This window comes from Macrobrachium rosenbergii, chromosome 21 (assembly GCF_040412425.1).
Source record: "Macrobrachium rosenbergii isolate ZJJX-2024 chromosome 21, ASM4041242v1, whole genome shotgun sequence".
Taxonomy (NCBI): Eukaryota; Metazoa; Arthropoda; class Malacostraca; order Decapoda; family Palaemonidae; genus Macrobrachium; species Macrobrachium rosenbergii.
The window spans coordinates 39,821,627-39,965,805 of NC_089761.1; the positions used below are offsets into that span (position 1 = coordinate 39,821,627).

At 38.5% G+C, this 144,179-nt stretch overlaps 8 protein-coding genes across 14 annotated transcripts in view; 5 read left to right on the plus strand and 3 right to left on the minus strand.

Moving 5' to 3' along the window:
- The window catches only part of LOC136849976 (uncharacterized), a 12,301-nt gene extending 11,478 nt beyond the window's left edge, over positions 1–823 (plus strand). The window contains exons 7-8 of the mRNA XM_067123513.1: positions 107–215; positions 326–823. Coding sequence (XP_066979614.1) covers positions 107–215; positions 326–560 — 344 coding nt within the window. The 3' untranslated portion in view covers positions 561–823. The remainder of the gene's footprint in view (positions 1–106; positions 216–325) is intronic.
- A 3,001-nt stretch (positions 824–3,824) lies between these two features.
- LOC136849981 (mRNA decay activator protein ZFP36L2-B-like) lies at positions 3,825–11,125 on the minus strand. The gene is made up of 3 exons (XM_067123522.1): positions 11,004–11,125; positions 7,849–8,088; positions 3,825–4,750 (listed from the first exon to the last, which is right to left on the minus strand). The coding sequence occupies exons 1-3, from the start codon at positions 11,012–11,014 to the stop codon at positions 3,964–3,966; spliced, it is 1,038 nt and encodes a 345-aa protein (XP_066979623.1). The 5' UTR covers positions 11,015–11,125; the 3' UTR covers positions 3,825–3,963.
- Positions 11,126–21,485: 10,360 nt separating this feature from the next.
- On the plus strand, positions 21,486–38,398 carry LOC136849974 (probable G-protein coupled receptor Mth-like 3). Of its 4 annotated transcripts, none has more exons than XM_067123505.1 (8): positions 21,486–21,656; positions 29,477–30,586; positions 31,035–31,152; positions 32,672–32,750; positions 33,574–33,740; positions 33,995–34,141; positions 34,377–34,479; positions 35,511–38,398. In XM_067123505.1, exons 2-8 carry the CDS (start codon positions 29,516–29,518, stop codon positions 35,869–35,871), a joined length of 2,046 nt encoding a protein of 681 aa, XP_066979606.1. In that variant the 5' UTR covers positions 21,486–21,656; positions 29,477–29,515; the 3' UTR covers positions 35,872–38,398. The 4 variants fall into 4 exon arrangements, with proteins under 4 accessions (XP_066979606.1, XP_066979608.1, XP_066979607.1 ...); XM_067123507.1 differs by having other exon boundaries at positions 21,538–21,656; positions 29,485–30,586; XM_067123506.1 differs by having other exon boundaries at positions 21,573–21,857.
- A 1,697-nt stretch (positions 38,399–40,095) lies between these two features.
- On the plus strand, positions 40,096–53,058 carry LOC136849977 (uncharacterized). The gene is made up of 8 exons (XM_067123514.1): positions 40,096–40,162; positions 44,096–45,710; positions 46,001–46,124; positions 46,422–46,500; positions 46,822–46,988; positions 47,132–47,281; positions 48,303–48,414; positions 51,786–53,058. Exons 2-8 carry the CDS (start codon positions 44,115–44,117, stop codon positions 52,153–52,155), a joined length of 2,598 nt encoding a protein of 865 aa, XP_066979615.1. The 5' UTR covers positions 40,096–40,162; positions 44,096–44,114; the 3' UTR covers positions 52,156–53,058.
- A 3,297-nt stretch (positions 53,059–56,355) lies between these two features.
- On the minus strand, positions 56,356–99,201 carry LOC136849980 (zinc finger protein 84-like). 2 transcript variants are annotated; one of them, XM_067123520.1, is made up of 4 exons: positions 99,179–99,201; positions 64,501–64,690; positions 61,652–61,755; positions 56,356–60,747 (listed from the first exon to the last, which is right to left on the minus strand). In XM_067123520.1, exon 4 carries the CDS (start codon positions 60,312–60,314, stop codon positions 58,428–58,430), a length of 1,887 nt encoding a protein of 628 aa, XP_066979621.1. In that variant the 5' UTR covers positions 60,315–60,747; positions 61,652–61,755; positions 64,501–64,690; positions 99,179–99,201; the 3' UTR covers positions 56,356–58,427. The 2 variants fall into 2 exon arrangements, with proteins under 2 accessions (XP_066979621.1, XP_066979620.1); XM_067123519.1 differs by lacking the exon at positions 99,179–99,201 and having other exon boundaries at positions 64,501–64,720.
- On the minus strand, positions 72,693–99,201 carry LOC136849975 (uncharacterized). Of its 3 annotated transcripts, none has more exons than XM_067123510.1 (5): positions 98,979–99,201; positions 94,988–95,084; positions 94,082–94,130; positions 79,790–79,880; positions 72,693–79,546 (listed from the first exon to the last, which is right to left on the minus strand). In XM_067123510.1, exon 5 carries the CDS (start codon positions 77,945–77,947, stop codon positions 74,087–74,089), a length of 3,861 nt encoding a protein of 1,286 aa, XP_066979611.1. In that variant the 5' UTR covers positions 77,948–79,546; positions 79,790–79,880; positions 94,082–94,130; positions 94,988–95,084; positions 98,979–99,201; the 3' UTR covers positions 72,693–74,086. The 3 variants fall into 3 exon arrangements, with proteins under 3 accessions (XP_066979611.1, XP_066979612.1, XP_066979613.1); XM_067123511.1 differs by having other exon boundaries at positions 99,003–99,114; XM_067123512.1 differs by lacking the exon at positions 94,988–95,084 and having other exon boundaries at positions 98,979–99,110.
- A 30,099-nt stretch (positions 99,202–129,300) lies between these two features.
- LOC136849982 (uncharacterized) lies at positions 129,301–135,939 on the plus strand. The gene is made up of 2 exons (XM_067123523.1): positions 129,301–129,539; positions 133,726–135,939. Exon 2 carries the CDS (start codon positions 133,762–133,764, stop codon positions 135,253–135,255), a length of 1,494 nt encoding a protein of 497 aa, XP_066979624.1. The 5' UTR covers positions 129,301–129,539; positions 133,726–133,761; the 3' UTR covers positions 135,256–135,939.
- Positions 135,940–137,855: 1,916 nt separating this feature from the next.
- The window catches only part of LOC136849983 (carboxypeptidase B-like), a 68,029-nt gene continuing 61,705 nt past the window's right edge, over positions 137,856–144,179 (plus strand). The window contains exon 1 of the mRNA XM_067123524.1: positions 137,856–137,979. The gene's annotated coding sequence lies outside the window, so the exon portion shown is untranslated. The remainder of the gene's footprint in view (positions 137,980–144,179) is intronic.

A 144,179-nucleotide genomic window follows, 5' to 3' on the forward strand; every position in this document is an offset into this window, starting at 1 on the left:
TCAGTTATGTATATATTTTCTTAACTTTCTGATTACTTTTTTGTGCTATTAACAGGAAAATGCTACCTATATTTTCACGTCTTTCCCTTCTTTCTTTTATTTATAGCTGCTGATGAGACAGAAAAAGATAAGACAGAGGCGGGAAATAGGCCTAGCAAACAGACATCTCTCCAGTTTGACAACGAGTACCTGGGAATCGGCGCAAAAGAGAGCAAGTATGTTTACCTGCCCTTGTACACACGTACATAAAGTTATATCCTATCTTCATTCACCTCTCTCTCTTCCATTCTATATTTATTTCGTCACATATTTTCCTCCTTCACAGGTGGACAAAATACTTAAAACTCATCACGTGGTCTGGTGTCACCTGGATATTCGAATTCGCCAGTTTCCTGATAGAATCTGATGAACCTTCGGATTCGTGGTACAGCTACTTGTGGTACATACCCAGTTCCATCAATGCCCTGAGGGGCATCGCACTCCTCCTCGTCATGGTGGTACTAATGCCTGGACATCGTGAAGTCATGAAAGGTTTCTGCAGGCGTTTGGTGTCGCGGTAACTCTGAAGGGGAAACCAAACATGTCGAACCAGATGCCTAATAGTTGGTGCGGTCCGGTCTGTTAGGCGGCTGTGTCCTAAACTCCAGAGTCCGTCTGTTTAACTGGACCTACCTTATCTTTCTTTTCTTTCCCTGGTACCTTATCTATAGTAGCTTTAGTTGCCTCATTTTAAAATCGGCTGTTACCAACACTTAGCCTACAAAGAAGTCCGTTAACACTCACCTTGGAGTTTTTAGTTGGCCGAACCTTACTTCGGGACCCACGCCGTCCAGGTCTCGTTACCGTAAATGCATCTCAAGTCTCCAAAATATGGCATGAAAAGAATATAAGGAATAATTCTGATAATCACTGAGCTAATGATACATTGGCACACAACGACGTCGACCCAGTTCACCGTTCCGTTACAAGATTGAGGCTTCGACTGCGCAACTGTGGCCCCGGGTCCTACCCGACCCACTTCGGTTGCCAAGTGTTTATATAGATATGGAACTCTTCACTTTATGTCCATCTACCGATTATAATTTCTTTATTCAGTAATTTTCAGGATTAACGACACTGTAGGACTCTGGAACTTACTTCAGATATCCAAGGAATTTTACAATGTTCAACTGACTTTTTCAATGGGATGACTCCAAGTGTCAGTCTGCCGGTTCTCAAAAAATCCTTTATGATGATGATGTAGATCCAAGTTCTTCTCTGGCCTGGTTTCGACCCACCACAGTCAACTAACCATCTGCTAAATAAATGGGAAATTGGACTTGCTTTCCTAAATGCGCGCAACTATAAGCAAGAAGAAAGTGCCACCAGTACCTTCACTTCAACTGCGGCAGGTCTAGCTACTGAAAGATAATACAGAAGGAATTGAGGCATTCGTGTAATTAGTTTAAAACATACACGTTTCTTTAATAAAAGATTAAAAAGATAAAATAAGACATTCGTTTTTTATACCTGCGTAAAGACTGCAAAACGCTTTCTAAAATTCGGGTATTTGTGACGCATCACCAAGGGTAAACAAATCAATTTCTATTTGTTTTGGGGAAAAAAACATTTTCGCTAATATTACCACCGAATTCTCTTGGTAGGAGGCGGATGCTTCCACAACAAAAATGATACAGGCGTTAAATTTTGAAAATGTAAGAAATCTCATGCTAATTTTCTGATTTTGCAAACGATGTCACTGAAAATTCAGTTGAAGTGATCCTGGTTGCATTTTGTCAACATATTTGTATACCCTATCATAATTTTTTAAAAAGTACATTGAATACTATCATAGTCAAGCTACTATTTCTGATATTACAACGGCCAAAAGTTTCATATGCAATTAAATGCATTCTATTAAACAATTTGAAGTTTCTTCGGTGCAATATTGCAGCAAGAGCATTAGATGGCAACCACCCTGCAGGGCTGTCCCTTATAAAACTGCCTGAGCTCTATTCACTGTGGTTATATGAGATTCCAGAGAAATATACAACTAATTATAGTCCAGTCGAGCTGTAGCCTATACAGATAGTATCCACCTTATTTACTTTCATAAGCACCCCATGTCTAAATTGAAATGACATAGCTCGAAACTATTTTTCTTTTGCATTATAGGCAGCACCTACAAAGGGTCCTCCAGAAATTTTCTGAATATTCCTTATGAGCATCGAACGATCATTAACTGAAGGCCCGCGTAATTTCTCCATGATGTTATTAATTGCTGTTTGTAAACTGTGACGAGAATGATGACGTTAGTGGCATCTTTCAAGTGTTATTTAGCACAATGAAATGTACAAACACATCATTTACTATACCTAATCGTTTGGAAATATACCAAATAAATGACAGTAACAACAGAACCCAATTAAAATAAATATAAATGGACATTGTGTGTAGGGTAGTACACATGGACAGATAAATATCTACAGTACTTACAGTAATGCCTCACCTCCATTAGACCGTGTTTCTTGTCAGCCGTCTTGAATGACAAAAATGTGTCATTCATTAAGAAGGAGAATAAAAAATAATTGTTAACAAGAAGGGAAACACCAATTCCATTTGGTATACAAACGTTGGCAGGAACTTTAATGTTACTTGAATTTTAGACGACTTCAGTATCTTGAGTTCTAAAAGCATATTTGGTACCTAAGCCTTTTTCAAAGCTTGTGAAAATGAAACTTAACACAAGTATGACATCTTCAGCACAGAGTGAAAAACATATATTGGTCCCACTAAATTTATTTGTCTACATCACGCACTGGACATGCAAACCATTCGATGAGCTACCATAATGATAAAAAAAAATATGGGTCTGCAATACATTTACTTGGAAAATTTTGATCATAAACTTATAAACTTGATAATTCGCGAAATCAACTCGGCATCGAATGCGTGGCACACGAGAATTATAAAAAATTGGCTGGATTTACAATAGTGGGCTATCTGAACGAACTATAAGTTTTCATTTCCAAATAACTGACCAAAGTGAAATCGCGTTATTGCACATCTCCAAACGTGGAAAATCTTCTCGTTTTATGAAAACGTATTACTTACATTTTCTGTACACCTGTTCACTTCTAAATGTTTTGATATAGAAGCCTGACATCCTAATTACATCAGTGAACAACTTAAAAGATCAAAATAAAGTATTTGCATGTCAACATAAAATGTTATTTGCATGTCAACAAAAAAAAGTAAAGTTCCTAGTAGAAAATAAGAAGTTTAAAAATCTGTCAAAAGTAAAATCATTGTAAAACAAACAAAAAAAAGTCGCCCAGAGTGTCATCAATAAATATTCATGCATTATAATACTCCTAAGTATACATTAATTACACATTCCCTTTGTCAAGCAAATGCTATTTGCTAAACATACCATAGTTTAACCAATAGTTTCTGTATTAGATGTGTTACATATTCAAAATATTAGTATCAGCCTTAGTGCAAATATATCCAGTTATCTAATATAATTCTTATCATTTACTTTTAACATTTACCTTTAATCAATTGGCAGAAAACTTTACATTTGACAATCAATAATTTCTCAACTAAACTCATACTAGCAATACTTAATTCAAATTTCATATAAACCTCTAAAACCCTGAAAAAAGCTCTAACTTTGATTGAAAATAAATAATGGGGAATACGTTGCAACACCTCTGGCAAACAAGGCAAACACAATTCCCGTTTATACATACATATATATATATATATATATATATATATATATATATATATATATATATATATATATATATATATATATATATATATGCACTCAAAAATGTAATATTGCATTCCAATAGAGATTCAAAGTTTGTGTTGACATATTCACCTAAGTATAAAGTAAACCATAATTACAGTCAGTTGAAAAAACGAACTGCATATGTTGTACTGTATTTTTGTTCTGGTCAAAAACTTGCGACATTAGTTTGAAAATGCAATAGCAGCCTCAGCCACAGCAGTTGCAAGGACTGCAGCTCTTTCTTCCCGAGAGCCATGCTGGCAATTCAAAGGCGGCTTGCCACCATTCCCTTCATGTTGGAAGGAGGGCTTGTGCTCCTTGCCCCAGAGGCACTCCTTAGGAGGCGAATCAAAAACACTGGAGTTGGACATACCACTACTGTCTAATCCCTTGTGGAAGCTAGTGTCCATACTTCCTGACAGACTGGCTTCTGTCAGGCGATCGGGGCTGATGTCAGGGTTGCAGCTGAGGGTTTCATTTTTTGAACAGGGCGACTCAGCCACAGACATCTGGTTGAGCTGCCGCAGAAAGTCAGCAACTGCCACTGCAGGATCTGGGGAAACTTGCTGCTGGTTCATCAGCAACATAGCTGCACTGCTGGCTGTGGGAAGGTTCTTATTCAACAACTGGTGGAGGTGATGAGGTAGAGGCTGGCTTCCAGCTCGCTTCTGTGCATCATAGAGCTGTTGAAGATTTGTGAGTAAAACTCGGTTGATAGCTGGCCTGGTGTCTGTTTCTGTCCGGGCTATGCTGGAGAGCATTTCCATCTGGTGTTTGCGGATCAGATACTCATCAGTAGGAGACAAACCACCGAGTTCATCCAGGCTGTGTACGAAGTGGCACCGGATGCCATAGAGGCAGAACCCATATCCATGGAACGTTCGACAGAGCTCTGTTTTGTATTTTGGATGCCGCGAGACAGCTCGCAACTCTTCAAATCCATGGGCGAAGGTGCAATCGCTTTCAAAACTGTCAAGCAAGAAAATAGTTATGAATGCTTAAGTTGACTGGATTATTTAATATCAAATAAATAATTGGCAAATTATTCAAGACTTCAATCGTCTTAACTTGAAACATTTGTAAGGTGTCAAAGAAACGAGCAGGTAAAAGTTACTGCCACTTTATTACAGATCCAGGCAGTTATATTTTGCGGCCGACTGACGCCGAACTGAGAGACAATGGAATTGACTGTTGACCTGAGGTCGAAACAATAAACAATAATATGCAAACGAGTACAAATTTTCAATACAAAACATACAGAGCTACAATATAGATACAGTCTTGATGCCTGTGAATGAAGAAACATGTGATACACAATGTGTGACATTCGTATAAATACCATAAAGTAAAAATGATTAAAATGCGTGACCTGGCACGTTTTAGGCGTGACTAATTGAGCTTGAAGAAAACGGGAAGTCACCAAAGAAAACAAGCTCAGCGGAGACTTAATTAATGGCGCCGCCGAAACACTATCCTGGCGCCGAGTTGGTGACTTTACACATTCCTACATTCTAACATCTCATGTGTTGCTTAAAATAAACCAAAATTTTTTAAGGTGATTTACATTTTCCAGCTATACAAACCACATCATTTTATAACAGTATCTTCCAGTATGAGCTGGATCGATCATTGAACTTGGTAACGAGGTAGTTAACTGGTTGTTAAGGGGGGTGAGTGGGGGAACACCCCACACTTGCCTACTGAAGCTAGCCACTTTCTCTTTGGTTGTAGGAACCAAGTGGGGCACCTGCAGGGGTTTAAATATATGCCTAAGAAAATACAGATTACTTTTAAAAATTTATTTGTTCCTACAGGAACACAAACCATTGCCTTTTATAATCAGAGACTTAACCATTATGTGGGAAGTTTTCCCTGTCAACTGACTGGAGTTGAATGCCTGCAGAAATGTCAGGCTCTTGGTTGCACATGCAATCAAGGGATTTCATGACCTGTAACCTACTAGTTTGTTGAAATAGTTGACCAGAGCAATAGAGCCCTGAACCAGAGTACCCTGAATTACAAGAGTACACTGGTAAGGTAAAAACATCAGAGAACCATAATATCCCCTGTAAGGGAATTCGAGACGGAAGGCACTTACTCCTGGTCAAACCCAAACTTAGTCCCACAAGTAGCTCTGCCTATGCCCCCCACCTTGTTCAAAGGGAGAGCAGAGGGAGACACATCTTAGACATTAAGATAGGATTGGGAGCTCAAAGTGAAGGCATCTGAGTCTAGCCCAACCAGCTTATACTTTAGCCTAGATGCTGATCTAGAACGGAAAGAAAGAAGAGAGTCCAGTCACTGTATTCATCTCCCAGGCAAGATATTAGTCTGCCTAGGCAGACCTAGTGTACCCTGAACACTGAAATTGCAGATGAAGTGAGTCCTTTCCCTTCAGGAAAGAGAGAAAGAATTCGAGTTCAACTGCGATGATGGGGAGGAAAGGAAAGTCTGCAATTTCTTCCTACCACTGGTTCAAGTCTTACTTCCCCTTCATGCAAGAACCAATGTAGAGGGAGCTGTGATTGATGCCACTAAGGCATCCTGCAGAGTTGTAAGGCAGTTATCTGCTTCACTGCTGGATAACAGGACTCCACCAATCTGCAGTCTGGATAGCAAACCTCATCCAAAACAACACAAACAGAATGTAACCACATCAGTCAGAACTACTGTTTTAACTCCTTAGTGAATTTTCAAGAGCTCCATTCAATAAGCACGATGATAGTTACTTCATGATCATTAGGCTCACCAAGAGCCCAGTGATCTGTGTTCCAACAGTGCTGCAGGGGTAATGAAATGAGACAACATCCTTGTGACACATCATCAGCCCAAAGTATCTTTAAGAGTGAACATAAACAAATGGCGGTCAGTGCTGATTGCTAAAAAATTATTAGAGACCTCTCACGATAACAATTTGGGTTAGCCTAACACGGAACCTCCTGAAATCGTGGTACAGTAGAAAATCTATATACTTTCACTGGATTGGTTGAAACTGAACTTACTAAAGCACACATTTCTGCATGTGCTTGCTTGAAATTCCTAGTGAACGGAACAGAATGTCTTGTGCGTGTAATCACTAAGAATCATAGTGCAAATGTTCCACATGTCGGTACACAATAAAGTCGACATGACGGCAGAGAGGATACAACAGCTACCTTATTACTGGAAAGAGCGTAAGGTAATAAAAGGTCGCTCAAGAGGGTGATAGAAGGTGATATCGTGTATAAGACCGTCCCAGTCTGAGGGTAACATGACTGCATATGGACTGATCCTCTCAGCACTCACAGTACACCACCAACAGCCCAACATCTATTCAGTCTGATAACTGACAGAAAACTGAAGGGAGGAGGCATTAATTTGTGTTAACCCAACCATGTTTGCCTAGAAAGGCAAAGGAAAAAGAGCCAATACACATGCGAGAAGTTTTTAGGTCACTAAACTCTTCCTTTAGTGAGGAATTAGTGAAATGGGTTCACTAACCCCCTACTTGGGAACACACTGCGGTCTACCACCTCCACTCACCTACAATGAGGAACATCGTGCAAGATGAGTCCTCACGCACTTCTTACAGAGGCATTAGACTTGCTCTGTTTCCTCCTACTATGTGGAAGAAGTAAGTCCTGAGAGAGTTAGGAGACCAGACATGCTCAAAGATGACAACGGTGCCTTGCTCATCTTCCACATTGAAGCTTGTCTAGAACGGGAGACATCAAAACATCTACCGGAAAGTCCGTTATTGGAAGAACTGGAGGATTCCCTGGACCTTGATGGCCACAGAAAAAGTGGCTAATGTCAGTAGAGGAGTGAGGAGTATTCCCCTTACTCAACCCCCTTAGCCACCAGTTAACTACCTTGTTACCAAGTCCAATGACTGAGCCAGCTCAGCTCGCAATGAACAATACTCCTATTGTAAAAGGCAATAGCTTGTGTTCCTGTAGAAACAAACTGTAGTTCATAGATCATTAATAAAATAATCCATTTGATAACAGTTCATATAGTAAATGAATCCACATTGCTCATGCGCTTAAGCATCCAAATCAGCAGAGAACTGGCAAAGAAACACTCACCGACACACCCCGTTCTCTTCAAAGGCTCTGCAAAGCTCTGTCTTGTATCGCAGGTGGACAGTCGAGTAGGTGCGCTGCTTTGCTCCGTCCTTCCTGTTGTAGTTGCCACTCCCTCTACCTGTTGAAGAGGGTGGGCTAGAAAACTGAAGCCTGCGACGGGCTGGAGGCGTCCTCTGGTTTCTCGAAAATCCATGGCTGGGGTTGGTTGAAAACCTGAAGCTTGACTGTCTGGGATAGTTCCTGGAAAAATGATTTGTCTGTTTAATAGTTCCAAACTAGATAGGCCGACACATTCTTGCTTTAAATACTGGGAAAATATGGAAGCGGACTGCACTTGTTAAGAACTGAGAAACGTTCTATTTTCGAAGAGAGAGGCATGCGCAATTACACGAGCACTTAATCACCATCTTAAAATTGGGAAATGCAACCACATAAACGTTCGCGTATGTTAGAGACCAAGAAGGATGCTCATGATTATTATCTGGTGTGGTGTGTGTTAGAGAGAAAGAGAGAGAGTTGGGGTGCTGAGGTTGTTTAATAATTCGGTTTGGATTCTTAAAATACCTTCAAAGGAGACAGACATTACGTAAAATGTTTTTATTAGTGTCAGAACTTACTTTACGAAAATCGGGTTACACACACGCTCGCGCGCGCGCAACAAGAACAGTGCTTGATTTCCGATCAAGGTTAAGTCTATTAAAACCAAATATGCGTCTCTATTGACCAAAGGAATTATGTACCTGGTAGTTAGTTAACCATGTAAGTTGCAACAAAGGCAAAGAGGGCATGTGGCTAGCAATCTCATTCCAAGAAGATATACCTAAACAAAAGGCTGATATATACCTTTGAAAGCTACTATTTCAAAGGGGAAAAGGTATGCACACATATATATATATACCCTATCTAAGCATATTTTTTATTTTCAATTCTATTGAAGCCGATTGCAACATCTACGGAGACTATTTTCTTATATACTCTGAACTTGCCTGCAAGTCTGAAGGAAAATTGGGAAGTCTCCAAGAATGGCGCCACTTTATATATTGATATATATATATATATATATATATATATATATATATATATATATATATATATATATATATATATATATATATATATATGTATGTATAAATATAATATACATAATATATATATATCCTTTAGAGGCCTCCTCAATGTTCACTTCCGAATCTCAGCAAATTATTTTGGAATTCTGTCAGCCCTGTGCCCCTCTCAACCCTGTCTTTAATAACTCTCCGAAATCGAACAATTCACGGCTTGGGACAAACAACAGAGACATCGGGTTTTTCAGATAACGATCTCGGTTATCAACCTTCACCCTTGTCCTCTCTCCGTTGAAGCTGGCTAAGTTGCTTGACCAACAAAACACCGAATGCGATATTAGAATGAAAATTAATAAGGCTACCGATGTAACACTGGTCGTGAATCGGAACTGACTCCGATGTACAGCAATCGTTTGAGCCCGCACTCAAACGATCTTGGAGAGAATGATGCCATGCTATAAGCTGAAGACTAACTGCTAATCTGCCGACGTAATAAAATGAGGACGTAAGTGTGGAAACCATAAACTCCTAATAAATAGCCAGTAACGTTAATACAAAAAAAAAAAAAAAAATTGAAAATCCTAGAGCGTACAAGATATAAAGTTGATACTCTCGTCTGCTAAGCTAAAAATGGTAATATATATAATTTGTCTGCCTTCCATAACAGAGGGTGGCTATAGAGAAAAACGCAATGGTCACTGCCACATTCGTACTTGAATTGCTGACTCTTGAATGAAATAAATTCTAATATACATACACATATTTTCTTATATATATATATATATATATATATATATATATATATATATATATATATATATATGTGTGTATATGTGTGTGTGTGTGTGTGTAACATTCGTACTTTAGTTTACTATTGCACTTATTTCATAAGGCTACTATTCCCACAGGTGTTTATGGAGTAACGTAAATCCTAAAACCAAGCAAATGGTTTCCCTCGTTAGAACTAAGCTCTAATCTCATCAACATTCGGATTCTGCTTAAGGAATGCCATGGAATCGTAATCAAAATCCTCCCAGATTAGGAATATTCAAAATAATAAATCTTAAACTATGTGAAAACGGTAAACACTTCGTATGAGGCTAGCATTCTGCAGGAAAGTAGAGCATGTAGTACCTAATGCTTTTGCAAAATGACAACGGCCGGAACTCTGGCTGGCTAACTGCCAGCTGAAACGTGGTGAAGTTATATGGTCTTCCTAGCAACATTTAACTCTGACGCAAATTCTAACCATTTAAATGATCCGTTGCAACAAGTACATTCTGCCTCTCATCTTGCTCCGTAATTATTATTTCCCCTAGCTCGTGACAAGCTATGACGAAGACGAAGCCTTCAACACATATTGTAGGCGCTAGAGAGAGAGAGAGAGAGAGAGAGAGAGAGAGAGAGAGAGAGAGAGAGAGAGAGAGAGAGAGAGCATACACTGGTTTACGTTATAAAGGATGGTTAGCATACCGGAGTGCCTGTCAGTGGGTATACCAGGAGGTTATTAAGACTAGCCATTTTCAATTAAATAATATGCGTGTGTGTGTGGACAGAGAGAGAGAGAGAGAGAGAGAGAGAGAGAGAGAGAGAGAGAGAGAGAGAGAGAGAGAGAGGGCATACACTGATCTAGCATAGCAGTAGGCCTATCGATGAGAAATAATTTCTACAAGGAATTTATTAACAGACTAGCCCTTGTTAATTAGTTAACGATACGACTTATAGCTTTGAAGTTTGTAGACATCTAAAGGTAACTTTGCCCTTTCCCCCCAAATCTGACTAGGCCTATACAGCCCGGGCTAACCCTTACAGCTACAGGATAGTCTAGCTGTTTATCCTAGGCTTGGTTTATTGCACATATAAACTGCAAGTTCTTGGATAAATGTCCATTGCAAAAAATATTAATGAATTCATTTTTGTAACCAAACCATCTCCCGAACATTGCACGCCATACTAGGCCTATGTCCTGTTGCCATGGCCGTTTCACACCTCCTAATTTCAATCTGCATGCAGAGTTGCATTAACTGAGACCTGAATTGCTTTCGGTAAAGGAGGACCTAAATAATTTACGAACTATGGGAGAATACTGACCTAGAATCCATGATGCGAGAGGTAGAACCTCCTCCTGGAACTGATCAGTGTCAACTGAGGGTCTTGGCATGGATCATACGATGTGATCAAGTCAAGATTTCCCGCCAAAAATTCGATTCTCGATTAATCACCTGCTTTCATGGCAGTAATGTGAATTAAAATTTATATCTTACGAAATATTTACACATTCTTCACTTTTGTGCTTTGAAAAGAAATTCTGGCTTGCAGTTTCACTTCCTTTTCTCATAAGATAAGCATTACTCAAGTTTTCATTTCAGCATGAATGGCATATCAACTTGACATCGAACACAACATGACAAACCATTCAGATTTTCGTTTTCATGTTGCTTTTAATATAGTTTTATGAAACATTTTGTTTCTATCATATCAGTTTCCACAACATATTTTATTTATTACCACTGTGAAGTACGTCAAAATGCCCCGTCCCATTCACCTAACTGGCGTTTTCGGTTTTCTCATGAATTCGTAACATGGCAACTGAAGACATTATTTAAATGTACTGTGTATGGACGATGAGGCTGTTTATTGCTCTTGGGAACATCTGGTGATTAGTTGCCATTCCATGAAAAATAGCTAAGACGTGTCTTTTTCTTTTTAACTTAAGAGTTCAACGAATAGGCTCACAGGCAGCGATGACCCGGAGTGGAAAAAATATGACGGGATTTGAATGAGAAACGTAAAGCATAGGCTCCCCTCAAATGGCGGAATTTTCCAAGATAGAGGGAACAACTCTCTGACTTCGCTATGAGAGGCCGGTCTCTCTTCAAGGAAATTCTCGCCAGTGTTGAAGTCGCTTCTGCCTCTCTTTTATCTCTCTTCACCGAGAATCTTTCAAGAATTGAAGTCTTTCTCTACTTCTAGGAAATCTTAGGCTTAAAGTCGCTCTTATCCCTCCTTAAGGAAAACCTTCCAAGTGTTGGAGTCTCGTTTCTCTGTAAGAAAAACTTTCTTAGCATCAAGAGTTTTACCCTCTCTCTCTCTCTCTTTCCAATGTTGGATTATCTCGTCTCTTACGAAAAAAAATCTTCCGTGTGTTGAAGTCTCTTCTGTCTCACGAAAAAAAATCTTCCGCTCTGAAGTTTCTCCTTTCTCTCATGGATAATATTCACAGTGATGAAGTTTCTCTTGTCTCATGAAAAGTTTCCGTGTTGAAGGATCTCACGAAAAAAAATCTTCCCAATTCTGAAGTTTCTCCTTTCTCTTATGGAAAAAAAACCTTCCCAATTCCGAAGTTTCTCCTTTCTCTTATGAAAAAAATCTTCCCAATTCTGAAGTTTTTCCTGTCTCTTATGGAAAAAATCTTCCCAATTCTGAAGTTTCTCCTTTCTCTTATGGAAAAAATCTTCCCAATTCTGAAGTTTCTCATTTCTCTTAAGTAAAAACCCTCCTAATTACGAAGTTTCTCCTTTCTCTTATGGAAAAAAAATCTTCCAGATTCTGAAGTTTCTCCTTTCTCTTATGGAAAAATTCTTCCCAATTCTGAAGTTTCTCCATTCTATTATGCAAAAAATCTTCCCAACTCTGAAGATTCTCATTTATGTTATGAAAAAAATCTTCCCAATTCTGAAGTTTCTCCTTATTCATATGGAAAAAACATTCCCAATTCTGAAGTTTCTTCTTTCTCTTATGGAAAAAATCTTCCCAATTCTGAAGTTTCTCCTTTCTCCCATGGAAAAAAACCTTCTCAATTCTGAAGTTTCCTTTCTCTTATGGAAAAAACCTTCCCAATTCTGAAGTTCCTCCTTTCTCTTATGGAAAAAAAACTTTCCAATTCTGAAGCTTCTCCTTTCTCTTATGGGAAAAAATCTTCCAGATTCTGAAGTTTCTCCTTTCTCTTATGGAAGAAACCTTCCAAATTCTGAAGATTCTCCTTTCTCTTATGGAAAGAATCTTCTCAGTTCTGAAGTTTCTCCTTTCTCATATGGAAAAAATCTTCCCAATTCTGAAGCTTCTCCTTTCTCTTATGGAAAAAATCTTCTCAATTCTGAAGTTTCTCTTTTCTCTTATGGAAAAAATCTTCCGAATTCTGAAGTTTCTCCTTTCTCTTATGGAAAAAAACTTTGCCAATTCTGAAGTTTCTCCTTTCTCTTATTGAATAATTCTTCCCAATTCTGAAGTTTCTCCTTTCTCTTATGGAAGAAACCTTCCAAATTCTGAAGTTTCTCCTTTCTCTTATGGAAAAAATCTTCCCAATTCTGAAGTTTCTCCTTTCTCTTATGGAAAAATCTTCCCAATTCTGAAGTTTCTCCTTTCTCTTATGGAAAAAACCTTACCAATTCTGAAGTTTCTCCTTTCTCTTATGGAAAAAACCTTCCCAATTCTGAAGTTTCTCCGTCTCTCATAAAAAACGTTTCCTTTTTGAAGTCTATTGTTTTCCCTAAATGGATATCTTGATTTGAAATGAGTCTCTTAAGGCATCCCCTTTGCAAGTAAATTCATTCTTTCTTCATCCAAATGGCCTTCACAATATGACCCATTGCCACTTGAAAAAGGATGGTAGCCCACATGAGGAACTATTTACGACGTATTCTTCAGTCTCTTCCCACCTATTGTTAACTGTCCAACTTCTTCAAGTTTGGACCTTTCATATATGCTCAATGATCCAACTAACACCCCGTCAGGTCCCTTGTAACCTTCCTTTCTTGAAGAAGCGAAGATGTCTGGAGCTTCCTTCGATTCTGGGCCTAGCCCTTCTTCCTTCTTTTTCCAATTTTCAGCAAGTATTTTGGGATGAGGATGCCATCACCACACCCTGGCATCTCTCGGTGGCCACCAATCCACGAACTAACCAAAACCAACGTTGATTAACTTGGCTGACCAAATGGCATCAGTATCGCGAACGTGTTATAACTCTAATTTTCGCAAGTTTTTCACCCATAATTACGTCAAGTTTCCTACATACAGACGCAACTTGGCTTCAGGTAAAGTACCTTCGTAATAATGAACGGGTAGAACTCAGAGTGAGGGGTCACGACCGACTCCCTAGGGGTGGAGGGGTAAGCCACCTACGGCCAGGGTAGGGTACGGCGTCCGAGGTAATGTTAGGATAAGGTAAGTCTTGTTAGGTCGTATTCCCTCTGAAATCCCTACTATGCCTACAGTAGCACTGACCCTTCACTCTGTACTCGCAGGGGCGTCATAATAAAAACAACACCTGTAAGGACTGGGGAATGAGCGACATAATGGCTTGTTAACTGGTTTAACTGAGAGATGTACAGAATCTTGAAGATGTTATTGACGCGTGCGAGCGGTAATGTATCTACACACAGACAGGTAAAACGGACATAAAGGTTCAGATATCTGTGTTTGTCGGCAGACAAACAGATGGCGATATCAAGAGACATGATTAACATATGGTGATGAAACATACATCAGTGGAAGGGTATTCTACATATGGCCAATTGCATGAGATTCAAGACACATTAATGGATACAATGCAATAGCATAATAAATGTGAAATGGAGAGACCTTTGGCGTCTTCACAAACAGAAACATACACACAGTTTGATACAGAAGATAACATTATGAGTACATGATTAGAATGCTTGCGTCATAAGTAGTGGTGATTGTACATACGTTAAGACAACAATGCTTAGGGGAGAAACAGACGGAAATATTGTATGGTTGAAATCGCGTTCCTGTAGAGAAAGAAAACGAGACGCTCCTGTTTTGTCCTGTCGACCTGATGATGACGATCGACGAACACACGAACACACACGTGTTTGGAAGAGACAGCGTCGGGGCTCTTACACACCCGTTGGCCGCTTTATTAACTCAATACTGCTCCTATGTGGCTTCAGAACACGCACAATTTTCGAAAAATTTATCTGCCGATAGGCCTCGCTTCGCTCGCCACCCCACCCTTACCATAAGTTCTAAATCTTTGGCCCCTTAAGGAAAATCTGAAATAACGCCACTGGAGTGCACTGTTATCTGTAATACTGTAGCAAACTATCACAGAATATGAGTTACCCATAGATAAAATTCCATTTTCGTTATACCTTATGAAAAAGAAAACGTCTGAATTTCATATGGGTAACAATAGCATTTAGTCATTGTCCTTACGTTTCCACAAATCTCCATTCATTTCTGCCCTCCTTTCTCATAGTTCTCACTCAAGTGGTTTTGGGTCTTCCAACTCTTCTGGTGGGAAAGAGCTTTTGAAATATAAGAAAATAGGTCACACTATAATTTTCACAATATAAAATAATAAAACTTTGTCTCTGAACACTTTTGAGGATTCACCATATCCGAGATATTAATGATTATCTAATCGATCCTCGAAAATTTTCTATTTTGTTTACATCCAGTAGGGAGTTGGTTCGAAAAAATGAGGTTTTTTACTGTAATGTTTCTCAGGAAGAGTGTAATGTTCTCAGAAAACTAGTTCCCCATCGAATGATTTTCGATTTTTGACATAAGGTTAGACAATACCTGTCCCCAACCCCCTCCATAGCTAATATGGCAAAATATTGTGGGTTTCCTCATCATAAGAAGTGGTCTAAAACGCTTTAAATATGAAAAATATTACATTTTACTTTTAATTTTGGTACTTTATGCATGCGGAGTTCTTCTGGACATTCACCAAGAGCTCCGCTCGGAGATAGTGTTTATTGACGAAATATTTTGACCGAATGTAGAAAAGGGTGTATATGATATAGTATAGGTGTGATAAATTGAGAAATTTACCGTCTTTTGTTTATGATTTTAAGTTAATCTTATACAGCATTTTCTATATTGTTCAGTTAAAAAATTAATTTCAATAATAAACAATATCTCCGCGGAGGACCCGTCCTGAGAATTAACCTTCTGGTGCCCAAAGGAACCTAGCTGACGCTATCGCCTATTATTTTTCATAATCTCATCTAGGATCATGTCAGGATCAGCGAACCCACTCACAGCAGGGTTAGCTATTCTTTACAAGATTATTTGGTTCGTTTTTCTTTACATTGGAATAATCGGGTTCGCTGTTCTAGACATGAACACTTCGGTACCAGACATTTGATCCCCCCCAAGGGCTAGTACTAAACAAGACAAAATACATTTGACACCCCCCCCCAGGAGCTAATACTAAACACGGCGAAACAGTGTAGATGAAGCAATGTTTCACCGTGTTTAGTACTAGCCCTCATGTGGAATTGGAGTTCGGACAGGAAAGTGTTGGCCATTCTCCACATGGGGATCATTGGGTTCGCTGTTCTTGACATGGAGATGTTGAGTTCGCTAATCTTGACATGACCCCTCATCTGCATAGGGAACTTCCATAATTTCCCTCCCTTAAAAGCTTTATTTTCAAATCGCCGAATTCTTTTAAATATGGTCTCTTTGTCATATCTTGAATCATGTCGGCAAAATAGCACAAAGAATCTTAACTTTCGTCTGTAACTGAAGTCTATTTGATTTCCTGAACTTAATCAGCGTGACCATTGTTTGATTGCATTTTTCAATCTTTCACTAAATTCCAACTCAAGAGAACCTGCATTGGATATCATTCACTGTTCCTGAATATTTGAAAGATTTAACCTTATCAATCCTTATTAATCTATTTTAAGCAAGCTTAGTAAGCCTTGTGGTGATTTGCTGATTAAAACTGCATCATCCGAAAAAAAAAAAAGGCAAGAAATTCATTGTTACTAAACGAAAAGATTTGCAAAGCTAAAGGTGAGACCATTTCATTTCATGCGTACATAAATCTGTCGAGTTTAGACGTCGTCACAGAACCTAAATAAAGGAGCCAGTTCCAGAAGTTACAGCTAAATTTCGGTTATTATTATTAAAAAAACTTATAGCTGTTTCCACGGCATTTAATTTATACAGTCTCCTCTATTCTTCTTCTTATCTTTTTTTCATCATCCTGTAGCTGCTAAATCGGGTTTCCCAAAGACATACAAAGATTTCTGTTTTAGGTTTATTTCCCCTGACGTTTCAAACGCGCTCTGGCCTTTATTTTCAAAGAGTGCATGAAATGGCATGCAGGTTACAAGAGTATGTGTAGCGAGTGGGGGTGGGGCAGTGGGTGCACAGTTGCCAGGTCGGTTATTCAGCTGCGTTTTGGTTGGTCGCGAGTTGGTGACGAAGTCGGTCCCGGAGGCGACGAGGCCTTCTGGGCCTAATCGCTATTGGAATTTGGGAGTGGCTGTTATCCGGGATTATACGTCGTTCAGGTGACCTGCCTTCTGTGTCCGGTGCTGGCTTTCTTTTTCTTTCTTCCTCTCTTTCTCTTTTTATCACACCTCCTCTTTCTCTTTCATTGTCACTTTCTCCCTCTCTCTATTCCTCTCTCCCTCTCTCCTTCGTAGTGCTTCGAGAAGCCGTAGGCGTCGGCAGTCCGTTGCCTGGTCTATGATTTTGGTGTTCTTTACAAGTTCTTCTCTTTCGGGCCTTCTTGATGTTTTTGAGCGTAATGATTAAAAATAGCCCCTTCTTGGAGGTGACAGGAGAGACGCTTGGAGAGTTCGATAGTAGTCATCCCGATATAAGAGTGGTGGCATCTTTCCACCGGGAATGCAAATTCGTAGATGAAACTACTTCCCTTCAAAGACGTTTCTAGGGCGCAGGGTTGTTGTTTTTAAGCAATAACTGGCTTGTTTTCATATTTTTATAATATATTATCAGGACAATTTTGTCATCTTCTGCGGTAGGGGTCACATTTTCATTTATTATTTTTCTGAGGGCATTCTCATCTGCATATTTTTGGTGCATGTCGTTCCTGTAATGTAGTTTTATGGACTTACTATGGTTGTTTTCGGTGTCCGTCATGCTTTCCCGGTGCCAGTTATTTACAGAGACTCGGGTTTGTCGTTCAACCATGAGATTAGAGAAGTAATGAGTATTTGTGCTGATTTTTCGATCTCTTCTGTTCCTTTCCACGTGGAACAGTATGAGAGGGCGAGACGGACGAAGGCTTTAACCACGGACTTTTTATACTTGTCCGGGCACTCACTGGACCCATTAAGACAGACCCGGGTTCGTGAGGTTTCTTGTTTACTGTGGTGGTATAACCCGTCAAGGGTTATACCACCACAGTATATACCCTTGTAACCTGCATGCCAGTTCATTCACTCTTTGAAAATAAAGGCCAGAGCGCGTTTGAAACGTCATAGGAAATAACCTTAAGAAAACAGAAATCTTCGTATGTCCTTGGGAAACCTGATTTACCAGCTACAGGCTGGTGAAAAAGAGATAAGGAGAATAGAGAAGACTGTATAAATTAAATGCCGTAGAAACAGCCATAATTTTTAATGCAACTGCTCTCAGAGAAGGTCTCTTCCCTATTATTATTATTATTATTATTATTATTATTATTATTATTATTATTATTATTATTATTATCACGAGCCAAGCTACAAGACCACAAGACCACGGACCCCAGTAGGGAATACAGCAAAATACAAGAAAGGAAAATGAGAAATGAAATGAAATCATGGTCACATTTGATAGAACTATGTAAATGGAGTGTATCTGGACGCTGCTCCCTTCGGCCTCCCTAGATTTTCTCATTTGCTTCCTCGTCTGATTTCAAGACTTTTGGGGAGGAAAATATATTAAAGAATGCAGGAAAAACACGTGTGCCCCGTACCTTGCTACAGCAAAGATAATCCAATCAGAAAAGTGAAGCAAGGTTTAGTCTGGTTAGTACATGGATGGGTGACCATCACAAAATGCCAGAGGACGTCGATGCGTAACTCACCTGAATTGGGGCTACCACCCTCATCCTAGATATTATAGTACCACATTTTGGAACCTAGCTCTGCTAGGCGAAAAAGAAATGTGAATGATCGATATCTATGTATGACTACCATATTCATTCTTAAACATTTTAATCCAGGATGAAACCCACGGGCATAAAACTTCCCAGAACCATTTTTGAAACCCATTCTAAAGGGTTGTCATTCTACTCTTGTACAGGGAAAAATAATTTCTTTCATACATTCCTTTGGAACATTTTTCTCCTCCAGATGTAACTTACACACCTTGGTAAGTCACTCATACTTTCACCTAACACATCAGTGTTTTATATATATATATATATATATATATATATATATATATATATATATATATATATATATATATATATATATATATATATATACTATAGATAGATATAGATAAAATACTGTGTTATATAAAAACACTAAAGTGTGAGTGAGCGACTTACCAAGGTGTGTGTTACATCTGAGGAGAAAAAATGTTCCAAAAGAAATTATTTTCCTGTAAGAGAAATCTTGGAAGCCTTTAGAATATTTTCCCCTGGTTTTGTGAAATAGAATTTTCATCCTGGATTAAAATTTTATGCCCATGGGTTTCATCCTGATACATAAATATTTATAATATATATATATATATATATATATATATATATATATATACATACATATATATATATGTGTGTGTGTGTGTGTGTGTGTGTGTGTATGTATTATATATATTATATATATCACTAATTTACATTCCTTTTTGCTTAGCAGAGTTAGATTCCAAAATGTGGTACTATAGCATCTAGGATGAGGGTGGCAGCCCCAATTCAGGTGAGTTACGTATCGACGCCCTCTGGCATTTTGTGATGGTCACCTATCCATGTACTGACCAGACAAAACCTTGCTTCACTTTTCTGATTGGATTATCTTTGCTCTAGCAAGGTACAGGGAACGCGTTTTTCCTACATTCTTTAATTAATACATTTTCCGCCCCAAAAGTCTTGAAATCAGACGAGGAAGCAAATGAGAAAGTCTAGGGAGGCCGAAGGGAGCAGCGTCCAGATACATTCCATTTACATAGTTTTATCAAATGTGACCATGATTTCATTTCATTTCAGGGCCCGTGGTCTTATGGTCTTGTAGCATTCTTCTATTTCAACTATCTTGGCTTGTGATAATAATAATAATAATAATAATAATAATAATAATAATAATAATAATAATAATAATAATAATAATAACCGAATTTTAGCTGTAATAACTTCTGGAATTGGCTTCCTTGAAATTCTCTCTTTTTTTTTTTTTTAAATCGAGACGCCACTCCTTATTCCTTTCTTAGTCCGATTTATTGTTTTCCCCAGGGGTATGGCTACAGAGGGGCATTAGATTGGCCGTGCCATCCAGTAATTCGGTCTTCGTGTTGAGAATTTATTCCATACTGAGCTTAACATGGAGGGACGATTGAAAAATTAGCCAATGTACGGAGAGAGAGAGAGAGAGAGAGAGAGAGAGAGAGAGAGAGAGATGGAAATACTGCTATGTATATATATGTGTGTGTGTGTGTACTTTTCAGTATTTCCATCTCACTCTCTCTCTCTCTAAGACGTGACCCCTGACTAACAGCTGTTCATGTGCATCACTCCTCGTCCCGGAAACAAACGGGGATTTACCTGCGTCACTGTGTGTGTGTGAGTGTGGGGGATTTACCTGCGTCACTGTGTGTGTGTGTGAGAGAGAGAGAGAGAGAGACAGAGACAGACAGATTCAGTAACAGTCATCAACGTCATTAAGTACTTCATGCATGTCTGAGAGTGTTATGTCGTCCTCTGTGCAGTCACCATCCACTTTCCACGCTCCAATGTACTTTTATTTTTTTTTTTTTTAAGATTACGGTGGCCTTGTGTCAGCAAGGGCTCCTGTTTGCGTAAGCAGCCCATAAAAGGAAGCATTGCATGACGTTACAGTCGCAATAACAGGATGCAAGATGGCCGGCTTAGAAAAAAAATAAAAGTTGACTTCCATATCTATGAAATGACAACTGAAAACGGTTTGGACTTCAAAATGACTTCAGCAGAGATAATCTGCATGACGCTCTCTCTCTCTCTCTCTCTCTCTCTCTCTCTCTCTCTCTCTCTCTCTCTCCGTTTAAACAAAAAGTATCGTAACATATAAAATGGAATATAAGATCTGAACTAAAGGACAATCGCTGGGACCTATGAGGTCATTCAGCGCTCAAAGGGAAACTGAGAGTAAAAATAGATTTTTAAGGTGTAACGGGAGGGAAACCTCGCAGTTGCACTACAAAACAAATTGTCAGGAGAGTGTGAAAAGTAAGACAGAAGAGCGAGAATATGAACGGAGGCACAGTACAAAAAATGAAAGGGGTCGCAGCTAGAAGCCGAAGGGACGCCGCAAAGAACCTAAGTTCACCGCGTCAGGTGCACAGACGGCACTGCTCCCCTACGGGAATAGTGAGACAGAGGTAGAATAAAAAGGGTAAAATCTGCCGTTTTCTGACAGATAAAAGATAGAAAACGTTGGAATGACCCAGTATCAATATGCCAAAATTTGCTTTGACCCCCCAGCCCAAAAAAGAAAATTAAACTAAATAACCGATTCGTCTTGCCCAAATCTGGGAAGGGAGCGATAGCGACAGATGACTCCCTCCATCCCCGCCCCCCACCCCCACACTCCCTGCCAACGAGCCTCGCCCATGTTCGGTGATCACCTATGCAAAGAATGAATTATTCCATGCTCGTCTGTTCTTCTTTGAAGTCTGGAAGTGTAGTCAGTGTGCCTCCATGCCCGTCGTTCTCCTTTTTTGAAGTCTGGAAGTGTATAGTTAGTCAGTGTGCCCGCGACAGTGACCGGAGAGAGGGCGAAGAGAAGCGAAAGAGCGAAGAACCTTCCAAAGCCTGAAGATTTTTCCCTGGTCAGTCTTTTCTTCCGTTTTAAACGAATCTTTCGTTTGCATCTATCATGTTTCTGTAATGTCTCTCTCTCTCGTGCTGAGAATTTAACCGCGTGCTGGAACGACACTGGTGACAATGTTTGCTTGACTGTATAAAGGAGGAGCTTCGTTACTTTTTATGGAAATAGATGGATAAAGTCTTTTAAAAGCTGCAAGTTGGACGTGAGTTTTTCAATGTCTTGTTATCTAATAAACTCGTGGTCCGTCCGCGTGACCTCTGACAAATATACTGTACCATGGAATACACACACGATCCCTCCATAAAAATTATATATATATATATATATATATATATATATATATATATATATATATATATATATATATATATATATATATATATATATATATGTATGTATGTATGTGTGTGTGTTTTATTAATCACGAAAAGGTACAAACGTGATGATTATATGAACAAAGTTTCAGCCACGAAGGAAAGCGAAACAGTGGAGGTGCTGAGTACTTTCGTCTTATTACCAAGTTGCTGTGACCATGTCTTGGTAACAAAACGAAAGTATTTAGCATCTCCACTGTTTCACTTTCCTTCGTGGCTGAAACTTTGTTCATACATACATACACACACACATACATATATATATATATATATATATATATATATATATATATATATATATATATATATATATATATATATATATATATATATATATATATATAGTTAAGTTTAGATCTATATTTTTTCCTTCATCGAAGCTTTAGTCTTGTGAGGAATAGACGAGTTGATGGACACACGAAGCCTTAGTTTTGTGAGGAATTGACGAGTTGACGGACACACGAAGCTTTAGTCTTGTGAGGAATGGACGAGTTGATGGACACACGAAGCCTTAGTTTTGTGAGGAGTAGACGAGTTGACGGACACACGAAGCCTTAGTTTTGTGAGGAGTAGACGAGATGACGGACACACGAAGCTTTAGTCTTGTGAGGAATGGACGAGCTGACTGGCACACGATTTCCCACAACAAAATTTAGTGCTATTATCGAGTCTTTGAATTAAAGGTCTCATCGTCCATGAGAAGTGACGTGTTCTACTCGCAACCTCGTAATTTAAGCCCCGTACACACTATGCATCATGATGCGCGCAGTGTTGAATGGATGTGTTGAAAAACCACTTTTTCAACATGAAGCCGCATCACCAACGTGTTGATGGGACGGAGCCATTTCAAGTGTTTGCACAGTGATGCATTAGCAGTCAGAGTGGTAGGAGTCCGCTCAGCTCCAGTGCCGATGGCTCAATCACATTTTATTGAATTGCATTTTTTTTTTCTGAGATACATTTGCTCATTAACCTAATCTGCATTTACTTTCTTTCGGAAGTTATTTTTCCTACTGAAGTCCTTACTCCCTTTCTTCTAGTTTTCCTTATGAAGCTTCTCTTTCTTTCTCTCACCTTCCTCCTGAGGACCTGACCTATCCTTCTGTATTCCTGCACAGTCTTCCAATCTGTCTTGCAATGTCTTTTTCCACTAAGTTTCTCATTTCCTCTTTTCACCACTCTTGTTCCCTCTTCCTAAACCTAAAGTCACTCACTGCCGACTGACTTTATCTTGAAAAAAAAAAAAAAAGTAAGAAGCTCATTTTCTCTCTCAAAAGTATATTTTGTAAATATTTTTCCTTGAAAATCGTTTTCTAATGAATTCCTTTTCCGAACATATTTCTACAGGCTCTTATCTCATGTACCTCAAGAGCTCTGCCTTCCCAATATGCCATCTCTTCCTCATATACCTATTTGTGCACTGGCATGCTCTAAAAACCTGCAATGCACAGATTCAAACTCTTCAAGAAACTCTTGTATTCTAATTCTCTTTCAATCCTGGCCCACACACATCCTCTATCAGAACTTTCCCTTTTGCCAGGCTCAATCTTACCCCATACAATCTTCATACTAACACATATGTACACTTAATCCCTGCCCAGAATTTCATTGATTCCACAATCAGTACAACTTCCCAAGCTGTACACTTTCAGCTATCCTCAACACACTGACCCTTTATCCTTACCATTCCCGCACAAAATGCCTTTTTTTCACCTCTGTCTCACTCAGTGCCAAACCAGGCAGCTTCCCTTCTTAAACCCATCAGCTATCGTACATTCCTTATCTTCTGCACCACATTAATATACATTTAAACCAGGAAGATGCATAGAAATACACGATGTGGGGTTACAAACCCTGGAGCCTCGATGACACAGTCGGTTACAGAGCAGCTTCGGACTTCGTAGAGGTCTGTGGCGTGGGTTCAAATCCGCAGCCGACTGATCAGAGAGGCGGACACTTTGCTATCCGTGTAGACATCCCGGGATTATGTATGTAATCAACGGATAGGTTTGCTTAAAAAGCAAATGGGTGTTACAGACTAAATACACACACAAAACAAAGCCACTACAACATCTTCTAAAAACATAAACATCTCACACGTCTCGAACTCTCGACCTACCCGCGCAACAACTTCCTGCTGCTGGGAAGAAAGAGCGTTGGGTCTGGTATGATACATGTAACATACGCTACCGGGGTCTAAGCGATGTCAGGCAGGGCAGCCGATCGAGACTACGGTCTACCCCAAAGCCAAATCAAAAGTCCTTCAAAAGAAGGCATCGTGCTTACCCCATACAAAAATGGGGAAAAAGCACGTTAAAAGAAGAAGAAGAAGAAGAAGAAGAAGGGGTTACAAACCCTATACCACGGCCGTTTTATGACTTTCACACTGTGCAGAGTAGTGGGATGTTATTATTTTCTAGCCATTTAAGAAAACTGAGAATCTGACGCCATTCGTCTCTTGTGGAGAACCTCATCTGCCATACAGGCATTTATTTTCACCATATCTATCGCGCGAGAACAAGTGAGCAGTGTTGCAGTACAGTTTTGCCGCTAGTAATTTTATTCAACACCACTACTGCACCACGTGGCTGATACATGATGCACAGTGTACGGGGCTTTAGACGTTCTTTAAGATTCGAGACCCGGGAGGGGAGAGAACTTTCGCCGCTATGCTCCCTGTGAAATCTATTTTGTAAAAAAAAAAAAAAAAAGTATGAGGAAATCGAAAACTCGTGATTATTGAGAATATTAATAACAGGCTTTCACATTTCATGCTCAATTCAAATCAGACCGCTGCTTGACAGCTGCAAGCATAATATTTCCTACTCCTGACCTCGGTAAGGCATCCGTGGAGACGTAATTCCCCAGGGCCCTTTAAAATTCCAAGGTCCAGCTAACCCAAGATGGACATTAGTTGCACAACTACAGACTTCATTTTGCGCTGAGTTAAACAATAAAGATATCCACATTTACGCCACCTTGTGAGTGAATATAAATTTGAAATATTAATGTAATGGCAACTGACGCGTGTGCCAAAGATCATCATAGCTGGCATCAAAATTAAACGTCGGAACCTTGAACGTAAAATCCGTTTGGGAAAAGAGCGAGTATGCCACGGCATACGTAATTAAAGCGACTACGCTGCGCTTGCTGATTATTCCTTCATCCGTGTGTATACACAAACACACACACACACACACATATATATATATATGTATATATATATATATATATATATTTATATATATTTATAATATATAGTTTACCGATACTGTGCAAAGTGTGTTAAGCATGTACTGTATATCTTCGCAGCAGAGTAAAGAAGCAGCTCTGTGAATTTTAGCATATTGGGAGTAAACAAAATAAACGGAATGGAATGGAAAATATATATTAATAAAGAGAAAAGCCATAAATCCGCAGGACATTTCATTCCCTCTGAAAGAAATTGTCAGAAATACCATCACGATTGTTGACAGCTAAAATCAAGAATAATCTTGTTAAAATAAGTTAGAATTCATCCTGACAGCTTTCCGGAACTCTCTAATCTCTCCTTAAAACTGACATATGAGAATTTGGCTGCACAGCCAAGCACTGGGACACTTCAGACCATTCAGTGATTATCGCAGTGAAAAGGGGCAGTTGGAGTGGTTGGACAGCAAGAAGAAAGGAAGCGGAAATGGACCTAGAATCATGGGCTGAAAAATGGCTGCAGCTGGGGGCCGAAGAGACGCTGCAAACAACCTTTAGTGATGCCTACAGTGCACCACGTGAGGTGCACTAACCAGTTACCAATTACGGGGTCTCGTCAAAATGAACTTTCAAGTTTAAAAGGATTCAAATGGATAATGTGAACTAAGCAGTCTCTGGACTCCTAACATATTTGACAAAAATATATCAGTGTGGATTTTAGTTTTCATCGAGGTGCTCATGATATTATCATCATCATCCTCATTATTATTATTATTATTCAAAACGGCCCCATACTCATGCAAAACTTAGCAAAAAGATCTTCAGTTATATAAACTAACTTCCAAATATCAGTGGTCATTATATAAAAAAACACTCGGGACCAGAGAAGAATTAAAAAACAAAAACAAATAAACAACGAAATAATTATGCACATAAAAATATATCATTTAGTGTCACGACGTTCGTCAAACTTCCCATAATCACAGAGAATAATAATAATAATAATAATAATAATAATAATAATAATAATAATAATAATAATAATAATAAAAAGAAGGGATAGACTTTTTTAGTTTTCTGTAAAAGAAAACTATTGTGCCGGTTTTGTCTGTCCGTCCGCGCTTTTTTCTGTCCGTCCTCAGATCTTGAAAACTACTAAGGCTAGAGGGCTGCAAATTGATGTTATCATCCACCCTCCAATCATCAAACCTACCAAATTGCAGTCCTTGCCTCAGTAGTTTTTATTTTATTCAAAGTTAAAGTTAGCCATAAGCGTACTTCTGGCAACGATATAGGATAGGCCATCACCAGGCCGAGGTTAAAGTTTTATGGGCCGCGGCTCATATAGCATTATACCGAAACCACCGAAAGATAGGTCTATTTTCGGCGGCCATGATTATATGCTGTAGCGGTTATACAGAAAACTCGATTGCACCGAAGAAACTTCGGCGCATTTTTTACTCGTTTAATTTAAACTCAGCTTCAACAGGGAACTTCAGTTACCATCCTCAGTACCGGCAACCCTAAGAACCGGTGCGTGCTATTCGTTTCGAAGAGCAGGATCACCCCCACTTTTCTGAGGTGTCATGATATTATCACACTCACCAGTTAGTAAAGTCTGTCACTTTTTGCCTTTTCCTATGGAATGGTCATCTCGGCAGGCTTGTTGATGCAGCCTTGGTTTAACTAACTCTTATGCTACTCAAGTACATAAGTAGGCTACTTACCTGTTTTATGGTTTGTTGTTAATTATTTGCCATCTTCTTGCATTTTCGTTTCTTTCTATACATGAGGTTGATTTGCATCTTAGTGCCTTTTAAGCTCTTTTAATAATAATAATAATAATAATAATAATAATAATAATAATAATAATAATAATAGTGACGGAGAAGTACAAATAAGATGATTTATGGAGACATGATATGATTTTTAAAAAAGAGTTGCTTTATATCACATGATTACATGTGTTCAATTTTTTAAAAACTAATCTCCTCTACCCTCCACCAATCCAACCACCTCAATAAATAAATGAATAAAGCCATAGGTCAAAGATAAAAAAAAAATAGAATAAAAAATTCCTGGACGATCAAACTGCATCAGCAAGAGAGACCTACTGCCACAGTTCAGAAACTTCAAAGAAGAAAAAAAACTTCTACAATGTCAAAGAAGAAAAAAAACTTCTACAATGTCAAAGAAAAAAAACTTCTACAATGTAAAAAAAAAAACTTCTACAATATCAAAGAAAAAAACTTCTACAATGTCAAAGAAAAAAACTTCTACAATGTCAAAGAAGAAAAAAACTTCTACAATGTCAAAGAAGAAAAAAAACTTCTACGATGTCAAAGAAGAAAAAAAACTTCTACAATGTCAGAGAAGAAAAAAAACTTCTACAATGTCAAAGAAGAAAAAAAACTTCTACAATGTCAGAGATAAATCGTCAAGGCTGTCAACATAAAATGAGTTTCCAAAGTGCAACCATTGCCATTGCTGTCCCCATGTCCCACATTTATCAAAATTGTAAAATCACTAGACAAGGTCTGCTTTCTAGTCTAACGAAAACTTAAGAATGGGTGATTGTCAAAACATAAAATGTCCTTTCAAAGTGCAACCATTGCCATTGCTGTCCCCATGTCCCACATTTATCAAAATTGTAAAATCTCTAGTGGAAGTCTCTTGTCTAGATCTAACGAAAACTAAAATATCTCATTGTGGAAAACTTGTGAAAATGCCACTGAGTGAAATATCTTGAGTGGAAGTCTTGTGAGATCCACTTAAAATATCTCTAGTGGAAGTCTTGTGAGATCCACCTAAAATATCTCAAGTGGAAGTCTTGTGAGATCCACTTGAAATATCTTGAGTGGAAGTCTTGTGAGATCCACTTAAAATATCTTGAGTGGAAGTCTTGTGAGATCTACTTGAAACATCTCAAGTGGAAGTCTTGTGAGATCCACTTAAAATATCTCAAGTGGAAGTCTTGTGAGATCCACTTAAAATATCTCCAGTGGAAGTCTTGTGAGATCCACTTAAAATATCTCAAGTGGAAGTCTTGTGAGATCCCCTTAAAATATCTCAAGTGGAAGTCTTGTGAGATCCCCTTAAAATATCTTGAGTGGAAGTCTTGTGAGATCTACTTGAAATATCTCAAGTGGAAGTCTTGTGAGATCCACTTAAAATATCTCAAGTGGAAGTCTTGTCAGATCCCCTTAAAATATCTTGAGTGGAAGTCTTGTGAGATCTACTTGAAATATCTCAAGTGGAAGTCTTGTGAGATCCACTTAAAATATCTCAAGTGGAAGTCTTGTGAGATCCACCTAAAATATCTCAAGTGGAAGTCTTGTCAGATCCCCTTAAAATATCTTGAGTGGAAGTCTTGTGAGATCCACTTAAAATATCTCAAGTGGAAGTCTTGTGAGATCCACCTAAAATATCTCAAGTGGAAGTCTTGTCAGATCCACTTAAAATATCTTGAAGTGGAAGTCTTGTGAGATCCACCTAAAATATCTCAAGTGGAAGTCTTGTGAGATCCACCTAAAATATCTCAAGTGGAAGTCTTGTCAGATCCCCTTAAAATATCTTGAGTGGAAGTCTTGTGAGATCCACTTAAAATATCTCAAGTGGAAGTCTTGTGAGATCCACTTAAAATATCTCCAGTGGAAGTCTTGTGAGATCCACCTAAAATATCTCAAGTGGAAGTCTTGTCAGATCCTTAAAATATCTTGAGTGGAAGTCTTGTGAGATCCACTTAAAATATCTCCAGTGGAAGTCTTGTGAGATCCACCTAAAATATCTCAAGTGGAAGTCTTGTCAGATCCCCTTAAAATATCTTGAGTGGAAGTCTTGTGAGATCCACTTAAAATATCTCCAGTGGAAGTCTTGTGAGATCCACCTAAAATATCTCAAGTGGAAGTCTTGTCAGATCCCCTTAAAATATCTTGAGTGGAAGTCTTGTGAGATCCACTTAAAATATCTCAAGTGGAAATCTTGTCAGATCCACTTGGCTTCCATCAAGACCTGTATCTCACCCTGATAGAAACTCATTTCTCGTTGTAATGTGGTTCGGATTCCACAATGAGCTATAGGTCCCGTTGCTAGGTAACCAATTGGTTCTTAGCTACGTAAAATAAAATCTAATCCTTCGGGCCAGCCCTAGGAGAGCTGTTAATCAGCTCAGTGGTCTGGTTAATTAAACTTAGGTATACTTAACTTTTAACCTGCTACTCAGCCAGCCATCTGTAACTTTCTGAATTTGATTTTACAGTTTTACAGGCCTGGAATCCGTCAAAGACCGTAGGACCCCATGAAGAGCACTTTTCTACTACTAACTTCATTCATCTTAGCGTGGCAGAAGGAAGCCTTTACTGAGAGTCTGCACAATGGGAGCGAGCTTGAAGCACCTTATGGAAATTCTTCATCGTCAAACCAGCACAATATCACTAGCAGTGATTCACATTTTCCCCTCGACTCTGCTAGATACGCTTTCAAAAAGTGCTGCCCATCTCATGAAATCTTGTCCAACAAAGGCTGCGTATCAAAAGGAGCTGATTATGTTCCAAGTAAGACAATGACTAGGTTGACGGAAACCCACTTTCCTCAGACCTCATGGCCTGAATCTGCTGATGGAAAGAACTGTAGCACAATGTTAAAAACGAGAGAGAACTCTACTCACTGGGTGGTTACAGATGACGGCTACCTGACTGTAGGTTCCACCTATGGAGATCAAACTGTTTCCTTTTATTGTGTGGAAGATTATATAGAAATGACAGGTGCGACAGAAACTGTGGCCGTATTGTGCTTGAGAGACGTAGCCCATATTTTATCGACTACGTTGGTCGATCGTTTCAGCAAAGGTCATCATGTTGGAAAATGTTGTCCGAGAAAAACGTACATCAGTCACCAAAATGGATCCTATTCTTGTGTCAGTGACACTCTTGAATTGGATATTGTCAAGACTGAAGAGTTTGTGGCAGCTAATATTACGGAAGTGGAAGAAGCAGACTTCCCTGTTTGCAGTTATAATGTGCCAATTAAGTATTTTCATTTTGGCCACCTGTCAAACTCAGTTTATTCTAGCTTCGATGAAGACCGGATCATGACTATTTTCTACGTGGAGGAGAATTCTTTAGAAAACGTCTGCGTCCGAGAAAAGGTACCGATCAACATCGCAGAGTATTGCATCGATCACGTAGTTGACAACACCACAGACATTCAGGTCTTCGTTTGTGCCGATTTTGAATCGAAGCTCGTGAAGCATCAGGAAAAGTTCCTCGTCCTTCCTGTTCTTCTGGGATTCTCCTGCGCTGCGTTACTTGCAACAGTTCTCTTCTTGGTCACAGCCAGAGTTAGACGTGAATTATATACTGTGAGAAAGGTAAGTTACATCACTGTTCAGTCTGTTTCTGAGGCACATCGCCCAGTGCCTTCATTTTGAGATTCGAATGCACTTGCAAGTGTTCACTCATCCTCCCCCACGCATCCGTCAGTAGTGCTTTGGATGCTTCTGCTAATTGGCCCCAATAATATCATTCGTTCTATGAGAGAAGGCCAGTAAGATCTTCAGATAACTGAATTTCTTTGAAAGTAATATTTATACTTAGGGTTCTATTCCTGTTGTGCTCTTCAAAGTCGAATTCATTTTTTCTAATAACATTTTCCCTCAACAGATCTCCTGGTTCACATTTTTCAGAACCCATGATGTATTCTCAAGTCTGTTAGCTAGTCGCAGTCTGTTAATTCATGTATTGCATCTGTTTGAATTTCTTGAGACCTGCAAGTTAGTTCTGCTTTGTTCACGACATAATGCGTCTTTCGTCCTACAGATCAACACACTCGCTGGGAGAATCCTTCTGGCTTATGTGATGTCCTACTTGCTGGCATTTCTAATCCTGATCATTAACCAGACTCTAGTTCTCGATGAAAGAACTTGCATTCCACTTGGTGAGTAATGGAGTCTTTTAACTTAGTTCTTCGAGATGGCTTTTCATTTTTGGTAATTTCGAATGTTTCATTTTACCAGAATATTAATTTTCTAAACATGTGAAAATCATCGTAACTCCAGCTAAAAAGTTAATCACTCATGCAATCATGACTGCAAGAAAATATTTTTTCATTATACAACCACCTCTCAGTGAGAATCCAGATGAATAGAAAATTATTGTGCTTTTAGGACTAGGATATAAACATTTCGACGGTGAACGAATGGCTCCGTCAAACATAAATTCTCATGGTGTACACGTCAGTCATGCAATCTGACACCCTGCGCCTCTTCCACTTTTTCATCTAAGCCACGCAGAACACTCTCTGGCTGTAGAGTTTTCAGGTCCTTCTCAGCAATTTCAACTTTTTCTGTCATTTACATTCCTTATCAGCACTTCACTTCCATAAGGGAGAGCTGGCTCAACAACTCTTCCCCAATAATTTATTTGTCTTTGGTACAGATCACAGTTCAACCGCCCTAGGAGAGCTGTTAATAAGCTCAGTGGTCTGGTTAAAGAGACCTTCAAACTCCTTTGTTCGCTTCCTCCATTTTCTATGGGATTCGATTGTCATATATTCCTTTTCCTTCTTATATGGGTGCAAATTGAGTCAGAATTTTCTCTAATGAGGACCACCATCACTACGTTGTCATTGTATCTCAGGGGTTATTCTCAAGGAACAGAAATAAAGACTATCAAGTCCCCTGGAGGTGGTTACAGAGCGAACAGTAAAGATTTACCGCTTATCAACAGAAAAGTCTAAACCACCCTTCCTTTCTGACTTGATTTGACTTACTTGTTTCTGATTACTTTTTGTTGACTTGTTTACTATTTCTCTTCTACTTGCTTTGTCTTTAACACAGGAACATTCTGTTCTGTGTAAGCTTGCACGTAACTTGATGACATTTTTCACTTGCTGCACATTTTCTGTTATGGCATTTTAATCCAGGTTTAGGGATAAAATGGTCTTTGGGGAAGATATTACCACAGCAACTTCACCTATTGACCCTAACCTGAAACAGAGGTAATACAGGGTACAACCCTAGCCTAGGAAACAATTTCCAATTCATATGCTCACAATCTCTCTCTCCCTCTCTCTTTCTTGAAGCACAAGTCTTTGCACACACAGACCTATAGTCGTCGCCCAGTTTAAAATCTGGCACCTTCATAAGAAAAAGTGTAAAAACTATTAAATGGCATGTTTACAATAAATATTCCCTCTAATTAGGAACTGCATACACATTGTTCACAAGGTTAACAGGGATAAGCTTCAAGACCAGGAGACCTGTGCATGTGGGCACCTTCTGGTAACTGTTAGTTGATGGCGTAACAGTCAAAACCAACAATTGTATGCTCCATTTTAAATTTCTTGCGATTCAGTCGAAACAGGACGCTTCTTTTTTGCTGCATTATCACCATTACATGTTTTTCACTACTAGCATCTTTTCTTTTATTGGTCATTCCTTTTCTTATTCTGACAGGTGGGGCCCTGCTGTTCTTTTCCTTAGCTGCCTTTCTGTGGAACACATCCATCTCCATGGAGGCACTCGTCCTCACAGTGTAAGGTTTACCATCAAACTTAATGGTTTTCATAAACTGATCTTTATTTTGTAGTTCCTCGTGAAAAAGGATCTGGGGTGGAATTATCCTTAGCGTTTTCCTTCTTTTCAATTTGGTACTGAAAGCTCTGTTGTCTTTAGAACCAACCAGAACACTTTTAGAAATGATAGAGAGCCTGGAAGCAATTCCAGTATGAAAGTACAACGACACTGGTATATTTCTTAGTAATGTTCGATGAAGGTGTCGCTGCCCAAATGATATTATGTGACAACATTTGTATATTAAAATAATCACAGATCACAGATTAGTTCCCGTGTAAGTCCATTTTTTTTCTTTTTTTGAAGATGAAGTCCTACAGCCACAAATTTGGTTCTTATTCCCCAGTGGGTTATGTAAACCCTTTGGTAGCTTTAAGAGAAATTCGAAAGACTAAAGAATGGCACCTAAACTCAACACTTTAAGCCACAGCCTCAACACAAGGTCAGTGAGGAAGTGGTTTAGATCATTATACACTATTGCTAAAAAATATCTCCTGTCATTTCTGGGTAAAGTACTGAATGCTAACAATATTAAGTGTACCTTCAGGAGTCTTATACACCACATTTTATATAAGTGACCTCTGCTCTACTAAGGCTGACTTCAGGAAATGGTTTCAATAAATACTGTAACGACTTACTTGTGCAGTACACAATCAGAAGCATTCAGTGATCAACAAATCGCTATGGTTTACTGTGGATATCATATCAACTGTGAAATACACATACTCGTTTTTGCAGCAACAGGAACAGCTTAACTCAATATTCTACAAGCACTATACTTACAGAGATATCAGGATGTCTGAAAGCTTCAGGTTTCTGTGCTACTGCTTATGCGCCTGGGGTGTGGCGGGTATCATCACAGCAGTAGCTCTGACGCTTGGCTATTACAGACCAAGCTTGCCTTGCTCAGTCATCACACCGAGGTTTGGAGTAAAGGAGTGTTTTTTCTCTGGTAAGTAATCTTGATTTTTGTATAGCAGGTCTTCTTCCTCTCAGATATTTGATACTCCAGTTTATTTCTGTATATAAACCTGTCAGCTTGGGGATCTCTGTAATACTCGCATTTCAGTGAGATCTCCACCAGAAAAAAAATTAAAATTCTATTCTATAGAACCCTTTTCATCACATTAATAGCCTTTTGGATTTTTCATTATGAATAATTGCCTAACAGTTTTCAATGCCGACAAAATTCTTTATTCCCTTTAGATCCAAGGGCAAAGCTGGTCTACCTATATTTGCCAATGTGCATCTCCCTGTGTGCAAACATTCTCTTCCTAGCAGCAAGCAAACTCGTCCGACGTGCAAAAATTAGGCAACTTGAGCAAGGGCTAAGACCCCAAAACAATTCTGAGAGTAAGTATATTCTTACTTTGAGCAATTTTAACCATGGCCCTAGAATCTCTTTATATAATGGGATTGGTCATTCTAGTGCATAGCTTCAATCACAAACAATTTATTCTCCGCACACCTGATTTTCTAAAGTTTGGAATCGAAAGGGTGTGTCAAATTAAGACAGTAGCCTTTCAGGCTTGTTCCACATGAATATTTGTTCACTTTGACTAACAACAAAAATAACAATGATCTCCAGCACAGACAAGTCAGAGCAGAGATGCTGGGACAGACCAGAAACCAAAACCTGGCAAGGCAGAGAGACAGTGTTCGGGACTCAGGAAGTATGAGAATCGTAGCGTGTAAGTATTCTTCCTATTCGCTTCGTTTTCCTTTGCTCGCCTCCTTTATATCGTCTATATTCAATGTGCTAAGAACTTCGAACTAACAAGACCACCTTACTACAGTCTTACTTGGCTCTGTTCAGTAGTCCTGCATAACGCTGCTAGTTTTCCAGCCTAGTTAGTGAGTGCCGACCAAGGTACAGAGTCGGACTAATTATGTACCATGGGCTTAAGCTAATTATTATGTCTGATATTCATTGAAATTAATTCATCAGACATAATATATTGTGCCTTTAATGATAATTACAGCAACAGGAAAGACAAAATACATTCCTCAGGTTGCAGCATTGTCCTCTCGTCATGACTTCTAAAAACAACTTTTAATATCTGATGGTCTTTTCTCGATTTCGTAATCTCCTTTAAAAAAAAAAACTAGATCTCTCAAAGTGAGCAAAAGCCACTATTTCCAACCTATTACCAATTTTGTTGCTTTCATAACAGAAATTAGTTTTACTACTTTCCTTTTGAACACGACATCATACAAAAGGTTTATAACATTTTCTAAGAAACTTGTCTCCAGCAGCACAGTTAAGGGATTATGATCCCTTCCTCACATATGTTTATAGCTTCAGTTGTCTTGAGACATACCACTGACGACATCAGTCACTGGGGTTTTGAAGACAATCTATCAAAATCTTGTGTAGGTTTTTATTTGAATCAGTTTACCACGTGGCCTCAAAAACTTACATTAAAAATGCTTATCTTTACTTACCATATGAGACCGAAAAATAGTTCATGATGTAAACTGACCCTATAAGAAATGTTCTTGCCGTAAAAACTAACTAAAAGGATATTTCTTATATGAATATTTCTTATGGAAATTTTATAGACAGTCATTTTGGTGCAACCCAATTTAATGGGGTCACTTGGTGCAGTCTGCACATCCCCGCATCTCTATAGTAACACCGTTAGCAGCACTCAACATTATAAAAGAACTTTCTGACTTTATAGAATACCAGTGACAGCTTCTTTTGTCCTTCATCTTACAGGTTTAGCGACTCAGTAAAGTTGGTGTTCTGGGCCGGACTGACTTGGATATCAGAAGTCGCCTCATTTTTGTATGATTATTACGTGGGAGTTTCAGAAGAATGGTACAGCTACCTACTGTACATCCCTACAGCGTTGAACACTCTTCGGGGAGTTGGAATTTTCTGGATTATCGTGCTGGCACCAGAATACCGCAAGAGAATTTACAAAAAGGTTGCGAGTCTCTGCCCATGGGTTGCATCACTTGGCAAGAAAAGACAATCTCGCTCAACAACTAGTCCTGCGCCTTCAGACACGTATGCTACCTCACAATACAAAACACCATCTACTGGCGAGACGGAGGACACAGTTACAAAGCTCTGATTTTGTACAGGATCTGAGCCAACACGCACACTTGAGTATCAGCCAAACCTGGTCCCAAATATGAAATTAAATTCAAGTATGGCAACATTTGCTAGCCATTACTGCAAAAAGCATAAGCAGCTTCAATTGTACACTAATGTAAAACACAAGAGCTACAGGAATCTGACCCCACAGGGAACCGTGTTCAGTATTCCAAAGATTCTGAATCTTCAGGGAACCATATACATTTACCAGAAGTTTCTGAGTGTCAAGGGGACCAGAAGTAAGTCCCAAAGTCCTGAGTTTAAATGAAACAGAGCCAATGTGCACAAGATTCTGAGTCTTTAGGGAACCATATACATTTATCACAAGATTCCAAGCTATAGTGGACATCTTTATTACATAAGGAAGTTTCAGCTTCAACAACCTAAGCCATTTTCAGCCTTAAATAGAGACAAACATCAAAACATAAGATGATAAACCAGTAAAGAACAATCCAAATGAAGTTCACATTCAAGAATAAAATAAGCATTTCCACAGAATTTTTTAAAAACAAGTTACTATCACGATTCACCTACTACAATTCAGCAAATTACAGTTATCAAAACTAAGTCAGATAAATTAGAAATTTAAAAATTTACTGAGGCAGAAATAAAACGTATCTCTACGAAGCATGTCCATAACGTAAAACATAAAATGAAAAAGAGCGAAAAATTATACACTGGATACCCTGACCTAATGACCGGAAAGCGTGTGGCTGGAAAATTAATCTATTACAGCTTGGTTTTATGGATGTGTTTCTTAGACCTATGTTTTGGTTTTACTTCTGTGAAATCGTTTTTTTTATTTTATTTTATCTGATTTAGTTTTAATTACTACTGTAATTCGTTGAACTGTATTAATTTAATTCATTATGTTTTTTCTTTCTCTTTCCGAGTAGAATTTTTTACTGATTGTAAGGCAGTTTTGAAACTTTTTTTCAATTCTTATTTTATTCTCGAGTTTGAACTGACTTTGGATTGTACTTTCTAATGTACAATCTTACGTTCGGTGTGTGCCCCTACTTGGGTTGAAACTGTCCTAACAGAGAAAGATGGTGACCATAGCGCTTGTTTGATTGTTCCCCATGAGAAACGGAGTGGCTAGGGCAGTGATTCTCAAACTGGGTGCCGTGGCACACTGGGGTGCCACTGACAGTGCCTACGGGTGCCGCAAGATCGCCATGAATTTTGTCTTGGTTAGATCATCTCAATGATCATTTGCAGAGAAAAAAGTTTACAGAAGTCTTCATATAACTATTATCAGTGCGTCTACTCTAATTATGTTTATCTAATTCCTCTGATATGCTCTTTGTCTGTTCAGTATATTTCTGCAGGTACGGTGCGCTGATTTTGATCTGAGTATGGATAACAATTTTATTAATTTAATAAGGAGTTAATTCATGCGATACGGTGGGATGGTGATGATTACATTATTCAGGGTGCCATTACTAAAAAAAGATTGAGAACCACTGGGCTACGGGGTCAGATACAAGTCACAAGCATTACACGTACCTTGTGCTATGGATTACTCCATTCTTGCAATTAATGAGTCTGCGGCCCGCCTGGGAAAATGCCGTGAATACCAGTTGGCCGTCACTGTACATACACTGACCCACCTGCTTTGCAGAATTGTACATAGGGTGGGGTGGGGGGTCGAATGACCCCAAAATTAAAAATGCCCCCAAAAAAATTTCTGGAAGCCCAAGTTTTCTGTGACTATCCTTTTCATTGAACTGTACTTACAAAGTAATAAAAACAATCTTTTGTTTTTTTGGCAAGTCTTCTTTTATAAATTCTGTTATCAAACATTAATCTCAGTCTTTAATAGTAGGAAATACAAGAGTGATGATAGGAATATGATATAGGCCACCATATTTGTAGATTTTAGTAGAGATACGATAAATTTAAAGCTGTGGTACGATAATCCGGTCGGAGAAATTTGACGACGCTGCAGCAAGGCTGCCGAAATGTGGAATTTTCAAGTATTTCATCTTGTATATACCTATATATGCAATGACATATATAAAGAAAAGGTCCAGTTTTGGGAAAAACGACGCCCCCCCCCCCATAAAAAACTGGGTACGGGCTTGTTTTGTTTCCCTCGATTCAACTTATTCTCAGCTGGATGTACGCCAACGAGGTAAGTTTGGTGTAGAAAATGTCTGATGGGCATGGCGGGCACATGATGCAGTCGGACAAGCCAAATGAAATACTGCAGTTACCACCGACTGTCTTACAAATCGATACCCATTGTCCTTAAGCCTTTGGCTAGCACACCTAGTCAAGATGCATGGTTACCAAAGGTTATCTATCCAGTCTTCCTTAAGGTGGAACCATCTCCTCCAATCGTAAGGTAAACCTTTGCTGTTTTCACTCTTATCAAGAAAGCAACAACCGAAAAACAATGAGTCTAATAGCATAATCTATGCTGACTATATTATTTACCGGAGAAACAGAAGGTGATGCATTTATCAACGGACTATAATTCAAATAAACATTCACCCTGAGACTTTAGATTCTTTCTCCTGGAAACTGATGGTTTTTCGGCTCTCTGGGGTCTTTTGGCAACTTGTCGCCATACTCTGGACCAAGTAGCTGATAACTGATTGCTTAATTTCTACACACTCGCGTCACAAAGTAGCCAAAACTGGTCCAAATATGAAATTAAGTAAGTCAACGCTTGTCCTACGTAACTGCAACAATCGTACGTAGCTTCGATTGTGTACAAATACTGAGAAATGATATTGGCTACTTGGAACGAATTCCGGAGGGAAGATGCCAGAAACTATAATTACAGAAAATAGAATTTTAAAAAAATTTATCATTCTTTTACGAAAAAGATTAATATGAGAAAAGAAGCAGCAATGTGCCAAAAGGCAGACAAAAAATTACAAAAGAACAAAGCAATAAACAAACAAATGCTTGCATGAATACATACTTACATCAAGTGGTATATATATATATATATATATAATTATATATATATATATATTAATATATATATATATATATATATATATATATATATATATATATATATATATATATATATATATATATATTCTTCTCTCGCTCTCTCTATTTATATATAATGTGCAAGCTAAAAAGGCTGAACCGTGAATGAACCCCTGTGCATAAAACTTCCGCATTGTTAGTTGCTTCGTATACTTGCACACAAAACGCCATTCACCTCAATCTTGTTCGCACTCATTCGCTTCCTGAATGCTGAAGCCCTCTAGTCTATCAGCTCTTTCAAACCATCTATCCATCCCTTAACCAGTCTCTCATCCTCCATTCTTTCCACATGACCAGACCATCTCGAAAAACACTGCTCTGTCCATCCACGTATGGCAAACTTTTTACACATTCTACACATTTCTATAGTCACTTTCAATCCTTCTCATGTCACAAATACTACGTAACACTTCATCTCATGTCTCAACAATTCTGCTTCAATTCACATTCTACAGTCACACTTTACTTCTTAAAGGAGAACTGGCTCAACAATCTCTTAATACATTCACACCTTGACTCCCACTGACATTCCGAGTCTCACGTCCATCTCTTGAGCAAAACCTGCTACTCTGTTTCCAATCACTCAGTGACTTGACTATTTTCATCATACCATCATACACACACACACACACACACACACACACACACAAATATATATATATATATATATATATATATACATACATAAATATATACATATATATATATATATATATATATATATATATATATATATATATATCACCTATATCACATACACATACTATATGTGTGTGTGTGTATGCCTGCACTCAATAAATATGAAGGATTTTCAACACTGCCGACTTGGTAGACAAGGCTAGATGAAAAAGGCAAGATTCAAAAGGAAACACCTGTTCATAAATATCATAACAGAAAACAAAGCAAGAATCCCCAACAGCGCATTTATGCAGGAGTCGCCCCAGGCCCGTCTCTTACTACGGCAAGCAGGAAAATCTTGACACAGGATGCCCAGTTGCCAACAAGGTGGGTACTGCGTAGTACTAAAAAGGTTACCAGACGGAAGAAACGCCAGTTTTGACTTCGAATGATAAAAAACAAAACATTGCAAAAATAAAGGTAAACACACTCTCTCTCTCTCTCTCTCTCTCTCTCTCTCTCTCTCTCTCTCTCTGTAAAGGAAGGGATGCTAAGAAGGCAGCCAATCATCATCCTACAAGCACAGAACCATCGTCACTTCTCGCCAGACCTTCGCCAAAGCTTGAAGCTGTGACACGGTAAGGACTGTAGAAGGATGTGGTTCGAAAATCTTGAAAGGAACTTCTGCTCTTGGTTGCTTTGTGAGAGTGTCCGTGTCTTTTCTTTCCGAGAGTTTTGTCAGTCAAAGTACAGGTGCTCGTCGTTGCCGAAGTTTCAGCAGAAAGAGAAAGAGAGAGACATAGAGAGAAAGAAGGATTAGCATACAACCAAAATGAAGGTCAATTGTAAACAATGAAACGGGTGGAAGGGGAGACCGTTGGGTTTCCGTGGTCACTAGTTTTTACAGGTAATTCTGGCTCCCTGAAGTCATGCCAGATTTGTATGGGCGTTGTGGCTCTCCTGGCAATGCTATAAAATGTATTTGGTATTCGAAGAGATAAAGAGAAGAACGAACAGAAATAATGAAAATAAAAATACATTTAAAGATGATAGCTATTACAAAAACGGTAAGAGATAACTATGAACCTGCTACGGCTTCGTCCAGTGATTATTATTATTATATATTTTGCGAACCTTGTGAAGTGAAGACTCATTGTGAGCCCACCTTTTGACATTCCGAGCCTTTTCATTTTCCACTGTAGGAAAATTATTTCTTTTCCAGAATCTGGAACATTGGGTTGGAATGTGACTGATGACCGAATCGATCACAAGCTCCATCGAGCATTACCACTCATGGTGTACAAGCAACTTGTACCAGACAGCCGAAAGTCCATTTATACAGTAGTGACCCGGATTCCAAATGAGAGATGACAGATAGGCACCATTTATGCAATGAAAAAACAATGATCTATGTAAAACCTCGAATCTGAATTTTACAGGTCTAGCTCAGGATGTGCGTCTATAAATCCTATATAGTCTAGATGTGGTCATTCCAGACCCCGGTCTTTGCTGATCGAATTTCAATTAACCATACAGTAATCGCCAGCATTATTCTTTTCTTTTTAATGAATCAAAGCACCATTTGCGTTAAATGGATCCTTCTACTCCTGGAAGCGCGTTGGCAAGCAAGGGCCAAACCGGTTTACGTTTGCGTACGATAATTTTATAATTTTGCTTACTTACGTCTTGCGCGTATTGGCAACTCGCGCTAAACAGGTTTGCCTTCCCATGGGTTTTTCTTTAACACAGTTGTTTGTTTGTTCTTTCGTCTAATAATAATAATAATAATAATAATAATATAAACTTTATTCATAGGGTTCTTCAGTACCACTTCGGCATATCTCCGTTTTTCTCACCTTCCATATCTTATGCCATTACTACGCAAAGAATTGGTCACAGCAGCTTGAATATTTTTAATTATTATTATTATTATTATTATTATTATTGGCATTCAGCACTTCAATACAGGCTATCTGGCTCGAAATCCCTATACTGTACACACTGTAACCTTGGCTTCCACAAACACTCTTATAGTCTCTCCCCATTTTCCTCACACATCCTGCTACAATACTTTCCTAACTTCACACATTCCACTGACTGCCCCTCCTTTCACCCTACCAGCATCCACATTCACTCCTAAGCACCTGTGCAACCGGTCCATCTTCTATAAAACCCTTTATTTGTGCTCATATTCACTGTCAACTTTCTCTTCCCAAACCTTTCAGCCGGCTCTTGTACTTTCTTTTCACTAGGCCTATTGCCAACCATTGCTGCATCCCTGAAAAACGTTAGCCATTCCCCATTCTGTCCCCGATTCGCTTTCCTCTCTTTGCACCAGTATCAGAGTCTAACCTCCTGTCTCTAACTTCGTTCATATAAAATACCGAATGGAATGGAATATAAAGCTCAGGTCAAGGGCCAAGCACTGGGACCTATGAGGTCACTCAGAGCTGGAAGGGAAATTGAGAGTGGGTGGGTAGGTAGGTTTGAAAGGTGTCCCAGGAGGAAAACCTCGCAGTTGCACTACGAAATAACTGTTAGGAGAGGGTGGATAGCACGATGGAAGAAAGAGAATATGAATGGAGGCACAGTAAAAGGAATGAAAGGGGTTGCAGCTAGGGGCCAATGGGACGCTGCAAAGAACCTTTAATAATGCCTACACCACACCTCGTGAGGTGAACTGGGGGCGCTACCCCCCCCCCCTACGGAAATACAAAATATTGAACCGCCAAGGAGGTATACGTCAAACCGTTCCTTAATTCGATCATGAAAAATTTCTCTCTCTCAACTTGCCCTCTGTACCTTGAATCCTCAATTTCCTCCACATCACCTCTATCATTACTACCCTAATATAATTCTCCCTTTATTTTAATAATTTACTTACATTTTTATTTATTTATTTATGATTTTCTAATAACTGATCTCTCTGCATTTCTATTTACTTTCTGTTACTCTTTTCGAATAAACACCATATGCTCTGGAAGCTTGAATTTCAGATCAATGGCCCCCGTGGGCTTGTTCCATATGAATAGGGTTCATCGTCTGAATAATAATAATAATAATAATAATAATAATAATAATAATAATAATAATAATAATAATAATAATAATACATTTTCATAGATATTTTCGAAATGTTCTTCCCAACCTCAGCTTCAACCAATGCATGTCTTTTGGGATGAGGTTGCTAGGCCAATGACCTTCTCCAAAAGAGCCAGAGTGGGATTGCACAGAACCTTCTCCTGCTAACGGGACATTTTAAGGTCCACAATAATGTTACAAATCTGTGTAGATACTCAAAACTGTCTTTGTGCCAATTACGAATAAAGGTTCATATACAGCTTTTGCCCACAAACACACACATGTATATATGTGTGTGTATGTGTGTGTGTTTGTGTGTGTGTATGTATGCATGTATATTATATATATACTAATGATTATCACTTATAGACAATCTTTACTTTAATATTCACAAACATTTGGCAAAAAATCACTTAAAACCGAAATCACTTCACACCCACGGGAAAGTGATCTTATTTAACAGCTGTGAGAATATATACACTACTATAGTATATATATAATCCGTTTATACGAATTCTTTATATCACATAAAGTCTTGTAGAAACTAAGTTCCTTCTACTGTGCTTCACATGACCTCCCTTCTCACCTGACTGCAGATTAACCTCACGAGCAGCACACCTTTGCTCCTAGGTTGACCTTGACAAAGGTCTTTCCGCAATTAACTGTAATCTTCTCGTGTTGAACTCTCTTTTGCAACAACCACCACTTCTATAACACCAGATTCCCATTTTTAACTTTGACGTGGCATCCAAACTTCGGAATACATGAATTTAAAGTAAGGATTTGGTAGGAGTGGTACTACAGTATGCATACTCACAACTTCGTGTTGTCGGGGGTGGGGAGGGGGATAACCGTTGGAGGTGGCTCTCAGGCATACCAACACATCCTTATCGCTTACACATCCGCCTCTGATTCCCACACACTTACCTTTCAAAGTATTTTTTTTTTATTTTTCATTTTTACTCGGATTGATATGACGCTCTGACAACTGAAACTGGTCAGGAAATAAACCGATATTTCAACGAGAAATACAAGGGAATAACAGAGTCGACTCAAAGCAAAGTATCGCGTTTTGTTTGCAAGCAAACTTTGACGAAGTCCCTGGGTGAAAGTCCAAGGACTGTATCTCTCGATTTTGTGTTTTTCCAAGATGACGTTTACCTCACGTACTGTATATGCGCGTCTGCGCACGTGCGCTGATCCAATGAGGCCTGTTTAACCTAAAAGTAAAGTGGATTTTGATCTTATCGACAGTAAATCAAAACAGTGATTTATCGCAATTATATGTGCAACGTAAGGAGGATTCTGATTTTATTGACGGTAAATCAAAACACGTGATTTATTGCAATTACACATGCAACGCAGTCACGTATTTTACCTGTGTCCCTACTGACTTGTTACTGAGGACGTAGTTTGAAATCACATGACTGTTGATTCTCAGGTACTGAGCAATTTCTTATAAAGTGTTTGCACCTATTTCTATCCCACAGGTTCTTGGAAAATGTTGCCATGCTCTTGGGACTCATGAAAATTACACGGCTCTTGTTTACTTCCTTGATCCTTACGTGGGTGGAGGGGAGTCTGGAGGACGCCCCGGTTATCAGGAAATGCTGTGCTGAAGATGAGTTCCACGACACTGTCGCACGGGACTGCAAGAAAGGGAAAGACCCAACGCCAGAACACCACATCAAGAATCTCCTCAGAGGCAATTCAACAAACATAACTTACAGAACTGGAAAGCTGATCTCATGTTCCGTAGTGGAAATAGAATTGACACCACAGAGTCATGCATTTCTAGCAGATGGGCGTCTCCAAGACTACACGTCAGGGGAAATATACGACCACGAGCAGTACTGTGCAGAACTCAAGGCATCATCGCCAGAAGAGCTGACGAATGGCACTCTGGTAGCTGCAGTCTGTCTGAGAGTGAGAAACTGCTGTAATACAAGCCAGAACGATGCACTTTCTTATGAATCCCACGCTCATCTTGGGGATGCCGTTCACTACGTTGATCGAATTCGCACTTTCCTCAACACTAACCTGGAATCTGCACCACTTTTGATCGAAAACAGCAAACCTTTCAGGATAATCAAATCAGATAAGACCTATGCATACAACGACGGTGGCACAATGATTCTTTGCGACTACTCAAATAACTGTCATGCAGTTTCATCTTGCTGCAAAGAATTCTTTGGCGAGGACAGTGGCGCCTTCGTATGCCAAAGCAAGTTCAATAAATGTTGCTCTTCTGATGAAATCTGGTCTGACAATGGTTGCGTACCAACAAAAAGGAACTTCAGGTCATCCAGTCACATGACGAAACTAATGGAATCCTACCTTCACCAAACAGCACTGCCTAGTCTATTTGGTAAGACCTGCAATACCACATTCAAAACAGCAGACAAGCACATCCACTGGTGGGTGGACAACGAAGGTGCTCTGTCTGTCAAAACCAATGATGGAAATCTAACTACAATCAATTACTGTGTAGAAGATTATGAGGACGATACAGGCGCAGCAGACTCTATGGTAATGCTGTGTCTGAGGGACACAGCTTACATCTTACCTGAAGAAACACTCGATCATTATAGCGACGGTCTCCCTATTGGGAAATGTTGTCCCGAAGGCCAATACTTCGATGAAAGCTTAAGCTGCATTAGCGGGGAATATGACTTGGACATTCTCAAGGAACCAGAGTTTGTGGCTGCCAGAATTACGGAATTAACGTACACAAACTTTCCCAAGTGCAAAAATCTAGAATGGGGTTTTATACCATATGATTTCGGTCAGCAGAACGGGGACGATTATGCCACAATAGTTGAGGACCAGACGATGGGTGTGACTGTGATAGATAACGAAAGTGGCTGCAATTTTACATTTGTGAAACTAAGAAACACAGAGTACTGCATCGATCATTATGTCCTAAATAACATCACCAGGGTACAAATCTATATCTGCAGCAATATGCACAGAATGTCCGTGAAACACCAAGAAAAGTTCATAGTTATACCTTTGTTGTTGACGATATCATGCGCTGCTCTCCTGTACACTGCTTACATCCTCACCTCCTCAAGAGTCAGACGAGGCACTGTTACCGTGAAAAGGGTGAGTTTTCACTTCTTGTTCCTCTCCAATATCACTCTTTATTTCTCACCATTACACTATTTGCTAGAATTATTTGGTGTCATTTTACAAAACTTCACAGTTTTCATTAAGCCTACTGTTTGTGCTATGAGGAAAAGAGGAGAATTTAGTGCAGGAATAATGCCTCTGCCCAGCAAAAGATAAAAGTCATTACTAAAACTTTCAACAGATGCCTCGAATAAGTGACTGATTTTGAAAGTTCATTGCAAATTTGACGGTGTTCCTTTACAAGTGAGTCTTTCATCCTACAGATTAACACACTGGCTGGGAGAATTCTTCTGAGCTATGTGTTCTCTTACTTTCTGGCCTTTCTGTCCGAAATCATTCAATTGACAGCACCTCTACGAAATGATAGTGTTGCTTGTCCATTAATAGGTGAGTCAGTATGGCCTGGGTTCTGTACTTCACTGTGGAATAATGTGAAAACTTAAACTTATGTCACAAATGACCAGTATTGAAGAAAGACTGTAAAGTCTTAACATTCCTAAGTTACAGTTTTTATTAAGGAAATGTTTGCTTCAACAAAGTTTGAGCACCAACTATTTTTATTTAACCTCTTCTTTATTTCAATCGAAAGCTAGAGATCTTTGTACTATTCAACAGAGTATTTTTTCAATAGGTGACTTACTTCTGCATATTTGACCTCAACTGACCCCTTCATTATTTTGGCAGCTGGGTCCACATTGTTCTTCATGTTAGCTGCTTTCCTGTGGAATACATCCATCTGTCTGGAGCCACTGCTTCTCACCCTGTAAGGAAAAACATTCCCTTTTCCGGCCTCTGATCCCATTTTCATTGACTTGGCACAGAGAAATTACAAGTAACTCATTATCTCTTCTTTCCTTTATCACATAATTTAGAATTTTCAAGATACTTGCACATTATAACTTTAGCATAAAGTACTTAATAGCCAATTTTTTTTTTACTTCCCAGATTGAAATCACTTTGGTCAGGCCACAATTTTGCCTCTTCATTCTCTTTGCTTTTGTCAGCCTGTGTTGTATAAGAGTATTTGCAGTTTCTAACAATGAAATCCCAAGTTAACATTTATTCTCATTTCATAAATTCATAGGGACGTCAGAGTTCCAGACAACTGCCGACTGCTATGCCACTGTTTGTGGGCATGGGGCACGCCAGGCATAATCACAGCAGTGGCTTTGACCCTTGACCATTACAGAGCAGATCTGGACTGTTCAATTGTCACACCAAAGGTTGGCCTCAGTTCCTGCTTCTTCTCTGGTAAGTTAATCTAGATGACGTGAGGTCTGCCAATGTCATTTCCTTTTGCAAGGCTTCCATGAATAAGGCTCTGCCTTAACTGATGCAATGTGCGCCTTTTCGTTGCATCTGTTCACTGACGGACAGTCTTTCGATCCTCTCAGATGAAAAAGCCCAACTGCTCTACCTGTACATGCCGATGTCCATCTCCCTCGTTGCAAATGCTGTCTTCTTGACAAGCAGCAATCTGGCAAGACGTGCAAAACTCAAGAAGCTAGAACAAGGAGCTCAACATAGTTCATCTCATGAAGACAGTGAGTATTCACTTCATTCTCATGTCCTGTAGTCAAGACTCTGTCATATCTTTATTATGGCTGGTTTTTGCTATTGCTATCAAGTCAAGCTGGCCTTAGGTCATCGAAGACAGTTTTACCTTTCTAGATAATGAAAACCTGAGTTGTGTGGATCCACTTGTAGCAAGGACCTATGCAAGGAATTCTAAGTATAAGCAGCCAGTTGGCTACATTCCCAAACCTCGAGTACGCAGAAATTCTGAATGGAGTTTCATTAGTATCTAAGATGACTGCTAACGCATCCTTTTTTGAATCTGACCTTTACTTTTTCGAGCATTTCCATTCTTCAAAATCAACCCCGTCAAACAGATGGCAAAAATGCAAACAGTGTAACTAAGTACTATCAATAATTCTGATGGACTAAAACGCCAATGACGAGAAGTACCAGTCAATTTTCATATGCACATCCTGTACCAAATCGTAATACATGTAAATGACTCGTCTCTTCACCATTTATTGCTACAAGATTCTTTGCTCAACGTGAAGACGTTTCCTCTCAGCTTGCCAAGATGTGAATGATAACTATCCTCTTTCCCAGATGCAGACTTCGAAAGAATTTGTCTTAAATCCAGTTGTTTATATGATCTTCTTGAAAACTAATCTTTTTCAAAGAATATGATCATTATTTTTCAAGAGTAATCAGCATTTCTATTTTAAATGGGTTTCTACATGATTTTATGTCGGTGTAATCTCTGAAAGTTGTTTGTGAGAGATACTGTTTATCTACTTCAATGCTGTTATTTAATCTTAGGCAAAAGACTTTTTAGACCAATAAACCTTGGTTATTGCGACGCAACCACATGATATACGCCATCTGATCAATTTGTTAAAACCTAATCCTGACACTATTCCATTCAGACAAGTTTCAACGGAGATAATCTTTATGAGAAACTATTAATATATATTTAAAATATTTTCATTGCCTCGCAGACCCAAATCATCTAATCAGTCTAATTTTAGTATAATTTTCCCTCTTGTATAGAAACGGGAATCGATGGAAACAACTACAAAAGTACGAATGAGGACCAAAGACCAAACGCCAAACCATCACTGCGCCAGCATTCGGGACTCAGGAAATACGAGAAACGTAACGTGTGAGTAATTTCAACCGTTCCGTCTTTTATTTCATTCAAGAATGTAACTTTATTGTTGATAGGTGGCGTTCTCAAAGTCTTTTTGGAATGTTGAATACAGACAAAGACTGCAATTCAACTTGCAAGTAGTAATATTCTTTTAAAGTAACATTATTCATGAACAGCGAGAACAAGAAACTAAAACTGAAAGAACGCCACTTAACATCACGGGTGGGGCACTTCGGAAAAGCCACTGACGTAACACGGTGACTGAAAGATCATGCACCAGATGGCGGTTTTGCGCTCTCTCTCTCTCTCTCTCTCTCTCTCTCTCTCTCTCTCTCTCTCTCTCTCTCTCTCTCTCTCTCTCTGTCGTTTTTCCCCAGCACTGAAACATAGCTAGCAACAAAAGAACCGAGACTTGTGTTTTCCTTACAGCCCGAGACACAGAATTGCAAGTGGAGAAGTAAACATACTGTACTTATTCCCATTTGGTAAATACAAGGACGAGGTTTGCTATATCTGTAGAGAGGAGGAGGACAACACCGAACATTTGTTCAGTTGTAAAACCTTACAAAAACACAAAAGAACATTACTTCAGAGACCCTGCAATCCCATAACAGAAAACTGGGGAATATATAAGACTAGTGCTGAAAATTGAGAATTTATTAACCTGGGAAGCGCTGGTTGTCAAATCCAATAATGTAAAAAAAAACATGAAAGGAGGAGGGATAAAAGTAAAGTAGAAATCTGTTGACAATATTTTTGTAATAACTAGTTCAGAAACATCTCCTCTAACATTTTGGGGTTCCCTGCGGACACTGCTCCGGGGAAGCTGATGACGTAGGAACTTGCTGTGAAATGTGTGATGATGGTTCCTCTACGAATGTTCAGGTATCGAGGTCAGATAAAAAACCATACTTCGGAGTGACAACATACTGTACATATGCAATAATTGCAAGAAGCCTGAACAAAAAACACACAAAAAAAACTCACTGAAGATGAACTTGAAGAAATAAATGAAAACAGAGATATTAACAAAGTTGATTCAGGATTCGGCTCAGAAAACTATTGCCGTAATGATCAACATAGATGAAATCCAAAACAAAACTGACAATGTTGATAAAGATGCAAAGACCATGACAAATATGGACAAAACTTATGCTGTGTCACTGAAGACAAAAAAAAAAGTGCCTCTGATCAAATCTACAAACGAAGAGAGCACAGCAGCAAATGAAAAGAGACAAATTACGAATAAAATAACATGTTAAAACAACAAGAGATGGACATGTTAAAACAAATTAGTAAAATTGATGCAATAATGAAAAATATAAAAAAATGGATGTCTGCGAGGAAGTTGAAAATGAAGACAAAACTGAGTGTATGCTATTTGGATCTGACAGTGCACTACGAAAATATGAACACTTCAAAAGAATAACTATTGGTTCGTCAACAATAAATATTGTGGCAGCAGTGGGGAACTTTGGCGTATTTATTGATAATAAATTGTCGATGAAGAACCATATATTGCATATTACAAAAACCTGTAACTGCCATATTAGAAACATTGCATTTATTAGAAAATACCTAAACGAAGATACTCTGAAAACAGCAATTTGCAACCAAATACTTTCGAGGCTTGACTACTGCAACGTTATATACTAAGGTCTCCCTAACTACCTACTAAGAAAACTGCAAGCACAAAATAGAGCCACCAAGTTAATGAAAAGATTACATTCCAGTGATAAAATAACCCCAGCACTAATTGAGCTACATTTGCTCCCAGTAAAAGCTAGAATAGAGTATAAAATGCTATTTACAGTCTTTAAAGCACTAAAATATGACGAACCAACAACACATCTGAGAAACTGCTTAAGCTTCTTTAGACCTGAAATGAATATTGTAATCAGACATGCTAGTGAAGCATAAGGCTATTTGAACCTAGAACAAATTGTAAGTCAGGCGAGAGAGCATTTGTACACAGTGCACCAGGACTATACAACAAAATACCGCCTGAAGTGAAGAGCATACAAGAAGAAAGCAAATTTTAAAAAGAACTAAAGACTCTCCTATTCTGCAGGAGCTACAATACTGACGAGAGAACACTGAAAGACAATTACTGTATAAAATATAAGCACCACCGTATTTTGAAAACTCGCCAGGAACCATCGGAGAGAGTCGGTGCTTAGGCCTATTAGAGACCGTATCGCGGCCTTTCGAGCGCACGTGTGTGTGTGTGTGCGTGCGTCATCCATCGGAGGAAACAAAAAAGAAAAAAAAAAAAAAAACAGAGCATCCCATTTTCTCTCTCTCAAGGAACGCAACTTCTACCATACAATATTTCCGTCGGTTTCTCCTAACCATTGTTGACTCGATTTACGTACAATCACCACTACTTGCATTGCCATGCAAGCATTCCAATCATGTACTCATAATGTTCCACAGAATCTTCTGTATCAAACTGTATGTATGTTTCTGTTTGTGAAGACGCCAAACGTCTCGCCATTTCACATACATTATGCTACCGCGTTGTATTCATTAACCTGTCTCGAATCTCATGCAACTTTCCATATGTGGAATTTCCTGGCCTTTCCATTGATATGTTTTATCATCGTACGTTTATTATGTCTCTCACAATCGCGATCTGTTTGTCTGCCGACAAACACAGACGTCCGAATCATTACCTCTGTTTTGCCCTGTCTGTGTGTAGAAACTATTTTGCGGCTCGCACCAGCCAATAACAACTTCGAAGATTCTGTACATTCATCTCCCAACACAATCACTTGCATACATCATAATAAAGTTTTCATCTAACCTATCCATCTCACAGACTCATCAACAGTTATGGGCTGTTCTAGGAGCAAGAGCCCGTGCTGGCACAAGGCCAGCTAAATCTGAAACAACACCCTAAACATTATCTATAAAAGCCCATTAATGCATCTTCTGAGACATCAGTATTTGCGTATACTATTTAGGTATCTAAGTATACTATTTGATCAGCAGTCTCTTTTAATACTTCTCTCTATTATGCAATATTAGTAAATAAGCCTCAGTGGTGGTCAGTGAAAATGAAACTCTCAAAAAATTTTTCTCATAAGTCAGTTCTTGTAGCTTTTTCAATCCCTTTAGTTTTAGCTTCCTTCTTCCTGATCAGAGGGACTTAGTCCTGTGTCATACCAGATGGTAAACTTTATCCTCCTGAAAGCATTAGCATCTTTCTCTTATTTCTGCTCATTTTCCTTCTGAAGTCTTTAAAGAGAGGGCAAATTGTGGTATGGTTATCTAGGACTCAGGAACTAAGAATAGTACTATATTTAAGGACAGGCTATTTTGATTCACCTGTATGTCATTAACCCAGATACTCTCTATACTTTCTCCACTTCCTCTTCCAGGTGGGCTGACTCGACAAAGCTGGCCTTTTGGGCGGGATCCACTTGGGTTTTGGAGGTAGTTGCATTTCTGATATCTTATTACAAGATAATTGTTGGCAACGAGTGGCACACATACCTATGGTATCTTCCCGCAGCCATCAACTGCCTCAGGGGCGTCGGCATTTTCTTCATTATCGTTCTTACTGCAGAAGTTCGCAAGAAAATGTCCAAAAGGCTCTGCATCATCTGTCCATGGGTCAAAACGCTGAGAAGGGCACTCCGTTCCCACTCAAAAGGTAACACCATTTCATCAACCTCTGGCAAGGAATCCACCTCAAAAGACCGAACCTCATCAATCCTGGAACCAGAGACAACAGTCACCAGGCTCTGAGTCTGTCAAGAACCACAGGAAAAAAAAAAGTTACGAGGGTTGCTGAGAGTAGGGCCATGGGGCTGTTCAATCGAGTCATGACGTGCACTTTTGCCTTAGTCACATATTTGGTGTGACTAGACTCTATTTCTCAATATGACCTGAGGACAACTGGAAGCTATGGAATATAGAATCATCAAATATTTCAGACATGCTAGATGGTCTGAACATAATAGAACAATAATTTTAACTTAAGGCCTGTCACTTTATTACAAAATATGCATTCTTATAAATTGCTCACTGGATTCACAGTTTATTTTGTAGTACAATTATAACCCATTCATGTTCCAACCAATAGTTCTTGATAACTCCCATCAGAATCGTCTAAAGGAGGGAGCTTCTAGTCCTAAGCACAGGCATCGTCAACAAGGCCACTTATCATTGGTTAAAGTTTCCTTGACATGTCCTTAACCAGACGATAGTACCAGCTACTCAACATGCTATGCAAAACATTCACATGACTTCAGCCTCTAAACAAAAGCCAATGTTAAAATTTTAAAGGCCTGAATGCATTTTTTAAAAAGACCAATAACACAATCAGGCCTTTGTTCTTAAAACCTATAGTACTCAAACTTGGGTGACTCAGTCCAGTCTCACTATGACAGATTTTCAAGCCTTCAGTTTTCACTAAGAAGCTTTTTAACACAGTACAACCAGTTTCTATTTAGCTTATCCGTCCACTTGGTATCCCCTCAGAAACAACCACTGGAGGAAAATTCAAACAGCCATGAGCACGAAGGAGTTGCAGAACACTTTGTATGCATTTTCAGATATGTACGGTCTTTGTTTCTTACTAACCTCACCTTGCTTCGTTCTGTTGAGAACTACAGTATTCACGATCTTCTAAATAAATACATAAAATTATGTCAAAGCTTTGTAGTCCCCAATGAGGCTTTTCTATTACTGCATTATTATCATTATTATTATTATTATTACTATTACAGGCAGTCCCCGGTTTACGGCAAGGGTGCAGTAAACCAGAACATCATAACAATAATGGAAATAAATGGCAGTAAATAAAAACTGGGTTACAGCACTGTAAAACCGCTTACGGCGCCATGAGCCAGGCAGCGTAAAGTCGTAATGCTGTAACCCGGGGACTACCTGTATTACTATTTACAATGTCTCTGGAATAACGTTTATTTGAGATGAAAAAGTAAAACCCAACCATGAGAACCCTGTGAAGACAGAATCATCAAAGAAAGGAATATAAACAAACAAAATTTATTCCTTCAGCAAAAAGTAGCTATTTGGGTTAAGTTTTGTTTTCTTTAAAAAATCAAGGTCTGTATTGTTTATCATCCCTATCAAAGCATCACAAGAATAGTTTAAATTGGTCAAAAGGTTTAGACTATTTTATCAGGAAAGGAAAGCATCATTTGCTTATGCCTACATCCAGCCCTTTGTTGGCCGAGTCGGTTGAGCTTCAGACCGTCATTCGATGGGCCGGAGTTCAATTCCTGCAGCTGGCTGATAAAGAGTTAGAGGAATTTATTTCTGGTGATAGAAATTCATTTCTCGCTATAATGTGGTTCGGATTCCACAATAAGCTGTAGGTCCCGTTGCTAAGTAACCAATTGGTTCTTAGCCACGTAAAATAAGTCTAATCCTTCGGGCCAGCCCTAGGAGAGCTGTTAATCAGCTCAGTTGTCTGGTAAAACTAAGGTATACTTTTTTTTTTATGCCTACATCCAAACATCTTTGTCCATTTTATGGTGACGAGTCCTGCAAGGAAAGGTTGCCGCTGCCCAAGACAGAGGAAAAAAAGCTTTGCAATGCCTTTTGAAACCTTTTCTAAAGCCTGACCAGGGAACATTTTTACTCAACTTTCCAACTTTTCTCTGTCCATAAATATCCTGCAAATATTTTCATAAACTTTTCTTGGAGCAGTCTCCCAAAATGACAAATTTTTTAAACCTCGTCCTAAAGAAAATACACACCTAAGTTAACAAAATGCTATTCAGTGCTAAGATTCACCTCTTCTGTAATTGCTTTAATTTTGGAACTGGTTACCAATTTCACTGAAATACAGTAGTTTCATTAAAAAATTAAATCTACTTCAAAATTCTCCTCTTCAAGCTTCCTTGCAATCATCAGATATATTCTCACCTCATCCTGATCCCAGTCGCTGACTAGTCTTAAATTCACTTCTTTAATAGGCAAGATTTTTGAGATGGCTCCTTCATAGGGCCTGATAGCAAGTCCAAATAAATAATTACCAAACAACACGCAACCACACTGTCAGGGAAGCTGCCTGATAAGACAGAACTCTTTCCTCAACTAGACACTTGCCCCTCTTTCAGAATCTTGAATAAATTTTACCTCCTTGGAATTACTAGGAAATGTAACTTGACCCACTCATACCTAACCACCTACAATCTTCTGAGTAATCTTTTGACCGAGTCCCCAACAAATTATATACCTGTTACTGACAATTCATTCTCACATCTTTTGTTCTAAGAATACTTTTCCCTTCACTAGACCTGTTATCTTGTTACTTGATACGTACCTTGTACAATTATATATATATATATATATATATATATATATATATATATATATATATATATATATATATATATATATATATATATATATATATATATATATATATATATATATATATATATATTATATATCACTTTTATACATATTCATTTATATCATATATTACCATATATGAAAAATATAAACATATGTATATACATATATACATTTCGACTTTATTTCAAGCCATTGTATAAGGATATCACAATATATATATATATATATATATATATATATACATATATATATATATATATATATATATATATATATATATATATATATATATATATATATATATATATATATATATATATATATATATATATATATATATATATATATATATATATATATATATATATATTTTGACAGTTTTGTGGCAATGCAGAGGAAAACTATTGGGTTTGTCTAAACTTCAAATTTGTAGGGCTAACATGTATCAGTAACTACAGTAAATTATAAGTATTTTCAAATACCATCTGTATGTGTACAGCTTAGATCCCAATAAAGGTTGCAAGACAGAGCAGTATCAGCCATAATAAAGTGAAAAGAAAAACCAATATTAACATTAAATAAGAATGTCCTCAGTAAAGTCTATCAGGTTTATTTTGCATATAAAAGGCCTCTGCTGTACTATCTACACAGCAGAAACAGGGACACTTACAAAGAAAATGTTTGAGATACTTGAACAGCTACAACCACACTGTCTTTCACTAGCAATCAGCATCCACACTTCACTTCCATGAAGACAAGTTGGCTCAACGATTCCTGTGTACACAAATGGTCAAAATCTTTCGCACACATCCTGCTACCCGACTTGTTTCACCTTTTCCATGAAACAAATCAGCAGCTTCCATTCTTCCACCATCCATACTAATATTCACTTCTTCACTTATATGATTACATAATGCTCATACTTTTACATTTGCTCACACTTTCCTACCCCTCCACTAGTTTCTGCAGTTTCTCTTCACTGTTCCTATTTCATACTTATCGCAGCCTGCTTGGTACCCAGTATCCATTCTGCACAGGCATGGTGCAAATACCCAGCCAAGATATAATCTTCCTGATTCAGAAACGGAATGTACAAGATGCATAAATCTACAAATTTAAGCTATGTGAAAGATGGAATTCCCTTAAAAAAATTACTATAATTTTTGCTTATGCAATAAGGGCAAGTTAACTCAGCATATCTAGAAAGGCTATCTGAGGGGGTTTACTTCTGAAAAAAGACAAACAAATTTTTAAAATGGTAAATTTATGCATAGGATTAATTCATACCCTGAAAAATAAGACATTACTGAGATTAGGACATTACTCTCTACAGTACAGTACAGTTATAATAACAGAAATTCACTAAAATGTCAACAAATGTCAAAAGGAAAATCTGACAAATACACAATGGACAATGGCAATGAAAATCCCTCCCACTAAAATCTGTGGTGAAAGTATAGTAGTTTCACACTTTTCTTAGACTCTCGTCATAACTTTCTTTTAATTTAATTTCTACAATATTTATTTTCTCTTTTTCCTTCCTCTTCTTTGTATTCACTTTGAACATCGTGCAAGTCGTTTACTTAGGCTTCAGCGCGAAAGGATAAAGACCAGAAAAAGCTTTAACAATTTTATTTAAAATAACAGAATATACAAGGCACTATGGACTATTTTACAAAACATCTGGATTCCCATGTATATATCTGAAGATGTGATAAAACAATTCACAGATTAACAACTTTGGTAGCTATCACTGTTTTTAAAATCTCACATGAAGCATTAATACTTCTAAATAAAACAGTTCTTGGCATCAGCTTACCAGAACACACTTAGTTAATGTACAAAAGTTCTTCCAACCTGACCACCGAATCAAAAAATGTGTTCCTATCTTAATTGCAATGTGAGCCATCCAAAAATTACACATACAGTCCTGTACAGACAGTCCCCATTTATGATGGGTCCGGCTTACAATGTTCACTTTTTTTCAAATATATTCATCAAAAATTATTTCCTGGTTTACGATGTTCGCGTGTTCCAGAGTAATGACGCCGATCCGACGGAAGAAATATGGCTCCAAAACGGCAGAATAATCAAAATTTGGAGGTTTTTTGATGAAAAACTCAATAAATATGCAGATTACATCGTTTTCAATGCACCAAAAGCATTAAAAGTAAGGTTTTCTTTGGATTTTTGACAATTTTTTGGTTTACGACGATTTTACGTTTACGACGTGGCATAAGAACGGAACCCCCGTCATAAACCGGGGACTGCCTGTAATTAATGATCACAATTTCAACAGGTATTGCAAACTTTAAATGTGCATTCATTGGTCCTTCTAAGCTTTGTACCATTGTGATGGAAATCTAAGTACCAGTAAATAAGTATACTGTATTTCCAGAACACAACTGGAAAAGTGCCTAAAATCTCACGCAAATGGGATGCAAAAAACTTGGTTGTCTTGTTACTAAGACATCTGAAATAATGACAGCCCTTATTCAGTCAGAAAATATTGACTCAGATATCCCTAATTTTACCTTACTCCATCTCCACAAAAAAAAACTGCTCATCTCCACAAAAAAAAACTGCCCAATGACCTACCTCAGTTTGTGAAAATACCTAACTCATGACATGGTGACAAAACCATTCCAAATTAAAGCTGATGCAAAGCAAATAGTTTACACTGAAAACCAAACTAAAACTTACAACGCAGCCTCTCTCTGGTGAACCAAGTTAAAAAGCCTCCACCTTCTGATCATTTGATTTCTACCTATACAGTTTATCGGACAGGAATTCTGGTAGAAAGTGAACTTGAGGGAAGACAGTGATGAAAACTGATTTTAGGTCTTACCCCACAAAAGATTTACGACTGTTCCTCAAGAATGTGTGCTCATGCTGTACTATAAGAGCTATGAACACAGCTATATGGACTGAAGTATATGAAAGACTTTTCACTGATTACCACAAAAAGCTGTAAAAGCAAAGTTTTACACCCTGACTACTGGAAAATACAGCTATTTAAGACAAATGCATGTAATTAGGTATAATGTCCCTTATTCACTGTGTGTATAGCTACAGTTTCATCACTCCAAGATAGAAGAAAGACATTAACTGGTCCAAAGTTAAGACACATACGGCTCTGACAGACTAATAATGAGAAACTGAGAAAGTAACCAAAACCATAAACATGACTAATGAGCAAAAATTCAGCTATCCAAGCAACCAAGTAATTCTTGAACTAATGGACCTTGTCAATGAATGCACAGGCAAGCAACTCTCTTCATGCAACTACCATCAAAAATACGAAGTCACAGAAGAATATAATTGACTGAGTTATGTAAAGTGGTAAAATAAATACTTCTGGAAAGTTCTGAAAACCTTAGATTATTCTGCTGGTAGTTAAAACCTATCACAGGGCCACAGTTAAGCTCACAATAGAAATGAGTTCCTGTGGTTTAAAACAAACTATATGTTACTAGAGGACAGAGAGAGAGAGAGAGAGAGAGAGAGAGAGAGAGAGAGGCTTTTTGTTGTTACAGAACTAATTTTGATGGCAGCTTATGAGAGAGAGAGAGAGAGAGAGAGAGAGAGAGAGAGAGAGAGAGAGAAAATGGCTTTTCATTGTTACAGAACTAATTTCAATGGCAGCTTATCCACTCCTTACAAGAGATTTAATGAGATAACAAACAAATTCAGGCTAGTGGATCTTCTGCACATTCTTTCAGTTCCATATCAACTGCCTCAGTTACCATGATAACATTACTTTGTTCCTCTGCTCTAAATGCAGTGTCATTAAAAACCTTTCTGTCTTCAGAAAATGGTTCCTCCTTGACTACAGTAAGTAACTCTAAAGAACTGGAATCGATATCATTTTCTAATTTTACTGAAGACACTGGGATTTCCACATCTTTTTCTTCATCAGATATACACAAAGGGTTTTTGGCACTTGGTGTGACAGAGAACGAATCATCCTCATCTTCGCTAAGCAGGATTGTGGAATACGGATCTATGTTATCTTTTCTGTGCATCATTTTATGCCTATCTGCTTCGTATTTAAAAAGCAACACTTCCCCACAGACTCTGCATCTACACGACTTCTCTCTGGAATGAGACTCCATGTGGTCTCTGAAAACATCCGAGGATGAGAATCTTTTGATACAAACACGGCACCTGAAAGGTCTCCCAACAGGACAAAAGTTGGCATGAACGCTGTAATATTTTCTGTGCATCAGTCTTCCACATAAGGCACAGCTACATTTCTGCTCACTATGATGCATTCGTGAATTCACATCACTGAAAATTTTCAAACAAATTTTGCATGTATAAGGAACTTCCTCTGAATGTTCACTTAAATGTTGCCAAAATGCAAGTTTGTCTCCCAACACACTAACACACAGTGTACATTTATATTTTCCACTTTCTGCACCAGCACTAGATTTCAAACTTAAAACATCATCTTCAACTGTTACTGAATACACTTTCCGGGACTTGCAAGTTTTTAAATCCATGGATGGGATTTCATTAGTACATACAATTTGTCTATAGGCTGTATTTACCTTATTTTCACTTGTTGCATTTACCATATTTTCACTGGTTGCACTTACTCTATGTTCACTAGCTGAAGGACCCTTGTGACCTTCAGATACTGCAGATAATCTCCTGCATGAGACACCAATATCCTTCAGTATACTTCGCAGACCACTGCTCTTTTCAGTAGGATTTAGGTCTTTTGAAACTAAAGGCCCAACAGTTTTGGGTGCTGCTGAAACAGTAATGACTGTTACAGCATCCTTACCACTTTCTTGCAAGTCCTCTCTCTTCAATTTCTTTGAGACTATCATCTCTGAATTACCACGCCTGTTCATGAACTTCCTATCTTTCAGTGTAGTGGAGTTTTCAGTCAACACCATTCCCCCACTGTGTGAGGAGGTGTGAATTCTCATGTGGTCATCTCGCTTCTCTCTGTCATAAAACGATTCAAAACATATCTCACAGCGGAAAAACATAAGATAATCATGGTGTTCCATGTGCCTGTCGTACTCGGCCTTATTTTCATAAGCCCTTGTACATATGGAACAACTCAAATGGCCCACGTGCTTTTGGATATGCTTGTACAGGTTCTTCTTTGTGCAATAACCTCGGTCGCACACACTGCACTTCAGTAAGTCTTCTGCACTTTCAAATATTTTCGGCTGGTTGCCCTTCCCTTGTGAAGCATGATGGCCCCCAGTGCACCTACAAGGCTTCTCGTTGATATGATTACAAATATGATTATACAAGCTACTTTTAATACAGAAAATCCACCCACATATCTTGCATTGGTAAGTTTTCCCCTCAGAGTGCGCTTGCATATGATATAAGTACATGCCAGGATCACTGAAATGTTTGTGGCACACTTTGCACTGATACTCTCCGTCGTCATCAGAATCCTTTACGTCTTTGGACACATTTTTTTCTAGTACTCCAGTAGGAATATTTCCTTCTGGACTGATAATATCTATATGAACTCCCATGTGGAGGTGAAGAACTGGTAATTCCTCAAAAGAAATGTCACACCAAGAGCACACATAGTGAGCCATATCTAACACATTAATATCTACAATCCAACAAAAGCTATTCTAGAGCATTATAAAATTCTGAAAATAAAACTTTTCAGCTGAGCCAAAATAATAAATTCCTGCAAGCCTCAAATAAATATCTTACTGTATATAACAAGAGCTAAACTTAATTCATATATTGCAATTACAGTGAAATATTGTACCAAATAACTACATAACATTTAAATATTTATTCATACCCTGCTTGAGTAACATTTATCATTCAATACTGGCTACAAAACACAAAATTTCCCCTAACCTTACTGGGAAATGTTCACAATATACTAAAATCTATTTACGATTCAACAATAGTGAAAATAAGATCCCAACTGATGCTACTTGATGGCTCTCTGGAATCAACTCACCTATGTAACAACAGGAGTCAAAAGATCCTTCAACTTGATTTTAGCAGATCCTAAAAAAAAAAAAGTTAGGTTCACTTCCTTGTAAAAGAAAATTTTGTAACTTTCTTATACTAAATTACTGAACCGGCTTCCTCCAAATTTCTGATTTCTACTTTCAAAGTTCTACTCACAGTAATGCCTAGACACAGTAAAGTGCACAGTAATGTCTAGACACTGCAAATTTAAGAGTTATTAGTTATTTAGTTATAAAAAGGCTTAAATAGACCAGTAAATTTAAATTGATGAAGGAAGTTCATTTAGATATTCTCCTAAATGGATGCAAATTTGTTGAATAGTTCCACCTCTACTTTAAGGGTAGTTCCTGTTGACCAAATATTCACTTAAGCTTTTCTTCACATAAATCCAAAATGGTCTGCCATTTTAGTTACTAAACATGAAGGACAACAGTTTACAACTCACATACACATAGCATTTTATTTTAGATCAACAAGATGTAAATGACCGTACATGAGTGAACAAAACGACCAAGGAAAAACTGTTCTATAACACCTGGCATTACTGATCACTTGGTTCTACGAAGTTCAGTTAAGAATTCCAACTGTGATTTTCATACATGAAGTAGTTATTTAGAACCCACAAAAAGTTACTGTCTGTAGTTTACTGAGTTTCTGCAGCATACCTTCTGCCACTAACAGCATTATTTTCTGTCTTTTACTTTCCATACATTCCCTTTTGTCTCTTCCCACTCTCTTCAGCTTTACCTTACTCCAAATTCACCCCTCACTTCACAACAAATCCACTGGGCTAGCCTTATAGAATCTAGAAATTAAACTACATAGTCTCCTTGCTTTGCTTTCAAGAGTTACAAAGTTTTTACAGAAAATGACCTAAAATCAGGTTTCAACTTAGAGAAATTAATACTGTACCAGATACACTATCCAACACTATACATACCTTGAATACAATCAATCACTGTCCAAGTGCGAGTCTTTTATCAAGTACTGCTTACAGCTGCTGTGGTGATGATAACCTCAAGACACTTGGCTATCAAAAGGTAGCTGCAAAAGATAAATAAAATACAATGTAAATTATATTAACATTAAATATAAACATCAAACCATGCTCAAGGTGCTCTGAAAGCATACCAAAACCTATTAATGATGATACTGTACTTAAAACAGCTCTTACAACCTCATTACACAAACTGTTTTGAATTTTTCAGTCTCGTAACAATATTGTTACCAATAAAAATTTCATTTACATACAATAAACTAACTTCTTGGCAAGAATAAGCAGACTACTTTTTTACTGTGAAAAAACCAATACAGGCACAAAGAGTTACTGAACCACTCAAGGATAAAACGGGCGTGAAAGAGTAGAGAAAAAGCTGCATAAAATAAGAGGAAAAGAAGGGGAGTTGCTACTGTGTGTAAAATATTGCATAAACAAGCTTGCTCTTTTCAAAGCAATGCTGAAGCAATCCACAACACCTACCAATACCCACCCAACTCTCCTCTCTCTAAGCTGTTGAAATCGGACAGACAGTGGACAATCTCCCATCTTGCAAATCCCTGAAGGAAGTTTGAATGAAATCCCTACAAGTGTGTATGAGGCACTGCGGTGAGGTAATAAGTGTGACTAATACACTGACCGAAAGACAGGTGGAAAATATCCCTTCGTATACACCCATGCATGATGGGCGACCATTATCAAGTCCGAAATTATGTAAGTGAAGCAGCCCTTTAGAATAAAGGTTGTGGTGAAAAAACCCTAACTTCTATTAAACAAAAATGGCTTTATGTGGAGTATGCATGAGAAATAGAGAAGTAACTAAATTTACTTGTAGTTCAATGCATAAAGGATTCATTTTTATATGCTTTAATATGAAATCTACTCTAAATTAATGAAAACATGCAAAATTTACTATTGGGGGCCTTAACAACTTTGCACATTGCCTTCGATTACGACAACACATGTACTGGCATAACCTGTCTATCCTAATGCCTCATCCTAACTAACTGGCAACAATAATTAAAAGTTCTGGATGTACTGTAGTTATATTAAGTTTTTCATATACTTCATTGCCTATTGTGATGTACTGGAGAGGTCTGAATATTGTGGATTGCCTCATTTCCCTCTACTTAACCTGTATTTCCTATTTAGTGCTATTTTCCTCATACTACCCAACTTCATATTTTTGTTGAACAGAATTGGGATAAGTATGACTATCTCTGCGAGAACAAAGCAAATAGCACCAATGATGAGCGGGCCTCCTGCAGACACTCTATAAGTCAAAACCATTCCTCAGTCGTGAAACTTTCCAAGGCTGTAAGACTGTCTCAAAACTTCAAGAAAGCAATACTAAGCATAAGTTAAGTAGGGTCAAGCGCCCCCCAGTCACGTAGAATGCCCCACCTTGGTCAATTTTACCAGATATAATCCAGTAACAACCATTGGCACAAGTTAATCCTAGACAAGGGAAAATGGAAGTTCTCCGAAGTAACGACTCCTGATTGGGTAGTGGAATGCTGTATACCCTAGAATAGATAAAGGTGTATCCTTGTGACTGTAAATTCAACATCTTCCGGCATTACAGTATATCAGTAGCCAATTTGGTAATTCTATATATTAGCTCTGTGCCTGTTTTTACCTTTTCAACTGGTTTTTTCTACAATTTTTGGGGTTCTGATACTGGCAGTGCATCTGTTTGTTGTCGGCCAAATGGAATGTCCCTCCGCCATGTTTAGTACTGGCCCCACCTTGGTTGGGTACCCATATGTTAAGTTATTGCACTTGCCAGATGGGATAAACCAGTTCAAAACAGACGATTAATACCTGTGCTCTGTCTTGTGAAGATCGCGTATGGAAACCCCGAAGTTGGATGGACTTCAGGGGGTTAATTACAGGTTAATTACACTCGAGCCCAAAAATTAAAGGTAAATTCATAATTAGACCAAAAACTGTAAAAAGTTAACATCTTCCAGCATTACAGTATATCAGTAAACAATTTTTTTATTCTGATTCTTCATGATTAGCCTGAGCACTACGCCTCTACATTTATTAAGCCGACTTTCCTGCATTTTGAGGATAGGGTTCTAGGCCTACGTAAAATAGTCAACCGCTGGTTCAAGTGTCTAGAGAAAATTCAGAAATTTGTTAAAACATTTCCTAGCCATATCACCTAGGATAAACATAAGCTTTGCTAAGTAGGCCTACCTTGACTGCTCATCTTCACCTGCTGTCAATTCTTTAGTGTTAAATACATTAATAAGTTAAGTATACCTTAGTTTAACCAGACCACTGAGCTAATTAACAGCTCTCCTGGGGCTGGCCCAAAGGATTAAATTTATTCTACGTGGCTAAGAACCAATTGCTTACCTAGCAATGGGGCCTACAGCTTATTGTGGAATCCGAACCACATTATCATGAGAAATGAATTTCTATCACCAGAAATAAATTTCTCTACTTCTTCACTGGCCAGTCGGTGAATCGAACGCGGGTCCAGCAGAGTATTGTCCGAGAACGATATCAACCCGTCCCATGAGGAATATCAAATACATTAATAACAACTGTTCACGGACAATCTAAGATGTAGGCCTAATCAACACCCTTCCTTCTTCGTTGGGGTAATTATTGTTATTACGATAATTACTGTCCCCTAAACTACCTAAAGAAGTATAAGTTAGATAGCTTAGGTCTAAGCATACGTCAAGTCTACTTAAGCCTAGGTCTAGGACTATTTTCTAGGCCTACAGTATGTTAAGTCTACTTAAGCCAACTTCCATTTAACTAAATCCGCTTACCACGCTAGTTTATGTAACACAGCCTGGGATATGGCCTTAAAATCTTCATTATTCTTTCTTTACAACTCAAGTTGAAAGGTATTCCTAATACCCATGGGACAAACAAAACTTTTTGTGACGTCATCACTGATGGGCACTGTAAACAGAAGGATCTGAGTCAGGTTGTAAATGTTTTCTTTGGAGCTTAGACCTCCATCTTGAATGTTCTGCATTGTCCTGTAAACTGCCCAAAAGAAATTCCACTAGATTTGATCATTATGAGTGTTATGAAAAAGTGTAAGGTTATTTTAACTATCTCTTTCCCTTCTCTCTTTATATATATATATATATATATATATATATATATATATATATATATATATATATATATATATATATATATATATATATACATACAAGAAAGTTCTAGACTTGATTACTATAAAAAAAAATAGTTCGATTACTGAATCGTAAGCTTCGGGTATGTTGAAAAACTTGATCATGGTGCGCGGTGCTTAAAAATTGTACTATTGCTTTTCATAAACTTAACCATTTTTTTTCTTTTGTTAGAAAAATTTACATTTCTTTTACATAAGGAAAATATAAAATTTCATTTACATAATAAGAAAAATATTACATTTCACTTACATAAGTAAGTGAGTAAAACTAACCATTTGCAGCAGCAATAACTCAGTTTTATGTTAAAAGAAATGAAAACCTTGAGGTGCCGAGCAATATAAGAACATATCACCTCAAAAGAATGCTACGGGTGATGCTGTGTAAAACAAGAGGCGCTTTTGGAAGTTCGAGACCTAATAGTGGATATTCTTCAGAAGTATCTGTCTTCCTCCGGGTCTCAGCCACCTTTCATCGAACTTCCATTCCGTCTCCTCTCCCGTGTTCCCGACTTCGGGAGCAGCCAGCCCAGCTAGAGCTAGTAAGGTTCAGCTTCGCTTTGTTGCTGAAACAATTTATGGAAGCCGAACAAACAAGATTTCTTGGGGGTAACTGTCCAAATCACAATCAACTGCACAGGTGGACAGAAAGGGACGATTCTATTACCTTGCGGGACACTGGAATGTGAAAGACGCAGTTAGAGGACAGTTTAAAAAAATGGTAGCAACACCATCATGAATGAGAGGGGAAAAGATCATGGGCTGAAGGTAAATCAAATTATTCCATTAATAAACACAAAAACATCCTGTGTGCGCAGTCTACGGCATTCTGTGCAACAGAGAATATTGAAAAAATAGCATCAGCCTTGGTGAAGGGGGCTTTGAGAAAGCTAGAGGGATCCGTGACGTCCCTATCAGTGGGCCAGGGGTGGCCCGGGCACCTCGTCAGATGATTTTGCCCCAGACTTCCCCCCCCCAACAAGTTGAAATTCCATTTGTAGCTAAACTTCAACCCTTTAATGGTCAAAAGTAGACTTATAGCTATAGGTTTTTAACGCAAATGACATGTTTGTTCATGATATTTTGATCCACCTTAATGTTATTATGTATAAAATGACTGAAACTATAGTTACAGTTTTGAATAAATGCAATGCAATTTGCTACTGCTGCTTAGAGTTAATTTCCCGTGAGGGGAGATGAACAGGGAATGGGATAGGTTGAAATTTTGAAGAGATTTTGGAGGGTCACAAGTCTCTTGTGTTAATGATGATATGCAGTTTTGGTATGTTTACATGACAAGGAAATTAAACTATGGTTGAAAATTAAAACTTGATAATACAAATTAAGCTAGTGTTGAATATAAGGTTGTGAGGAAATTTACATTACAGTATTTGGTACATTTGCATGTAGTAAGAGTTGAAAATTAATTGAAAATTGAGCGCTATAATTTCAAATACAAATTTACTAATTACTATTATTTTCCTTCATTCACATGGATATACAGTATACATTCGAGAATAGTATATTTTAATAATCACAGAATTGGTACATTAGTTTTTTGTAATTTTCTTTTGCCCCCACAAGAAAATATCTTGGCCCCACCTAGGCCCCCTCAGTGATAGAATGCCAGCTACGCTACTGGGTGGGATTTTGAAAAGGTGTAGCTACACTGTAACAAAAAGCTTTGGCTCTCCACATTTATTTCTGGAGCAAGTCCAGGAAGACATGGACAACACCAGTGAGTTAATGGAAGTGGTTATTTTCCCTTTTGCTTTAATATAGAAGGAATACTTTAATGTTAAAGCCTTTCTTCAAAAAGCAAGCACTAAGATGATATGCATGCAAAACAATGATCTTTGAGATGAAGGGAATTACATTTTAATGGGCATTATAATACCAGTTTTGCCGTTTTCCAGATGTAACTTTACAAAAACCGAAGAAGTATACGAATTCATAAACAAATGTCCTTAATGAGTCTTTTCTTTTACTTCTATTCGGATTTGTTGGGAGTCGGTTGGTTTACATTAAACTAGTTTTATATCAGCATGGGCCCTTGTTATAAGGTGGCCTATTTACTTGGCAAGATCTCAAAAGGAGTAAGTGGCCTGGTGTAGATCTCTGGACTTTTATTTCCAACCAACAAAGACGATTCTGTAGCTTTTATGCTACCTGCATTAGCACACGCATTTTGATAATATCGTTACAGCATGGCGGACCATTGGTATACTGAAGAATTACCAGATGTACATTCTATGAACATACATATCTATGAATGACACCCACTGATATCTCACTATATCTAAATAGAATACATAAGGATACTTGTGCCGAAGGAAAAGTTATTAAGTTGGTTGCAAGTAATTATTTGCTCGATCATTCCATGGAGCAAATTCAGTCTCATTACTTCATCAAACATATTGAATCTCACTTCAGTCATGACGTCACAAAAAGTTTTATCGTCCTCAGATGAAAGTTTCTTCCTAATTGTTCAATCTGAAGCATAAGTAAAACCTATGATAATTTGTTGAATTCCATCGTATAAAATAGCAAAGTCCTGTAAGTAAATATAACAAAAAAATGTCACTTTCGGCTGTGAAGTTAAAGAAAATAAATGATAGGCCTAGCTTCGCGTAGGCAAATTACCTATAGAAATACTTAATTACGGTCATTTACGCTTAATAATCTAATATACATGTTTAGGATAGTCGAACACTGATGTAATCTTATTGATACGCTTCTGGTAAGTTAAGGTGGTAACCTTGCTGTTGTGTTGCCTGACATTTCAAACGGTCTATATCTCGCTAGGAAATCCACGAAAAGCGTTTTTTGTGGGGGGGCGGTTAATTTTCGTAGACATGCAGTAAATGAGTATGCAAGAGGCTACAATAAACGGTAAGAGGGACCTTGTTAGGGAAATGGGTTTTTTGGGGTATGGAGAACGGGCGCAAAGGTATAGGTTGTTCGCGACTTTCGTAATTCCCCTACAACATCCTTCGGACACGCCTACGTCTTACCGATACAAGAAAATATTCCGCATTATTGAGATTGTCCCGCCACTTTGCATATAAAAGGCTACATCATGCGGTAAGGGGTATTTCCTGGGAGACTGACGGTGAATATCCCTGCCTTCCGCTTACCTGCGAGAACAATTAACTAATAAGAAAATGCTACATATACGCACTTACCCTCACATAAGGTAATTACCTTAACCTACATACACATCAATGAGCTTACCCTATTATTGGGAGGCGTCATATTCGTTTGCCGCGGGGGAAACCGGAGGTGGGTAAAGGGTGTGGCGATGGCCCGCATGAACACGGAAACGGGTTTCCGATACAGGGCTTTCTCCTGAAGAAGTGATTGGCTTAGTCCATTCCTACAACTTTGCCAGGACCACCTATTGGAGTGCTGGTAGTTTCTATGTGATGCAATACCACTTCCCGGGAAAAGTTGTACCAATCGTTTACGGTACGTTCGCAAACATCGATGGCACGTGCAACCTCGAGTTGAGTAAAACGACCGAAAATTAAAACACCAGCTTAGGAGGAGAATTGAAGACCTGAGATATTGACGCGACGCGCTCGTCTTCCAGTCGGATTCCGTATGACTTTGTCGCAACGGAATCCGTTACTTCGGTTTAATTTTAACACATTAAGGCAATTTGGGCATTTATAAGTTAAATTTAACACTTTGTGACTTGCCAAAAAATTTAGAGTCAACTCACGATCCCTGGATATAAGGGAAATATCGACAAAAGTCACGTTGCAACCGAGGCAAAGATCCATTTTGTTCGCGGCCGAAAATTCAAATGGACGAATTTTGAGCAAGGTCGACAAACCAATCCGTCGGGGCCGGCATCTTCCGAAGCCTATGATTGGTTGGGCTGGATAAAATTTAAATCGGAGAATATGATAAGTCAATTAGAACAAAACTGCGCATGTGCAGTAACCCCAAGGCCAATACAGTATTGGCCTTGAGTAATCCAAACCAGGTCGGCGCATGCGTAAAAGCCTCCGACCCAACCTTCGAAATGCCCGCGACCGTGGAGAGCTACGACGCCACTTTGCGTTTCACTTCTAACGACTTTTGGGTACTTAGGCAATGTCCCGTATGGTGACAAAATTGTGATCGTGAAACTGCCTTGCAGGTGTATTTTAGAACAGTAAATCTACGATGTCCTGTTACGGACCGAGATACAGGCTGCGCAACTATACAAGTATTAACTTGCATAAGTCAAAGTTGAGGATTTCGAAACCTGACATGATAAAAAAAGCGACTATCAAATTCATCGAATTACATTTACAAACTATTACAAATATGTCACTAGTATTATAATAACTGTCGTAAACTTAACACTCCATGAGGTACAACAAAGTATTGCCTCCGCGTCAAGTATTACCTTGGAAATTGACTTATAACTTAGAAGTAAACAAACAAAAACGGGAAAAACATCTAGCTAGAAATCTTTCGAATATCCGTAAGTTATATTCTCAATCATCGGTATGTTTTCACATTTATGGGAATTTTTTGCGAATGCACTGAATCAAGTGAACGATTCTGCATTATGTTTATTTTAATTGTTTGTTTCTTATCTTATACATACCTATACGATACAAGGTCATTGCTGGTCAAAAATACACTAGCCTCAATCTTCATTAATTAAAATAGCAATCATTCAAAATTTCTGTGAAAATTGTAAATGATCTTGGGAGATGAATGGACAGCTCTCAAATGGAGAGACTGAGCTTCATACAAATAACCCAGTGCTTTGCAAACAATTTCATGGACGTGGTTGCTAAAATTAGACTTGATTTCTTGCAAGGCACACTGTAGAATGTACTAAAGCTTCTATGTAGCATCCTTTTGGGGCACAGCTGCATTATTTTTGTTGTCCACTTGTTCATTCATGTCCCTATTCAGTTCTTTAACTCTACGTTTCAGTTTTCAAAAATCATTCTGCCAGCCCTATTAAAGTCTACAGGTCTAACTGAGAAGGTAAGTGCATTAAAAAATTCTTTATACAGTACTGTGGCACCAGTTTTTCTGCTGCAGTACGTAGCAAAATCTGATAAGCAACAGAGACCCTGTAATATGGTTTCACTTAAACATTCAAGATATTCTGGTCAGCTGCAAGAAATTTTCTGGTGTATAACCTTGTTGACGATGTATAGTTCCAGGGTACTGGTGATTCAGAAATGCTACAGTACATTTGTGGACTATAGCTGATGACTCATGCAGGATACGGGCTGGGTGTTGTCCGGTTTATTGGTGGTTCCTTACTGAATGAATGTACATGTTTCAGATTTAGCTGGCCTGGTGCCAGCAAGGGCTCTTGCTCCTAGAGCAGCCCGTTACGAATGTACAGAATCTTCGAAGTTGTTATTGGCTGGTGCGAGCTGCAAAGTAGTTTCTACACACAGACAGGGCAAAACAGAGGTAATGTTTCGGACGTCTGTGTTTGTCGGCGGACAAACACATGGCGATTGTGAGACATAATAAACGTGCAATGATAAAACATATATCAATCGAAAGGCCAGGAAATTCCACATATGGCCAATTGCATGAGATTCGAGACAGATTAATGAATACAATGCAGTAGCATAATATATGCGCAATGGCAAGACGTTTGGCCTCTTCACGAACAGAAACATACATAAATTTTTGTTACAGAAGATTCAGTGGAACATTATGAATACATGATTAGAATGCTTGCATGGCAATGCAAGTAGTGGTGATTGTACATAAATCGAGACAACAATGGTTAGAGAAAAACAGACGGAAATATTGTATGGTAGAAGTTGCGTTCCTTGAGAGAGGGAAAATGGGATGCTCTTGTTTTTGTCTTGTTCCCTCCGATGGATGACGCACACACACACACACGCGCTCGAAAGAGACTGCATCACGGTCTCTTACAGATTTGCTGCTGACCACTCAGTAAGAAAATTGTGGAATTTCCTTCACTTTTATCTGCTTTTAAAGATATGAAAAGCACTCCTTTATAGACGTCTTCTGTTACATTTTTGTTCTAAAATTGCTGGAAACAGCTGATTAAGCACACTTTCCATTGAAGAAAATGAAAATTTAGATACAGCAGGCAAATATTTAGCCATTGTGCTACAGTATATCAAACAGCCTCCCATAAATGATTATGTGGTAATGGAAGTCAGTTATAATAGATAACTGGCCTGTTTTATGAAGTACAAACTGCAGACCCACACTAAGATTACCCCTTAGCGGGGGTAGTGCCGACAGTGCACCTCATGCGGTGCACCGTAGGCATTACCTAAGGCTCTTTGCAGCATGCCTTCAGCCCTAGCTGCAACACCTTCTGTTCCTTTTATTATACCTCTTTTCATATTCTTTCTTCCATCTTACTTTCCACCCTCTCCTAACAACTGATTCATAGCGCAACTGCGAGGTTACACCTTTCGAACCTTTTACTGTCAATTTTCATTTCAGCGCTGAATGACCTCATAGGTCCCAGTGCTTGGCATTTGGCCTAAATTCTATATTCGATTCAACCATTTCAATTCAACATCAGTGAAGACGAAATAAAATAAATTGAAATGCAGTGGTCTTATATAACTTTGATGTAACGGCAAGAAACGAAACACTCACATTTTGGGACGTGTGGTTTGGAACATTTTCTGACAAGGATGAGAGATATGACCTGCACTGTCTTTCTTCTGAGATTATTATTGACCCATCCCTCCTTTTGACAGGTATTTTTTTTTTTCTTTTTCCTCTTCACCATTGAATATTACAAATTCTGTGAGCTGCCCTAACACCATTGCGAAGGGTAAGAGAGTGGCAGGAATCCCTTGAATGGAGTGGTATTAATGTAATTGTGGATAAAAGTGAGGTTATGCTGACTAGCAAGCAGGGAGGGGATATGCTATTTTTACAGGATAGAACAGGCCTAGATTTGAAACAATTTCATGTATGTAGGATATACTTTAAGCCACAAGGGAGGTTGAAAGAAAGATTAGAGCACCCTGGGGGAAATGCAGGGAGGTGGCAAGGGTAGTGTGTTTGTGTGCGAGATAAAAGAATGTAAAAAAAAAAAACTGAAAAGTAAGATCCACTGTACTGCAATCAGACTAGTGATGATATATGGTTTGGAAACATAACACATCTAAGCCACTATGGACCTGAAGCTGTAAAACCAATCAGCTTCAGTGTTGGTCGTGGTTGGGTTGGCTATGTCAAAACAGATACACCACGGCAGCCAGTGCCTCTCAAATGGAAGCTGATGCAAAAAATACCTGTTCTAATACCTGTCAGATTAATAGAACATGAAATTCTCAACAAGTGTAGATCTCACCTGCTGGCATGGGAAGCTGTCACATGCAACCTATCCTTCCAGCCTGGAAACCATCACAATCAAATGTATTATTAGAATATGCCAGGCAAACTTCACACAAGGTCCACATTTATTTGTTCAGCCTTTACAAATGACACAGAATCACTCCAAAACCAAACAAACAAGGGCCATGTTTATTTTTCCAGCATTTGCAATTCACACAGAATCCTTCAAAACCTAACATAGCAGGTCCATGTTTATTTTTCCATACAAACGACACAGGTACCCTCCAAAGCCAAATACAGAAGATCCATGTTTATTTGTCTTGTCTGTACAAATGACATGGGTATCCTCCATCCAAACTCACAAGAACTGTCTGCTTCCTCTACATTGAATATAATACATTTCTTCTGTCAACAAAACCTGGACCATGGTCTAAGAGAGAGGTCTGTTCATGCTAATGTGAGCAGAGTTACACCTACGTTATGAGGCGAATGGGTAGGAAAAGTCTCAAAGTTAATCTTGTTTTTTACTTTACTCAATATTTATGAAAAACTGGTGTGCTAACAGTATGGTAACCTGTACTTCTTAATACTCACAATGTCAAGAGATGTGATTAAGCAAACTGGAATATAGTTTGACTGTTTATACAGGTACTAATAGGGCAATTTACAATTTATTTCACTCGCAGAATATTTAACTTTGATATAACAACAACAACATATTTAAGAAACAATTTATATTATAAAAATACAACTCCTATTACAGTACATGACCAATTGCAAAACATAAATACAGGCAGTCCCCGGTTTATGACGGGTCCGGCTTACGACGTTCCGAGGTTGCGACGCTTTTCAAATATATTCATCAGAAATTATTTCTCGGTTTACGACGCATGTTCCAGGGTTACGACGCGTCATACGCTGATCCGACGCAAGAAATATGGCGCCAAAACGGCAGAATAATCAAAATTTGGTGTTTTTTTTATGAAAAACTCAATAAAAATGCAGTTTACATTGTTTTCAATACACCCAAAGCATTAAAAGTAAGGTTTTCTTAGGATTTTTGACAATTTTCAACGATTTTTCAGTATACAACGATTTTCGGTTTACGACACGGTGTAAAAACGGAACCCGTCATAAACCGGGGACTGCCTATAGTTGGGCATTGCAACTACTTACATGCTTCATACAAATACAGTACTATACAGAACCCTCAGTTCTATTAGTTCATCTTCTCAGCTCACACAAATTGCACTTCTCACTTCGTGTCTTTTTCATATTTTGATTCACTAGGGTTAGGCCTAATCTCATAATTGTTGACATACAGTCAAATGAGCTTATGGTATTTACTGGAAAAAAAAAAAGGAAATACTGGCCAGGTATTGTAAATAGGTTATGTGAAAAAAAATCACAAAGGGAAATTTTATATTTTCATCCCATGATCCAAAGTTCTAGTCCAGTTACTATATTTTAAGTTTGGCAACAAGAAATTTTCCTAAACAACTTTAGTGATGTTAGTTAGCTTTATAAGAAATCTGAAATGTTTATAAACAAATATTTAGTAATTAACAAAATTTATCTGCATTGCATTTACTCTATCTTTGTATACCATTCAAAATGCAGAGAGAAAACTGTGACATCTAATCATCTGCAACATTTCAGTATCATGTTGAGAGTAAACATAGTAAATATCAAGTAGCAACTGTTTGTTTTATTGTAATATATTTAATATAAACTGATTTATTATGAACAATTAACGCTAACTGAACAGAATACCATTACATTTACTCTTTCCTTGTTTACTGCCTAAATTCAAAAAAGAAAATTATGGCACCTAATCATTTGTAACACTACTGTGCAACACTGTAAACCACCACCTATCAATTTTATATCTCCACACTCCATATTTACTTTACTCTCTTCCATTTCCTACAATTTTCTTCATCTGATTCAAATACAAAAAATATAGGGAGATGGCACTCAACACATGTATATTTAAGAGTGAAGTCACTTACTTTCATGGTGAATCTTGAGGGACAAATAGCAGAGTAACACTCGGGACATTCCTCTGGGCAGCTAAAAGGGTTTTCTGTGATTGATATTTTCAGATACCTTTTGTCCTTGGGAAAATCCCATTTTTTAGCTGCTAAAGGGGGCCGACCTCTCTTTTTTGCAACCCTAACAAATTCACCTTTATCTCTTTCAAAATCTTTTTTGGCTGCATTTTTCTTGTGCATCAATTCCAATGAACGACTGCCTTGAAAACTGAGCAAATCTGCTTTTATACTGTATTCTTTCGCAGGATCTGTGGGATGCGTATTAGTGTTACTTACTGAATAAGTTTTTGCTGACATCTGTGACAAGATGTACTGATCACAATCATGTAAAGCTGAATTCCAAGGACAGTATTTTCTCAAGATTGCGAGTTTTCCAATATAATCTTGTAATTCACTGCATAAATCATTATCATATACAGGAATGTTTCTATCATACTTACAAAAGTTTTTGATTATTAAATCCCTCTTCAGATGATCGAGTATATACTCGATAACATCACTGCACCAAACTGTAAAATCATGTTTTCCTTGCTGTTTGTTTCCGCTACAAATGGAATGTCCATAAAAAAATGTTTTCATCATATTACAACAAGCTATTTGCAAGTCGCAGTTCTTACACTTGAGCTGACCAAACAGAAGATGCATATCCAACATTTTTTCAACAGTGACAACTGAAGTGCATACGTGGCACACAACACCTATACATTCGTTAGCTTCACTTTCACATTCGTGAGTAACTAAGGCTTCATTGTCTGTGGCAGAACCAGTGATGCTACCGGCTTGTTGTTCACCTGAGGCCTCTTTATTTTCAACCATATCCTCAGTACTTGCCTTTAAATGTGGGGTATTAAGCTCTGCAAGAGATTTCCTTATTGACATATTCTTTACCCCATCGTCAATTACAAGCTGTCCGTTACTCGAACAGGGACTACTTGAAGAAAGGGTACTTGAAGGAGGGGATAGGCACTCTGATTCGGAAGGTGCCTCTCCTGCAGGTATGTTTCTATGAAACCTTACTGAATCTAAACAAATGTTTTTGTGAACTTTATGTTGCTCTGACTTCTCCCTAATATGAGATCTCCAATGGTCTCTGAAAACATCGAGAGACTGGAACCTCTTGCTACAACCACTACATGTGAACGGTTGGCACCCTTTAGCATGAACACTTGCGGAACTTCCTAGTATCAGTTTCCCACAAGCAGCACAGCAACATTTATCCATGTTATGAATTTTCCATGACTTCTCATCATCAAAAATATTTGCACAATTTTTGCATGTAGAAGGAACTTCCTTCGAATGCGTATGTAGGTGTTCCCAAAATAACAGTTTGTTTCTCAACACACTGAAACACAATCGACATTCAAACTGAAAATTATTCTCTTGTACATCTACAGTACCTGCAATATCATTCATTGATTTTCTTCCTCCATATAATGGTTCATCTTTGCCAACTGATAATGAATCAAGAGCACTAGAATTCAACTCACTCCTAAGATTTACAGAAGACCTTTCCATTACCTTGTCTCTTTCTTCATCAGGAACATGTGAGAGCATTTCAGTATTTTGAAAGAAATCAAAATCTAATAAATCAACCTCACTTGTAAACCCTGTGACAACTGGATTTAAACAAATGTTTCTGTGAACTTTATGTCGATCTGCATCAGCTTTAGAGAGAAATATCTTCCTACATACTCTGCATACGTATGACTTCTCCCCAATATGAGATCTCCAATGGTCTCTGAAAACATCGAGAGACTGGAACCTCTTGCTACAACCACTACATGTGTACGGTTGGCACCCTTTAGCATGAACACTTGCGGAACTTCCTAGTATCAGTTTCCCACAAGCAGCACAGCAACATTTATCCCTGTTATGAATTTTCCATAAATTTTCATCATCAAAAACTTCAGCACAATTTTTGCATGTAGAAGGAACTTCCTTCGAATGTGTATGTAGGTGTTCCCAAAATAACAATTTGTTTCTCCACACATTGAAACACAATCGACATTCAAACTGTCTTGTAACAGAAATTTTATTGCCATTATCTCCAACCGTTTCCATACCCTTAGGGGACTTTGAAGTTTGCAACCCTGCATCTAATGCTTCACCAGTGTTCACTGAAATTTCATTATCATGATGACCTTTTGGTTTCTCAGAGCCCCCAGCAATTGTCTCTTGTAGGACACCATTACCATTTGGCGTATTATGCAGATCACCACCCTTTTCACCAATCATCTGGCCTGGAGGACCTACAGTTCTGGCAGCTATCAAAGCAGAGCAGACTGGCACAGATTCCTCTTTGCTTGCGTTTAAATGGCCCAATTTACATTTTTTGGAGACTGTTTCTCCCAAAATATCTGCATGACCATTCATAAAACCCCCTTCTTTCTCTGCAGAAGTCTCTGGAACTGGACTTTGACCAGTTGAGTCCATTTTCCTAGAAGACTCTGGAACTGGACTTTGATCAGTTGAGTCCATTTTCCTAGAAGACTCTGGAACTGGACGTTGACCAGTTGAGTCCATTTTCCTAGAAGACTCTGGAACTGGACTCTGACCAGTTGAATCCATTTTCCTAGAAGACTCTGGAACTGGACTTAGACCAGTTGAGTCTATTTTCCTAGAAGACTCTGGAACTGGACTTTGACCAGTTGAGTCCATTTTCCTAGAAGACTCTGAAACTGGACTGTGACCAGTTGAGTCCATTTTCCTAGAAGACTCTGGAACTGGACTTTGACCAGTTGAGTCCATTTTCCTAGAAGACTCTGGAACTGGACTTTGACCAGTTGAGTCCATTTTCCTAGAAGTCTCTGGAACTGGACTTTGACCAGTTGAGTCCATTTTCCTAGAAGACTCTGGAACTGGACTGTGACCAGTTGAGTACATTTTCCTAGAAGACTCTGGAACTGGACTTTGACCAGTTGAGTCCATTTTCCTAGAAGACTCTGGAACTGGACTTAGACCAGTTGAGTCCATTTTCCAAGAAGTCTCTGGAACTGGACTTTGACCAGTTGAGTCCATTTTCCTAGATGACTCTGGAACTGGACTTTGACCAGTTGAGTCCATTTTCCTAGAAGACTCTAGAACTGGACTCTGACCAGTTGAGTCCATTTTCCTAGAAGACTCTGGAACTGGACTTAGACCAGTTGAGTCTATTTTCCTAGAAGTCTCTGGAACTGGACTTTGACCAGTTGAGTCCATTTTCCTAGAAGACTCTGGAACTGGACTCTGACCAGTTGAGTCCATTTTCCTAGAAGACTCTGGAGCTGGACTTAGACCAGTTGAGTCCATTTTCCTAGAAGACTCTGGAACTGGACTTTGACCAGTTGAGTCCATTTTCCTAGAAGACTCTGGAACTGGACTTTGACCAGTTGAGTCCATTTTCCTGTAGCCTGAAGAAGAGTGAGTTTTCATGTGATCGTCTCTCTTTTCTTTTTCTTTATCAGATAACAGCTCTGGACATTTCTCACATTGGGCATATGTAGGGCACTCCATGTGTTTCGTGCACTCTACTTTGCCTCCATCATGATTATCATTAAGGGAGCTACTTAAATCATCTAATTCATCAGTCTTTTCAGTAAAATTACTCTGTTGTTCATCTATTGTAACGGCAGCATCAGTCATTGACTTTCTTCCTCTTCCTCCAAATAACAGTTCTTTGACAACTGACAAAGAATTAAACACTCCCTTAAGATTTACAAAAGACATTGGCATTACCTTATCTCTTTCTTCATCAGGAACATGTGAAAGATTTTTGGCAAATCGTGGGACATCAAATCTGAATAAATCAACCTCATTTGTAAAAGCTTTGACAACTGGATTTAAACAAATGTTTTTGTGAATTTTATGTTGATTTGCATCATCTTTAGTAAGAAATATTATAATACACACTTTGCATATGTATGACTTCTCCCTAATATGAGATCTTAAGTGGTCTCTGAAAATATAAGAGGACGGGAGCCTTCTGCTACAACCGGAAACTTGAAAGGGTTCCCTACACGGCACCCTTTAGCATGAAGAATTCCAGAATGTCCTCGTATCAGTTTCCCACACGCAGCACAGCAACATCTATGCCTGTAGTAATGAATTTTCCATGTCCTTTCATCATCAAAAATTTCAAAACAATTTTTGCTTGTATAAGGAACTTCCTTTGAATGCCCATGCAAATGTTCCCAAAATAATAGTTTGTTTCTCAAAACACTGAAACACAATTTACATTCATATTTTCTATCAACTGAAATATTGCTAATACAGTATCTTTAATTACTTTTTTACCTTTTTGGAGACAAAGTTTGTAAACCTATGTCAATGGCTTCATTACTATTCACTGTAATTTCATTGCCAGAGTAACCTTTTCTTTTCCTAGAATCCTCAGCAATCATCCGTTCTGATTTACCCATCACACTAGGTATATTATGCAGCTCAACACCATTTTCACTAATTATCAGGTCTTTCAAAACTGGAGGATCTCCTGTTTTGGGAGCTATGAAAGTGGTACTGACTGGCACAGATTTTTCTTCACTTACGTGTAAATGTCCGACCTTTAATTTTTTGGAGACAGTCTCTCCGGAAACACCTCATTGACAAGTGGTAAAATCTGTCTCTCCGGAAATATCTCTACGACCACTAGTAAAATCCCCACTTTCGCTGCTGAGGACTTTAGAACTTGACTTTGACCAATAAAGGCCATTTCCCCATTACATAAGGAATTATGAATTTTCATCTTTTCATCTATCTTTTCCTTGTTACAAACATTTCTAAACTTATTTCTTTATGACAAAACATCTTTAAACATATTTCTTTAACACAAAACATCTTGCCCTGCTTTCAAGATAACCACTGCAAAAGGAACAAAAAAAATCTGTCTCTTCTGTTTCTTTGTATTGTTTCCAAACCTTTCCTTTTTGTCAAACCCTATATTACACACACACAACATATATGTACATCATCTTCACTTCAAATATTTTCATTTGACTGTCCTTTCCATGCAAGGCAGAATGACAGCTGGTGGTTCTTCAAACCTTCTCACTGAAATATTTGCAAATATAGTTGCAACTGTTATTCTTTCTGAAAACCCACACACAAATCTTGCACCTGAAAGGTTACACCCACCAGAGTGAACCAAGATATTATTTTGTAAAAACCCTCTGCTAGTATTTGAAACATGCACAGTAGTACAGTACACTGATATTCTCCTTTGTCACCAAAGTCCTCCTGGACCAACAAAATCTATATGAACTCCCATGTGGAGGTGAAGAAAGGATAAATCCTCAAAAGCAATGTCACATCAAGAACACACACAGTGCCAAATGTCTGGAACATAATTAGATAAAATACTCATATTAGCAGGCTAATGTATGGAATACTCCAAGCAGTTTAAGAGTTTTCATTTCTTTTCAGTTAAAGAGCAATCATAAGCATCTTCAATTCTCTGAGAATTAATGTTATAAACAATTTGTACGGGCAGCCGTACTATCTCAAAATTCACAACACACCCAAATTTTTTAATTTTCCAGAGCTCAATGTAATGCAAATATTTTACTAAATAAATCCTACCTTCTTCTCTCAAAAAACATCTAAATCCAACTCCTTTTCTTCACCCAAAAATTACACGATGTCTACAGGGACCAAAAGGTCTACTCAGTACCTGAAACCAGTTAAAATTTATTTGGTGCATTTTACAAACTAAGCGAAGGAATATGAGATAAGAGCAATAAAGTATTTTTTAAAAATAAAACTTTATTTGGTGCACTTTACAAACTATGGGATGGAATATAGGATAAACAATATTTATACAAACTAAAACTACTTGGTGCACTTTACATCTAAGGAAATGAACATGGGATAAGAGCAACATTTTACAATATAACAAGTTTTTCAAACAAACCCTTTAACCATTACAGGCCGGGCTAAAATATACATTAAGAACACCCCACGACCAGGCAAACTTTAAGGTCGGCCAATTTAAAAACACATCAAAGGAAATAGAAAGTTATGCAAATGCACAAGGTACAGTATAAGAAAAAAATTCTTACGTTTTCTGTACCTTCCACGGGAGGTTGAAAGTGAATATTTCCAACCCTGTGCAGGTCCCTCTTTTCCAGGACACTTGTAAAAATCTGCTAATTTTAACAAGTTATACATGTTCTTTCAAATATTTCTTTTACAGTATTTTATTTTGTACAATTGCAATTACAGCTCACATAATATCATAACAGATAAGAACTAAAATCAACAACAATCCCAAGTGCATTCATAGTAAAATACTGTGCAGTATTTACAAGATGTACTGGGATGGGGATATATACAGTAGTACCTTTTAGTGAGTTATACATGTTCTAATATTTTTTGCATATTATTTTGCAAAATTACAATTACAGCTGACACACTATCATTAGAGATGAGAACTAAAACCAGCAACAATTCCTGAGTACTGTGTATCTATGGGCAAATATATTCAAAACGTACCGAGACAGGGAGATGTAGTGCCTTCCCCTGTAAAACCTCATGGGAAACTGTTCTTCTCCATACCATCAGCTGCGGTGTGAGTGTTGCCATAAGTCATTTAAGGCCCATTCACGTGATTTTATAATTTTCCGATAAAAATTCATTCAACCTACATGGCGTGAAATATAAATTCTCACTTGAACCAGTCAGAATCACACCCCCAAAAGCTATTATTATGCCTCATTTGATCATGACTGGATGCAAGGGATTAATCACAGGTTTATTCTGTGCAACGGCTCAGAAGCTACTCTACTTCTATGAAACTAGAACGATTTTGATATTTGTCAAAGCTGAACATGCATTATAATCAGTCATGTCAATTTTGCTTTTGTAAATAAGTTCAGACCACAAACATGACATACAAAATTTTTATGTTTGTACTTTATTAAATACACAAACCAGAGCCTTTCACACAGTAGTATTCCTCGGTGGAGCTCAAACAAACATTGAAACTTGCAACAAGGTGGTTAGTTGGAGGTAGGCAGGTGAGTGAGTTAGGGGAAACCCCAATTACTTATCATAAGCCAGAATTCTCCTTTTGGCATCACGAACTTTGTGGGATAACTAAGTTTAGATCATTAAGGCTCTGGTTTGTATACCCAAGAAAAATAAAAGTTACTTTTAAAAATTCTGTATTTGTTCCTCCCAAAATATAAACCATTGCCTCTTGTGTAGGAAAGGATAATCTCTCAACTATTGACTACTTAAATCCCCAACTGGAAACACTAAGCTCCTGGCTATGACTGTGAGCATGGGACCACTAATTTCTGTAACCTCATACATAACCTGGCAAAAGGATGCAAGACTGACAGGGCCCTGAGTCAGAGTGATATGTCTGTGCTCTCCGATAAGACAGCACACATCAGAAGGCAACTAATACGTACCTAGGTCAATCATATACATACAGTATTATGCAGTACAGATGACAGTTTTATTACCATCTCTTGCCCACTTTGTGAAAATGAAGAGTAGAAGAAGTACAGGATTAAAATATGCCATGCTTTCATCAGACGTAAGCCTCATTTTTTAATTCTTGAAATGAATGTTCCTGTTCACTTCCCCACTGCCAAGTTACATTCTTTCTTGTTAACCTTCTTAAAGGCTCTTCTACTGTTTACAAATTATTGATAAAACTACCTCAGTAATTTACAAGACCAAGGACACTCTTAACCTCATTTACATTCTCTGGCCTATTAGCCTCATTTACAGCTTTAACTTTACCATCAGTCGGTTCAATGCCATTCTTTGAGAGAATGTGTCCCATAAAAATTAACTTTTCCATACCAAAACTACATTCATCTGGGTTTATTCAGTTAAATTTCTATTACACAATGTTGCCAATACTTTTTCCAACCTACTGTCATGCTCTTTAATATCGCTACCAAAAACAATTATGTCATCAGCTAATGCTCTGACTCCTTCATAATTCTGCAAAACTTGTTGCAAAATATGTTGATAAACTTCAGGAGCACAGTTAGCTCCAAACAGCAATCTTTTGTACCTGAACAACCCTTTACGAGTAACAAAAGTAGTCAAATACCTACTCTGGACCTAATTCAATTTGATGGAATCCACACTTTAAATCAGGTTTGGAAAATATAGCTCCATCATTCATGTCAATTAACAATTCATCTATTGTTTGAATAGGGTGCCTAGTTCTTAAAATAGCCTCATTAGCTCTTATCATATCAACACACAATCTCAACTCATCACTGTTACCTTGTTTTCGGACAAGTTAAGTTTACCTTAGTTTTACCAGACCACTGAGCTGATTAGCAAGCTCTCCTAGGGCTGGTCCAAAGGATTAGACTTATTTTACGTGGCTAAGAACCAATTGGCTACCTAGCAACGGGACCTACAGCTTATTGTGGAGTCCGAACCACATTATACCGAGAGATGAATTTCTATCACCAGAAGTAAATTCCTCTAATTCTTCATTGGCCGGCCAGAGACTCGAACTCGGGCCTAGCAAAGTGCTAGCCGAGGACTCTACCGACTCGCCCAACGAGGAACTGATGTTTTGGGACAAAAACAGGGGCTGAAACCCATTCAGTAGGACCTTGAACTGTCTCAATAATATCTAAATCTAAAAAATCAAGAGTTTTTGCAACCTTTTCCCTTATATTAAAAGGAATTCTCAAAGGTTGTGCTACAGGCTTCACCTTAAAATATGAATATTTGTCACATACAGTACAGTACAGTCGACCCCTGGTGTTTGCGGGGGACAGAGACCACAACTCCCTACAAATAGCTAAAATCTGCAAATACTTGTCACCCCCTCCTCTAAAAATGCTTATAACTGCCTATTTTAATCTTTCGAACACCAAGGACCCCCTTCTAAAAATGCTTATAACTGCCTATTTTAATAGTTCAAACACCAAATATACCTTAAACTGTCATCCTAAAATACTTGTATATCATTTTAATATAATTTCAATATTACTTGAATATTATTTTAATATCAATTCAATCACTTTAATATTTCAATACATATTTCTGAGCATCGTATCTACTGTATAACGCGTGAAAAAAATCAGTTTAGGAGCTCAGCTATCAAAAAGAGTTCACTAAAAGGAGGTCTCTTGGGTACTATAAAGGGGTCCCTCCTGAACTTATGGAGGGGAGAGAACCAGTTTTTTACCTGCCAAAGCTAAAAACCTGTTTCTTTCCACATAAGTTCTCTCTCTCTCTCTCTCTGTTATTATTTAATCGTATTACTATTATTATAAGTGCAGTATTATTATTATTATTATTATTATTATTATTATTATTATTATTATTATTATTATTATTATTATTATTATTAAACATATTCATATTTGAAAATTAGTACTTATTATTACCTGTATTATTACAGGTACAGTATTATTATTATTATTATTATTATTATTTGCAGTAAACCCCTCGCATTCAAGGGGGATGCGTACCACACCCTCCTGCGATAGCTAAAATCTGCAAATACTTAGAACCCTTCTAAAAACATTTAGAACTGCCTATTTTGATAGTTCAAACACACAAAAAAACTCAAAATGCTTTTACAGGCATTATCCTACTTACGATGGGGTTAGGTTCCAAAAAACCCAAAAAACATATCTCGAATATAGCCTAGCCTACACTGGGGTATTCAGTACCATGTACAGTATACATATATGGTAACCTAGCTACACTATAAAGTATACTCTATACATATAATTATTATCAGCTAATTCTGGAGGTTCATGCAGAGTGACTTATGATAATTCAATACAGAGAGAAATTGAATAACAAACAAGAATTAGTTTAGCCTATACTATGGTATATTGTATACATATACGGTAGTCTAGCCTACATAATACTGTACTCTATATTCACATCATATCATATTATACAAACATCAGCATAACGAATATGCATCTTTTCCATGGATCTTTTCAAATGTTATACTTTAATTCACTGTATCCAATAATATTGTATATATTCTTATATTGCTTTTGTATTATAAATTGTGATTACAGCAATCAATGAATCTCTAGATACTTTATTTATATGGGGCAAGGTTATTTTTTGTTATACAAAGTGTTTTTAAGTCGAAATATAACTTAAATACATCTCATTGTGAAATTAATTTAGCTATTTTTTTTTTAAATAAATGACGGCCATTTGGGGGCATGTTTGTTTTGTGTAAAAAAAATCAAGATTCCATTCGCTATCTTCACTTGATTTCATCATAGTACGAGCTTTACATATTTATCATTTATCAGCATAAAAACAGCAGTAATATGTGTTCTTTCATGCCCATAGTTTTGATTAAAATACTTGCTCTCCAATTTTAATTACAGTGTAGTTTCATCCATGTTGCCAATGCACGATAATTTATAGTCATTAGCAGCTTGAACATTGTTTCTCAGCTTCAGCTACAACTTGCAGCTTAAATTTACCAGTATATTTTCTTGCTGATCTTTTATCCATACTGAATAAAGGTATAGTGTAAAAATATATCAGTCCTATTCTACTTAACGTCATTTGTACTATAACTACAGTAATTGTTTACTACCGTACAATGGTTGAAATACAAGCAAAACGGCTGTTGTTATCCAATTTGGTTATAAGCAAAACAACAGTTTCTCGTTCGGTTGTTTATGGCTGTACACATTTACGCAAGAGTATAACGTTACTAACAATACTTTTATCATTCTCTTTTACTTTTTTAACTATAGATAGGCCCCCGCATGAAATTTTAAAATATCTTATAAATATTGTCGTATCGGTATTAATTGCTTACCCCATCGTAAAATCGAATTATCGTAAGGTGAATTATTGTAACTCGAGCACTACCTGGGTACCTAAGTATTTTAATCGCTTCATTGCAAAAAATACATTTAGCCATGAAAATAATATGAAAATATACAGTATATAATTAGCGAATATTTCTCAGTGAAAAATACAGCGAATGGGTGAATTTTCAGTGAATAATGCATATACTGCATATGTTCCATAGAGAAATCTTTGAATACCTGTAGGTGAGTCCACAAGTCGTGGGAACACGAATACTGGAGGTTTACTGTTTAATCTTATTAATCTTAACAATATTTGAAAATTAGTAAAATCTTTTTTATCATAAAAAAAAAGGTATTTAGTCATGAAGATAACATCAAAATACACTAATTAGTGAATATTTCTCAACAAAAAAGTCCGCGAATTGCCAAATTTTTCACGAATCATTTGGGGATAAGTTCCACAGAAAAATCTGCAAATCGGTGAGTCCGCAAATTCGAGACAGCAAATAGCGGGGGTTGGCTGTACTTGTTTCATTTGGTTAACAACCTCACCAATTCTTAACATATTTTCTCAACAAGAATGAAATCTGTTTCAACACATGCTTTCCCAGATGGGATTCAATCTTTGCCCTAAATTCTCCTCTTGCCTTTAATGGGGTGTTCAAACCATAAGGATGTACTGTACTGTAAATGCTTTTTACAAACGGTCAAAATTACAGATTCACTTAACATTTCTAAATCACTTGCAGTAATAGTATTACAGGAAGCACCAGAATCAATATGATATTTTCATAATAAAATAAATTTTTGAACATACTTACCTGGTAGTTATATATATACCTTAAGTCCCTGACGTCACGGCAGAATTTCAAAACTCAATGGCAATCGCCGATCGGTAGTCAGGTGAACCACCTGTAAGCGCCTCTACCCAGGTACCTGGAACCATTCCAACTATTCCTCAGATCTTCCATGCCCCTAGTCTCTAGAGGGGAGGAGGGTGGGAATTTAATTATATATAACTACCAGGTAAGTATGTTCAAAAATTTATTTTATTATGAAAATATCATTTTTAAACATCTAACTTACCTGGTAGTTATATATATAGCTGATTGACACCTTTGGTGGAGGGTCAGAGACAGCCAACATCGTTGGAATTTGCTTAAGGGTTAATAAACCAACTTAAGGTCCTTACCTGGATTAAGGAAGCTGACTTCAATGAACTCCCTCATTTTGTCTGCTTTCCTTAAGAGGTCCAGCGATCCACTCAGGGGCTGAAGACCTCTAGGAGCTGCCAACCGGTGTACCAACCTCTATGTGACAGACAACCTATAATACCCTTGTTCCGGGCGCCACCAAGGAACAAAATGATCATCTGACTAAAATCAATGATTGTGGAAGACTGCGTTCAATCTTCACAAACAACCATAAAATTTCAACCATTCCAAGGTAAGAACAAAGGGTATTGTTTTATGGAATTGGATTAAGGAAGCTGAGTTCAATAAACTCCGCCTCATTATGTCTGTATTCCTTAAGAGGTCCAGCGATCCACTCAGGGGGCTGAAGACCTCTAGGAGCTGCCAACCGGTGTACCAACCTCTATGTGACAGACAACCTATAATACCCTTGTTCCGGGCGTCACCAAGGAACAAAATGATCATCTGACTAAAATTAATGATTGTGGAAGACTGCGTTCAATCTTCACAAACAACCATCAAATTTCAAACCATTCCAAGGCAAGAACAAAGGGTATTATTTTATAGGATTGGATTAAGGAAGCTGACTTCAATGAACTCCCTCTCATTATGTCTGCATTCCTTAAGAGATCAGCGATCCACCCAGGGGCTGAAAATCTCTAGGGCTGTCAACCGGTGTATAACCTCTATGTGACTAGACCTCCTCTCAATACCCTTGTTCCGGGCTCTACCAAGGAACTTTCATCCCAATGATTGCGGAAGACTGCGTCCAGTCTTCACAAACAACCATAAAAATTCTCAATTCCAAGGTAAGAAAAAGGGTATTGGTTTATGGGATTGTAGGGGTATTCCCCTCTCCCATTACTGAATTAGATGCTATAAACGGGCACAGCGTATAGCAATCTTCGCATAATGTCTTGACTTGTTTTAGATAGTGAGAGGCAAATACTAACTTGCTTCTCCAGAAGGTCGTGTCAAGATACTCTGCAGGGACCTGTTCTGTTTAAGAGCTACAGAGGTTGCTACTGCCCTGACCTCGTGCGTCTTTACTTTCAGAATCTTGTAGTCTATCTCTCTACATTCCATATTTGCTTCTTTTATCAACTGTCTGATAAAATAAAACAGAGCATTCTTCGACATCTATACAGAGCTTTTTGACTGAGCACCAAAGCCCTTCTGAATTCCTTCTAAAGTCCTTTGTCCTATCCAGGTAGAGCCTTAGAGCCCTTACCGGAATAGGACTCTCTCTCTCTCTCCCTATTATGTCCGTTAGGTTCGGAATCTCGAACGTTCTGGGCTAGGGTTGTGATGAGTATTCATTTTTGCAAGGAAGCCTAGTTGCAGTGAGCAGATTGCCTTGCCTTGTATAAAATCTATATTCTTGCTGAGAGCATGTATCTCACTAACTCTTTTTTGCGGCCAAACTGACCAAGAAAAGAGTTTTCATGGTGAGTCCTTTAAAGATGCCCTCTGCAAGGGATCAGAACCTACTCCCCATGAGGAACCTCAGGACCACGTCTAGGTTCCATGCTGGTGAGTTCTCTATATACAAATTTGGGTTACAGAAATATTGGAAGAGGACACATGGTTGTCCTTGCACCATCCTCTAAATACCTCCCACTTGGATTGGTATACCTTAATGGTGGATAACCTCCTTGATTTGCGATAAGCCAGCTGCCTCCTTCGAAAAACTTCTGGCTCTTGTGAGTTTTCCGATAGTCCGAAAGCAGTTACTAGTAGCGCTTGTAGGTTTTGGTAATATCTTTCAAGTGGGGTTGTTTGAGTAGATCTACTCTCTGAGGTAGGCTACTCGAATGTCCACCATCAATCCAGTACTTCTGGGAACCAATCTCTTGTCATTTAGTAAGGGCCACAAGGGTCATTCGGTCCTCTCATGTGACACAAATTTTTTCAGTACCCTGTGTATTATCTTGAAATAGGAAATGCATACACGTCCAAGTTGGACCAGTCCACCAGGAACGCGTCTATGTATATAGCCCGGGATCTGGTACTGGAGAGCAGTAAGTGTCCAACCTCTTCGTTTGCTGTGGTGAAGAGATCTATGCAAGGACATCCCCAAAGTCCTGATGTAGCGTTCATTCTTTTGAGAGGACTTTATTTCCTGCTCAGAATGTCCGCCCTCACATTTTTTCTCCCCTTGGATAAAGTGGGTTACTAGTTTTACATTCTCCTCCTTTGCCCAAAGAAGAGATTCTCTTATTGTCTCGTATAGAGACCTGGAGTGAAGTGCCCCTTGTTTGCTGATGTAGGCCAACGCTGCCGTGTTGTCGGTGTTGACCTGCACCTCTTTGTTCCCCACTGTGTTCGAACTCCTGAGAGCTAGAAGGAGTGCAGTTAATTCCTTCTAATTGATGTTTAAATCCTCCTGCTCTCTGGTCCAGGAGCCGAGACTTTTTATTTCCCTCGTGTTGCTCCCCATACTGAGTCCGACGCGTGGGGATAACAACACTAGGTCTGGGTTCCTCTAATATAGAGAAGGACCTCCTGGAGCTTGACGGGGGCGTTCCACCACTACAAATACGGTCTTATTGGTTCCGAAATGGGGATGCACTTGGTCTCCAGTTCTATTTCCTTGTCCCAGTTCGATTTAGATGAAACTGTAACGGGCATAGAATTAACCTCTCAAAGGAGACAAACCGTTCCAGCGAGGAAAGGGTTACCAGCAGACTCATCCATTCCTTTGCCAAGCATGACTGTCTCTTTATAAAGTTCTGAAATCTTCTTGAGGCTTGTCCTGTCTTTGCAATAAACGGAAAAGCCCGAAAATCCTGACTCTGAATCTTCATCCTAAGGCATAGAACCTCTTGGGATGGGATCGGCTGAGATTTCTATCTGTTTATCAGTAGACCTAATTCTTTATTAGGCGCTTGATGCCAGTGCATCTTGCGTCCTGAGCTAACTCCACGTCTTGGCTTCCAATATCTTGAAGCCTGATGCCCTGGCGTCCAATGCCTTGGCGCTTGCGTCTTGGGTTCATTGCGCTTGTCATCATGGTATTTCACTCCTAGATGCTTGACGCCACTGCATCCAGCGTCTAGAGTTTCATTCACTCGTTTAGCGTCTTAAACTGCTGGGCGTTTAGAAGCTTTAGTTGGGCGTCTATTATCCTTCTTCTGTTTTCCTGGTTGTCACGCTTGCAGCTGGGAAGACAAAGTCTGCTGCATATTTTATAGTGAAGCTATATGCGGGCTTCCTGCTGCTGGGGAAAGGCTGGGAAGCCTCAACTACGGCAATTATTTCCTTCTCATCGTCAATAATGGACCGAGGAGGTTCATGAGCAGTACCAATCCGAAGGAGGAAGAGGAGGATGTACGGAAGGCAGCACAGTGTCCGCCACGCTCTTGCAGCCCGGTATCCTGACTGAATAGAACTGTCTATGTTTGTTCTTAGTAGGAGAGCTACCCTTGGGGCTGGAAGGGAAGAGCTCCGGCTGCTGCTGTGGCTACAATCTGTAGTCTATGAAGTGTTATCATGACGTCCCTCAATATTGGGTAACTTGCTCTTGAGAGGTCTCGGCTCCAGAGCCAGACGTCAACCTTGTCTGTTTAAGCCGAAAGAGAGAGACCAAACTATAAAACCTTTCCGTGGACGAACTTCAGAAAATTCTTGGAGATCGGGTGCATGGGGACGTGAAAATCGCATCCTGGAGGTCCAGTGAGGCCATCCAGTCATGCTGTCTGACCGCTCCTAGAACCGATTTTGTCGTTTCTATAGCGACCTTTGTTTATTGCACAAAAAAAAGTTGAGTGCAATCCCGTCTAGCACCGGTCTCTAACCCCCAAGTATTTGGGGATCAGGAATAACCGAATGTAGAATCCTGGGAATTCGGATCCTGAACTCTCTGTCTGGTCTCCTTTTGCAACATCATAGACACTTGTTGCTGTAGAACCTTTGCCTTGGTTCTGTCATTGCATTTGGCAGAAAAGGTCGAATTGTCTTGTTACTAGAGGGGGCCTACTCAGGCTGGACAGTCCGGCTCCTACCGAGTCTGCAGGAGAAGAAAGGCAGGTCCTTCTTCTTCCCTGTGTAGAGCCTCTTCAGCGTTATCATTCATCTACCCGCCCTAGAGGAACCTCTATCGGAGGGCCGACCATGAAAGAGCTGAAATACCTGAAACACAGGAACCTCAGCCTTACTCTTTTTAGCGATGAAAGTCGTAGGTAGGACTTTTCTTGCTGTTTTAGATCTTAAATCTTACGTGGTTTTCTGGGCCAAAGATGAAAAGGCCTCTATACCAAACCTTGAGAGAAGGGGTGAGAGGAAAAAGAGGTATAAATCAATTCTGATTTTGATTGGACGTGACCCCATTAGCCAGGAAAGAGCAAAGATGGGCCCTTTTCTTCAGGAGTCCCGCTGAGAAAGGTGCAGTTGATTCGTTGGAACTATCTCCGAGTCCTTTATCCATACACGACATCAGATATATGAGGAAAAACAAAGGCTGTCTTTCATTGTTTCTCCTTCGAAAGTATCCATTCTTCATAAATGCTGCTCTCTTAGACGCCTTCACAAGAGTAAATTCTGAAGGCGGGGAACGAGGAGCAGTCAGGATAAATTTCTCTGGGAAAAATTTCCGAAAATATCTTCATAAGCCTTTTCAAATCTGATAAAAGCTGATGGCCTTTTATATTGTCTTCGTCAGAAATCTCTACAATAGGATTCACAGGAGAATGCGAGATATTATCATTCTCTTCTTCGATTTCTGAAGACGGAAGTAGCGGCGTCTTTCAAATATCATCTTGGCGCCTGGCGTCCTGGCGTCCAGTCTCTTGGCGCCTGGCGTGTTGGCGTCCATTTTCTTGAAGCTTAATGTCTTGGCGTCCAGCTTCATGGCGCCTGGCGTCCTGGCGTCTAACTTCCGACACTTGGCGTCCAGGCGTCCAGCTTCTCGTCTGACATCCTGGCGTCCAGCTTCTCGGCGCTTTCGGCGTCCTGGCGTCCAACTTCGGCGCCCGGCGTCCTGGCGTCCATACTTCTAACTTTAAGCTGTCCCGTCAAACCTAGAGGTTACTTGAGAACTGGCGCCAATGCGACATCGGTCAAAAGCTTCCTCCGGTTGACGTGCAGCAACCAATAGACGAAAAAACACTTTAACCTCGCCTTTCCTATGGCGAGGGTGGCGTCCTGGGAAACGTCAACAGGTGCGCTCAAGGGACGACTTCTTTCGGTAGCTAAAGCCTCTTGCCTCCCTTCGTCTGTCGACTTTCCTTCTCACAGGGTTGGTGAGCTTGGAAGAGGTCTAGGACTAGGAGCACAACAGGACCGAGCGGTCGCACCCTCCACTGCACTTGCACTAACAACATATTAACACTTTTATTTTTAGATCTCTTATTATCGATCACATATTATCCCTGTCTTCTGAGAGGGATTTTACCTGTTGGGCCAGGGTCTGAATGGCAGCCAACAATTCATTAAATATTGGGTCCTTACCTGTTTCAGTAGGGGTTCAGAGACTACCACTACGGGAGAAGGATCAATAGGATAGTTATCAAGGGAAAAGAATTAACTATTCCTGGTTATATCAAGAAGAGTGAGAAACAGTACTCTTGGCTCTTCTGAGCCGGTCTTTCATTCCCGTTCTTCAGACATACTAAGTGGGGATCAAGGAGACTTTAGCAAGCCGCTTGCATCCCCACACATACATTTTCACACTCGATGAAGTCAGATATGTTATAAGAAAATCCAAGCGAACAAGCGAAAGCCAAGCCAAAGTGTACTTCACCAAAATAAGTTGCGAAAAAACACAGGCTCGAGGCGAAATCCATCGATGTTACCGACACAGCGGCAGGGAAGATCTGAAGAATAGTTGGAATGGTTCCAGGTACCTGGGTAGAGGGCGCACAGGTGGTTCACCTGACTACCGATCGGCGATTGCCGCGAGTTTTTGAAATTCTGCCGTGACGTCAGGGACTTAAGCTATATATATAACTACCAGGTAAGTTAGATGTTTAAAAACATACATTACTGACATTAAATCTGAATATAGTAGATATTTTATTTACATTTTTGACATAAAATATATAATGGTCCTCATAATGATCATCATCTTGTGTCTCAGCCCCTCATAATGGTCATATCTTTTACTACATTAACATGCTGATTATGCCTAGGTTGACCTCTTTCGCCCCTGGTGCAATTCCTAGTACTGACACCTCTTCCCCTGGACATTTTCATAACTGAGTCACAGGTAGGATAAGAAACTATGCTGGACCTACAAACACAAGACAAATGACCTATCTTACCACATTTCCAAGTGAGTTTTATTTCTTGCAACACTGCAATTGCTCTGCCAATGATCTTGTAGACCACAATGTCAACAACTTTGATTCATGCTAGGCCTACCCAAATTATTTCTTGGCCAATTAGAATGCACAAGATTTCCTGTATTTCCTCCCCTTTTTGCATGAAAAGTTCCACTACTGGTAACCTAACTATTTGCTCTGAGATTATCATCTTGCCTTACCTGGCTCTCAGCCATTTCACAACCCCTGCCATTTCTACTATGTTATCTAATGTCAAGCTTCCCTCTCTCGAAAATCTACCTCTTAACTTCTTAGCAAAACACTTTTCAATTGCAGTATCTGATCTCTAAGATTAGATTTCACTTCAGCTGTGGGATGCTCACATGATTTAATCAAATTTCTTAGCCTAGTCAGGTAAGACTCCATACTTTTGGACAAACCCTGGCAAACCTGCCTGAAAACATGTGTCTCATATACTACATTCTTTATAGGGATAAAATGGTTATCTAACGCTGTCACTGAATTCACAAGTGGTGCCACAGAAGCATGCAGGTGGGTAATTAAACCCTGCACAGAAGGCTCCCCAGTGAGGCCTAGGAGGGCCACTGCCCACTAAGCCCCTGGGGCTCCCCCAAACCTGAAAGAGTAGCTGGGTTAGTGGTGGCAGTCTACCTTCACCCTGAGGGGGTTCCTCCCCCCCCCTGAACAAACAGAGACCACTGGCAAGTCGTCACGTTGGTCCCCCCCACACCCACTGCCGACTCTCTACTAACAAAGCAGTAGGAGACTGCAAAGGGGAGACTGATCCCTGAGGAGTGGCAACAATGGTAGGCAGCTTGGCTCGGGGGAGGAAGGAGGTGGAAAGAACCTTCGGTGTCATGGGAGGCGTGTTGCCCTCCAATAACATCATGGAAACTTTCCTCTCCTTCCTCCTTTTATGGCCAAACTGCAACCACTGTTCTGACGGCCAAACACGACACTCAGAACAAGGACTCTCTTAGCTGCATACGTGTTTCCTGCACAGTGTGCATAGCGTAAGCGGGTCAGTTTCAATGGACGAGATGAAGTGACTGAAAGGTTTAGTCATACCGGGCAGTGGCTCATGGTACAAGGTTTCCTCTCCTTGGGCTGTGATGATTCGTGGGTTTGCATATTTAAAACCGCAAATCGCAACTACACCCTGTACTCACATGCAAATACACAAGCATACACCGATATACCCCAGTATTCACAATATATAAAACAAAACAACAATCAAAAACCAAAGGGTGGTCCAATGGCAGGTGGGAAGAGGTGACACGTCTATCTCTGTCAGTGGCCAAAGGTAAAGTGAGTGGGTATCAACTGGGTGGCTAACTACCCTAACCACCTTGTTTACAATTAAACAGCCAGTTCCAGCTTTGCTGAAGGTATTTCCAAATGTAAAGACTGAAGGTTTGTGTTTATGTAGGAACAAATATTTATTCATACCCTTCTTAAGTAACATTTATCATTCAATACTGGCTGCAGAACAGAAAATTTCCCTAACTTCACTGGAAATGTTCATATCTACTAAAATCTATTTACAATTCAACAACAGTGAAAATAAGCTCCCAACTCATGTTACATGACGACTCTCTGAAATCAACTCACCTATGTAACAAAGGGGTCAAAAGATCCTTCAACTTGATTTTAGCAGACCCTAAAAAAAAATTAACATTGTCAGAGTCACATCCTTGTAATACATAAAATTTTGTAACTTCCTTATAATAAATACTGAAACAGCATCCTCCAAATTTCCGATTTCCACTTTCAAAGGTCTGCTCACATAGTAATGCCATGACACTGCAAAGTGCAAATCTCTTAAACTTATAAAAAAACCCATGGCTCCTACAACTCTAATAAAAGAACACCACGCTGCACAAACAATAATCCACTGATAATTTATGATTTATTAGTAAATTAGTTATTTATAAAAAAAAAGTTTAGTAAATTAGTCAGTTATAAAAAAGTTTAACTGGATCAGTAAATGTAAGTTGATGAAGGAAGTTCATTAAGATACTCTCCTAAATGGATGCAAGTTTGTTAAATAGTTCCCCTCTACACTTAAGGGTAGTTCCTTTTGACCAAAATTCACTTATGCCTTTCTTCACTGTAAATCCAAAATGGTCTGCCATTTTAGTTACTAAAGAATCCTTTACAAAATAAAAAAAACAGTTTACGTCTCATATACACATATTTCATTTCAGAGCAAAATGTAAATGACTCTATATGAGTCAACAACAGGACTAAAGAAAAACTGTTTTCTACCTTTTACTTTCCATATGTTCCCTTTGGTCTCTTCCTCCTCCCTTCAGCTTTACCTTACTCCAGATTAACCCCTCACTTCACAACAAATCCACTGGGCTAGCCTTATAAACTCTAGAAATTAAACCAAGTGCTGTATTCTCTTTGCTTTACTTTAAAAAGACACAAAGTTGTTATTAGAAAAAATGACCTAAAATCAGATTTCAACTTGGAGAAATTAATACCAGATACATTACCCAACACTAAACATACCTTGCATACAATTAATCACAGTCCATTGTGTGGGTCTTGTATCAAATGCTGCTTGCAGCTGATAATAACCTCAAGGCACTCGGCTAACAAAAGGTAGCTGCAAAAGAGAAATAAATTACAATGTAAATTATGTTAACATTTAAATATAATAAAACATCAAATCATGCTCAAGGTGTTCTGAAATACCAATACCTATTAATGATGATACTGTACTTAGAACACCTCTAAATTTACAACCTCATTCCACACAAAGATAACATTTTTATAATAAAATGAAGTGGAGAAGAAGTTGCATAAAATAAAAAAAAGAAGGGGAGGCACTACTGTATGTAAACTGTTGCATAGACAACCATGCTACATTATTCAAAGCAATGGTAAAGCGATACACAACACCTACTGATACCCACCAGACTCTTCTCTAAGCTGGTGAAATCAAACACTCAAGGGGACAATCTCCCATCTTGCAAATCTCTGTAAAAAGTTTGAATGAAATCCCTACAACTGTGTATGAGGCACTGCAGTGGGGTAATAAATGTAGCAGATACAATGACTGAAATACAGGTACAGTACAGGCAGTCCCCAGTTTTCAGCAGCCTCGGTTGTCGGCAATCTGGTTTTACGGTGCTTGTCTAGCGACAATAACTGGATTTTTGGTGCTGATCTCTGGTTATCGGTGCCAATCTCCAATTATCGGCACCAATCCCCACTTAACAGCAGCACCAATCCCTGGTTATTGGCGCTGGCAAGCGCTGTTATCGCCTATTTTTGGTTATCGGCGATTTTTGGTTATCGTCACACTGTTGGGAACAGTAACCCTCGCCGATGACCAGGGACTGCCTGTACTAGACAGTTTACCTTCATATACAGGCAGTCCCTGAGTTTCGACGGAGATCTGTTCCTACAGTTTGGTGTGAAGAATTCACTACCTTTAATCCTGAGGTTGGCGTGCTCACTGGAAGGGGCATTTTGAAGGATGTAGAGATATGTTTATAGGGATGAGGGAGCTAGAGATGCAGGAGGAGAACCTGCAGAAGGTGCTGGAGATAGATGTGCAGGGGAGCCTGGGTGATGCGAACTTGCCGATGGAGCTGGAGGTACAAGTGCTGGGAAGTCTGGGTTATGAGAAAGTACTGGGGTCACTGTGTCTGGAATGGTAGGTGGTGCTGGAGATTGCTTCTTGAAATAACGTAATGTACCTTTCAAGTGTCTCCTCAAAGCCCTGAATGTCATTCACAAACTGCTGACACAGTTTCTTCAAGGCCCCGTTCATATTGGTCTGCTTTACCTTGTCCCAAGCATCTGCAATGTTCTTCACAGCTTCATAAATGTTGTAAGACTTCCAAAAATCCTTGAGAGTCAAGTCCTTGTTTCTTTCAATGGCCTTGAAGGCAATGTTAATCGCCCTTCGTAGGTTGTAGGCCTTGAAGGAGGCAATGACACCCTGGTCCATTGGTTGCAAAATGGATGTAGTGTTTGTGGGAAGGTAAACTACCTTCACATTAGGATGCATGTCATTCAATTGTGAAGGGTGTCCAGGGGCATTATCCAACACAAGTAAAACCTAAAAGGGCAGACCCTTCGAAGCACAATGTCATTCCACTGCTGGCACAAAGTGATTATAAAACCAGTCTTTAAAGATATGAAGTATAAACCTCCAAATGACAGGGAGATGACTCTTGAAAATCACCCGAGTGCCCTTGGATTCTCAGCCAAATATACTAACAAGGGCTTAAGCTTAAAGTTGCCAGTAGCATTAGCCCCAAGAAGTAAAGTCAGTCTCTCCTTACTGACTTTATGGCCTGTTGCTGACTAGGGATAGGCTTCCAAAATAAGCCTGTCTCATCCACATAAAACACTTTCTCGGGTAAGTAACCCCCCTCCCTAATTATTTCTGCCAAGCCACTAGGAAAATTTTTTGCTGCTTCTCCATCAGCAATAGCAGCACCTCGCACCTTAAGATTATGCAAATTAGCTGAACCTTAAAACGCCTAAACCAACCTTTACTCGCCATACTCTGCTCACTATCACTCCCTTCTCCCTTTTCACTTAGAACTGACTATTTTGATAGTTCAAACACAAAAGAAACTCTAAAAATGCTTATACCCGAGTAGCTTATTAGTTTTATCACAAAAAGTGCATTTAGTCATGAAAATATGAAAATACGGTAATTAGTGAATATTTCTCAGTGAAAAATACCGCGAATGGGTGAATTTTCCGCGAATAATGTGTATATACGTTCCACAGAGAAATCCGCAAATAGGTGAGTCCGCGAATCGTGAGACTGTGAATACGGGGGGGAGGGGGGTTACTATATAGGTGCTGTTATATCAAGCTGCATTTCATACACTGAAAATGCTGCACTGCCTATTCTGAAGGAAAGGAGAGGCCTGAATATTATGGACGTTTCCATTTCGCTCTATCTAACCTGTCTTGTGATCAGCCTAACCACTAAGCTTACATGGTTTTTCAGCTGGTCTAGGAATGGAATAAAAAGTTTAGCTCTGGGACCTGTGAGGTCATTCAGCGATGGAAAGGAAATTGAGAGTAGGACTGGGTAGGTCTGAAAGGTGTAACAGGAGGAGAACCTCGCAGTTGCACTTCGAAATGATTGTTAGGAGAGGGTGGACAGCCAAATGGAAGAAAGAATATCCATGGGGGTACAGTAAAAGGTATATAAAAGAGGCTGCAGCAAAGAACCTTTAGTAATGGCTACAGTGCAACCCCGTCAAGCACACTGACGGCACTAAACCCTTACAGATTTAACTTGGTCTAGGCCTATATCAAATCTACTTAGGTCTACGGTTACGTTAACTCTACCTAGGTCTAGGTCTAGGACTATGTTAGATCTACCTGGGTCTAGGTCTAGGACTATGTTAGATCTACCTGGGTCTAGGTCTAGGACTATGTTAGATCTACCTGGGTCTAGGTCTAGGACTATGTTAGATCTACCTGGGTCTAGGTCTAGGACTATGTTAGATCTACCTGGGTCTAGGTCTAGGACTATGTCAGATCTACCTGGGTCTAGGTCTAGGTCTATGTTAGATCTACCTGGGTCTAGGTCTAGGACTATGTTAGATCTACCTGAGTCTAGGTCTAGGACTATGTTAGATCTACCTGGGTCTAGGTCTAGGACTATGTTAGATCTACCTAGGTCTAGAACTGTTAGATCTACCTGGGCCAAGGTCTAGGACTATGTTAGATCTACCTGGGTCTAGGTCTAGGACTATGTTAGATCTACCTAGGTCTAGAACTGTTAGATCTACCTGGGCCAAGGTCTAGGACTATGTTAGATCTACCTGGGTCAAGGTCTAGGACTATGTCAGATCTACCTGGGTCTAGGTCTATGTTAGATCTACCTGGGTCTAGGTCTAGGACTATGTTAGATCTACCTGGGTCTAGGTCTAGGACTATGTTAGATCTACCTAGGTCTAGAACTGTTAGATCTACCTGGGCCAAGGTCTAGGACTATGTTAGATCTACCTGGGTCTAGGTCTAGGACTATGTTAGATCTACCTGGGTCTAGGTCTAGGACTATGTTAGATCTACCTGGGTCTAGGTCTAGGACTATGTCAGATCTACCTGGGTCTAGGTCTAGGACTATGTTAGATCTACCTGGGTCTAGGTCTAGGACTATGTTAGATCTACCTGGGTCTAGGTCTAGGACTATGTTAGATCTACCTGGGCCAAGGTCTAGGACTATGTTAGATCTACCTGGGTCAAGGTCTAGGACTATATTAGATCTACCTGGGTCTAGGTCTAGGACTATGTTAGATCTACCTAGGTCTAGAACTGTTAGATCTACCTGGGCCAAGGTCTAGGACTATATTAGATCTACCTGGGTCTAGGTCTAGGACTGTGTTAGATCTACCTGGGTCTAGGTCTAGGACTGTGTTAGATCTACCTGGGTCTAGGTCTATGTTAAGACTTCAAGACCAAAATAAGACGACCGAGTCGCCGACTTCCATTTCATAATCAAATTAACTCTGCTTACCCGACGCCAATTCACGTGACATACCCCGGCAAATAGTTGTCAAAATCTTCGATATCCTTTTTCATAATTTGCAAAGTTGAAGGGTATTCGTTATTTGCCACTGGGCAAACAAAACTTTTTATGACGTCATCACTGATGGCCATTGTAAACAGATGGGTCTAAGTCGGGCTGTGAATTTATGTTTTCTTTGCAGCTTTGACCTCCATCTTGAAAGTTCTACATTCTGCCCGAAAGAAATAGAAATTTCACCTGATTTGATGACTATAAGAGTTATGAAAAACTATACGGTTTTTAAGTTTTTATTTCTCTCTCTCTCTCTCTCTCTCTCTCTCTCTCTCTCTCTCTCTCTCTCTCTCTCTCTCTCTCTCTCTCTCTCTCTCTCTCTCTCTCTGGAAGGAAAAGTTCTGCACTTGATTGCTGTGAGTAATAAAAAAGTGTATGGTTAATATAAAGTATCTGTGTGTGGAAGAAAATACACAAAAAGTTCCACACTCGCTTACTAGTTCGATTAAATTATCACGGTGTGTAGTAAAGCTTTCAATGGTGCATGGTGCTTCAAAGTTGTATTATGACTTTTCATAAACCTCGCCATTTGCACCAGCAATACCCCAGTTTTATATTCAAAGAAATGAAAGATTTGCAGTACCCTGCAGTGCCTGTGAAAGCATTTTGTTGAAACGATTTATGGAAGCCGAACAAACAAGACTTCTTGGGGTAACTGTCCAATTCACAATCAATTGCACAGGTTGGCAGAAAGGGTTCTGTTACCTTGAGGGGCACTGGGCTGTGAAACAGATATTTAGAGGACAGTTTAAATAACAGTAGCAACACCGTGAATATGGCGAAAAAGTGATTGTATGGACAGAGTGGTGTGTATGCTGAATGTTGTTACTTGGTCAAAAACAGCTAAAAACCATACGTAACAACACCACGGCCTCTTTGCGGTTTCTAAAAAATAGTTCATTGTTAACGGGGATAGCACAATATATAAATAAATAGTGCCACAATTAAGTACTTTGTTCTCACGGGTTGATTTTCAGACCTTAGAGGACCGCTATGTGTTACTTCGTTTCTATAAGTTGACTGTGTAACTTCAAAGTATGAGCACAAGAAGTTTATCTGATCAAATTATACTCACCATTCATAAAAACTGAAACACAGGAAAAATGAAATAAAATGAAGCGATATTGCAATGCACTTGTTAAATTTAAAGTTTAAATTAATTTAATAGCTAAAGGTTAAACATATCAAAGAGTAATTACATAAGAGACAAATGAAATTAATTACTCAGAGGGAATTATAATTCGATGGCACTCAAAATGAACCAGGTTACAACAAGTTCAAAGGATAGCGGCAATCACCCTTTCTAAATCCACACTCACACACACACACACACACACACACACACACACACACACACACACACACATCACTACATGACACTAGATACTACTCAACTCAAAGTTTGTCCGTTGAGCGAAGAAGTTGTACTGCCGTCCGAGTCTGCAATAATATATATAAGAAAATAATCAGGGTCGCCAGGTGGGTCTTCCTAGTCACGGCTAGAATACTTGCCAGAGATGGCTAGAATTTCGCTAGATATTTCAACAAATGGCCAGAAAAACAGCTAACTTTTGAAGATAAACATGCAATGCATTTATGCTCTTTGTTTAAAGGATACAATACATTAGTGCTAGATATAACTAAAATATATCAAGTCGATTTGCATAATGTGTACTTACCTTGATATTCTTCATGGTAGATAATCGCTACGATTCTTGAGAGGGATGTTCACTGAAGGTAACTGTTCAATTACAAATGTTGAAGTAATGAGTTGACGGTGTCTGTACTTAGCTTCTTTCTCAATTTGTTTTTCATACAATTCGTTTGGCTGAATACTCTCACGACTTCAGCGTTTGAATGTGGCAAGCTAAGAATACTTAGAGCAACTGTAACTAGTTCTTTAGCCTAGGCCTGTAGACTTCAGCCCAAAGTGTGACAGTGTATTTCGTTTCTTGCCATTTTATCAAAGTTATATTAGACCACTGCATTTCAGTTTTTTTTTTATTTCATCTTTACTGATGTTGAATTGAACTGAATATGGAATTTAGGCCAAAGGCCAAGCACTGGGACCTATGAGGTCATTTAGCTCTGAAACGGAAATAGACAGAAGGTCTGAAAGGAGGAAAATTTCGCAGTTGCACTATGAATCAATTGTTAGGAGAGGGTGGATAGTAAGATCAAAGAAAGGTAATATGAAAGGAGGAACAGTAAAAGGAACGAAAGGGGGTTGCAGCTAGGGGCTAAAGGCACGCTGCAAAGAACCTTACGTAATGCCTACAGTGCACCGCATGAGGTGCACTGACAGCACTAACCCCCTGCAGGGTCACTGATGTTGAAAGATTTCAAATAGGGGTCTCAGAGACAGAGAGATATATGCTTGTCAAAATTTTAACATTTTCGGGCAACCTCTGTCGAATTTGCATAATAAGAGCAATCAAAAATTTTGTGCACACTTTCCTAAATTTCTGCGAATAATAGGTCTTTTTGACATCTTAATTCTCCTTTTAAAAAGTTCCTTTCAACGTCAACACTACCTAGACTATAAGAAAAATTGACGCCTAAGCAATTCTCCACAGTTGTTTATTTCTTTTAATGGAACTGCGAGAGAGAGAGGGGAATTATGTTAACTAAAACAGTACTTATAGACGTACATGTTTCTACAAAATTCATAAGCAAGCGAATGTATTTGGATTTCACATGAATACAGGTACAAATACAATAACACAGTTCTAGTCTGTCGATACTAATAACTCGATAGTAAGAGACAGATTGCATGGAAACAAGCGAATGCACAAAAACATCAGAAAAAATTGTTGCGAGAGGAATTTCTCACATAAGGTGTTATAGTAAATGTATATTCCTTAATAAACTGTCTAACTGTAAATCATAAAATATAGTATATGGAAATGTTCTCATTAGTTATACCATAACATGTCCTGTTCAGCATTAATGGGATTAATGTAGAGTTTAGGCCAAAGTCCAAGCACTGGGCCCTATATGAGGTCATTGAGTGCTGGAAGGGAAATTAAGAGTACTGTAGGTAGGTTGAAAGGTGTAACAGGAAGAATACCTCGCAGATGCACTATGAAATAATTGTTAGGAGGGGGTGGATAGCAAGATGGAAGAAAGATTATGAACGGAGGTACGGTAAAGGGAACGAAGGGAGTTGCAGCTAGGTACCGAAGGCACGCTGCAAAGAACCTTAAGTAATGCCTACAGTGCACCCCGAGAGGTGCACTGACGGCGCTACCCCCCTACAGAATGTTTAACATTAAGAGCTAACATTTTGCCTGCACGTCTTTCCTCTTTTACTCTTGTATGTGTTGACATTTTTTGGCAAATTCTAATGAAGGTACTTTTCCTTAATAAACTATTTAATACTGCAGTCTTCATAGCATTTTTTCAGTACTAGAGGATTTGTTAACATAGTGACTCTTAACTAGCCAAGACCTGAGGGAAGACTGGTTATAAGAATTAGGGAAACCATGATCAGGAAGTGATCCAAAACTTGGTAGGTGAGAGATAAAATAGTAAACTAACCATACTTCTCTAATCCTGGACCTCAAAGACCATTAAAGAGCCACACCAACTTTTCTCATAGAATTTAAGTAATCTTTGCCTCTCTGCAAAAGATTGATACACAGGAAGTGTTTAGATATTTAAGCGTTGCCAAAGGGACATGAAAGAGATGCCTCTTACGGCTGACCTTTGATGTTCAGGGCTTGCATTATTAACTACAGAAAATGACAATCTTCATTCCCATTCAAGTGAATATTTGTGTTGTGTGCTTTGTTTTAAAAATGCTGTAAACATAACAAATTTATAATAACATTCCAGTCTTATGTCCAAAGCTGAAATAGATTGATCGATTGATTTATAGATTTTAGGCATACGTGCCAAGCACTGGGGCAACTAAGGCCATTCAGCGCTGAAACGGAAATTGACAGTAAGAGGGTACGAAAGGTGCAACAGGAGGAAAACCTCAAAGCAGTTGCACTATGAATCAATTGTTAGGAGAGGGTGGGCAGTAAGATGGAAGAAAGAGAATATGAATGGAGGTACAGTAAAAGGAATGAAAGCAGTAATTTTCTTCAGGTAAAAGTTTCATCCTGTACAATGGCACATAGAGTAACAGTAAATTTGTGCCAGATATTGTTGGTATCGTACAGTACTGAAACAGGGGCAATAACCAAGTCAATTATGACTGGCTTTCTAAACCATAGTGCATAACAATCTCCCTCTGGTCTCCTCTACTTAGCTGGACAAGTACAAATACTTAACTTGCTCTAATTTTCGCTTATCAATTTTAGTTCCCATAGGAGTCTACATTTATGACTCAATGCTCTAACTGAACTTACTAGTCCTACACATTCTAACTGAAGGCCCAGTCGAGTTTTCCAGTGTTCTCCACGCCGTAATGCCGAAATGTCAATGTGTCTTGAATATTTAGACGTAAATAAAGATAACTTATTGCTATAGTTCCTCCTAGATACATAACTGAGGTCATCTGGTCACATGGTCAATAATCTATTTCTGCTTGGTCACCTGCACTGAAATGAATGAAATTTTAGCCATATGGCCTGGTACTGGAACCACGGGGGCCACAATCCGTTCAGCGCCATTGTGGTAATGAAGAGATGATTTCACTTTTATTATGAAAAAAGGACAATTAAAAATTCACACAGACAAGCACATACTACAGCATTAAAACTATGAATATCATAAACATGCTCTTGTAAATTTGAAAAAAATAATTACAATTATTCAAATGTTAAAAATACCGCATAAATTTCTTTTAAAAAGGCCATAAGTTAATAAAATCTATTCACCCTTAATTATGAAGAGATTTTAGTTGACGACCATACTTTCTACTGCTGCTTGTTATTGAGAGCAGCACACCAGAAAGCTTAACCAGCAGTAACCTGTCTCAGCTAACAATCTGGCACACTGCTACCATCTACAATATAATTATGCTTGAGGCAGGTATGACCTGTCCTCAGCTGAATGAAGGTAATCTTGTATGCAAAATAACTGCTTAGTTTCTTTAGTTTACAGGCAATGCTACTCAGAATTAAAAAAGAATATTTGGGGAATTACTTTCTTTGCCAGTAAGTGGTGATTTCACGTTTACAGTACATATGTGCATTTTAGGAGGACAAACCTTATCAAATGGATTTTAGTTTTGCATCGACTTGGCTAAACAAGAGGTTCTTATATAAAAACTTGCATGCTGAAAGCTACTTCCATTAATTTACAGATGTTTTAGTTAACTGCCAGTACGGTTGCCGTTTTTCAGGTCATGTAGCTTAGTCTACAGAAAATACTGATGTACTGTAGTATCTTTATACAGAAGGATATTATTCAAAGAATAGCAAACCGAATATAACTTTATTCCTTATGAACTTTCAACACTACAAAAGTACACAAAAATAATTATGCTAAATGCAACGACTTTTATCACAGAATTAGGTCACAGATACACAATAGCACCTCAACTTTTCAGATTCTTTGGGGGTCTGACTTTCTGATAAGAAACGTCCTGTCAGTGAGGTAGCAAAGATCCTGAATTATAAACTGCAATTGAGAATATTTTCTTGATATCTTACAGCCAACAGCAATTCCATATAGTTCCTAAGCTAAAATGTTTTTTTTTTTCATATATTTTCATTGCCTGAATGATATTAATTTCTCACCTCCAGATCAACCCATTTTACCTGGAATCACATCTCTCCAAATTGGAGTCCTTATAGTTTTCAGTGCTATCAAGGTGATACTGACTTGCAATGAATTTTCTTCACTTATTTGTAAAACTCTGATTTCGACTTCTTGGAGACTATCTCTGTCTCTTCAGAAATATTTGCATGATCGTTCATACAATCCCCAGCTTTCATGACACAAGACTTTAGAACTTCATTTTTACCTGTCAAGCCCATTACTGCTTTCCATGAAGAATGTACCGTCATGTGATCATTTCTCTTTTCTTCATCAAAAATCTCTAAGAAATAGTGCTCAAAATATTCCATAAATAAACAATTTTTTTTCACCATTATCGGTTGTATCATTGATCATCGAGCAATATTTCAAACTGGCATTCCACGTGTTCACTGTAAACCTGTTTTCATCATTATTATTACACAGGGAGCAACTAAAATGACCTAGTTCTTTAGGCTTTATGATATACTACTTCATTCTACATGTTTACCTGCAATATCATTCATTAACTTTATACCTTCATACAACGGTTCCTCTCTGTCATCTGACAATATATCCAAAGAACTGAAATCAAAACAACTTTCAAGATTAAAGGAATACACTGGCATATTCTCATAGCATTGTTCATTAGGAACATGTGAAGGACTTTCAAAATTTTGTGTGACTAGGAATAAGAATAAATCATCGTCTTCTCCATCTTCACTAGGACTCCGTGTCGCTACTGGAATGAAACTTCTGTTCCTGAAACTTTTTTTATAATGCTCTGCATCTTCTGTAGAAACACATACCTTCCCCAACAATTTACAAGTGAATGACTTATCTCTGAAATGACATTTCACGTGGTCTCTGAAAACATCAGATGATGGGAATCTTTTGGAGCAACAAATACACATGAGAGGGTTACCAATGTGGCAATGTTTAAAATGGATACTTGCATATATTCCCTGTAAAAGTTTTCCACAAGCGGCACAGTTACATTTATGACTGTTGTGAGTTTCCAAGGACTCTTCATCATCAAAGATTTCTGAACAATTTTTGCATGTGTAAGGAACTTGACCAAAATGCGTATTCAAATGTTGCCAAAATAACAGTTTGTTTCTCAACATGCTGAAACACAAATTACATTCATATTTTCTAGTAGTGAAAATATCATTGTCATTACCTTGACCCCTTCCTGAACCTCTATCAGACTTGAAAGTTTGCAAATCTGTGTCAAGAATCTCACTAGTATTCATTATTTTTTCACTGCCAGAATGAGCTTTTATTCTCTCAGAACCTCCAGTAACTGTCCTTTGTAAGAAACCAATAACATTGGGAATATTATGCATATCACCAGACTTTTCACCAAGAATTATGTCTTTCAAACTTGGAGGACCTACAGTTTTGGGAGCTATCAAAGAATTTCCTTCGCTTATATGTAAGTGTCCCAACTTCAATTTTTCGTTGGTTGTCTCCCCAAAAGTATCTGTGTGATCACTCATAAAATCTCCATCTATCACAGCAGAAGACTTTTGATCTTGACTTTGACCAGTCAAGACCATTTCCCCAATGCATGGGGAAGAATGAATTTTCATGTGGTCATCTTTCTTTTCTTTATCACAAAACATCTCTAGACAATGTTCTTTATCACAAAGCATCTCTTGACATATCTCACACTGGGCACAAGTATGGCATTCCATGTGTTCAATGCAATCAACCTTACTTTCAACATGATTATTATAAAGGGAGCAATTAAAATAATCTATATCATTAGGCTTCAAACTAAAATTACTCTCTTCATCATCAATTCCTCCATATAATGGTTCTTCGACTATTGACAATGAATCCTGAACACTGGGATTATAATCAATCTCAAAACGTACAGAAGTCATGGGCATTATTTCATATGTTTCTTCATCAGGAACATTTGAAGAATTTTCACCACTTTCTGTGACATCAAATTCCAATAAATCATCCACATCTTCAACTTCACTTAGAAATATTGTGGCAACTGGATCTAAATTATTGTTCCCATGAATGCTTTTATGATGCTCTGCACCATCATTAAAAATAAATATCTCCCCACACACTCTGCACACGCTGAAAAACTCAAATGATGGGAGCCTTTTGGCACAACCTGAATTACCAATACAACTTTTGTGATGAAAACTTGTATAACTTCCTTGTATCAGTTTTCCGCAAAAGGCGCAGTTACATTTATGACTGTTATGAATTTTCCATGACTTTTCATCATCAAATATTTCTGCACAGTTTTTGCAAGTATATGGTACTTCCTCAGAATGCCCATGCAGGTGTTCCCAAAATAATAGTTTGTTTTTCAAGACACTAAAACACAATTTACATTCATACTTTCTACTGACAGAAATATTACTGCCAATATCTTTAACTGTTTCTCTACCCTTCTGGTAATTTGCAGTTTGAAAACCTGTATCATCAGCTTCACTAGTATTCACTGTGGTTTCACTGCTGAACCGAGGTTTTATCTCAGAACCGCCTGCAATAGTCCCCTGTATGACATCAAAACCATTCTGTACATTGTGCAGATCAATATCCTCTACATCAAGATCCAGGTCTTTTAAGCTTAGAGAACCTACAGATTTCGGAGGTAGCAAAGTGGTATTCACTGGCACAGAATTTTCTTCACTTACGTGTAAGTGCTCTGACTTCAATTTCTTGGAGATTGTCTCTTCAAAATTATCTGCATGACCCCTCATTAAATCCCCATCTTTCTCTGCAGAAGACTTTGGAACTTGGCTTTGAGCAGTCAAGACCATTTCCCTCTTGCAAGAGGAAGAATGAATTTTAAAGTAATCATCCCTCTTTTCTTTATCATAAAACATCTCTAGACAATGTTCTTTATCACAAAGCATCTCTTGACATATCTCACACTGGGAATCAGCATGGCATTCCATGTGTTCACTGCACTCGTCCTCACTTTCAACATGTTTATCAAACTGGGAGCTACAAAAATTATCTACTGTATTAGGATTTATGATAAAATTAATCTCTTGAACATCTGTTCCTCCATATGATAATTCCTTTTTAACAAATGACGATGAATCCACACCACTGGAATTAAAATCACTCTCAAGATTTACAGAAGACACTGCCAGAACCTCAACTCTTTCATCAGGAAAAGGTGAGGGATCTTCAGCACTTCCTGTGACATCAACTTTGAGTAAATCTGCCTCATCTTCATCCTCATTTGTAAACACTGTGACAGCTGAATCTAAACTTTTGATCCCGTGAATTCTTTTCTGTGGCTCTGAATCATCTTTGGAATGAGATTTCATGTGATCACTCAGAGTGTCATACGATGGGAACCTTCCGTCACAACAACTACACACGAAAGGGTTACCGATCAAGCAACCTTTAGAATGAACACTGACATACCTTCCTTGTATCAGTTCTCCACAAACAACACAGTTACAATCTTGAGTGTTATGAATTTTCCACGAATTTTCATCATCAAAAATTTCCACACAATTTTTGCACGTATAAGGAACTTCCTCAGAATGCATACGTAGATGCTGCCAAAATAATAGTTTGTTTTTCAACACGTTAAAACACAATTTACATTCATGTTTTCTACTGACAGAAATAATGCCATTAACTGTTTCTGTACCTTCCTGGGAATTTAAAGAATGAAAATCTGTGTCATGGACTTCACTAGTATTCACAATATTTTCACTCTCAGGATAAACTTTTGCTTTCTCACAACCAACAGCAATTTTCTCTTGAAAGACACGACTACCGTAAGGCATATTATGCAGATACACACCCTTTTCACCAATCATTGGTTCTTCCAATCTTTGAGGACCTACAGTTTTGGGAGCTATCAAAGCGGAGCTGACTGGCACAGATTTTTCTTCCCTTAAATGTAAATGTACCAACTTTAATTTCTTGGAAACTCTCTCTCCAGAAGCATCTACATGACCACTCTTAAAATCCCCATCTTTCTCGGCTGAAGACTTTGGAACTTGACTTTGACCAGTCAAGACCATTTCCCTCATGCATGAGGAAGAATGAATTTTAAAGTGATCATCTCTCTTTTCTTTATCACAAATCGTCTCTAAACATATTTCTTGATTACAAAACATCTCTAGACATATCTCGCATTCTCCATCAGCATGGCATTCCATGAGTTCAGTGTACTCTACCTCTTTTTCTACTTGATTATTGTCATCAGTCTTTGTGATGAAATTACTCTCTTGTAAATCTGTCCCTCCATATAAGAGTTCCTCTTGCACAAGTGACAGTGAATCAAAGAACTGAAATCAGAATGACTCTCAATTTATAGAACTGAAATCAGAATGACTCTTATGATTTATAGGACTGAAATCAGAATGACTCTCATGATTTATAGAACTGAAATCAGAATGACTCTTATGATTTATAGAACACATTGGCATTACCTCATCTCCAGGAACTGTCCCTTGTAATAAATCAATAACAGTGGATCTATTAAGCAGATCAACAGACTTTCCACCATGAACTGAGTCCTTCAAACTTGAAGGACCTACAGTCTTGGGAGCTATCAAAGAATTTCCATCACTTACTTGTAAATGACCCAACTTCACTCTTTTGGAGGTTGTATCTCCAGAAGTATCTATACGATCACTCGTAAAATTCCCATCTTTCTCTGCAGAAGACTTTGGAAGTTGACTCTGACCACTCAAGACCATTTCCCCATTGCATAAGGAAGAATGAGTTTTCATGTGATCATCTTTCTTTTCTTTATCACAAAACATCTCTAGACAATTTTCTTTATCACAAAGCATCTCTTGACATATCTCACACTGGGCATCAGCATGGCATTCCATGTGTTCACTGCACTCCTCACTTTCAACACATTTATCACACAGGGAGCTACAAAATTTATCTACTGCATTAGGGTTTATGGTAAAATTACTCTCCCGCACATCTGTTGCTCCATCTGATAGTTCCTTTTTGACAAATGACAACGAATCCACACCACTGGAATTAAACTTATTCTCAAGACTGACAGAAGACATTGGCAGTACCTCAACTCTTTCTTCATCAGGAAAAGGCGAGGGATTTTCAGCACTTCCTGTGACATCAGCCTCATCTTCATCCTCATTTGGAAACATTGTGACAGCTGAATCTAAACTTTTGCTCCTGTGAATTCTTTTCCGTGGGTCTGAATCATCTTTAGAATGAGATTTCATGTGATCACTCAAAGTGTCATACGATGGGAACCTTTCGTCACACCAACTACACACACAAGGGTTACCGAACAAGCAACCTTTGGAATGAACACTGACATACCTTCCTTGTATCAGTTCTCCACAAACAACACAGTTACAATCTTGAGTGTTATGAATTTTCCACGAATTTTCATCATCAAAAATTTCCACACAATTTTTGCACGTATAAGGAACTTCCTCAGAATGCATACGAAGATGCTGCCAAAATAATAGTTTGTTTTGCAACACGTTAAAACACAATTTACATTCATGTTTTCTACTGACAGAAATAATGCCATTAACTGTTTCTGTACCTTCCTGGGAATTTAAAGAATGAAAATATGTGTCATGGACTTTGCTATTATTCACAATATTTTCACTCTCAGGATAAACTTTTGCTTTCTCACAACCAACAGCAATTTTCTCTTGAAAGACACGACTACCGTTAGGCATATTATGCAGATACACACCCTTTTCACCAATCATTGGTTCTTCCAATCTTTGAGGACCTATAGTTTTGGGAGCTATCAAAGCAGAGCTGACTGGCACAGATTTTCTTCCCTTGAATGTAAATGTACCAACTTTAATTTCTTGGAAACTCTCTCTCCAGAAGCATCTACATGACCACTCTTAAAATCCCCATCTTTCTCGGCTGAAGACTTTGGAACTTGACTTTGACCAGTCAAGACCATTTCCCTCATGCATGAGGAAGAATGAATTTTAAAGTGATCATCTCTCTTTTCTTTATCACAAATCGTCTCTAAACATATTTCTTGATTACAAAACATCTCTAGACATATCTCGCATTCTCCATCAGCATGGCATTCCATGAGTTCAGTGTACTCTACCTCTTTTTCTACTTGATTACTGTCATCAGTCTTTGTGATGAAATTACTCCCTTGTAAATCTGTCCCTCCATATAAGAGTTCCTCTTGCACAAGTGACAGTGAATCCAAAGAACTGAAATCAGAATGACTCTCATGATTTATAGAACTGAAATCAGAATGACTCTTATGATTTATAGGACTGAAATCAGAATGACTCTCATGATTTATAGAACTGAAATTAGAATAACTCTCATGATTTATAGAACTGAAATCAGAATGACTCTTATGATTTATAGAACACATTGGCATTACCTCATCTCTAGGAACTGCCCCTTGTAATAAATGAATAACAGTGGGTCTATTAAGCAGATCAACAGACTTTCCACCATGAACTGAGTCCTTCAAACTTGAAGGACCTACAGTTTTGGGAGCTATCAAAGAATTTCCATCACTTACTTGTAAATGCCCCAAATTCACTCTTTTGGAGGAGGTATCTCCAGAAGTATTTATACGATCACTCGTAAAATTCCCATCTTTCTCTGCAGAAGACTTTGGAACTTGACTCTGACCACTCAAGACCATTTCCCCATTGCATAAGGAAGAATGAGTTTTCATGTGATCATCTTTCTTTTCTTTATCACAAAACATCTCTAGACAATGTTCTTTATCACAAAGCATCTCTTGACATATCTCACACTGGGAATCAGCATGGCATTCCATGTGTTCACTGCACTCGTCCTCACTTTCAACACATTTATCACACAGGGAGCTACAAAAATTATCTTCTGCATTAGGGTTTATGGTAAAATTACCCTTCCGCACATCTATCGCTCCATCTGATAGTTCCTTTTTGACAAATGACAACGAATCCACACCACTGGAATTAAACTTATTCTCAAGACTGACTTCAGACATTGGCGGTACCTCAACTCTTTCTCCATCAGGAAAAGATGGGGGATTTTCAGCACTTCCTGTGACATCAGCCTCATCTTCATCCTCATTTGGAAACACTGTGACAACTGAATCTAAACTTTTGTTCCCGTGAATTCTTTTCCGTGGCTCTGCATCATCTTTAGAATGAGATTTCATGTGATCACTCAAAGTGTCATACGATGGGAACCTTTCGTCACACCAACTACACACACAAGGGTTACCGAACAAGCAACCTTTGGAATGAACACTGACATACCTTCCTTGTATCAGTTCTCCACAAACAACACAGTTACAATCTTGAGTGTTATGAATTTTCCACGAATTTTCATCATCAAAAATTTCCACACAATTTTTGCACGTATAAGGAACTTCCTCAGAATGCATACGAAGATGCTGCCAAAATAATAGTTTGTTTTTCAACACGTTAAAACACAATTTACATTCATGTTTTCTACTGACAGAAATAATGCCATTAACTGTTTCTGTACCTTCCTGGGAATTTAAAGAATGAAAATATGTGTCATGGACTTTGCTATTATTCACAATATTTTCACTCTCAGGATAAACTTTTGCTTTCTCACAACCAACAGCAATTTTCTCTTGAAAGACACGACTACCGTTAGGCATATTATGCAGATACACACCCTTTTCACCAATCATTGGTTCTTCCAATCTTTGAGGACCTACAGTTTTGGGAGCTATCAAAGCAGAGCTGACTGGCACAGATTTTTCTTCCCTTGAATGTAAATGTACCAACTTTAATTTCTTGGAAACTCTCTCTCCAGAAGCATCTACATGACCACTCTTAAAATCCCCATCTTTCTCGGCTGAAGACTTTGGAACTTGACTTTGACCAGTCAAGACCATTTCCCTCATGCATGAGGAAGAATGAATTTTAAAGTGATCATCTCTCTTTTCTTTATCACAAATCGTCTCTAAACATATTTCTTGATTACAAAACATCTCTAGACATATCTCGCATTCTCCATCAGCATGGCATTCCATGAGTTCAGTGTACTCTACCTCTTTTTCTACTTGATTACTGTCATCAGTCTTTGTGATGAAATTACTCCCTTGTAAATCTGTCCCTCCATATAAGAGTTCCTCTTGCACAAGTGACAGTGAATCCAAAGAACTGAAATCAGAATGACTCTCATGATTTATAGAACTGAAATCAGAATGACTCTTATGATTTATAGGACTGAAATCAGAATGACTCTCATGATTTATAGAACTGAAATCAGAATAACTCTCATGATTTATAGAACTGAAATCAGAATGACTCTTATGATTTATAGAACACATTGGCATTACCTCATCTCTAGGAACTGCCCCTTGTAATAAATGAATAACAGTGGGTCTATTAAGCAGATCAACAGACTTTCCACCATGAACTGAGTCCTTCAAACTTGAAGGACCTACAGTTTTGGGAGCTATCAAAGAATTTCCATCACTTACTTGTAAATGCCCCAAATTCACTCTTTTGGAGGAGGTATCTCCAGAAGTAGTTATACGATCACTTTCAGAAAAATTCCCATCTTTCTCTGCAGAAGACTTTGGAACTTGACTCTGACCACTCAAGACCATTTCCCCATTGCATAAGGAAGAATGAGTTTTCATGTGATCATCTTTCTTTTCTTTATCACAAAACATCTCTAGACAATGTTCTTTATCACAAAGCATCTCTTGACATATCTCACACTGGGAATCAGCATGGCATTCCATGTGTTCACTGCACTCGTCCTCACTTTCAACACATTTTATCACACAGGAGCTACAAAATTATCTTCTGCATTAGGGTTTATGGTAAAATTACCCTTCCGCACATCTATCGCTCCATCTGATAGTTCCTTTTGACAAATGACAACAAATCCACACCACTGGAATTAAACTTATTCTCAAGACTGACTTCAGACATTGGCGGTACCTCAACTCTTTCTCCATCAGGAAAAGATGGGGGATTTTCAGCACTTCCTGTGACATCAGCCTCATCTTCATCCTCATTTGGAAACACTGTGACAACTGAATCTAAACTTTTGTTCCCGTGAATTCTTTTCCATGGCTCTGCATCATCTTTAGAATGAGATTTCATGTGATCACTCAAAGTGTCATACGATGGGAACCTTTCGTCACACCAACTACACACACAAGGGTTACCGAACAAGCAACCTTTGGAATGAACACTGACATACCTTCCTTGTATCAGTTCTCCACAAACAACACAGTTACAATCTTGAGTGTTATGAATTTTCCACGAATTTTCATCATCAAAAATTTCCACACAATTTTTGCACGTATAAGAACTTCCTCAGAATGCATACGAAGATGCTGCCAAAATAATAGTTTGTTTTTCAACACGTTAAAACACAATTTACATTCATGTTTTCTACTGACAGAAATAATGCCATTAACTGTTTCTGTACCTTCCTGGGAATTTAAAGAATGAAAATATGTGTCATGGACTTTGCTATTATTCACAATATTTTCACTCTCAGGATAAACTTTTGCTTTCTCACAACCAACAGCAATTTTCTCTTGAAAGACACGACTACCGTTAGGCATATTATGCAGATACACACCCTTTTCACCAATCATTGGTTCTTCCAATCTTTGAGGACCTACAGTTTTGGGAGCTATCAAAGCAGAGCTGACTGGCACAGATTTTTCTTCCCTTGAATGTAAATGTACCAACTTTAATTTCTTGGAAACTCTCTCTCCAGAAGCATCTACATGACCACTCTTAAAATCCCCATCTTTCTCGGCTGAAGACTTTGGAACTTGACTTTGACCAGTCAAGACCATTTCCCTCATGCATGAGGAAGAATGAATTTTAAAGTGATCATCTCTCTTTTCTTTATCACAAATCGTCTCTAAACATATTTCTTGATTACAAAACATCTCTAGACATATCTCGCATTCTCCATCAGCATGGCATTCCATGAGTTCAGTGTACTCTACCTCTTTTTCTACTTGATTACTGTCATCAGTCTTTGTGATGAAATTACTCCTTGTAAATCTGTCCCTCCATATAAGAGTTCCTCTTGCACAAGTGACAGTGAATCCAAAGAACTGAAATCAGAATGACTCTCATGATTTATAGAACTGAAATCAGAATGACTCTTATGATTTATAGGACTGAAATCAGAATGACTCTCATGATTTATAGAACTGAAATCAGAATAACTCTCATGATTTATAGAACTGAAATCAGAATGACTCTTATGATTTATAGAACACATTGGCATTACCTCATCTCTAGGAACTGCCCCTTGTAATAAATGAATAACAGTGGGTCTATTAAGCAGATCAACAGACTTTCCACCATGAACTGAGTCCTTCAAACTTGAAGGACCTACAGTTTTGGGAGCTATCAAAGAATTTCCATCACTTACTTGTAAATGCCCCAAATTCACTCTTTTGGAGGAGGTATCTCCAGAAGTATTTATACGATCATTCGTAAAATTCCCATCTTTCTCTGCAGAAGACTTTGGAACTTGACTCTGACCACTCAAGACCATTTCCCCATTGCATAAGGAAGAATGAGTTTTCATGTGATCATCTTTCTTTTCTTTATCACAAAACATCTCTAGACAATGTTCTTTATCACAAAGCATCTCTTGACATATCTCACACTGGGAATCAGCATGGCATTCCATGTGTTCACTGCACTCGTCCTCACTTTCAACACATTTATCACACAGGGAGCTACAAAAATTATCTTCTGCATTAGGGTTTATGGTAAAATTACTCTCCCGCTCATCTATCGCTCCATCTGATAGTTCCTTTTTGACAAATGACAACGAATCCACACCACTGGAATTAAACTTATTCTCAAGACTGACATCAGACATTGGCAGTACCTCAACTCTTTCTTCATCAGGAAAAGATGAGGGATTTTCAGCTCTTCCTGTGAAATCAGACTCATCTTTATCCTCATTTGGAAACACTGTGACAACTGAATCTAAACTTTTGTTCCTGTGATTTCTTTTCTGTTGCTCTGAATCATCTTTAGAATGAGATTTCATGTGATCACTCAAAGTGTCATACGATGGGAACCTTTCATCACAACAACTACACACGAAAGGGTTACCGATCAAGCAACCTTTAGAATGAACACTGACGTACCTTCCTTGTATCAGTTCTCCACAAACAACACAGTTACAATCTTGAGCGTTATGAATTTTCCATGAATTTTCATCATCAAAAATATCCACACAATTTTTGCACGTATAAGGAACTTCCTCAGAATGTATACGTAGATGTTGCCAAAATAATAGCTTGTTTTTCAACACGCTGAAACACAATTTACATTTATGTTTTCTACTGACAGAAATAATGCCATTAAGTGTTTCTGTACCTTCCTGGGAATTTAAAGTTTGCAAATCTGTGTCATGGACTTCACTATTATTGACAATATTTTCACTCTCAGGATAAACTTTTGCTTTCTCAAAACCTCCAGCAATTGTCCCTTGAACACAACTACCATCACTTACTTGTAAATGCCCCAACTTCCCTTTTTTGGAGGTTGTACCTCCAGAAGTATCTATACGATCACTCATAAAATTCTCATCTTTCACAGCAGAACAGTTTGGAACTTGACTCTGACCACTCAAGACCATTTCCTCATTGCATAAGGAAGAATGAGTTTTCATGTGATCATCTTTCTTTTCTTTATCACAAAACATCTCCAGACAATGTTCTTCATCACAAAGCACCTCTTGACATATCTCACACTGGGCGTAATTATGGCATTCCATTTGTTCCTTGCGCTCTACCCTGCTTTCATTATGATTATCACACTGGGAGCTACAACAATTATCCACTGCATTAGGATTTATAATAAAATTACTCTCTTGAACATCTATTCCTCCATTTAATAGGTCCTTTTTCACAATATTTTCACTCTCAGGATAAACTTTTGCTTTCTTACAACATCCAGCAATTTTCGCTTGAGAGACACAACTACCATTAGGTATATTATGTAGATCCACACCCTTTTCCCCGATTATCAGCTCTTCCAATCTTAGAGGACCTACAGTATTGGGAGCTATCACAGCAGAGCTGACTGGCACATGTTTTTCTTCACTTGCATGTAAATGCCCCAACTTTAATTTCTTGGAAACTCTTTCTCCAGAAGCATCTACATGACCACTCTGAAAATCCCCATCTTTCCCTGTACAAGACTTTCGAACTTGGCTCTGACCAGTCGAGACCATTTCCCTGTGCCGCGATGAAGAGTGCATTTTCATAAGATCATCTTTCTTTTCTTTGTCACAGAACAGCTCTAGACCTACCTCACACTGTCCATAAGTATGGCATTCCATGTGTTCCATGCACTGTACCTTCCTTTCATTATTATCATTAAAGGAGCAACTAAAATCATCTATTTCACCATTCTTTTCAATAAAATTACTCTCTTGTACATCTAAGGTACCTGCAGTATCATTCACTGATTTTCTTCCTCCATATAATGGATCCTCTTTGCCAACTAATGGTGGATCAAGGTCACTGGAGTCAAAACTCTTCTTAAGATTTACAGAAGACACTGGCAATACCTCATGTCTTTCTCCATCACGAACATATGAAGGATTTTCAGCATTTTGTGTGACATCGGACATGAATAAAAACATATCAACCTCACCTGTAAACTCCATAACTGAATTTATTTTCCTTTTGTGAACTTTATGTCGTTCTGCATCAGCTTTGGAAAGAAATATCTTCTTACATATCCTGCAAATGTATGACTTCTCCCTAATATGAGATCTCAAATGGTTTGCGAAAATGTCAGAGGATGGGAACACTTCAAAACAACCACTGCACATAAAACGCTTACCCACACTGCATTCTTTAGCATGAACACTTGCGGAACTTCCTAGTAACAGTTTCCCACAAGAAGCACAGCAACATCTATGCCTGTTATGAATTTTCCATGTCTTTTCATCATCAAAAACTTTTGCACAATTTTTGCATGTATAAGGAACTTCCTTCAAATGTGTATGTAGATGTTCCCAAAATGACAGTTTGTTTCCCAACACACTGAAGCACAATCGACATTCAAATTGTCTTGTAACAGAAATTTTATTTCCATTATCTGCAACTGCTTCCATACCTTTAAGGGACTTTAAAGTTTGCAATCCTATGCCTATAGCTTCTCTTGTATTCACTGTAATTTCACTTCCAAAATGACCATTTGGTTTCTTAGAACTTCCAGTAATTGTCTCTTGTATGACACCATTACCATTTGGTATGTTGCGCAGAGCAACACCCTTTTCACCAATCATCAGGTCTGGAGGACCTACAGTTTTGGGAGCTATCAAAGCAGAGCTGACTGGCACAAATTCTTCTTCCCTTGCATGTAAACGGCTCAATTTCCATTTTTTGGAGACTGTTTCTCCCAAAATGTCTACATGACCACTCTTAAAATTCCTATCTTTCGCAGAAGAAGACTTTGGAACTTTACTTCGACCAGTAGAGACCATTTCCCTGTGGACTGAGGAAGAGTGAATTTTCATGAGATCATCTCTCTTTTCTTTATCATATACAAGCTCTGGACATTTCTCGCACTGGGCACGAGTATGGCATTCCATGTGTTCAATGCATTCTACTTTGCTTCCATCATGATTATCAATGAGGGAGCAACTAAAATTAGTTCTCTCATCAGTCTTTTCAATAAAATTACTCTCTTGTACATCCATTGTACCTGCAATATCAGTCATTGACTTTCTTCCTCCATCCAATGGTTCTTCTTTGACAACTGACAATGAATCCACAGCACTGGAATTAAACTCACTCTCACGATTCCCAGAAGACACTGGCACAACCTTATCTCTTTCTTCATCAGGAACATGTGAACGTATTTCAGCATCCTGTATGACATCGAACTTGAAAAAATCAACCTCACTTCTAAACTCTGTGACAACTGGATTTAAACCAATGTGCTTGTGAATTTTATGTTGTTCTGCATCAGCTTTCGAAAGAAACATCATCCTACACATTTGGCATATGTATGACTTCTCTGTGATGTGAGATTTTAAATGGTCTCTGAACATATTAGAAGACGGGAATCTTTCGCTACAACCCGGACACTTGAAAGGGTTCGCTATACGGCACATTTTAGCGTGAAGAGCTCCAGAACGTCCTCGTATCAGTTTTCCACAAGCAGCACAGCAACATCTTTGCTTGTAATGATTTTTCAATGTCTTTTCATCATCAAAAATTTCCACACACTGTTTGCATATATAGGGAACTTCTTCCGAATGCCCATGCAGGTGTTGCCAAAATAATAGTTTGTTTCTCAAGACACTGAAACACAATGTACATTCATATTTTCTATTAATGGAAATATTGCTATTATCTTTCATTGCTACTATACCTTTCGGGGACTTTGAAGTTTGCAAACCCGTACCAAAGGCTTCACCAGTACTCGCTGTAATTTCACTTTTCGTAAAGCCTCCAGCAATCATCCCTTCTGATTCAACCTTAACATTAGGTACAGTATTATGCAGATGAACACCCTTTTCACTAATTATCAGGTCTTTCAAAGCAGTAGGATCTCCAGTTTTGGGAGCTATCGAAGTGGTACTAACTGGCACAGATTTTTCTTCACTTGTATGTATATTTCCCAACTTCAATTTTTTGGACACTGTTTCTCCCAAAACATCTGCATGACCACTCATAAAATCCCCATCTTTCTCTGCAGAAGGCTTTGGAACTTGACTCTGACCACTTGAGACCATTTCCCTGTCGCCTGAGGAAGAATGACTCTTCATATGATCCTCTCTCTTTTCTTTATCACAAAACAGTTCCTGACATATCTCGCACTGTGCATGAGTAAGGCATTCCATGTGTTTCATGCACTCTATCTTGCTTTCATCATGATTATCATTAAGGGAGCACCTAAAATTATCTATTTCATCAGTATTTTCATAAGAATTACTCTCTTGTATACCTACTGTTACTGCAATATCAATCACAGACTTTCTTCCTCCACATAATGATTCTTCTCTGACAACTGGCAATGAATCTACAGCACTGGAATTAAACTGGCTATCAAGATTTACAGAAGACACTGGCATTACCTTATCTCTTTCTTCATCAGTAACATGTGGAAAATTTTCAGGACTTTGCATAACACTGAAAACGAATAAATCACCCTCACTTATAAACTCTTTGAAAACTGGATTTAAATTAACGTTTTTGTGAGTTTTATGTCGCTCTGCATCAGCTTTAGTGAGAAATATCTTCTTACATACTCTGCATATGTACGACTTTTCCCTAATATGAGATCGCAAATGGTCTCTGTAAACATCGAGAGAAGTGAAACTTCTGCAACAACCACTACAAGTGAAATGCTTACCCACGCGGCACTCTTTAGCGTGAACACTTGCGGAACTTCCTAGTATCAGTTTCCCACAGGCAGCACAGCAACACTTATTCCTGTGGTGAAACTTCCACAAATTTTCATCCTCAAAAATTTCTACACAATTTTTGCATGTGTATGGAACTTCCTTTAAATGTGTATGTAGGTGTTTCCAAAATAACAGTTTACTTCTCAACACTTTCAAACATAATCGACACTCAAACTGTCTTATAACAGAAGTTTTATTTCCATTATCTCCAACTGCTTCTATACCTTTAGGGGACTTTGAAGTTTGCCATCCTGCGTCTAATGCTTCACTAGTGTTCACTGTAATTTTACTGCCAGAACGACCTTCTGGTTTCTTAGAGCCTCCAGCAATTGTCCCTTGTTGGACACCATTACCATTTGGTATATAATGCGGAGCAACACCCTTTTCATCCATCATCAGGTCTGGAGGACCTACAGTTTTGGGAGCTATCAGAGCAGAGCTGACTGGCACAGATTTTTCTTCGCTTGCATGTAAACGGCCCAATTTACATATTTTGGGGACTCTTTCTCCCAAACTATTTGCATGACCACTCATTAAATCCCCATTTTTCCCTGCAGAAGACTCTGGAACCTGACTTTGACCAGTAGAGACCATTTCCCTTCGGACTGAGTAAGAATGAATTTTCATGTAATCATCTCTCTTTCCTTTATCAGATAGCAGCTCTGGACATTTCGCAGACTGGGCATATACATGGCATTCCATGTGTTTCATGCACTCTACCTTGTTTTTATCATGATTATCATTAAGGGGGCAACTAAAGTCATCTAATTCATCAATCTTTTCAGTAAAATTACTCTCTTGTCCATCTACTGTAACTGCAATATCAGTAACTGACTTTCTTCCTCTACATAATGGTTCTTCTTTGACAAATGACAATGAATCCTGAGCACTGGAATTAAACTCACTCCTAAGATTTACAGAATACACTGGCATTACCTCATCTCTTTCTTCATCAGGAACATGTGAGGGATTTTCAGCACACTGTGGGACATCGAATTTGAATAAATCAACCTCACTTGTAAAAGCTTTAACTGGATCTAAACAAGCGTTTTTGTGAATTTTATGTCGCTTTGCATCATATTTAGTAAGAAATATCTTCCTACACACTCTGCATAGGTATGACTTCCCCCTAATATGAGATCTTAAATGGTCTCTACAAACATCCCAAGACAGGAACCTTTTGCTACAACCACTACATGTGAAACGGTTACCTGCACGGTACCCTTCAGCGTGGTCTCCAGAACGTCCTCGTATCGGTTTCCCCCACACAGCACAGCAACATCTATGCCTGTGATGAATTTTCCTTGTCCTTTCATCATCAAAAATGTTCAAATAATTTTTGCATTTATAAGGAACTTCCTTTGAATCCCCCTGCAAGTGTTGCCAAAATAATAGTTTGTTTCTCATGACACTGAAACACAATTTACATTCATATTTTCTACCAACTGAAATATTTCTAATATCCTCAATTGCTTCTTTACCTTTTGGAGACCTTGAAGTTCCCAAACCTGTGTCAATGGCTTCACTAGTATTCACTGTAACTTCATAGCCAGAATAACCTTTTCTTTTCCTAGAATCCCCAGTAATCATCCCTTATGATTCACCCATCACATTAAGTATGTTATGCAGATCAACACCCTTTTCACTAATTATCAGGTCTTTCAAAACTGGAGGATCTCCTGTTTTAAGAGCTACCAAAGTGGTACTGAATGGCACTGATTTTTCTTCGCTTACATATAAATTTCTCAACTTCAATTTTTTGGAGACTGTCTCTCCGGAAATACCTGCATGACCACTAGTAAAATCCCCAACTTTCGCTGCCGTGGACTTTGGAACGCGACTTTGACTGGTAAAGGCCATTTCCCCGTTACATAAGGAATTATGAGTCTTCACGCCTTCATCAATCTTTTCTTTATCACAAACATCTCTAGTCTTATTTCTTTATGACAAAACATCTTTAATCTTCACGCCTTCATCAATCTTTTCTTTATCACAAACATCTCTAGTCTTATTTCTTTATGACAAAACATCTTTAAACATTTCTTTATCATAAAATATCTCAACCTGCTTTCACAATAACCACTGCACAGGATGCAATCAAATCTGTCTCTTCTATTTTTTTTTATATGATTTCAAAGCCTATCCTTATTTGTCAAACCCTATACTACACACAGACACACACAACATATACAGTATGTACTAAGTCATCTTCACTTTCAAATATTTTCACTTGACTCTCCTTTCCATGTAAGGCAACATGACTGCTAGCAGACCTTCAAACCTTCTCACTGAAACATTTGCAAATACGGTTACATGGCTATCATTTGTGAAAACCCACGTACAAATCTTACACCTGAAAGGTTACACCCACCAGAGTGAACCAACATATTTTGTAAAAATCTATTGCTAGTAGGATGTTCGAAACATATACAGTAGCACAGTACATCGATATCCTCCCTTGTCACCACAGTCCTCCGACAGAATCCACATGAACTCCCACGTGGAGGTGAAGAAAGGATAAATCCACAAAAGCAATGTCACACCAAGAACACACATTCTGCCAAATGCCTGAAACATAATCAGATACAGTACTTATATTAGGAAGCTAATGTATGGATACTCCAAGCCGTGCAAGAGTTTTCATTTCTTTCCAGTTAAAGAGCAATCATAAACATCTCCAATTCTCTGAGAATTAATATTATAAACAATTTGTATGGGCAGCGGTCCTATATCAAAATTCAACGGCAGGACCAAATTTTAAAATTTTCCAGAGCTTAATATAATGCAAATATTTTACTAAATACAGCCTTTTACTAAAGAAATCCTACCTTCTCTCAAAAAATATCATCCTCCGACTCCTTTTCTTCGCCCAAAAATGACAAGATGTCTACAGGGGCCAAAAGGTCTACACAGTACCTGAAACCAGTTAAAATTTATTTGGTGCATTTTACAAACTAAGGGAAGTAATATGGGATAAGAGCAATATTACAAAAAAAAAATAAATAAATAAATTGGTGTACTTTACAAACTAGGAATATGGGATAAGGAATATTTCTACAAAATAAAACTTCATTTGGTGCACTTTACAAACTAAGGGAAGGAATAATGGGATAAGCGCAATATTTTACAATATAAAACAAGTTTTTCAAAGAAACCCTTTAACCTTTACAGGCTGAACTAAAATAAACATTAAGAACACCAGGAAAACTTTAGGGTCGGCTAATTTAAAAAACACATCAATGGAAAAAGAAAGCTATGCTTCACACAGAGATAAGGTTCATTAATAAATATTTTTGACCGAACAAAATAGACATAGGTCAATATGATGCAGTGCAGAGATCATTTGAGGAATTTATCATTTTCATGTTTTTTATATACATCCCAGGGTGGCTGGTTCTAAACATGGTGTCCCACAAGATTTTCTGTAGAACTACCATGTGTCACAGCAAATATATTGTTCCACTGTCTCCTCCTGCAGCATAATGCAAATAGGCCTAAGAAAGAGCCTATGGATGAAAAATCAAAGTTCATCCTACAGTATTTATGGTAAAACTGAAGACCACCACGCCCCTCTGGTAACTAGGCTATCAGTTAACATGCAAAATGGGCACCTCGTATAGTACCAGCCCCTTGGGGACGAATGTAAAAATACAAACGAAAGACTGTCAATATCATAAACACAAATAAACATAAAACATAAAAAAAAGACATGAGCAAAAGGAAGTAAATGTTATGGTCGCCGACTGGCAGGACCTGGGCTGCAGCAGTAGCCTTCACTTCTACCCCACTCTATATTAGCCTAGACTTAGTTATAGCTTCCAACACTCTAATATGAACTGTAGTACTTATTTCTTAAATGTACAGTCAACTTACTTGGGTGCTAGAACTATGCAAGAGCTCCGCAAAGGGTATTACTTTGGAAATTGGTTTTTCCTATAGTATTTTGGGTACTCATTAAGAATTTACTGTTATTTTTTGTCGGTCAACCATAAATAACCTGTAAATAACCTCACTAGTTGTATGCTAGCCATACTGGAATGCTATCGCGCATGCAGTGTTACAGTTGGAGCTTTTGGTAAAAAGTGCAGTTTCCTTCACCAGGGGGTGGAGCCCCCCGACTAAGTAACACAGCCTGCTAGGTTAGGCTAGGGTACGTTAGGTTAGTACAGTCCTCTGGCAAAGCTTTACCTCAGTCGTGCGGCCTGATTCCCACCAGTCGCCGACCGGGACAGGTTCCTCATACATAAATAGACATAACCTTTCCTATAATGCTAGGTCTTGACCTAACCAGAGCTAACCTACCTAATCTAACTTAGGGCGATGTGCCCTGACCTGGTTGGGGGGGGGAGCTTCGCCCCGACCTGGACCTATTCAAAAAGGTAGTAACCTGTCCCGGCAGGTGGGAATCAGGCCGCCAAACTAAAGTAATGTTTTACCAGTTCCTTTTATAATAGGTTTCCTTAGCCAATCCCTTCTTGAACATACGGCTCCCTGATGACTTTCGCGAGCGCGGAACCATTCCGTAACAACATGGCGGTTGGGTCTTTCTCCCAGAAAACCCTGTGTTGCCAAAGGGTCCCCAACCATGTTGGGTAAATAGCCTATGAGGTTAATAGGTAATTTTTCAGAAGACTCTAGCCAGCCACTTAGAGAGACTCCAGCTAGCCATTTTTGCATGAAAAACCATTTTGGGTTTTTCATGTAAAAACGGCTAGGAAATGGCAGGGCAGTAAAAGAACCTAAAAATACCAACCTAATGTAACTGTTTACAATTTTGCCATATTAGCTATGGAGGGGGGTGGGGGGCCGGTACTGCCTTAATTTATAAGTTGTAATTGATTAATTGTTTTTCTCCGTTATTAAGCATTTGCAAAGGTTATATATAGGGAAGAAATTTTTCGTTTTGATGTGTTTTACTCAAAATATAAATTATAAAGTGGGAGGTGGCTGGAGTCTTCCAAAAATAACTAATTAATAATAACTAATCGATTTCCATGAAATACCCCGTGGGTGAGTCTCCACTAGGCTTAGGCCTATTCCCCCAAACATTCTAGGGGTGTTCCATAGGTGCCTCAGCATCCACTGAATCAGTCATAAGAGAGCTTCCATTAGGTAGGCCTACTCTGAAATGAACTGTTTTTACCCGTACTAACTTACATTTCAAATATCCTGTCAACATACCGTTTGTGAATCTCAGATAGGCCTATTTCCCCCACAACTTCTTCTTGCTCCACACTTCGTTCAGGGCCTCGGCATCCATTAAATTAGGCCTAGTCGCTGGCTAACTTTCATTACTCTGAAATTAACTGTTGAATTAATTGTTTTTAAATGTATTAGGCTCCCTATACTTAAAATATACTGTCGGCTTGCCGACCTTGTTCCAGTTAGGCCTATTCCCTCCAAAACTTCTCATGTTGTTTTACGCTTCGTTCAGGACCTCGGCATCGATTAAATTAGGCCTATTTGCTGGCTAGCTTTCATTAATCTGAAATTAACTGTTCAATTAATTGGTTTTTACCTGTATTAGGCTCCCTTATATTTAAAATATATACTGTCGGCTTCCCGCGCGTTTCGGATACGCCTATTTCCCAAAACCTTCTCGCGTTGTTCCCCACTCCGTTCAGGACCTCGGCATCCTTTGAATTAGGTCTAGTCGCTGGAAAGCTTTCATTTCTCTGAAATTATTTGTTAAATTAATTGTTTTTAACCGAATTACTTTATATTTAAAATATCCTGTCAACTTAAGGTGCGTGTTTTAGATAGGCCTAGAATGAGACGGACGTTTTACCATTCCGTCTTCCCCGTATCTACCGGCAAAAATCGCCTGCTCTGATATAATTAGAAGCAAATATTTTCTTTTCTTAGGACATTTGCATCAATGAATCTTATTTAACACTTGTTGCTTCATCAATATATTTTGTAGTTCGTCTCATTCTCATATAGATATATATAATCATGGTTGATGCGCCTCACTTGTCGGCACTGACGACTTACGCCGTCCAGTCCGCCATATTGGAATTTTGAGCGAACACATAGGAGTTGATGCTTGATTGACAACATCATCAGAAAAACGAGACTTCCCTCTCTCGTCATTGGTATTGTTTGCTTAATATCGGTGACTTAGATTGCATCTGTATTTTTCACTGCCGTCACTATAGTTACAGTGTATCATCTATTTTATTATAACATCTGCCTCGTTTATTTTTCAGTAAAGGTTGATTTCTGTTTGACATTATTATTATTATTATTATTATTATTATTATTATTATTATTATTATTATTATTATTATTATTATCTGCTCTTCGGTGGTTGTGGGGCGGGGGAAAAACTAACTTCAACCTCATGTGCGTTTAGTTACAAACATTTCAGCTGAGCCAGAGACTCATGACTACCAACTGCACCATGTACCCTTTCGATATATGAAGTTCTATAATGGAGTTTTTCAGTACAACGCTTGAAGGAATTCTTTCCTTTTGAACTTCCTCAGGGTGATGCAACGGAGTCCAACAAAACTCCCGCTATGAATTGTACGTTTACCTCTTGTTATCTGATGCAGGACAATATAAGGATCGGGCAGGATGTGAATATAATGTTTTTTTTTTTTTTTTGCGACATTGTAAGGATAGCCATCAGAAGTCTGTAGTTGCCCTGTCCTAAGTGATATGATAGAGACTTTTCATTGGTGAATATAAATAATGCTATGCAAAAGCAACTACCTATGATGAAAGAGGAAAGTGAGATAGTAGAGTGTGCTGCTCTAATTGCTGCGAGGGATGAGAAAATTGCTAAACTTCAGAGGTATGTTCTGACACGACTACCTCTCCCCGGGTCACTGACTCTAAGATCGATGATATCATGGAGACGAATATATTTAAAAAAAGTTAATTGAAGATGACAGCTCCTACTATAGAGAGAAAAACTTATGTATTTATAGTTAAGGAAAAGAATGATTTTAGTGGAAAAATCCACAAGGGCTTCAGGAAAAATCACTAAGAAGAAAGCTGATGGTGTTGCGGATGCCATTAAAGATATTCCAGTTAATATTTTTTTATTTTGCTTGCAATGAATATTAGTTCCTTCTCTTCGATTCCATTCCTCCATCTCCAAAATGTCTACTGTACAGCCTCTCCCATTTCTGCAGTTAACACCATGTTCTGCACACACAATTAGCTCCCAGGGCCTCCCTTTCTGCACTCCTAGGATAAACAGACAGAAAATTCTTATGATATATTTATCACAGCCTTCATTACACATCTTATGTTACGTCACAATAATGTTGCTGTGTCAGTGAATCTCTCCAGGACCTTGTTATTTTTTTTTCTCAATAAAGCTCGTCTGATTGCTTGTCTTTGTAATCTGGCAGATACCTTCCCAAGGTATGGTATAACCTTTTGCATTTTGTAGTGACCTCGTTACAGACTACTTCTTTTGTTGATTTCCCTGGCATGAAGCCAAATTGACAACTGTTGATTCGATATTTTTCAACCATTCCTTTTAATTAGCAGTGGCCCTGGGTTTTGTATATTGTTAACATAATGCTGTTTTTCATACCACATTATTCTGGTTCCATCTTTTCCTTCATCATGTTTATATACTTTTTTTATAATTATTAATCTAATCGGATCACCGTGTCGCACTTTGGGCTGTTAGGTCTACCCTGAAGGATTTGTTCTTGGATGAAAGTAGAGAATTAAAACAAGAAGCAGTTGAAGAAGTAGGGCAGCTAAGTAGAAACGAGACAGTGATGCAGATGAGGCCTAAGAAGGCATTGACAAAGAACCTTTAGTACCATTTACAGACTGCCACGCAAGCACATAATAAATGGCACCTTGCTATAGCATTCATATACTTTAGTCTAGTCTAGTCCCTTTCCTCACAAAGTATTCAACAAATTTTCGTTAGCTGAGTGATTTGTTTGCTTTTTCAGATTCCTTCAGTACTGTCACATGTGAGATACCAACATCCTTCAGTATACTATAAGCTGATCACTTTTTACCAGGAAGCATATCCTTTGAAATTGCAGACTACTGTTTTAGGTAGTTTAGTTAATTTAGTGCAATTTATTCAGCGCTAAAATTCAAGAACTGGTAAATCATCAAGTGGAACTGAGAAAAAACCAACAATTGCACTAAAGTAACAGACAGAGAGGTCTGACAGCAAGACAGAAGAAAGGAGGCTGGATTGGAGGTAGAAGTAAAAGGCTCAAAAGTGAGTTTTGTTAGGGGCCGAAGGGACGTTGCAAACCCCCTTTAGTAATGCCTATGGCGTCGGGTGCACTGACGGCGCTAGACCCCTACGGCGTTCAGTTTTAGGTGATGTTGAAATGGTATTAAACGGTACAAAACTTGTATCATTATGTTGCAAACGCTCTTACTTTAGTTTTTCAGAGACTTCTTCCTCTGAAATATCCGTAAGACCATTTATAAATTCCTTATCTATACCAAAGCAAATGGTTTTGGATCAAAACTCTGCTATTCCCTTGTCACGAAACGTGTGTTTATATCTCGTATCGTATAAATCTTCTTTTACAAATGAAGCAACAGAATTGTACCAGTAATCTATAAAATGTTCTTTAGGGTATTCTTGTCCATCTCTTTGTACTACACCTTCCATCACATAGGCCTACACCCAACATTTATGCAGGTCATCTGCACTTTCGAATATTCTAGACTTATCATCCTTCCTTGGCAGGGGAATATGACCCCAGTACGCTTGCGAAATCTCCCACTGGTAGGACTATAAACTAAAGTTTTTTACAGCGTCCCTTCGACACCTATCTGCAACCCCTTTCATTCATTTTACTGTACCTCAGTTCATATTCTCTTTCTTCCATCTTACTTTCCACCCTCTCCTAACAATTGTTTCATATTACAGGTGCGAGGTTTTCCCCTGTTACACCTTTCAAACCTTTTTACTCTCAATTTCCCTTGCAGAGCTGAACGACCTTCATAGGTCCCAGCGCTTGGTCTTCGGCCTAAATTGAATATTTCATTCCATGATTGTGCAGTGACAAAATCCACTGTTTACATCAAGTGGAAAACCAAACATTGCTTTAAGCATTTCCTCATATCCAAGATTCCATGAAGGCTAAATATATATATTAAAAAAATCCATTATCTTTCGCCGTGTCTGATTGGACGTAAAACGCAAGATAAGATAAACCGGGCTGTTCTTCAGCCTGTCACCAGTTCCTAAATGATTACGCTCAGTCTAACCACACGAGGCTTCAGTCTTGGCGGCAGGAGAGCACACGGCTGGTGGTCTTGGGGATTCCAAGAAGGCAGGACTTCCAAAGGACACCACCTCCTTTTCCTGATTGGAAGAAGAGGTTACAAGGATCGAATGGAAACGGGAATCACAGATGCTGTGCTTCTGAGACATTACTTGCGATAACTTCCATTATGATACAGGTTAGTGCATTAAGATACATATGTGATTTGCTTATGTATGCATAATCTCTCTCTCTCTCTCCCTTCCAAGATTTGGTACTAACAGACACACAAAGGAAGGTTAAAAGAGAAAGTGCATCTCAGAGAAATAATATATCAAAAAGAACAGAATTAAAACTAAGCGCAAAAGAACCAGGCATCAAAAGAGGAAGGAAGGACGAAGTGACTAAAGGAACAAACGTAAGGTATCGAGTTGTCGAGGAAGACTGCTAAGTGTTCAATTGAGGAACAAGTTGTTTGATAAACAAAGATTCCAGAATTATCAACAGTTTACCGTTCAGTCCCCGTCTTGTTATTTCAAAATCTTTGTACTGGAAATCATGCTTATATTTTTTTATCTATCTATTAATTAATTTCTTTTAATAAGCGATCTCTTCTTTCTGTTTCTCATTACCTTCTGCTACTTCTGTTTAATGAACGCCATATTCTTTGGAAGTTTGAATTTCAAGTCAGTGGCCTCTGCGGTGGGCTTGTTCCATATGAATAGAGTTCATCTTCTAAATAATAATAATAATAATAATAATAATAATAATAATTCCTTGATGCTGCAAAGTCAAGATTTGAAAGTTTGTTACCTGTACTATAGCTAATACCTTTGTGACAATCAATTCTGACCCTTATACCCTCTGCGTGATCCCACGTAGTCCCTACATCATTTTTGAGCAACTGAACGTGTCCACAACACACGAGGTCATCAAGGGGTCAAGTTTACCCTTGAATTTAAACAAGCTGCCCAGAGTTAAGGGATTTGTAGGGATGAGATTAGATTTAGCAGATATGTGTGTGAAACTATAGCCTAGTAACAGTAAGTGTATACACACACACACACACACACTCTCTCTCTCTCTCTCTCTCTCTAAAATGTAATTGCTTAATGGCGGCCATAAAAACTGCTGTAACTTAGGGTTTGGGGTGAGCAGTGGGCACCTCCCTGCATTCCACAGATATGATAAATAAAAAGTGGAAATCCTGATAAAGATAAGGCGATCGCGCTGACGTCATGGCGAACTGTGCTTTCATGTTCTCGTGTAGTTTTTATTGGTCTTACTTTCTATTGTTATTGTTATTATTATTATTTTTTTTTCTCTGACATAAATAGCACTCCTTATGCCGTTGAGCTTATATTGCATACAGGGTGCCATTCTTTTCAAAGAAGTTTGCCTTAAAGAGGGGTGTTCTTCCAAGATATTATTACTTGCAATGTTGCTTTAAAATAATAAATTTGAGCTCTCTCTCTCTCTCATTATTACTGTTTTAAAATAATTCATCCTCTCTCTCTCTCTCTCTCTCTCATTATTACTGTTTTAAAATAATTCATACTCTCTCTCTCTCTCTCTCATTAGTAATATTTCTATTGTTTTAAAACAATTCATCCCCCCCTCTCTCTCTCTCTCTCATTAGTATCATTATTATTGTTTTAAAACAATTCATCCCCCCCTCTCTCTCTCTAATTAGTATTAGTATTTTAAAACAATTCATCCCCCCTCTCTCTCTAATTAGTATTAGTATTTTAAAACAATTCATCCCCCCCTCTCTCTCTCTAATTAGTATTATTGTTTTAAAATAATTCATCCTCTCCCTCTCTCTCTCTAATTAGTATTATTGTTTTAAAATAATTCATCCTCTCTCTCATTAGTATCATTATTATTCTTTAAAAATAATTCATTCTCTCTCTCTCTCTCTCTCTCTCTATCTCTCTCTCTCGTGGCCCAGTGGTAAGAGCTCCAACCTCACAAATTATAGAGGGGGACGAATGGTCGCATTCCCTAAAATCCAATATGCCCCTGTTGACCCAAGCAGTGGATTAGTACCTAGTTGTTAGACGACTGTTGTGAGTCGCAGGCAAGGAGAGGGAGAAAGATGAAAAAATACTGGAGGTGTCTTCAATTTTCCAATAGGGTCGAATTATTCATAAGACTCTCTCTCTCTCTCTCTCTCTCTCTCTCTCTCTCTCTCTCTCTCTCTGTTGGGTAACAGAAATGGCAATATGTAATAATACTCATAAAGAAGTAAAGCTAAAAATGCGAATGAAAATATCCGAAATTACAATTCATCAGAGATAATAAATACAATAATAATTTAATTATTCGTTCATCTATTTATCAACGATTTAGATATTCTTTTAATTATTGCATGCATTTAACTGGAGTAAACACCTTCAATCACATGCGATTAATATTGTCATTTTTTCTCCTTAGAAGAGAGGCCGGTGGGAAGGGCAGACCTAATCCCCTTTTCTAGCCCAAGCCAGCCGCTGATCTGTTTACCTAATCATTCCACGAAACGCGAGTCAGACTAACATTTTCATGTGCTATCATTTTTTTCTTTCATTTTCGTGGAAATTTTCATAGTCTGAGTGTTTTGAGCGAGCGATAAAAATCATCCACAGCGCTGGCAACACAGAACATTACTCATTTTAATCTTATCTGGATTTTATTGATGTAATCAATCGCTGAGTGGAACATTTTCTTTGATCCGTTATTATCTGTTCTTGAAATCTTCTTTTTTCTCACTTTTTAATTAATCTTCGTTGCTTCACGACAAGTTAAGTGGTCTAGCAGTTGAAATGGCTCCATTGAGTATTACTGCTCATGGTGTGTATTTATTCCGGTCGCCTCCGCAGGAGGGAATGGCTGCTGTTGTCCCTCTTGCAAACGAATGACGATCACTCTGCGGTCTTTGATGCTGATGCCTTGCCTGAGCAAGATCTACGGCTACCTTTAGTTGCCATGAGGGATCTGTCTATCTGTTTATTTACATATCTATCTATCTATCTGTCTGTCTATCTATCTGTCTGTCCATCTATCTATCTATCTGTCTACCTGCCTCTTTATCTATCTGTCAATCTCTTTATCTAACTACCTATATATCTATCTTTCTATCTATCTATCTGTCTTACAGTCTATCTGTCTCTCAAGCTATCTATCTACCTGTCTCTTTATCCATCTGTCTATCTACCTTTCTCTCTACCGATCTCTTTGTCTATCTATCTATATTTATCTGTCTGTTACAGTATCAAATCAGGATGGCCTCATGTCAGCACTTGTCCTTGCTAATCTGAGACACCTTTTCCTTTCTGGCTAACAATATGTAGAGCTTTACACTTGGTGGTAGTGAGGTAAAGCAAGATAAAGCAACAGATTATTATTATTATTATTATTATTATTATTATTATTATTATTATTATTATTATTATTATTATTATTATTATTCAGAAGATTAAACTATTCATACGGAACAAGCCCACCAAAGGGGCCATTAATTGGCTTGGATTTCAAGCTCCCAGAGAAGGTGGTGTTCATTAGGAAGAAGTAAGAGAAGGTAAATGGAAATACAGAAAGAAGAAATCCCACAACCTAAAATGGACAGAATAAATCAATAAATAGATTAAAATGTGTTGCAATGCAAGGAGAATGGTACTAGGCTGATGTATCGCAACTTCGCTTGAACTTCTGAAGTTCCGATTGCGCGACATTCTCTGAGAGGCTGTTCTACCGTCCAACGGCGTGAGGAATGAGTGTTTTACCAGTTCCCACCCATCCCCCTCCCCCACCTCCAAAGTAAAATAAAAAAAAAGCAATAAATAAGGAAGAAGGTGGAACTTTGACAGATCTTTCTCCTCATAAAGACAAGAAGAAAGGTTATCAAGAGTTTAAAAACAGAAGCAGAAGGAGAATTCCAAAACTTGGCAGTACAGGAAAAAGTAACAGCCACTGACTCAGGCCATGCAAGAATGGTACATTTTCGCGGGTTAAATGTAGGAAGAGATAGGTTGACTGGTCTTACGAAGAAATCTGATAACAGGGTGGTACTCTCCCTTTTAGTTCAATAGTCCATCTAGGAGTTATATTTGCAAGAGAATAAATGCATCGATAACAATAATAATAATAATAATGACAATGCTTTGTGTACAAAATTTGTTTTCTAGATATTCTTAATCTTTTTCATGTGTCAAAATAGTGGCAAAGATGAATTACCGATTCCTGTGTTTGTATGATAGTTGTTTTGCATGAGCTCATTGCATAAGTGGGATGAAACGAGCTGCATAAGACTCTAATTTTTCAAAAGAAATTCGTTGTATAACGCTATGCGAGTCATTTTCTTCGAAGTTTCAATCATACTTAAAACTTACTTTTGATGATTTCAGAGGCAGTGAAAAAAAAGAAAAAAAGGCTCAAGAAAGATGTTCCCAGCTCCCAATTATTCTTATGCACCACAAGACGATTACCTCGATCTCGATTTCAGCCAGTTTGAGCTACGCCCAGGTCAAGAGACATCGAATCCTCTCTTCATCGAGAATGACGTACCTCCGCCGCCTTTGCTACAGAACGGCATATCCTCTGGCAGTAGAAGGCAACCCCTCCCAACAACATGGTCTCCACTGCCTGGCATGTCTCCATTACCTCCCCAACAACCAATGAGGCAAAACCAGCCACCACCTGCCAACTTCCTACCTCCTACCCAGCCAGTAGCCAGCAATCACCTCCCTCAGAGCAGTCGTAGTCAGGGTGCTTTTGCTGAGAGCAACGGACCTCCTTCCCCGTGTGAATCCGTTTCAGATCGAATCACGGCGATGATGTTGGCACCTCCTGATTTGCCACCTCGCGTGCCAGGACCTGGGCCGAATGTAGGCCCATACTACGCTGGGGCCCAAGGCAGAGAGCAGCCATCCACCCAAATGCAGTACAGACAAGAGGTTCCTCCTCAGTTGCAACCATATCCTCCAGCAGCAGCAGCCATGCCCAGCAGACATGCTGAACAGTATCCCCATCCTCACCCTCTGTCACTGGATAGAACCATGATGGAACCAAGTAGATATCCTCCATCTTCAGGGTACTATAATACACAACCACCTCCTCCCCATAGAGTTTATTCTCCACCACCCACACAAAGCCAAGATTATTTACCACCGCAACAAACCCAACAGGACCTGTCACCTACGAGACACCTTTCACGTCCAGCAGAGTATCAAAATGTACCAAGCCCTCTAATGCTACCAGTAGGTCATGAAACAAGGTACCCTTACCAAAATTCTCCCAGAGATTTTGGACACATGATGCCCATGAACAATGTGCCGCCAAATGCCATTAACCCCCTCGAAACAACGGGTTACTATCCACCACCCCCACAAAGACAAGAGTATGTGTTGCCTCCACAAGTGCAAAATGACAGAGTACCACCAAGGCAAGTTTCAGATCCAACTGCTTATCGGACAGCACCACGCCCTCCGACGCCACCACTAGGGCATGAAGCCAGATGCCTTCCACAAGAAGACAGGCTGCAGGCCCAGCGGCAGCCTGTACAGAACCAACAGTACACCGGCTCACCCAACCACGAGGATCCTTTCCCTCCAAGAGATCACGGTTTTCGAAGGACACTTCCCGCAAACGCAACGAGACCACAGGAACCTCTCTCATCCCCAGAGCAGAAACCGAGAAGCCGTAGCTTCAGAGAAAACAGATCACAACAGCAACGCGAAGAGAGATCCAGAACAATTTCCACGCCCGCGAGCAGGCCGCTCGAGAAGATTCGAGAATTCGCCCCTCACAATCCTAAGGCACCGTCTATTCCTCTGCCAGATTACGAAGGGGAGGCAGTTTGTGATTATGTGCCAAAGCCAGATTATGGCGACGATTTAGTAACTGCCTATGTGCCACGGCCAGATTACATGAGCTGAGAATCCCAGAGCACAACTCCAGTTTAAGGGTTCCTAGGCTATGTTTATCACCCTATGGTTGCAATTTTGATTGCGTGAAGGCCCACCTGTCCACCCACATGCAAAACAGTGGGGAAATATTAAATATTTCTCGATAGCCACTGAGTTATTTCACTACTGTACTGATGAAACTTTTCACAGAATATAGGCCTACTACTACACAATAATTAGAAATGTACTACCAGCTTTATTAATTATGCTTTTTTTTTTCTTACATTTTTCGTATTCTGCACATTTAGGGTCCCCATTTTCATAAAAATCCTATTTCCCATAAATTGAATGGAGACCAAAATGCATATCACTCGGGCTTGCAACTTCAATTATGCCACAAAGATGGGAAAATTGTTGGATATTGGATGTATAGTTTAACGGCTACAAAGCATTTATAGACTTATAAATTGTTTCATGAGGGCTTTTTATGTCAAGACTTCTCTGACTTTCAGTGTTTAGCATAAATTACCTCTAGCCATAGCTGTTGCGACTCCAGTCCACAGCAGTGAATGAGTGTAAATTGCTTAAAGTATCTTTTTACGTTTTAATTGAGGGGTATAGTCATGTTTACAATAAGGAAAAGAAGAAGTAGAAGCATCCTTGTAAAATTCTTTTGTTTTCTCTGTTTTTACAAATAAAGATCAAATGAAAGTCTATTGTGAGATACTAATAAATTCCTTTTCCTATATATATAGTATATATATATATATATATATATATATATATATATATATATATATATATATATATATATATATATATATATATATATATATATATAAAAGTACATATACTAAAGATTTCATTTTGAAACGGAATATTTGTATTGGTATGGTCATGAGTCTAGGCCAAGATTTTGCTAACTTTTTTTTGTACACTACTAAATTCAATTTTGTGCTTAACACAAATTATAGTATAGATGAAAAATTTAAGTCAGATCTTCAAATGTAAAGATGATACCCTGTTTCCCAAGAGCGGGAGACAAACTGAAACAGAAAAAATTATATATAACATGTATACCAAAATATGTAGATATATAATAAAAGAATTAGTACTAAACAGAAAAAAATCACATCATAAGGCTTCATTTTTTTACACTGAAACTGAAAGTAAGGGATAAAAAGTTTTTCGTTTAACTGAATAATAAAGCAAACAATTTCAGTTTAAAATACCTATTTCATTTGGCAGCGTCTACAAGAAGCAAAGTTATGGGGTTTGTATTATACATATTGTTCGATATTGCCACGTCTCCGTGGACTATATATCATTTTCAAATGACTAGAGTACTAGTAACAAACTTATTAAACATGGATACAAGAAGAACGTGTTGATATAACTCAGTGTGATAAACTAACACAGATTTATGAAGGTATACAATAAAAACAGTATCCCAAATGGACTGATGCATTTGATGGTTTGAATCCATCATGACGTCATAAGTCGGTTTGATGTAATGTTAATTTGATGTATGTCATATATTTCATAAGAAAGTACCGTTTAACAATCTGAAAGACGCTATTCTCCTGGCCTTCTGAATTTTGTATATATATAACGTCCTTATTAAACCCAGGCCTTTCGAACTTGGCAACTGAAAGCCGGGAGTTCATAATAACGGTGGTGGATTTAACGAGACGGGGATTAAATTGGAGACCGCAGCCTGGTTCCTATGAGCTGTTAGGCCTATGTCATGTAATTTACCCTGTGTGCCTAATATACACACAAACAGGATCTGTTTCATCACATGCGGATGGCCTTCTAACTGTAAAAATCCCCGTGCTGCCAAGAGGGAGGCGTGCTTGAAGGGACAAAGCTACCACAAGATATTTTTACGGATAATAAGATCTAGATCTTTAGTCGTTTGAAAGTGCTAACTCTGGAAAAACTGGTGTCATATAACAGCATCTGAGTCTAAAATCAGAAATTCCCAGTGATGCTTAATTAAGAACAGGGTAACATTGTCACCGAGTAACTAGCATGGTATAATAATGAATATTGTTGATTAAGTTTGCCTTATGCCAGCACGGGCTCCAGGTCTTAGAGCAGCATGTAGCCATGATAACGTAAATATATAGCAAAGATATATATTACCCTCGGCTGATCGAATAAAAAGTGACCTTGCAGCCTTTACCATATCAATTATTTTGACAAAATTTACCTAAAGAGCGGGGAAGTACAAACTGGACTGAAATGAAAAAAGTGATCGTTGGTTTTTTTCTCTCTCTCTCTCTCTCCTGTTTTTTAAAGAAACTGGTACTACGAGGACACGTAAGCCTGAGCCTGAGGCATGGATTTTCCTGTCCTTGCTGAGTATAGCATACGTATGAGCTCTACGGAATGTTTTGGAGGCAATGTAGTTTTTCGTTTGTTTCAAAGTAAATATAAAAAAAACACTATTCTTAATGGGAAAATGCACTATATACAAGTAATCACCAATATCGTCCAATCGGAGTTTAATACTAATTCAAGCAGTTCAACCTTATTCAACATAAAAAATGTAAACTTGTATTGAAGAGAAGACTGTGTGCTTTGAGGCATGTATAAAAATAAGAAATGACGTGTATAGATAGAAACTGGGCAGAAGATGCTTATAGAGACTACCCGGTAAGTAGAAGTACCGGGCCAGACTCAGCAGAGCATAAGAGAAGCAGAAATTCAGACTTCAGTTCAGTCTGGCTGCGGAGACCGTTAGAGGAGGTATGTGCCGCACTCTCTTCTCGTTCACTTCTCGTTGTGCTCTGTGATGAGAATGTTTACATAATGGTTTTGTGTTGTGTCTTGGTTTTTTTTAAATTATGTTTTCTTGCTGCTGATTGTATTTTGTCGTGATCATCGGTGTTTAGGAAAATTATTGCTAAGTTTGATTTGTTAAATGGCGTTTTTATTTTATTGGAAAGGGACGATTTTTCTTTGTGCTTTCGTGCTGAAAATTGTTCGCTTAGTTTCAAAGAGACGGAGTAAAACTTTTTTTTTTTATTGAGTGACTGCCCTTTGATGTACGATTTGCCTTGAGTCGCTTTTACTCGTACCGTGTGTGTATGTGTGTGTTTTTTTTAATGATCTCGACCATAATTACGAAAAGATGGATATTAACTCATTAACGGGGTGTGTATATTTTTTTTACCGTGGGCTTCAATGAATGACTCGATGGTGCTTCCAACTGCGTTTGCAAGCAAATGTTACATAGTACTGTAGGCCTACTGTGCGTGTTTGTGCCCTTGTATGCATATACCCCTCCCCATTGTGTATATATATATATATATATATATATATATATATATATATATATATATATATATATATATATATATATACATACATACACACACACCCCACAATGTGACTGTAAATGTGTAACTTGATATATATATATATATATATATATATATATATATATATATATATATATATATATATATATATATATATACACACACACACACACCACACGTAATGTGACTGTAAACGTGTAACTTGAGTGGTCTCATGTTCACACACACAAAAAGTGGACATTTTTCCTTGTTGGCAATGACTTTTAACTATGCCCAGCAAAACAAGGCAGTGATTGTGATTATCTTAATGTGTGTAAGTGTGTGTGTGAGAGAGAGAGAGAGAAGGAGAGGGGGGGGGAGGAAGCAACACATGCAACCGTTCCCACGGATTTTCCGAAGTTCCTTTAACTCTGTGATTTCGCAATGGGAAGTGGTCTAGGGTTCTCTTACGTTTTAATAATAACTTAATAATTTCTCTCTCGCTCTCTCTCTCTCTCTCTCTCTCTTTCTTTCTCTCTTACACACACACAAGTAGGCATAAAATTTGCACGTGTATAGTTAATTTTAAACAGTTTCCATGAGAAGCACATATATACATTATATATATATATATATATATATATATATATATATATATATATATATATATATATATATATATATAATCTCCTATGAACAACAATAATAAAGAATCAGCCACATTATCTTGATGGTTTTCCGACAGACTACTTTCATAGAAATATATATATATATATATATATATATATATATATATATATATATATATTTTGTGTGTGTTTGTGTGCATTTTATAGCTTCAGTATTGTTCCATGATATGAATGAGTTCAGGAAAAGATTTTGAGGCCTTAGGATATACTGTCGAGTTCATTATGCCGTCAGCATACCGCAAATTTTTAAAGAACACGTACGCCCAGAACGAGGTGGTAGGGGGAAGGAGGACAATGGACTGAGCAGTTAGCCAGTGTTTGAAGGTCGTTTGTTAAGACGCTCTAGTTGAAGGAATAATGGAAGATGACAGGGGAAATAGAGTAATTGGAGAGAGAGAGAGAGAAGCCCAAGATGTTGCGTAAGTAGAAGAGGAAGAAGAAGAGAATGAGAAATGATACCATGACTAAGCACGGGGAAGAACAGGAAGAATGTTGAGTGGGTTATGAAGAATAAGTGACATAAGTTGAGAGGAAGTCTAAGAAGTGATCGAAAATTAACTGCTGCTTGAATAAGTAATGGTTTTTAAAAACAGGGGAGACGAAGGCGAAAAAGAACGAACGAAATTGTGAGGAAAAAAGGAGAGGATGAATAAAACAGAAGTAGAGAAAAATAACAAAAACAGTGAGGAACATTCCTACCTTGTGATACCCCAGGCAGCTGCTGGTTCTGCATAGCAGTTAGGTATCGCATTACGCAGAAGCTGTAAGTCGAGCCGAGCAATTACAACTGACCAGCAGCGAACTGCTATATAGTTAATGCAGATGTGAGGCAAACAAGCTATTACTTTGAAAGAGATAAGTAAAAATAAGTTCAATTAGAACTCGGTAGGTTTTGGTGAAACTAGTTGAAACGTCTATTTTGCCTGTATATGCATTTCATCAGACTTAATACGCCGAATTTTAAATGCACAAAATTACTGAGGCGAGATGTTCTACAGTGAAATATAGCGATTCGATCTGAACGACGAGAATGCAGTTTTGTTGTCGACGATTTGGCGGACAAAATAGGTTACTATTCTTATCATGATTATTTAAAGATGCACCTTGATCCTGTCACCCAAAACTGTGAAACAATTGCATATTTAAGAATGTCGGCACTAGACCTATCCTGAAATACGGGATGATAAACGCATCTATTTTCCAACGTACCGTTTATTGAAAACGGTAAACCAGTGTTGCCTCTTCTTTGCCTTAATTTTTCTAAAGGGTTTATTTTTTTAGTGTCATCCCAATTAAAAATAGTTCCCATAATTCTGGTATGATGTTGATAGTGAGTGAAGCATTTAAACAGCAGTTATGGTACTACTGTAGTAGCCTCTACCGCCAGTACTGCAGACACCCATTTTGCCGTTGATGTGTACGAATTTAGCTGGCAGTATGCTTATACAGATCTCTCTCTCTCTCTCTCTCTCTCTCTCTCTCTCTCTCTCTCTCTCAGTAGGTGGGGTCCCGGTAGCGTGGGAGGTGATGAGAAATATCTTGCGTCTATTTGTTTACGATATCGTGACATTTAACGCTTCTGCCAGTTTTTTTCGCACAGGTGTTTATTTTCAGCCGGTCGAATCTGCAACGTGGGAACTCCTCTCTCTCTCTCTCTCTCTCTCTCTCTCTCTCTCTCTCTCTCTCTCTCTCTCTCTCTCTCTCTCCAACATAATTAACTAAACGACGGAGTAATTAGATAAATAATCACTGATCAAACTTGATAGCCGCCAGCTTCGCTGCTGCTTGAATGTTGCTATCGTTGATAGCTAAAATTTTGGGACTTCCTACTACTACTACTACTACTACTACTACTACTACTACTATTATTATTATGAACAGTCCAAAATGTTCATGAACTAACAAAACATTTCCAGGATAGAATGTCCGCATTTGATAAGGTTTGAAATTGGGCGTATGCGACATCTACGCCAAAATCCACAGTATTTTCACTTCTGAGACTCTTAGGCTTACTAAAGTTAGTTTAACTAGACATAGCAACAACTACACAAATAAAAGACGAGTCTTTTACGTAAATGTGACTGCTGATGGAGTTGTTTGGTTCGGTCGATGTCGGGGGTTATGTAAAATGCTGGTTTAAATGGTGTGTTGTGTGAATATCAGGACGTTTCTTCTAAGGTTCGGTCGATGTCAGGGGTTATGTAAAATGCTGGTTTAAATGGTGTGTTGTGTGAATATCAGGACGTTTCTTCCAACATCTTGTGGCCCAAGATAGAAGTCAATAACAGTCACTGCCACTTGCCAACGTTGAAACGATGGATTGTGGATGAAACTCCTATGTAATTTACTTACATTTATTTATTTGTTAATTTATCTGTTTTCATAATAACTGATCGTCTCTTTCTGTATTTTCCTTTACCTTCTGTTACTTCTTTCGAATGATCACAATATTCTTTGGAAGCTTGAACTTCCAGTCAGTGGGCCCTTTGGTGGGCTTGTTCCATATGAATAGGGTTCATCATCTGAATAATAATAATAATAATAATAATAATAAAACTTGCTTGGCATCCGATGCTCCATGTATATATCTAGGATCCATCATCCTCAGTGACGTAAACGGAAAACTGGAAATAATGCATTAACGCACGTACTGTACTGACACATCGGTGAGCAGGACACTTGATGCGCTGTGCGGTGCGGATTGCAACATGGGTTAGGCCGCATTTCACTTGACCTCTTGATTGTGTGACGCCTGTCAAGGCTGTTATTGTGGTGCCATTTATTTTGATTCAGAATCATGCGCTTATTCAAGTGGAACAAAGTGAAAATAGCCATTAACTCGCTGAGCAAATTCTCACACACATAACAGCGCCCATGAATACAACTGATGTCCAAAATATTACAGCCCTCGTAGGGGGGTTAGTGCCGTCAGTATGCCACGCGTGGTGCACTATAGGCAATACTTAGGTTCCTTGCAGCGTCCCTTCGGCCCCCTAACTGCAACCTCTTTCATTCCTTTTGCTGTACCTCCATTCATATTCTCGTTCTTCCATCTTACTTCCCACCCTATCTAACCATTGTTTCATAGTGTAACTGCTTTGAGGTTTTCCTCCTGTTACACTTTTCAAACCTACTTACTGTTAATTTCCGTTTCAGCGCTGAATGACCTCATAGGCCCCAGGGCTTGGCCTTTGGGTCAAATTCTATGTCCCATTTCCATTCCAAAAAATTACAGCAGAGAATTACCCACAAACAAAGGTAGATTACGACTTATAGAATAAATTTCACCACACACTTTCCAAGACGTTCTTTGCTTACCACCATCAAGAATTTCCTTCTGGGTTTTACCTTATAAGTCGGACTAAACCAGTTTTGCCCGGACTGGGTCCATACGAGTTGCTGACTGGGTGTAACACTTGAAATACGTTCTTTTCATTGCCAGCAAGAATTTCTTTGTCCTTCTCGATCGTGAATGTATGCTAATAGGTCAGTGCTTGACTTGCTGTCCTTTTGTTTCTTTATTTTGACAGGTGTATTGGCTGCGGATCGTTAAATTGTATATTAGGGGTTCAGTATCCGTTCCCCGTAGGCATTACTTTTAAGGTTCTTTGCAAGCCCTTTCATTCCTTTTACTGTACATCCGTTCATATTCTCTTTTTTTTTTTATCTTACTTTCCACCCTCTTCTAACAGTTGTTTCACAGTGCAACTGTGAGGTTTTCCCCCTGTTACACCTTTGAAAAACCCCTTACAATCAATTTTCCTTTAAGCGCTGAGTGATCTCAGGTCCCAGCGCTTGACCTTCGGCCTAAATTGTACATCTATCTATAGAGTCCATTGAGACCGTATTTATTTATTTATTTTTATTTACTTGGTAATAAAGTTGCTTCAGAGTGAACTCAAGCATTCCCAAGGTCGTTGAAATCCGCCCGACCATTTCAAACGTGGGATCACGAACCTCGATGTAGGTCTAAGCTACAATAGACCTTGAGTTCAATCGTTTCTTGTCTGTGAAGCGCACCGTGTTTTAAAATAGGTTCGACCACTCCACGTTTGGCCTTCATCCCGTATACCTGAACATGGGAATTTTTTTTAGGAAAACATCCGTTAGAATTTAGTTCTTGTGATAATAGCACTCGTAGAAGATCTTGTTTATTTCATTAAATGTGTCATTGAAGTGAATTCCTCTCTCTCTCTCTCTCTCTCTCTCTCTCTCTCTCTCTCTCTCTCTCTCTCTCTCTCTCTCTCTCAGGAAGTACTTTTTTTCTTTTTCAGTGGCAGGGTTTTCGTAAGTGTTACATTTAATAGCTTGAGATATTCTCTCTCTCTCTCTCTCTCTCTCTCTCTCTCTCTCTCTCTCATCAGTTCCCATTCGTGAAGGTGTTTTGCTTATAACTATTATACTCGTATATTCCCTCTGTTACAGTAATCAGGTTCTTGTGATGAAGGTGTTACGTTATCATTATTTGGTAAATAAGATTCTCTCTCTCTCTCTCTCTCTCTCTCTCTCTCTTTGTCGTGTACATCCATTGTGATACAGTTTCCTTACCCACTAATCTGGCAGATCCACGGACGAGACGTCACTCTAGATCGCGTCTTGGGAGACAAATGTTAACCGTGACAGTGAACCCGATTTCACCTCTATACACTGACTCGGGAGAGTCCGGAGACACGGAAATTGCTTTAGCGAAGATGACACGGGAAAAAGGGGTCGGAGAGAGAGAGAGAGAGAGTGTGTGTGTATTCTAGCGGTTCATACAACCGAAGGTGTATTGCTTTATAGGTGTGATGCCGAGGAGTAGAATTAGGCCTACTTTTGGCGCGCACGCCCCGTAGGTGGTGAGTGTCGTCAGTGCACCTCACAAGCTGCACTGTAGGCATTACGCAAGGTTCTTTCAGCGTGCCTCTTTCTCCCATCTTATTTTCCATCCTCTCCGAACAGTTGTTTCAGAGTGCAA

Coding starts and splice junctions, on each gene's coding strand:
- LOC136849981 (XM_067123522.1), bottom strand. Junction 4,751..7,848: donor GAAGAGAACGGGGTGTGTCG/GTGAGTGTTTCT, acceptor CTTGCTTGACAG/TTTTGAAAGCGATTGCACCT.
- LOC136849974 (XM_067123505.1), top strand. CDS start 29,516: ATGAAGAGCACTTTTCTACTACTAACTTCATTCATCTTAGCGTGGCAG. Junction 31,153..32,671: donor AAGAACTTGCATTCCACTTG/GTGAGTAATGGA, acceptor TTATTCTGACAG/GTGGGGCCCTGCTGTTCTTT. Junction 33,741..33,994: donor AAAGGAGTGTTTTTTCTCTG/GTAAGTAATCTT, acceptor TATTCCCTTTAG/ATCCAAGGGCAAAGCTGGTC.
- LOC136849977 (XM_067123514.1), top strand. CDS start 44,115: ATGCTCTTGGGACTCATGAAAATTACACGGCTCTTGTTTACTTCCTTG. Junction 45,711..46,000: donor GCACTGTTACCGTGAAAAGG/GTGAGTTTTCAC, acceptor TTCATCCTACAG/ATTAACACACTGGCTGGGAG. Junction 47,282..48,302: donor TAGTTCATCTCATGAAGACA/GTGAGTATTCAC, acceptor CCTCTTGTATAG/AAACGGGAATCGATGGAAAC.
- LOC136849980 (XM_067123520.1), bottom strand. CDS start 60,314: ATGGCTCACTATGTGTGCTCTTGGTGTGACATTTCTTTTGAGGAATTA.
- LOC136849975 (XM_067123510.1), bottom strand. CDS start 77,947: ATGCCAATGTCTTTTGTAAATCTTAAGGGAGTGTTTAATTCTTTGTCA.
- LOC136849982 (XM_067123523.1), top strand. CDS start 133,762: ATGTTCCCAGCTCCCAATTATTCTTATGCACCACAAGACGATTACCTC.